Genomic DNA, 144179 nt, shown 5'->3' with positions numbered 1-144179 from the left:
AGCGACCCAATGATTGAAAGGAAGCTGGGAGACAGCGACCATGAGCTGATCACTTTCACTATCCGCTGCAAAACTGGCAAGTCTGTCTCTAAAAAGAAAGACCTATAAAGGATGTAAGACTGAAATCACCTCAAAGGAGGAGTATTCTGCACTGGTCTGGACCTGCAGGGAGCGAACCAGGAAAGCCAAGGCTGCAACTGAACTCTAACTGGCTATACTATCAAGGACAATAAAAAGTCCTTGATAGTGGGGAGCCAGAAGAAAAACAAGGGTAACATTGGATGTCTGCTAAACCAAATGGGACAACTGACAACCAACACCCAGGAAAAAGCCAACTTGCTTAATGGGTATTTTGTGTTGGTCTTTCATGAGCCCCAAGGGACTGCCCTGCTGAACATGGTACGGGATGGCCAGATGAGGGAGAATTGTTACCCTACATCACTGTAAACCATGTAAAGGAACACCTTAAGAGGCTGAACATCTTCAAGTCAGCTGGCCCAGACAGTTTACATCCCAGGGTCCTTAAGGAGCTGGCAGGCATCATAGCTTAGCCCTTTTACGATCTGGTCACAAAAGCATTGGATGCAGATGTTGCCGTGGATGTAGTCTTTCTGGACTTCAGCAAGGCCTTTGACACTGTCGACCACCCCATCCTTGTTAAAAAAACTAGGCAACTGTGACATCAATACCTACACAGTCAGATGGATTGCAAATTGGCTGAAGGGTCGTTCTCAGAGGGTGGTGGTGGACGGGTCATATTCGACCTGGGGGGAAGTGGGCAGCGGAGTGCCCCAGGGCTTGCTCCTTGGGCCTGCACTGTTCAATTTCTTTATCAGCGTTTTGGACAATGGAGTGAAAAGCAACCAGTTCAAATTTGCTGATGATACCAAAATTTGGGGTGAGGTGGGCACACTAGTAGGGAGGGAAAAACTACAGAAAGACCTGGATAGGTTGCAAGGGTGGGCTAACAAAAACAGGATACGTTTCAATAGTGATAAGTGCAGGGTGCTGCACTTGGGCAGTAGTAACCAGCAGCACACTTATAAGATGGGAAACTCCCTTCTTGAGAGCACGGAGGCAGAAAGGGATCTTGGAGTCATCATTGACTCCAAGATGAACATGGGCCAAGAATGCGAGGTCACGGTCGGCAGGGCTAACCGGACCTTATTGTGCATCCACAGGTGCATCTGAAGTAGGTCCAAGGAGGTGATCCTCCCCCTCTACGCGACACTGGTCAGGCCACAGCTGGAGTACTGTGTCCAGTTCTGGGCGCCTCACTTCAGGAGGGATGTGGACAACATTGAGAGGGTCCAGAGGAGGGCCACCTGCATGATTCGGCGACAGCAGGGCAGACCCTACAGCGAGAGGCTATGGGACCTGAACCTGTTCAGCCTTCACAAGAGAAGGCTGAGGGGGGACCTTGTGACCATCTATAAACTCAGTAGGGGGGACCAGAAAGGTTTGGGGGAGACCTTGTTTCCCCTAGCGCCCCCCGGGATGACAAGGAATAACGGCCACAAGTTGTTGGAGAGTAGGTTTAGATTAGACATCCGTAAGAACTACTTCACAGTCAGGGCAGCTAGGATCTGGAACCAACTTCCAAGGGAAGTGGTGCTGGCTCCTACCCTGGGGGTCTTTAAGAAGCAGCTCGATGCCTACCTGGCTGGGGTCATTTGAGCCCAGGTTTCCTCCTGACCAGGCAGGGAGTCAGGCTTGAAGATCTACAAGGTCCCTTCTGACCCTACTTCTATGATTCTATGGATCGTCAAGAACTCGTGGCGCTCAGGTGAAGTGCCCAAAGATTGGAAGAAGGCTAATGTGGTGCCTACCTTCAAGAAAGGGAGAAAAGCAGATCCAGGGAACTACAGGCCTATCAGCCTGATCTCTATCCCAGGGAAGATCTTGGAAAAAGTATCAAAGAGAACATTCTAGACAAACTGAACTATCCTGAGGGATAGGCAGCATGGGTTTGTTGCATGTAGGTCTTGCCTGGTCAATCTCTTCTCCTTCTATGACTAGTGACATATCACCTGGAATAGGGAAAAGAGATTGATGTCAATATCTTGACTTTAAGAAAGCCTTTGATCTGGTGTCCCATGATCTCCTCATGGAAAAACTGGCCAACTGCGGCCTCGACCACATCCATAGTCCGATGGCTGGGGAACTGGCTCCAAGGTTTGACCCAGAGAGTGGTAATAGACGGAAGTAAATTATCGTGGTGTGCAGCGACTAGTGGGATCCCTCAAGGATCCATCCTTGGGCCCATACTCTTTAATATCTTTATTAACAATTTAGATGTTGGTGTCAGAAGCAGACTGGCCATGCTCACTGATGTCATCAAACTTTGGGGTAAAACGTCCACACCTGAGGATAGGCTGGTGATCCAGGCTGACCTCAACAGGCTTAGAAAATGGGTGGACAAAAACCTGATGGTGTTCAACACTGAAAAATGCAAGGTACTCCATCTTAGGGAAAATACTCCCGCAGCATGCTTATAGGCTCGGCAGTGCTACGCTCACTAGCACCATGGCCGAAAGGGACTTGGGGGTCATGATTGACCACAAGATGAACATGAGCCACCAATGTGATGTCACAGCTGGTAAAGCGAGCAAAACCCTGGCTTGCATCCATAGATGCTTTTCAAACAAATCCCAGGATGTCATCCTCCCACTGTACTCAGCCTTGGTGAGGCCACAGCTGGAGTACTGAGTCCAATTCTGGGCTCCACAATTTAAAAAGGATGTGGAGAAGCTTGAGAGTGTCCAGAGGAGAGCTACGCACATGATCAGCGGGCAGGAGAACAGGCCTTATGAAGAGAGGCTGAGAGCCACGGGACTCTTCAGCCTGGAAAAGCGTAGGCTCAGGAGGCACCTGGTGGCTGCCTACAAGTATATAAGGGGTGTACATCAGGATTTGGGGGAACACCTGTTCACCAAAGCACCCCCCCCCAAGGTCAAGTGGACAAGGTCAAATGGTCACAAACTCCTCTAAGACCATTTCAAGCTGGACATAAGGAAAAACTTCTTTACTGTCCGAGCCCCCAGGGCCTTGGAATAGACTCCCTCCATAGGTGAGGCAAACACCTACTCTGGACTCTTTTTAGAAACATTTGGACATTTATCTTGCTGGGATCCTTTGACCTAGCTGACTTGCTGCCCCTGGGGCAAGGGGCCGGACTCAATGATCCTCCAAGATCCCTTCCAGCCCTAATGTCTATGAAATCTATGAAATGGCCCCACCCCAACGGGTTCAGAGTCTAAATGAATAGGGCAAAAGAGTGGGAGATGTAAAGAGAGGTGCAGAAAGGTGATGAGTTTCAAGACTACACAGCAGGTCAGGGATGGAGCAAAGAATACAACCCACATCTCCAAAAGCCCATTCTAGTGCCCTGTCTACGAAATCACACTGAATCGTTACGCCATGAATGACACATGAAAAGCAAGAGAGCATTTGTCAGTCTGGTTTTGTTTTTTAAAAAAAAGCAAGCCAACTGTTTTCATGAAGAGTGTCCTATATTGAACTGTCTTGTTCGGCGCTGCTCTGCAGCCCACTCATACCCTTGACTTTGCATACAGTAACTAGGAACTGCGACACATTGCAGATGCAGATTGCTCTGTTTATGGGTAGCCAAGCTCTAACTTAGGCAGGGCAGGAAGCTGCATAGAGTAGGACACCGCACCAATAAATTTAGTGGTCTTACACTTTCTAGAGTCATTCCAATTCCCTTCTAATAAACTGTATTTTAAGAAGATTGTTCCTGAAAACAACTCCTTTTTTTTAAATTTGTTCACTGGGGTCCTTTCAAAGCATGAGGTCTTTAGATTCCAAAGTCACGGTGAGGTCTTCAAGCATTGCATTAGGCTCATTGCCAAGGCACCAAAAAAGGATGAGTTGTTAAGTATAACTGAAAAGTACTGGCCAGCTGTTGGTAGATTTGTGCAACTTAAAATGCAGATTTTGGACAGAAAGTCATTCCTTCAGTGTGCAGGAAGAACTGAGCTGTTGGAACATGGTGGTATATTGCTGCTGGTCTTTAAAAAAAAACAAAACCCAAACCCCAATATCTTAACTAAGGTATTTGAACACTAAAGAATCCCATGTAGGAAATGACTCACTTGGACATCAGGAAAAAAAAGTGACATTTTGTCATTTTTTTTCCCAAAGATTTCACAAAAGGTAGCTATGGGGGATTGCTCGTATGGGGATGCAGTTGGAAGCCAGAGGTCCTGCACTGCACCTGTAGCCAGAACCCTCCACCGTAATAGCCTAAGACCCTCTTTATATCAGGAAGATTTGCACTGCTTCAGGTGACAAAGTGGCTTGCTCCAACATAAGCACTACACTAGAGAACCACCTCATGTGGAGCCAGTAATAACAGACCTACGTTTTGATGGGTTACAAAATGTATGTCACCAACAAATAGTGGCTTGGTTTAAAGAAGGACAGCAAGACAGGGCGTGCTAGAGGAACAATCGGAAAGATGCCAGGGTCTAAAAGAGAAGGAATAAATGACAGACCCAGATACATTCTCATACTGTTATGTGGCTCATTGAAACTCAATTTGCTGAGCACGATTTCTGTCAACTAATGAATGAAAAGTCTTTGGCGTGCTGGCCAAGTTTACATCAACTATACAAGAAACCACAGAGCACAACCTCAACAATGGCTGAAAGAAAACAATTACAAGCTATGGTTTCCTGAATATCTGGCTATTGCAAAACAGTGATACAAATATCTAATGATGTCACTTAGCAGCCTTTTATAGTAGAAACTAGTAAATAGTGAAGCAATGATACAGTAATGTTTGTACTGAACAGACTGGACAAACATTGGGTCAAATTCATATCTCCAAGACCAAGGGCGTAGCACAAAGGACTGATCTGAGAGTATGAGCAATGAAATCTCTGTTACTTGTGGTTAGTAAGAAAGCGACCTCCACAGGCAATGATACCACTGTCAGCCCAGTCTCTGGTTTGCATCTCCACTTCAGAGTTTGGGTTAATGCTAGACCTGGAAAATAATTATTTAAAATTGTCTTTTCAAATGAGCTGTATGACGAAAAATAACAGGATTGCTCTATGACTAGTTAGCTGTAAATTTAATCCAGGTTGAACAGTTAGTTTGGGCTGATTTTTCTTTCAAGGCTAGGTTCACAAAACCCAAAAAGGACAAGGTGGGTTAGTAGTTGTCTCTTGTACTCACTAGCTCAAAAGTTGAGGCACTCACTGAGGGTGTCAAACCCAAGTTCACATCTATCTTCCAAGTAATTCAGAATAAATATATGAACTTCTTCTGAAAGTGCCCCAACCAATTCTGATGCAAGTCTGCTTCAGTTTTATTTGTATGACACAGTCATTGAACGAGGGAATGAAAATGACTCTATGGCTTAGGTGTTAGGGTACTCAGCTAAGTGATAGGACACCTGGGTTCAAGTCTCTGCTCCAATAGATACTTAAGTATCTCATACAACATGGAACAACTACATCCTGCTGAGAGTGAACAGACCACCCAGAATATTCCAGACACCTGTGATTAGGGCATTCACCTGGAGGTGGGAGGAATGGGTTAAACAACATCAGACAAAGGGGACAATCAAGCCTAACTCTCCCACCCCATGAGTGAGTGCCCTAACTATAACCACCCTCTCCCTAGGCTTGTATCCCTTCCAGGGCCCACACCACCACCCAGTTGTGCATTTGGCTGCGATATCTGAGATAAAGCTTGCAATGGTCTTTAAAATCCACAAATGAAGCAGCACTACATAGACAGCAATGCACCCTTATGTGGTGGATTTACCGATACAGCCTGGCACGCCTGGACTCAGAAAGTCTTCCTTGTGATTGGTGGAGCACATCCACCAATTAGGTAAGACTGGGAAGGGATTTGTTCTGTCCCTGTCCAGGGGAGGGGAGAGAGGAGAACCCCGGACCTGGTTGCAGCCTGCTCTTTGCAGGTCCAATAGCACTCTGGGGAGGAGCCTCCGGAGTAAATAAAAGGAGCTGTGTGCCCAGCACATGGCAGATGTGTAGAGGGATGAAGAAGAGGATGGGCAAAGAAGAGCTGGTGTGAGCTGGCCAGCAGGCAGAACCAGTGCCCTGAAAAGCCCAAAGACGTCTCTTCATGAGTGGGAGTGGTGAGAGGCTGTGCCCCCAGCTCTACCGTGGGGAAGGCAATGTCAATGCACGGTTCAGTGCATGGAGTACAGACCCAGGGAGCCATTTGAGGTGGTTCAGGTCTGCAACCCCTGGTGTGAGGCCAGGAGCCTGGTGCACAGGCACGGAGCACGGAGCCCAGACCCTGGGAGTGGCACGAGGCAGCTCGGGTCTGCAACCCCTGGCATGTGGACAGGACCCCAGTGCGTACAGTAGTGCACAGAGCCACAGACCCTGGGAGCTGCAGGAGGCAGCTCAGGTCTACAACCCCTGATGTGAGGCCAGAAACCTGGAGCCAGCAGTGCGGTGTCAGTGGTCCAGTGGGACTGTGACCCTGGGAGCCGCTCAAGGTGGCTCAGGTCCACCCTTTTCTGGCCCGCAGCTAGGACTCCCGTGCACGCTTGGTGCATGGCTGGTCCCAGGCAGTGACCCAGGCCTTGAAGCCGCAGAAGGCAGCCCAAGCCCCCAACCATGAGCAGAAGGCAGCGCCCTTGGTGCACGCGATGGCACATAGAATCACTTGTGGACATTGGCCTAAGGACAGCCCGTGGCCTGGGAGGCCCTGCATGTGAAGAGCGCCTCGGTTGAGGGGATGAGGATCACCCATTTGTGCCCCCAGAGTCGTGAGCTGCTGGGGAAGGGATTCCCACAGGGGAGAGGAGCTACCCCGGCTGTGAAGCAGTTTATCCTCGGGGAAGTTTGAGCTGAAAGGACCTCCCGGGATCTGGAATCACTTCAGGGAGGCGTCCCGGGGGCCCAGCACAGGCCTGGGGAGCACTGAGGGTTTCTCCTCCCCCTGCAGACGGTTGTGTAGCCCATGCCCCCAGGGCTGGTCTGGGCCGTGGGGTAATTACAGAATTGAGGTTAACCTGTTATTGCAGTGCCTTGTATTTTGGAAGAGATAGTCTTATATGTTGTGAACATTTCTATCTATGTATATGGATAGTTCAGTAGAGTGTTAAGTATAAACTTGCAAAGGGACTCTGCTGGGACTCCTTCTCTGATGGTTATTTTGTATCTATCTATCTATCTATCTATCTATCTATCTATCTATCTATCGAGATACACACACACACACACTTACCTATATTTACCTGTGTATATTTGTGTTTTGACTATTGTTTAATTGTATTTATATGTGCTCACCGTATTTACCTGTTGTTTGCCTATTTTAAATCAACTGTTTATCACCACATTGCTTGAGGCTACCTGAAGGGGTATAATCTTTCAGCCTTTATCTGTAGGACCATAGTATTATATGATGATTGTATATTTGTAAAAATTCCCTTTAATTTTTGTATATATTAATAAATCTGTATATAGTTAAGTATCTCTTGTCCTGGCCTGCATACTGCAGATCCCTCTCACGGCACCCCTGCCTGTCACCCATCTCTTCTATCTGGAGAGGGGAGCACATTACTTGGGTGCACCCAGGTTACACTTAGCTACATTTTGCAGATGGGTAGCAGGCTGTGGGGGGCCACCACCCTGGCCCCTGGCCCCCCTGTGTGGTTCAACCCAACTGTCAGCTATTTTCCAGCCCCCACTCCAGTCCCTTGCTTGTCATGACTTTGATGTTCTCTTTTGGTTTGATAAGGAGACAGTCCCCAGGGCTGGGGTAGCCTTGCTGGTTCCCTCAAGGGTCAGCTCTGCCTTCACTGCTAGGTCCACGCCACGTGGAGTCCATGGTCCCCATCAAGCGCCTCCCCTTTATGGGAGTGCTCCTTCAGGCTTCCAAGCACCTGTCAAGGCTTCAGCTGTGATGGCTTTGGCCATCTTTTTCTCTGGCTGCACCCTCAACCTTGGCTCACTGCCTAAACTCCAAGGCAACTCCTTGGCTCTGACTTGGCAGCAGCCCCTCCTGGGGCTCCAGTTTCACCCCACCAACTTCAGTCCCTCTGGCTCGGGGCTAGCTTCTGTCACTGATAGTAGGGAGCGGCACCTAGACACCCCACTGTGATCTCCTCCTCCCCTGTAGCCACAATCCAGTCCTCTAGCAGAAAAAAACTCCAACACAAAGCAGCAACCTAACTGGTCCTAACTTGAAGCTTTAGCCCTGTTCCTCAGGCTGGCTCACTTCTGTCCCTCCAGCCCAAGTACTTCAGTTATGCTACCTCAGCTTCTTACTGCAGCCAGCTCCATCCTGAATGCTCCCTGCCCTCTCACAGCCAGGGCCAGACTGCCCTTTACACGGGCTAAGGCCTTCTGACCATGTGACTGAATTGCCTGCACCCAGGGCCAGGTGCAGCTAATTGCATCATTAACAACCTGCCAGTTTTAATCCTTGGCTCAGTCTATCTGGGCAGCTATTACTTGCTGCTCTTTTCAGTCCTGAGATTCCAGCCCTCTCCCACTTTCCTAGTAACAGGGGCACGGGGTTCCCTGTTACAGTTACAAAAGGAGCATACACTTTAAAACAACTTGGCTTTGAAGCAGTGACTTGCAGAGCACTAACCAGAACATTATATGTAATACCAACTGACCCAACATGTATATGGACAGTTTAAGTACTTTTAATTTGTTTGGAGTGAAAGTAAAATGTGTAGGGCGTGTTCATGAGACTGTGATGCTAGCAGCAGTATCCTGATTACATTCAGGAAAATAATCCCTAAGTACTTGAATGAAAGGAAGTTTACAGTAAGAAAATGAGAGTAAAAAAATACTTTGTTGAGCCTTCCACCCATGGATCTCAAAATGCTCTGCAAATAGTCAGTGGCCACATTTCACAACAATCCTCTGAGTAAAGCTCTCTAGCTATTGCAAACTTGAAGAAACTAGGGCACAGTCACACAGCAGGGATGCCTCTCAATCTTCCAGCTTCTATGCAGATCTCATTGCCATAAGGTCAAAGAAATAAAGAACATAGTGAGAAGAGAGGGTTGTGCTATGACTGTGGGGGGGCACCGCCACTCCTCCCACCCCCCATCATATATTGGTGCCCTGCCCCTGCCGCTGCCCCTCACTCCCAACCCACAGCCCCCTGGCCCTGCTGGTGCCCCTCACTCCCAACACACAGTACCTCGTCTCCCTGGGCCATGCTGGTGCCCCTTACTCCCGACCTGCAGCCCCTCCATTCCTGCTGATGCCCCTCACTTCTGACCCACAGTCTCCTGCCTCCCCTGGTGCCCCTCACTCCCAATCCACAGCCCCCTGCTTCCCCTAGCCCTGCAGCATTTCCTGGCCACCCCACCCTGAAAGCAAGGACACCAGCCCCAGTGCTCCCTGCTGGCCCTGAAGGGCTCCCTCACCCCCTTCCCCTGCTGACGGGGCAGGTGCCTCTCCCCATGCCCCCTGCCTTGCTGCAGCCCCAGCACCCAGGCAGCTTCCCCCAACACCAGCAGGCACCCACCCACCTCACACACCCATCCCCTCCACACACTCTGCCACACACACAAAGACTCACATGCTTCCCCCCCCCCAGAGACTCACATGTTCCCCCCACACACACATTCACATGCCCCACACAGCCCCTCAGACAGTCCCCAAGCCCTGGCCCTCCAGCCCCCGCTCTTCATAGACTTAGCTGCATCCAGCTGCTGGGACTGCTTCTACCACTGCCTGGTTGCATGCCAGCCACATGTGTGCATAAGGTGCCCCCTTCCCCCATTCCCTCCAGCCCCAAACAGCTCCTTGCTGGGGCATGCCAGGAAGTGCCTGGAAAAAGTTTGATGTGGAGCAGAGCAAAATCCTGGACATTTGTTCATATTTTAAAAAGCTGCCCAGATGGAGACTGGACAACACAAAAAGAGGACATGTCCAGCAAAACCTGAATGTATGGTAATCCTATGCACCAGATCAGTGGCAAAACCCAAAATAATTTCCAGCCATGGCTGGGACTGGGACTGGTATGAGGGCCAGTTGATGCTAGTGATGGTAGTGATCTGTGACCAGAAATAGAACTGAATAAATCATATCATAAAGGCCATATAGGCCTTGATCAAAGGGCAATATTTTTCAATTAGTACTGATAGGAATCAGTCAGATCAACAGCCATTACCCATCCAGTTCCCCAGAAGTTATCTTTAGACACAACTCATGTTCTATTCCAGGGGTTTTCAACCTTCTTTAGTAAGTGTGCCCCAGTGGCTGGACGTGGCACACAGGCGGGGTGGGGCGGTGCGCAGCTAGATGCAGAATTGAGGGGTAGGGGGTGGGGGGAAGGGGCACACAGCTGGACATGAAGTGGCAGCAGCGTGGGGTGGTGGGTGGCATCCGTGTGTAGCCTGCAGATGGGTGCTACTGTCCTTGTCCCTCCCTGGCCCTGCTCCCGGGATGCGGCAGCGTGGGGTGGTAGGTGGCAGTGGCCCATCCTTGTCCACCCACACGTACCCCCTAGGGCCTTCCCAAGTACCCCTGAGGGTACGTGTACCCCCAGTTGACAATTGCTGCTCTATTCCATCTATAAACAATGCAATCTCTATGCACCATGAGAAAAATACAGCACATTTAGTCTTGGTGGTTGCTGGAGGAGGCAGAACTAAAATGCACTTCAAAAGGGACCAAAAAAGGAATAGTAGACATTAGAAACATGCAGGCAAAGATGAATGGATTGAATAATGACTTGCAAAGGACTTTTAAAAAATTAGGTCTGAGGTTTTTTTGTCTGACATGATACATAAAAAGGTTGAACTATATATTTTTAAAGTGTTATTTCCTGCTCTTAGTCTTTTACTTGATCATATTGTCAAATCTAATCTTCCCTCACTTTGCAGGAGAATCTCTCTCTTACAGTAAATACTTGCACCCAAACTATTCATTATGCATCAAATAGCTAACCAAAAGCAGACTACCCATCTACATGCACTTACACCAGCTGAACTAAAGGTACAATTTAAAATCCATTGGTTAAGTTAGTGCAAATGGACAGCCTAGGTATCTGAAATCAATATCATTCATGGTTTATATCACCTCAACTTCAACCATTTAAGTGTGGTCTGCATGAACAATTTAATGTGACAAACTATCCTGTATTTTAAGGGACAGTACCACATTTTGGAGCTGTGTTCCTGAAACATAAGTCAGTCCTAGATCAGGCCCTAAACTTGCTAGACCTTGAGATTTAAAAATCAAGTGTACAAATACAGAATGGTAGACAACTGGCTAGGCCAGATCAGCAACCTATGGTCTGCCTGGGTCAGCAACATGCAGCCATATATGTACCAGCCCCTTAAAGATCTCAGGGATATGGTGGGTCACAAACTCAGCATGAGCCTGCCATGTGATGCAGTTGCAAAAAAACAAATATAGCACTTTTGGCTGCATTAACAGGACCGTTGCATGCAAGAAAGAGGAGGTGATCTCCTTCTTCTTCTTAGTGCTGGTTAGGGCTCAGTTGGGAGTAGTTTGTGCAGTTCTGGGATCTGTGTTTTCTGAAAGAGGCAAAGAAAATGTAGAGATCCTAAAAGATGACAAAAGGGACTAGAATGCAAACCATACTTGGAGAAGTTGAATTAGGTGAGTTCAGGTGGGAGGAATGAGTACAGGAGAGGGGGCATGACCAGAGTTTTCAAATATTTGAAAGGCTGTCATAAAGAAGATGGAGAACAATCATTCTCTATTGCCACAATAAGGCAGAACACAAAGCAGTGAGTTTAAACTGGAGCAAAGCAGATTTATGTTAGATCTCAGAAAAATATTCCTAATTATAAGAACCATAGAATAAATGTAAGAAGTTGCTAAGGAAAGTTGTGGACTCTCCTCTCTCAAGAAGAGGCTGGTAGACATGTTGGGGTTGGTTTAGGAATAGTGCATCCTGCCTCTGTGCAGTGGAGAACTAGATACCACTTGAGGTCCCCTCCAGTCCCATGAGACTGTAATTCTAATTAGCTGTATATCTCCACAGAACTAATGAATCCCTTGCACTACAGCACTGAAGTACCTACATATACCAGAACCAGAAGTGATGCAACTCATAGTTACAGAAGTCTGTGGAGGGTCCAGGACTGTATCCCAGATTTTGTTCCCCAACAGTTGGTCACTTTAACAGATTTGTACCCACAAAGTTGCCAATTCTTTCCATTTGACTGTGACTTTTGTAGTATTTGGTACATTTTGTAGAATGCCAGATCCTGGAGCCAGATGATTAGGCAAGAATCTCCATTTGTATTTATTTTTTTAAAAAGTGTCCTGGGCCTACCCAAAAGGCTCAAAACCCAGGAGAGAAATAAAAAGAAGCCAACCTTGAAAAAATTCCTGCCAATATCACACCAATATAAGTCAGTGTAAGCCAATGTAAGATCTTATCTACTCAGTCTTTGCATCAATTTAATTACATGATTGAAAAATTGAGTTAGAAACTGACTTACGTTAAACCAAGATTTTCAAATTGACTTGAGTGTCCATAGCTAAGGTACTTTACTAAATGAACTATATCTGTTAACAGATGTTAAACCAAAGTAGTAAAAAAAAGCTGTGCAAAGCTCTGTGTAGATCAGTCAGTGTGCACAAATAAAGTTCTAAAGCTCATAATGCCGTCAGTTAAAGGTGCGACTTAAGTGTGTGTGTAGCAGAGCCCCTAAGCACAGGTTTAAAGCAAGCCAAATGAAACTGGTCACACTCACAACTTGACTAGCTCTCTAGTTGCTAAAAGGCTTTTGAGGGCCCTTGTGAAACCTTTATTACACAACATAGTGAAGCCCAAACTAGTACAAACCTGCTTTTATTTTTCCATTGTAGATCACCTTTAGGTTGCCCACATAATACACTGGAAAAATTAAACAAATGATGTATTTAAACAGAGATCCACACCCAGACCTCTGAAAAATTAACAACTATCTGTAGGAATCACCTCTTAACTGATCTATAGGATAGTTGGCTTCAAGGGACCTGCACCAATTCATGCGTGGCGCTGCAATGATAAGAGACTGTTGCAACAAAGGGCTAGTTAGCTCACATGCATGCTTTGTAATTCAGCAAAGATATTGAAGGGCAGGGCCCTCCAACTCTTTGTGCTAGGCCTCAAGAAAGTTGTTTCATCTCTGATTTGCTCAGTATTTACATAGCACAAAGTGCCTTCTGCTAACTGAGAAACTTGCATGACAAAGACAACCAGTCCAAACCAATCCAAACCACTAATCATGGTGGAAGCCAATGAGCCAAACAATCACTGTTATCACTGGAGACATGTTTACGGCTGCCTCAGGGAAGGTATTAGGGTAAAGATGAGTCAACCAATAAACCAATCTCCTTTGTCTCATTAGAATTCTGGGCTGGATCTAGACATGCAGGCACATACAGTTTGTAGCGCTGCAAAACCTCTTTGCGGTGCCACAAACTGCACAAGTTGCACGTTACTCCACGTGCTGTAATGCTAATTTGCCGCACAGGGTCAAAATATGCTATTGGGACTTCCAGACTGGCTGGGGCACAGGGTGCAGCAGTGTCGAGGCTGTCTGCCAGCTAGCCCCGCACTGAAGCATCCTGTGCTCCAGTCAGCCCCCTCTGCAGCACATGGAACAGTGAGACAATGTGTACAGAGCACATGGGTGGGGGTGTGCACTACGGCACAAAGTAGCAGCACAAATTTGTGCTGCTGCAAATGAATGCCCCTGCTCATGTGGATGCGGCCCTGGAGTCCACCTTTATATTCTTGAACAAAGGTATGTTGTACTGACTACTACAAATATTCTCAGTGATATCAACAATGCAGAAATGCATTGTGACTATTGCCCAATTTGCCTAAATCAATCCTTCTGCAGTAGTTTCCTGAATAGGGAAATATGCCTTCGTACAAATTTGAAGATTATTGATACAAGCTGAGATACCAGAGCTGTCTCTCCTTAGGCTCTCATTAGATCTTACATGTTAAGAAATGTTGGACCTGCTCAGTGTTTGGATAGGGAGGGAAGTTCCCAAGGATTCTTGTGGTGCTTGTCACATAGTATCTTTGGAGCACAGACAGAAGTAACAATTTTCACCTGATCTGGCTACAGAAAGTGGTATATAGCCATGACCAAACACAAGTGCATAGCTGCAGACAACTTCAAAAATGGCCAATCGGGTGAAAATCTGAACCCTTGTTGAATTTGTTCCCTCTATTGAACCCTCATTTGTTCCAGGAGATCTTTGTAACTCAGATCACTTCCTGCAAAGCGTTCTCAGTTACAGCAGGCAGCTGCACTTCTGTCTGCACCCTTTAGCAGTAGCCAGAATCGGTGAATACACTCATGTTTTACTGAGCTCCCATCACCGTATCATTAGATCACCTCCCAAACATTAATGCACCTTTTCTCAATACTTCTATGAGGTGTTTCTGACTCCACTCCAAAATGGTGCCTGGGGCAGAGTGAGATTAAATCCAAGTTCATGCAGGAAGCCTCAGGTATAGACAGAAACTGACAAAGTTGCATAACTCCCTGTCCAGTCTTAATCACAAGACCAGCCTTTCTGCTAGGAACTAGCCATGAACCAGGGGTCAGGAAATAAGGACTCATCAGTGCTGACATCTTACCTCACCTATATGACATTGACCAGCTGAAGTGCAGAAAATACTTTTCCTGTTTAAAGCTGTTTATTCCAAATCCATCAGTTTTAGGAGCAAAAACAGAATTAGTATCAGTAGCACAGAATGAGAGGGGCTGCTTTTGAAACTGCCATGTTCAAATGCCTGCTCTGAACACTTATGGCTATTGGGGTCTTGTGACACCCCATGACTGCTCTCAAACATAGGTCTCTCTCATTCTTCTCAGTTCCAGTACAGATTTTTTACAGTTGGCAGCTGCCTGGATATGCTGTTTCTTCATTTTCTGGCTCTAAAGTGTTGTGTACTGTAGCTGGCGCCATTATAATTTCTGCCATGCTCAACTGCTCTGGTGATTGCATTTTAGGGGCGTGTGAAATAAAGAGATTCTTATTTGCATTAAGGCCTTTAGGCCAACCTGTCTTTGTCATATATGAGTAGTCTCAGAAACATTGATGGGTCTGCTTTGGCGGGTAAGGGCTAGTTCCATGAGTAAGCTCTACAGGATTGGACACAGCCTGTAATTCTTTTAAGTGCTTTCAGGCATGCGAAGGGTGAAATATGAATCAAGAAATAATAAATCAAACACAAGGCATGACCTTCTCCTTTGTCCATCATTTTCTAATCTTTACAACCCCTATAAAAGCCTTGGGCTTTTTTGCTTTTTAATGATATCTCACAGTTTCATCAGCTGACCCAAATTCTGATTTACCAGAGTATTCTCAAACAATTTATATCTGATGTCTACAATGCCTGTGATCTTATTTAGTTTCTTTATTGCTGCCCCAGTGCAGATGATGTCAAACCTAATACCAAAATACTAAGGCCACTTGCAAAATACTTAGAAATAATCTTGTCTTGCCACTTGTTCAAGTGGCAAGACAGAAGAAGCTTCTTAACCAGCCCACAGGCAATATGGACAGCCATGTAAGCCATAAACATGGGACAGGCCATTTATCAAACACTACTGATTTCCATATTAAAGTCACTGCTTAAAATGAATCAAGGGCGAAAATAAATCTGGAACTCTGGGTACTTGGTTTACCTTCCTCTTAGCATCTAATTAAGGCTGGTTACATTGTAAATTCTGAGTCCATAGAGGTACATAATCAATCAATCTAACTACCACTTCTGCCAATTTATCTCTCTCCTCCTTCCCCCCACCCCAGACTAAGCAAACTGCTGTAGGCTGCAAAGACTGGCTGGCAGAACTCTGAACGTATCCACACTCAAAGTGACAGAAGTGCAGCTCCCCAGCTGTGCTGTCACTGAAAACACTTTGCAGGAACCGTTCTGAGTTACGAGGCTCCCCCGGACCAAACAGAAATCTCTGTTGGTTCCAGGCAGGGAGGGGAATCTAGCTGCTGGTTGCCAGCCTGCAGCCAGTTTTCCCTGGCAATGAGCTGCCAGATCATGCTGTTTTCAGAATGGGAGGGAAGAAAGGGAACAGAGGGGCTTCTTTTGAGGGCAGGGGCAGGCAAAATATGGCCTGCAGGCAAGATCTGGCCTGCTAGGTGATTCCAGCTGGTCTGTGGTCACCCACCAATTCATTGTACCCTGCCCAGCCTGTACACTTTGCTCCCACCCTTGTGCAAACGACGGCCTCGGCCCTGGCCAGCACACACCACTTCCAGGGAAACCACTGCTGCCAGTGCTACAGGTGCCAGGGACGTCCTTGGCTTCCCCAGCCACTAGCAGCTCCACCTTTTGTCCCTGCTGCAGCTCTCGCTCTGGGTAGTAGGTAGGGAAGCAGTGGCAGGTCGGAGGGAAGCTGCAGCTGGGTAGGAGTACAAAGCATGGGGCTAGGGCTGGCAGGAGCACAGAGACTAGGGCCTGGGGCCCATGCCCAGTGGGGTGGCAGGAGTGTGGAGCTTGGGTCAGCCTGGTTCCATTGCATCGGGTTCCTCTCAACATGCAGTTCTTGGGACTTGTGTGCCATTAAGAGGAAGCCCTGCATGATGGAGCCAGCTTCTTTCCCCATGCCCTGCTGCCATGTGCAGATCTTGGGACTCTGACAGAAACGGCAGCAAGCCCCACTCCTTGCATCCTGGCAGAGTCCAGGCTGCTGGCTCCATCACGTGAGGCTTCCCCTTGGTGGTGCATGAGTTCCAGGAACTGCATGTGAGCCACAGCGAGCCCCACGCACTAGAGACGGGCCAGCCTGGCTCCACTCCTTGCTGCCATATGCAGCTCCCGAAAATGGCTGAAGCTACGTGCTGCTGAGCAGCTGAGCCTGCGCTGGCCTTAAGCATCCCAAAGGTCAGCCACCTTCTGTTGCTGCTGCTGCCGATGGTGAGGGCTGAGCCATGTGAGAGGGTATGGGGGGGTCCCCACACCCCCTTACCCACGCTCAAAACCCACACACCCACAACCACTCCTTGCCCCCACACACACACACACATCCATACCCACACCCCCTCACAGCCTCCCCACACACACCCACCACACCATACACCCCCCACCCCACACAATACACAAGAGTAAGACTTTATTTTTGAGCTATTACGCAATCACCTCTATATGGTGAAAACGTTGGACCCCTGCTGAACCAGATGGGGCAACTGACAACTGACGCCCAGGAAAAAGCCAACCTATTAAATAGGTACTTTGCGTCAGTCTTTCATCAGCCCCATGGGACGCCCGTGCCTGCTACAGGGCCGGGAAGTCCGGGTGAGGGTGATCCCCTGCCCTCCATTAATGCTGACTTTGTGAAGGAACATCTTGAGAAGCTGGATACCTTCAAGTCAGCCGGCCCTGACAATCTTCACCCCAGGGTACTCAAGGAGCTGGCGAGCATCATAGCCCAGCCTCTAGCGCGGATCTTTGAAAACTCTTGGCGCTCTGGTGTAGTGCCCGAAGACTGGAAGAAGGCCAATGTGGTGCCTATCTTCAAGAAAGGGAGGAAAGTGGATCCGGCTAACTATAGGCCCATCAGCCTGACTTCTATCCCGGGGAAGATCTTAGAAAAGTTTATTAAGGAGGCCATCCTTAATGGACTGGCCGACGCCAACATCTTAAGGGATAGCCAGCACGGGTTTGTTGCGGGTAGGTCTTGCTTGACCAATCTCATTTCCTTCTACGACCAGGTGACCTATCACCTGGACAAGGGAGATGAGATTGATGTCATATATCTTGACTTCAAAAAAGCCTTTGATCTGGTGTCCCATGATCGTCTCTTGGAGAAACTGGCCAATTGTCGCCTTGGGTCCCCCACGATCCACTGGCTGGAAAATTGGCTCCGGGGTCGGACCCAGAGGGTAGTAATTGATGGAAGTCACTCATCGTGGTGTCCTGTGACCAGTAGGGTCCCCCAGGGCTCTGTCCTTGGACCCATACTGTTCAACATCTTCATTAATGATGTGGACACTGGAGTCAGAAGCGGACTGGCCAAGTTCGCCGATGACACCAAACTTTGGGGCAAAGCATCCACGCCAGAAGACAGGTGGGTGATCCAGGCTGACCTGGACAGGCTCAGCAAGTGGGCGCATGAGAATCTGATGGTGTTCAATGCCGATAAATTCAAGGTTCTCCACCTTGGGAAGAAAAACCCGCAGCATCCTTATAGGCTCGGCAGTGCTATGTTGGTTAGCGCTATGGAAGAAAGAGACTTGGGGGTCATCATTGACCACAAGATGAACATGAGCCTGCAATGCGATGCTGCGGCTAGTAAAGCGACCAAAACGCTGGCTTGCATCCATAGATGCTTCTCAAGCAAATCCCGGGACGTCATTCTCCCCCTGTACTCGGCCTTAGTGAGGCCGCAGCTGGAGTACTGCGTCCAGCAATTCAAAAAGGGCTCCACAATTCAAAAAGGATGTGGAGAAGCTTGAGAGAGTCCAGAGAAGAGCCACGCGCATGATCAGGGGTCAGGGAAGCAGACCCTACGATGACAGGCTGAGAGCCCTGGGGCTCTTTAGCCTGGAAAAGCGCAGGCTCAGGGGTGATCTGATGGCCACCTACAAGTTTATCAGGGGTGATCACCAGTATCTAGGGGAATGTTTGTTCACCAGAGCGCCCCAAGGGATGACGAGGACGAATGGTCACAAACTACTACAAGATCGTTTCAGGCTGGACATAAGGAAGAATTTCTTTACTGTCCGAGCCCCCAAGGTCTGGAACAGCCTGCCGCCGGAGGTTGTTCAAGCGCCTTCATTGAACACCTTCAAGATGAAACTGGATGCTTATCTTGCTGGGATCCTATGACCCCAGCTGACGTCCTGCCCTTTGGGCGGGGGGCTGGACTCGATGATCTTCCGAGGTCCCTTCCAGCCCTAATGTCTATGAAATCTATGAAATATATATACTATGCAAACACACATAAATCAGGCCAAAAATATCTTTTGAAATGAAATTAAAATATGTTATAGTAGAGGTTTAATTTTTAGTATATGATTTAGGTTTTTTTGGTTCCAAGATGGCAACCCCCTCTTCCAAAAGGAGTGCTTCTCAGGACAAGGGGAAGAACTTCTGGTGGCAAAGGTCAGGGGTTAGGGGTAGTACTTTTGGTCCCAAGATGGCAGCTGGGGGGTGCGGAGGGGACAGCTGTCAAGGGGTGGGGCTACCCTTGCAGCCCTTTACAGCTCACCAAAAGCCAAAAAGTGGCCCTCCAGCCAAAATAACTCCCCACCCCTCTTCTAGGGGTGAGGTGGGTGAATTGGTGCCCCTCCACCTTGGGGGGTCTCTGATACATTTGCCCCACCCTTCAGCAGGGGCTGAAAAAACCCCGGATGAAATTTCCTCCACTCCCTTTCCCCCTTCCCACCTGAAAACAACTCGGAGGCTGGCAGGCAGGCAGACACAAGTTTTAGAAGACACTGTGTTTTGAAATGGCCTCATCTAAACTCCCATGCAATGAGGGTTCCCATGCAATGAGGGTTCAGATGAACCCAGGTAATGATAGTTCAGATTTTTGCCTGATCAGCCATTTTTGAAGTGGCCTGCAGCTGTGCACTTGTGTTTGGTCCTGGCTATAGACTGCTTTCTGTGGCCAGATCGGGTGAAAACTTCTGTCTGTACACTTCTGTCTGCATCCTCTGTGACAGCAGAACTGCCTCTTGGCCATCAGAGTTGTCACCCCTAATGAGCAGCAAATTGATGTAGGCTTGTAGGAATGGTCAAGAAACAGTCGTGTTGGTCCATTTCTCTGTTGCCTGCCATATGTAGCTTACACTGTCTAGTATTCAGAAACACCAAATAAAAATGAAAATGCAGATTTTAGAGGCACAACAATGCAATGGCGATGTGTAGGGGGTGCACGTGGGTGCACGTATACTCCCTGAGATTGGTAGTGCACCCCCTGTGAAAAGCACCGCCGACACTGCTGGAAGCACCAGTAGGCAGTCACTGCTTGCCACTCACACCACCACCAGTGTCTGCGGGCAGTCCCTGATTGCCTCTGGCCACTACCAACACTGCCAGGGGCATCTGCAGGTGGTCGTCGACCACTGGTTGGCACTCACCACTGTCCACACCTCCCCCTGCAGCCAACACCGCCACAGCCGCCTGTGGGAGCTCCCTGCTTGCCACTGCCACACCCCTGCCGCCGCCACCTGTGGGGGGTCACTGTGCTCCCCCAGCCTCCAGAGGCATGCAGCGTTCATGCAACAATGCTTCTAGTCAAATTCTCTCTGCCCCTTCCTTTGCATATTGGGCTTAACAAAGTTGTGCACTCAGTCATCTCACTAGGCTCTGTGGAGATGCGCCACCTCTCCAAATCAGTTCCTTTATGAAAGATCTTTAAGTAGGATTAGTTGGCAGCCCCTGTAAAATTAGTGTTACCATCAGTATGGATAACTGTAGCATGGTACATTTTTTATTGTATATGAGCAAAATAATACTTAGATCCTTCTATATATACACATCATCGACAACTATGAAATTAAAAGTAAAATCAGTTAATATCAGGCATTCACATTACCTATGTTTGTTAAATTTAAAAAAGTGGGGAATGCTGGACTGTAGAATATAATGGGGTTTGATATGCACCAACTCATAATAAAGGCATGCTGGCAACTCTGTTACTCATCTTTGCAAGTTATTCTCAGGTTTGTGTCATCAAATATATACGCTTGTGTATCTCTGCTTGCAATGTTTGAATCAAATCTGGGACACAGCTGAACATGTAAAACCATCTTGCCTGATAGCTCTCTGAAGCACTTACCGCAGCGGAAATGCTGTCAACAAATGAAAATGATTAAAACCAGCTGCTACTAAGGAGTCTCAACTTTATGATGAAATTAGAGAGAATAGCAAAAAATGAAAAAGTATTAGTGGTCACACTGACCTCATTTAAAAAAAGCTGCAGTGAGTCTATGTATGGGAGATTTTCTGTGGTCTACTAACTGCGAATGAACAGGGGCAGCAAACAGGGCAAACAGTTTGCTGGCAGTTTGCTGGTCAGTTTGCACCCCTCCCCCCCACCACCACGTTTGAGGGGAGAGGCTTTCATTTTGGTGCAAGGAAGGAGGGGAAAAGGAACTCTTTGGGGCCAAGGAACAGTAAACAGGCCAGCTTCCAGGTGAGTAGGCTAGGGATGGTGTGCTTGGAAGAAGGGCAATAAGAGAAAAGAGGCAGATGAAGAGACCCAGGGAAATGACTGGAGGACAATGCAATGCCAGAGCCACTGCCACTGCCTCTGCTTGCACCTGTGAGGTTTCTGTCCAGGCAGGACTGTGCACCATTAAGGCTTCCACCCAGGTTCAGATTCGGTGCTATGAGGACTATGGCTTGCAGGTTCCTTCCAGCGATGGCCAGTGGGGGAGTGCCTGCAATGTGAGCAGTGCCTCCTGGTGGTGACTCGTAGGGAACAGGCAAGAGAGCTGCAGGAAGAGGTGGTGAGGCTCCCAAGCATCCTCTGCCATGAGGACTCTATTGATTCAATGCTGAAGGAGACTTCCACCTTCTTGGGAGTCATGTCCTCTCCCTTCTTTAGCACTGCCTCTGGCAGGCCTTCCTCCACAGACCTTCTGGTCCAGGGAAAGGGCCCAGGCAGGAGCAGCTGCATCCTGCAGATCAATACCCGCTGCACAGGTGGTGTCACCAGCAGGGCTTTGGCTTCTTTGACCGTGGGATGATGTTCCAAGAAAAAGGATTGCTAGGAAGAGATGGGATCCACCTGATGAAGAGAAGGAAAAGCATCCTTGTAGACAGGCTCGCTCACCTGGTGAGGAAGGCTTTAAACTAGGTTCACTGGGGGATGGTGACAAAAGCCCTGAGGTAAGTGAGGAAGTGGGTGACTTGGAGGAAGAGAAAGCAAGAGGGAGCAACAGGGGAGGCTTTCTCCTTGTTCCTGAGAAATCAACGCAGTCAACTAGTTACCTTAGGTGCCTGTACACAAATGCACGGAGCCTGGGAAACAAGCAGGAAGAGTTGGAAGTCCTTGCACAGTCACAGCACTAAGACCTGATTGGAATAACAGAGACTTAGTGGGAGCTCGCATGTCTGGAGCACTGTCATGGATGGGTACAAACTGTTCAGAAAGGACAGGCAGGGAGAAGAGAGGAGGAGTTGTACTTTATGTAAAAGAGCCATATGATTGTTCAGAGCTCCAGCATGAAACTGGAGATAGTTGAAAGTCTATGGGTTAGGGTCAGAAGGGAGAGCAACAAGGGTGATGTCGTAGTGGGGGACTGCTATAGACCACCAGGCCAGGAGGAAGCGTGGCTGAGATTTTCTTCAAACAACTAGACGAAGTCTCCTGATCACAGATCCTGGTTCTCATGGGGGACTTCAATCACGCTGACATCTGCTGGGAGGGCAATACAGCTGTGCACAGAAAATCTAGGAAGTTTTTGTAGAGTGTGGGGGACAACTTCCTGGTGTAAGTGCTGGAGCAGCCAACTAGAGGCCATGGTCTTCTTGACCTGCTGCTCTCAAACAGGGAAGAATTGGTGGGGAACGTAGTAGTAGATGGTAAGGTAGGCAGCAGTGACCACGAGATGATTGAGTTCAGGATCCTGAGGAAAGGAAGGATGGAGAGTAGCAGAGTAAGGAGCCTGGACTTCAGAAATGCAGACTTTGACTCACTCAGGGAACTCGTGGGCAGGATCCCCTAGGAAGCCAGAATGAGAGGGAGAGGAGGCCAGGAGAGCTGGCTGTACTTTAAAGAAGCCTTACTGAGAGTGCAGGAACAAACCATCCCGAGGCACAGGAAGACTAGCAAGTATGGCGGAAGACCAGCAAGTATGGCAGAATACCAGCTTGGCTTAGCAGGGAACTCTTCAGTAAACTAAATCACAAAAAGGAAGTTTGTAAGAAGTGGAAACTTGGACAAACAACTAGGGAGGAGTATAAGAGTATTGCTCAAGCATGCAGGGATGAAGTCAGGAAGGCCAAAGCCTTCCAAAGCAATTGGAGTTACAGTTAGCAAGGGACATGAAGGGTTAACAAGAAGGGTTTCTACAAGTATGCCAGTAACAAGAGGAAGGGCAGGGAAAGTGTGGGTCCTTTGTTGAAGGGGGGCAGCAATCTAGTGACAGAGGATGCAGAAAAGGCTGAAGTACTCAATGCCTTTTTCAACTCACTCTTCACAAGTAAGGTTAGCTCCCAGACTACTGCACTGGGTAGCACAGTTTGGAAAGGAGCTGAGCAGGCAACGGCAGTGAAAGCACAGGTGAAAGATGATTTAGAAAAGTTGGACATATACCAGTCCATGGGGCTGGATGGAATGCACCCAAGGGTGCTGAGGGAGCTGGCTGATGTGATTGCAGAACTGCTGGCCATCATCTTTGACAGCTCAAGGTGATTGGGACAGGTCCTGGAGGGTTGGAAAAGGGCAGATATAGTGCCCATATTAAAGGAAGGGAAAAAGGAGGATCCAGGGGACTACAGACCAGTTAGATTCACCTCAATCCCTGGAAAAAATCATGGAGCAGATCCCTCAAGGAATCTGTTTCTAAGTACTTGGATGAAAAATAGGTGGTTAGGAACAGGCAGTATGGATTCACCAAGGGCAAGTCATGCCTGACCAACTGGATTGCCTTCTATAATGAGATGACTGGCTCTGTGGATGTGGTATACTTTGATTTTAGCAAGGTTTTTGATACAGTCTCCCACAACATTCTCGCAGGCAAGCTAAGGAAGTATGGGCTGGATCAATGGACTGTAAGGTGGATAAAAAACTGTCTGGAGCATCGGGCTCAGAGGGTAGTAATCAATGGCTCAATGTCTAGTTGGCAGCTGGTAACAAATGGAGTGCCCCAGGGGTTGGTCCTGGGGCTGGTTTTGTTCAATATCTTCATCAACAACCTTGAATATGGCATAGAGTACACACACAGCAAGTTTGCAGATGACACCAAGATGGGGAGAGTATTAGGTATGTTGGAGGGTAGGGGTAGGATTCAGAGACCTAGACAAATTGAAGGATTGGACCAAAAGAAATCTCATGAGGTTCAACAAGAACAAGTGCCAAGTCCTGCACTTAGGACGGAACAATCCCATGCACCAGTACAGGCTGGGGGCTGACTGGGTGGGCAGCAGCTCTGCAGAAAAGGGCCAGGGGGTTACAGTGGAAAATAAGCTGAATATGAAGCAGCAGTGTGCCCTTGTTGCCAAGAAAGCTAACAGCGTACTTGGCTGCATTGGTAGGTGTGTTGCCAGCAGGTCAAGGAAAGTAATTATTCCCCTCTATTCACCAGTGGCGAGGCCACTGGAGTACTGTGTTCAGTTCTGGGCCCCACACTACAGAAAGGACTGTAAATATATCAGCAGCAGGGGTGGTGGCATGGAGTTGTGCCCCCTGTTGCTGCCAGGTGGACAGGAGGCACCTTGCCATGGTGGTGTAGGGCTCCTGGTGGTGACACTGGGCTTCCCTGACCCTCTCTGTCCTGCCACACCAGGTCTCACCTGTTGGGCCTTGGAGGAGCAGTACTGGGGGAGCCCCGAGCCTACAGTAGGCAGCCTGCATCTGCCCCCTACCACAGGCTCTGCACCAGCTGGGGAAGAGGGCGCTGGGCTCTGTGCTCCACTCCCTGCTCGGGCCTTAGCAGCTGTCATCTCCCGTGAGTAGCAGTCAGGGCTCAGGCACTTCTGGGGGGAGGGGAGGCTGTGGACCCAGGCCCCTAGCCCCATAGCTCTGGCAGCTGGGGACCCCCTCTGTCAGGGCTGGGTGGGTGGGGAGTGAGGCACACAGCAGGGCTCAGGAGGCTGTGGGTGGGGAGTTAGGGGCAATGGCATAGGGAGGGCACTGCATAAGCAGCATTAGAAAGTATTATTGGGGGGGGGGGTGATGTGGAGCACAGCTTCCTGACCCCACCCCTCCCTCCTGCAAGGCTGTTCCGGGGCTGCCATGCACTGGTGCTGTGCGCATGGCAGAGGAGTGTGCGACGGGGCTGCTGAGTGCGGTGCTGCAGTGGTTGCCAGCCCACTCTGTGGGGGCTGATCCCCATTGGCCCTGGCCTTCCACCACCTAGGGGCATGGCATATCAAGGCTGCTCAGTGCCACAAAGCAGTGGAGAGGGACAGCCACACCTGGACCCATGTCTTGATAAGGATTGGAGGTAGGGGGAGCTCTGATTTTCCATAATAAAAAACTCAATAATCAAACACCAAAATGTATAGGTATTTAGAATTTATTTTATAATAGTGATTGAGGCACTGGCAGGCTTCCAAATTGCTTTAAATTTGTAACTATATCAGTAAAACATTGTGTTTAACAGACAGACAGACAGACAGACAGACAGACCAGTCAGTCTCACCTCCATCCTTGGCAAAGTCTTAGAAAAAATTATCAAGGCTCATATTTGTGAGAGCGCGGCAGGACAAATTATGCTGAGGGGAAACCAGCACAGGTTCGTGGCAGGCAGATCATGCCTGACCAATCTAGTATCTTTTTATGACCAGGTTACAAAACGCCTGGACACAGGAGGAGGGGTGGATGTCGTATACTTAGACTTCAGGAAGGCCTTCAATACGGTATCCCACCCCATACTGGTGAACAAGTTAAGAGGCTGTGACGTGGATGACTACACAGTCCGGTGGGTGGCGAATTGGCTAGAGGGTCGCACCCAGAGAGTCGTGGTGGATGGGTTGGTTTCGACCTGGAAGGGTGTGGGCAGTGGGGTCCCGCAGGGCTCGGTCCTTGGACTGATACTCTTCAATGTCTTCATCAGCGACTTGGATGAGGGAGTGAAGTGTACTCTGTCCAAGTTTGCAGATGACACAAAGCTACGGGGAGAAGTGGACACGCCGGGGGGCAGGGAACAGCTGCAAACAGACCTGGACAGGTTGGACAAGTGGGCAGAAAACAACAGAATGCAGTTCAACAAGGAGAAATGCAAAGTGCTGCACCTAGGGAGGAAAAATGTCCAGCACACCTACAGCCTAGGGAATGACCTGCTGGGTGGCACGGAAGCGGAAAGGGATCTTGGAGTCCTAGTGGACTCCAAGATGAACATGAGTCGGCAATGTGACGAAGCCATCAGAAAAGCCAATGGCACTTTATCGTGCATCAGCAGATGCATGACGAATAGGTCCAGGGAGGTGATACTTCCCCTCTATAGGGCGTTGGTCAGACCGCAGTTGGAGTACTGCGTGCAATTCTGGGCGCCGCAATTCAAGAGGGATGCGGATAACCTGGAGAGAGTCCAGAGAAGGGCCACTCGTATGGTTAAGGGCTTGCAGACCAAGCCCTATGAAGAAAGACTAGAGAACCTGGACCTTTTCAGCCTCCGCAAGAGAAGGTTGAGAGGCGACCTTGTGGCTGCCTATAAGTTCATCATGGGGGCACAGAAGGGAATTGGTGAAGTTTTATTCACCAAGGCGCCCCCGGGGGTTACAAGAAATAATGGCCACAAGCTAGCAGAGAGCAGATTTAGATTGGACATTAGGAAGAACTTCTTCACAGTTAGAGTGGCCAGGGTCTGGAACGGGCTCCCAAGGGAGGTGGTGCTCTCCCCTACCCTGGGGGTCTTCAAGAGGAGGTTAGATAACCATCTAGCTGGGGTCATCTAGACCCAGCACTCTTTCCTGCCTATGCAGGGGGTCGGACTCGATGGTCTATTGAGGTCCCTTCTGACCCTAACATCTATGAATCTATGAATCTATGAATAGATAGATAGATAGATAGATAGATAGATAGATAGATAGATAGATAGATAGATAGATAGATAGATAGATAGATTTCATTTTAATCACAGAAAAATGAAGGGAGGGGCCCCTGTCTGGCTGCACCACTCTGGCGCTGGGTCTCACACTATGCCCACTCTGGGCTCAATACTCCCTGGCAGGGTTCAAAGTGGTTATGTGTCCTGTGGACACTAATGGGATCTCCGTAAACCTCCCCTGCAGTCCCAACCCAAACCTCCAGTATAAACACAATATCAACGTAAGCCCCTGGGTGATAGCATAAAAGAGATAATAGCTCTCTGTCCCTTTAAGAGGGCAACCCTTTCTTCCTTGGTACAACGTGCCTCCTAGCCTAGGTCCCTTGTGAACTCCCTGAACCTCACTGTTTCTGCAGGCAGCAGAGTAGCTAGCCTAGCATCCCTGGGTGGCTCTTCTAGGCAGGAGCTCCTTCCCCTGTGGCTGCCAGGGAGAGTCCCCTTGCCAGCCCCCACCTTGGGCTTATATGTTCCCTTGCAGGTGCCTGCTAATTGTTCCAGTAGGCTGCTGCTTCGATGACCTGCAGCTGCTGCACCCTGCCCAGCCTGCAGAGCTCCTTGGCTAAGCTGCTACTTCTCCTGAAGTCACACTTTAACTTGAGTCTAACATGAGGCTTAAATTTGTGCCTCTGAAACCACAGCAGGACAGCTTAATGGCTCTGCCACCACATTCCCTATTCAGAGAACACTATGTCAATTATCCAAGAGCAAAGTATTTGAGACTGAGTAGCAACAAATCTCTGGGGACTCAAATACTATCTAATCAGATGATGTTAAATTTAGGCTGGGTAAGAGACCACAAAACCAGGTATTGTAAATCAGCTGAGCATTAAGAGGCAACTGAAAAATCAGGCCTACTTTGTACAAAAAACTGTTTTCTTCCTTTGCTTTTAAAATAAATCAGACAATGGTAGCAAATTTAGCAACGGTGAGTTGAGCAACGGCAGAGGTGAGCTGATGACTATATTGTGACTAAGTGCTGCTTGCAGTATATTATAGGTTTCCTGGCCACTGACAGATCAACACAGATTAAAATTCACATTAGCCTTTGGGAGGATCTGGAAATTCCATTAGAAGAATTAGCTAACTGCTATAAAGACAGATGTCATATATGCAAATGATATGGGAATAAATTGAGATGAACATTGATGTCTATGGTGATGCAATGGTTAAATTGGACCAGATTCTTGCTTCTACAGTTTTACAACAATATTAACCATTTTACAGAATATTTCAGCATTTAAAACTCCAGAATAATGGATAAATGGATGTTCGAAGCCAAGAGACTCAAATATGAGTCTCAAGACCAACATGAAAACATTGATAATCTCCTAGAGTTAAAGCCACAGAAGAGAATTTTGCATAATTCCCATTGCCCATCTGAAAATATCATATGTGGTACCCCGAAACCTTTACCCTAGCATGACAGTTGCCTTTCACTTTCAAAGCAAATATGGAGCCATTTCATTGTACAGTTCTTCTAACAATCAGTGCCGTTCCCTCAGTTACTCTATTCTCTTGTGATCACTGGGGATAGAAGCAATATGTAAATTGAATTATTGTTTAAAAAAAAAAAAAATTCAGAGCTGATAAACCATGGCCAGTTGCTTATGACTTGTTCTTTTGGCAGCCCATCTTGAGAAAAGATACCATCTGATGCTGGCAGCCTCATGAGTCTAATAGAGAGAAAAATGTTTACAACTCTAGGGTGCTTGTAACATCTGACGGTCATCACAATGTACATGTGATGAAAATGTCATTTGTGTGGCTTAATGGCGTCACACATTACACATGCACCAGTTTTGGGGGTTTTAGATGAGTTTGCATTGTTGCAAACTAAACTACATTCAGATGTAGTTTAGTTTGCAACATTGCAAATTGCAACGATGCAGATGTCTGCTTGCCCCCCAGGTGAACAGGTTCCATAAGAAAAAAGGATCGGGCCCCTCTCTCCTTCTCCCTTCAGCAGGGTCCTGTGGCTGGCAGGACACCTGAGGCCTCCCAGGAACAGGCTGGCTTGCCCCTGGGGCAGTGCAGGAAGGTGGCAGAAGGGTGCACAGGGCACTGGAAGCCCAAGCAGGCTTGGGGAAGCATTGGATCGGGTGCCTCCAAACTGGGGCAGCACCCAGCCAGCTAGCAGCCTGCCTGAGCTTCCAGTGCCCTGTGCATCATCCCCACCACCTTCTCCAGCCGCCAGCACACCCAGCCGCCTCCTGGCACCTTCTCACGCTGCCCCAGGGGCAAGCCACCCCATTCCCGGGCAGCCCCAGGTGTCCTGCCGGCGGAAGGAGCCTGCTGAAGGCAGAAGTGGCAAGGGGCCCGATCCTTTTGTTTTTTTTGTGGAGGCAACCTGACTCTCCCATGGCTGGGAGCAAGCTGCCAGTAGGGCAAGCAGCCCCTGAGCTGTGGGGGAGAGCCAAGTCCTTCCTTCCGTGATGGTGGTGCCCCTGGGGTCACCCAGGCAGGCTGCTAGCAAGCCGGGTACTGCCCCAGCTCAGAGGCAGCATCCAGCTTGATCCAACTGTTCTCTGAGCCTGCCTACTGAAAGCCCACTGAGTGCTGCTCCCCAGGGGGGCTCAGGGAATAGTTGGATAGAGCCAGGTGCTGCCTCTGAGCTGGGGCTTGGTAGCAGTGCACCTGGGTGGCCCCAGGGAGCACCACTGCCGTAGAGGAAAGGACCAGGGCTCTCCACAGCTCAGGGGCCACTCAGTCCGTTGGCAGCTCACCTGCCCAACTTCAGGTAGGTTCCAGCTCTGACCAAAAAAAAAAAAAGGAGCAGGCCCCTTGCCTAATGTGATGGCAAAATTGAAATGGTGGATTTCAATTAAAAAACCCACCATTTCGATTCAGGGGGTATAGAATAAAACATGAGGACTAAAGCCCCATCACATGTACAAGTGCCCCTAGACAGTAACAGTTGGATGCCTCCGTTTTGTCCATGCTGGCAGACTTGTATTCCTTCCAGCTTTACCACTTGCATGTCCCAGATCTAATTCAGACATTCACTGAATTTTCTCCCAGCCCCAAAAGTTAAATATCTGAGCCACAAAAAATGTTTTGTTCATTCTTCAAAACCAGTCACCACTTTATAACTTCTTCCCTTCTTTGTCAAGACCTCTCTGCCCTTCATTTTAAGAAAACCCATTTGTTCTTCAGTCTTCAGTGTAAATATTGACGGCTAGATTCATTCTTGCACCTTCTATGTTAAACTTATTTACATTTTGGAACCTGATAAGTATGAAACCAAATGTCTTTTGAAAAGGTGAATTTTGGCATTTTCTTTGTCCTCAATTAGATGGATTCAAAAATTGTCTTTACTTGTCATAGGACAGTAGTAAGGAACAACAGAAAGAGTCTCTCTCTTGTAGTGTTGACTAAAGAACTTCAACAGAAAAAGCTAAATTATTTCTAAAGCTATCCATTATCTCTAGGTGCTTCTGCTAAGAAACTTACCCAAATACTGCCCGTCTGTCCAGCTGTAAATTCAAAAAGGATACAACACAGATTGCTTCATAGACACAAAGATAAAATTGGAAAGGAAAAAAAGTTGGCTTAAAATGAAAAACATAAAGGTTACAAAAAAGACATTGCCTATTGTTGCCCCAATTTTAAGCTGAATAAATTTTTCCATTAGCTACTAGACTTTTGTGAACTGCTTTTTCATCCTAAGATTATATCTAGTGAGAGTTAGAAAAAAAATGGCTTCTATTTCAGCTGAATTAGGAGACATTTTCAGCAGTCAGTTTCAGAAGTCCCAGCATGGGGCCTTCATGCATAATTGGGGTTTGGGGCTCAGTGGCTGAACTGGAAAAACAAACAAAAAAACAATTAAAAAAATTCTGCTGTGTCAATCTGAACTTTTTCAGAATTTTTGATGAACTGAAAAAACTTTCATCTCAGGCTAAACAAACTATTTTGTTTTGCTTTTAGTCTTTATAATAAAACCACAGTAGTAGAGTCACAAAACTAGGACACTGAAGAAGGAGCCTCCTCTCCAGTAGCCCAGCAGAGGAAGCGTTTACCTGAGATATGGGAGGCTGGGGTTCAAACATATTCTCTGCCAAAGTCAGACAAGGAATTTGCATTGAGGTCTCCGACCCTCAAGGTGAATGGACCAAAAAGCATCTAGGGATGGGTCTCTCTGACTCTACAGCCTAGAGAGATACTAACACACTTGTCCTGGCCCAATACATTTTACAAAGTAGAATAGGAAAAATCAAAAGACCCAGCCCAAGAGGCTAACTTACAGCACTTGAGAGGTGGTTCAGAAACCTGCTGTGAATCAGACAAATGACCAGCAGGATGGAAGGGGTGGTTTTGTCAGTACCCCCAAATCCCATGTGCAGCTGGCTTGAACACCCTCAATACCAGCTGACACGCCATATGCAAGCAGAATGTCTGTTTGTGGAATTACACTAAAGGAGCATCTTTGTGGCGCAGAGGTGGGGCACTGTCCCTATCGTATGCAGGTTGAACGCTGCGAGGCGGATTCAGCAACAAGAGAGTTTCACTGGCTACTGCACCTCAGCATCATTTGCATATACGAAATATGTCTCCTGGTTTCGGCACTGCTATAGTGGAATTCCTTTTGCCTGGAAGCAGGTTATCTGGTTATGATAACGCAAAGCTACAGGCTCATTAGCTTGATCTGGAGTTAGATTGATCTGGGGTGGGCAAAAAATGGCCTGCAGCCTTATCTGGCCTGCCAACTGATCCTACCTGGCCCACTGCACACCACTGGGAGCCTGAGGAGAGATGCCTCCATCCCACGCTGCTCCACTCTGCTGCAGCCAAGGTTGGGCTGGGCTGTGCAGCATTCAGACTCCTCCAACCCCCTCCACATCCTTACCCCACATCCATCACCCCCGCCTGGCTTCTTCTTGGTGCTGTGGCTGCACAGTCCTGGCACTGTGGCTGCTAGCAGCCAGGCCTGCATAGAACAGGGTGCAATGCAGCGTGCTGAGTAGCTGTCCTGCCTGCCCTCTCACTGCAATGAGCTGCTCTCACCACGGTGCTGCTTGGAGGTGAGTCTGTGCCCACCATAGCACAGAATTATTACTTATTCCATTATGAAGTTGCAGCTACCATAAGCCCAGGAGACTAACAGTACTCAAATACAGACTCAGAGCTTCAAGCAACCCAGTTCTTTGGCCAGGCTGCCTATCCACCTATAAGGCATCGCTGTGGTTATAATCTGCTCTCTGAGCCAGGTCCCAATTGTGTCTTCACTGTTGTAATTCAGATGTGTAATTCAACCCAAGCTCCACTGATGGCAGTTGTGGTGCAAAGCACAAAATGCTGGCTGCCTTCTCTTCCTTGGTTCCAACTCCCATACTGTTTTCCTTGCAAACAATAGGATTTTTTTCTGCTCCCTATATACAGAAGCAGAGTTGGGAAGCAGAGATAGACAGACATGTTTGTTCTTGGGTTCAGCAGAGCACCAATTTCCTTCCTTTCCCTGTTTTGAAGGCCATAGAGAGGGACACCTAATGCTTGAAAAGTGTGTGTGGGGTCGGGGGGGGGGAGGTGTTTCCCTCTCCCTTCCATGGCCAGAGGACGAAGGGAAAGAACAATAACTTGCCCAGTAGCAACAGACCCAAAATGGACCCCGTCCTCCCAATTTTCTTGCTCAGTCTGTGACTAGAGTGGATGGACTGATGCTCCCACTGCACACTGCTACCAAGGACCCTTCCTCCCAGAAGGTCTCTTCTATATGTCGGAACAAGAGAAGAGAGTTCTGGCAGTATCTCCCCCGTCTCACAGAAGAGTTTTGAGCACCCCTGTTTCATGGCTGCATTGTCCATGACAAAAACTAGTTTTTACAAAATGTGACAGTACAGTATTAAAGAATGGACCTCTAGGACATGGTCCTTTTCTAACTTGGCACAGATGTTAAGATTAGAATACATTAGATTTGAGATTGAGTTAATATGTGACTCTTTTTCATATGATCACAGAACTAACCCAATCCTCATTTCCCCTACCACTTTAGAATAATGCCATCCAGTATCTCTGTTTCTTTTCTGTTAAACCAGCTTCCTCCTCCTGTTACCCTATGAAAATGCATATAGGCACAACCAACAGGAGAAATGGAAGCCACTTTTCAAGGGTGATAGTGAAAAGGACAGTACCCATAGTGTTGTCAAGTGCCCAAGGTGAACAAGCTGCAAAACACAGATTCTGCTTTTCTCTGTTGGGTATAGTCATCTCAGAGGTGGGCTGTTTTACCTGTTGGTGTTACGTGCAAAGGGAGATTTTACATTGACAGTGTGTGCTCTAATGCAAAAGGCCATCCCTGCAAACAGCTGCCTGGAAGGGTGTATACAGTACAAAAACTTAGAAACAGTAACTGAGGCACCAAGGTGTTTGGGGAGGCTCTGCATCTAACTGGACTGCAAACTCCTGGGGGCAGGGACGGGATATTCTTTTCCCTGTACTCTGTACAAGGTAGAGTACATTGGCACTGGGCAGCTAATAAATATTTCTCATAAAGACGTCAGCCAAACAGCATGAGCAAGAGCACAGGAAAAGACAGGGCCCTTTTACATCAGCAGTAACCCACACCCATGCAGCACATGGAGAAGGCTACGCTGAAGGAGACAGCATAGATGGCAGGCCACATCAATACTGCAATGCTTGGGACCTCTAAATTACAGACAGAATTTTTATGCTGATGATATCAGAGATCTTCAGCTGTGACCTGTGTGGCACATCATGCACCCGAAAGAGAGAAGTGCTATATTTTACAGCAGGAGTGCCAAACTCGCATGTCCTCCCCCATGCTGGATCTGACCCGTAGGGTTTTTTAGGGACTGGATCTGACTTACTTCTGGCAAGGGGTGAGTGAGAAGGTGTGCAGCATCAGGGAACCATGGAGGTTAATGCAGTTATTGCTTGTCCTGCAACATGTATATTGAACTCCACTACTAACATGCATCCCCAACAGGGCTCTGTACCCCAGATTTCAGTGGTGGTTCCTAATCCTGCTTGCCCTGGCTCTACATTCCTACCCCTAGGAGCCCTGTGGGTCAAATGCTACTGTTCCAAGGACCAGATCTATCCCACAGGCCAGACCCTTGATATCCCTGCTCTGAGGTAAACTGAGGCACTAGGAGACTCCCAGAGCAAATAAGAGGTGGATTTGTGCAGAACACCCAGAACTCCAAAATCCCATCCCTTTCTCCCCTAAGAAAGAGTCCCAAAGCTTGGCTGAAAAAGTATCTCCCATTCCATCTCCACCCTTGCAAAAAACACGAAGCAAAAAGCTGCAACGTACCTCACAACCATCACAACAAATAGATATGCTAGGTCCAATCCCAATATAAGCAAAACCATCTTTGACATCAATGGGAGCTTCACCTACGTCAGGACTGAGACCATGACTTGGAAGAAATATAGGTGGAAAGGAAACAACCTGCAGGTGGGACTGAAACATGAGAAAGAGAATTGAGAAATTATTCAGTATCAGTTCAAAGCCCTGCATGTGGGCTGCAACCTGCTTGTGCCCAATAAATCTAAGAAGTGATTCAGTAATAGTTCATTCTGTGCACATAGGATTCCTTGTAATTAATGGAAACATGGAAGCAAATACAAATTAAAGTACTGGTTGTTCAAATTATTCCCTTGCCATTAAGCAGCTTTAATTATTCATACAATTATGCATCTTTCATTTAGAGGGAAAAATGTCCAATTTACACAGCAGAAACCAAAAAGTAGACAATCCAGCATACAGACAAACTATTTAGGTAGTGCTGGTCCATGGATTTCTAACGAAGTTATAATACAGTGCTCAGATGTTACAGAAGAAACCCTTTGGAGTGATAGCATTTCTCAAATTTTAGGATAGAAACCCAACCCAAAAGGAGAGCATAAGAAAGCTTGGTTAACTTGAAACCTCACTACAAAAAGACATAAAACATATAACCTGCCTTATAACTATGCCACCATATTCTCTTTGTTGTATGCCACCCTTTCTTGGAGGGTTCAAACTTCTTTTATTAGTTACTGGGAGATATCTCCTTACCTTCAGTGGTGCTGCATCAGCCACTAATCTGCTTATATGCAATGGAGCATCTTAATTATGAACAATACATTTTTATTTTAAGAAATTAAAGAGGAACATTACTTAGGTGCCAACAGTGATCTATGATACATTTGGAAAATACTGTTTGTTCCTAGATACCTTCGTATCAAAATAAATAGAATATACATAGCCTGTAGGAGTGACAACTTGGACTTGGTCTTCATACACAATGTCTATACAGAATTAAATAAGCCAGTCTTAAAAAACAATGCACGGTGTAATTACATAGGTGGAATCCCTAAAGTGGGGTTTCACAGCTATAAATTTATCCTTCCCTTATTGGAATAATGCCACTGGTTTAAGTTTTTCTTTAAGCCTATAGAGTAGGTGGGTTGGGTGGTTTAATGACATCACCATAGTACAAGTTACATCAGAAGGCCTAAAGGGAGAGCCAATGCAGTTAATGCCACAAAGAAATTCTGTCTGAGAAGACATGACATATTGACATTTAAGAAATAATGGCTGGTCATAGCAAACAGGATCAAGCCAGTGGGATAATACTATTTTCAAGCTTTTAGGACACCAAAAATTTGTAAGAGTGCTGGAGAGAGTCTTTTTATTTCTAGTAACAGTAGATATGGCCACATGCTCTGCATTCAAACAACATTTAAGTGTAAGAAATGTGGGTGCTGATCTGAATTTCAAGTCCAATACATTAACGTTTATATCTACAGGTACTGCACAGCTCATAAAAGAACAGTAAAAGCTCATTTATTGAATTATTGCATAATTATTCAAATTGCATAATACTGGATTCTTTAATCCATTTCTTTCTATTGCTCTAATCATTTTTACATTACAGTACACTGGGTAGGATGTCCTAAAATGTACTGCTTGTTTAGTGTTTCAAAATGTGGTAAAATATGGATTTGTCCATGAGATGGGACAAACCTTGGAGGTAAAGATATTGTCTCAAGAAGTGCTAACATATCCTGTGAATAGGCGATATCTCTTCCCCCACAAGCTTATCAGGGCTAGTTGTCATCAAGTCCTGTCTACGGTAGGCAAAGGCCTCCAGGCGGTTAGTGGCTGTCAGCAATTCCTCCCTTGTACATCCCACTTGTCTGGCATTGAAAACAGGTTAGCTGCTAGGACAAAACAATTGGAGCTAGTGTGAACGATGGAAGAAGTTGCCTATCGAACTTCCTGGAACTGTTTTCGGACAGAACAGTTTTCAGCCAGCTGTGGGGCCATGACTACCATTGCCAAGAATGGGTCCTTTCCCCAGTGCAGATGGTACAAGAGGACAGGTACATAGGAACAGCAAAATATGGATGAGAAGACAGTGCTGGCATCTTGAGGAAGCTTATTGGGCCACCCAGAAGGAAGTCTGGCCCACTGTTTTCCATAGATTCTGCCTGACGCATACTTTACACAGGGCAATTTCTAACCAGTTTGACGATCAAAGAACATTGGAAAACAACCTTGAAAAAGCACGTGGGACTATTTCTGTTTTTTCCTGACAAACTGTGATAATGCTGCATGCTGCCTGGGGGACTCCAATATTTTTACACTGAAGATTATAACCTGCTTGCAAAAGCAACTAGAGGTTGCTAAGGAAGTAGGAAAAACTGTTGATGAGAACAAAATTTTGAGGTTTTCACTGAAAACCCCAAACGGGGAACCCCCCCCCCCCCCCAGCTTTCAATTCTTCAATAAATCTGGGGTTTTTTAATTTTGTTTTGTATTTTTTTTTTAATATCTCTTTTCACTGGAGCCATTTTTTAGTGGAAAAAAAAATATAACAGAAATATTTCAACCAGCACTCAAATGATATTTTTCCCATCTTGGCCATTTTTTCAACTGACCCATCACAACTGAAACTCATTACTTCCAGACTAATCCCCTCAAAAGGGTCTCACGTGAGTTGTGAGATGGACAACTGCTGTACAGAAATGAGAGTTCTGTTTTCCCAGGCAGTAGGATGAGGTAGTTCCCCAATATCTAACAATATAATTTACTTGTTTTTCTAGGACAGAGAAAGTATGTAAATCCCTACTGCTGTGTTTCACTACTGTTTTCACTATAGTTTATTCAATATTTAGAAATGATTTCAAGAGTCCTCAAATTCAGGGCCTTTAATATGAGAGATAAAACAGATTTTTAAAAGATTAGCATCTCAGATGGTTTAATGATAACATGCCCAGTCTCTTGTGAAGTCTGGTTATTTCCTTTCAAGTGTCACTAAAATTTGTCCTTCCCCTCCCTGTTTCAATGGGTGAAATCCTCTCCCATTCAGTGCTCATCCTTGCTTTTTATTAATTTCCCACTGTAGCAACCACACTCACCTCCATGAACATTTATCCAAAATGTCACTGTTTAAATCATCTTTCATGCCTACTGTTTTAGGTGATCAGCTTTCTTGCTCAATGATCACCCACAGTCAAATCCTGTCTCCTAATGAATAGTTTGAGACCACTTTCCCTATCTACAAAGACTGGCCCAGCATTGGTTTCTACAGCTCAGGTCTCATTTCTCCTTTGCCTGGGCATCCTCTTGCCATTTTTTTTTAACCTTTTATCATGCCACTTCTTGCTCTTCATTTTCTTGTTCAGCTAGGCAATCTATCTCCTCCATCAGCACTTCCTTGCAGCATACTCATCCACAAATCTTTCCTAGGTGATCAATAATTCCCATTTTCTCCCTTCAAGTCTTGCCAATTTAGCTGACTCTCATCCCCACCCCCACACATTAGATGAGCTCTGTTCTTTCTTCTTCCTGTCCGTTGCTTATAAACCATCTAAAACCATTTGTAAAGCATCACATATTCCACTTTCTGTATGAAATGCTTTCCTGAGTGGGGACCATGGTCACCTCTGTTTGGAAGAGGCCCAGTACAGACTTCTGCAATGTAAATACTAACAATAATATTACATCATCAGCATGATGCTATATACATAAGAACTGTCCTACCTTATCTAAAAATGTAGGCTGTTCACAATGGAGAAGGATTCTTTACTGCTTAAAGACTTGCTAAAATGTAAAAACTCAAGTTATGCAATCCATCCATTCTACAGTTAAATAGAATAACCTCTGTATTATAGCTAGAAACCTCCCTCCCCCTGATGTTTAGAGCTAAACTATAATAGAATAAGCTATATATAAGATGAATTAAATCTGTGGGATCATTAACAAAAGCTGGATCATCCCCTCCCCCACTGCAACATCACCAAAAACTCCCCATGGGGCTGTGGGTGGGTGGGGAACAGTATTCAGGGTAGGAGGAGCAGACGAGCCTGGGATCATGGGACAGTGACAGCTCCAGGCTGGTGCCCAGGCCCAGGCCCATTCCCTACACACCCCTGCCCTCTGGGGGACAAATGTAGGGGGTGTGTGGGAAGGAGTGTGGGGGTGTGCACACACATCTGTGTGTGTGCGCATGTGTGGATGGGGAGGGAGGGGGGCTGCTTGGATGCTAGGTCCTGGGAGCCTGCTGTGGTTAAGGGGAGGGAGAGGGAGGTGGGAAGCGTGTGCAGTGCAGTCCATGCTACCCCTACAGTGCTCTGCATGGGGCTGACCTCCACCCACCCGTGCCAGGGCAGCCTACACCATACTCTTGTCTCAGACGGCCGGAGCTGACTTGAGGTGATATATAGATTACTTGGCCGTTTGGGTGGACTGGTGAATGGAGAGGCAGACAAAGCGTATTGGTTGCAAAAAAGCTTTACTTACGCCGCTAGTGGCCGCGACGCAGGTGATCCGGTCACTTAAACAACTCCACGAGTTGCTCCAGCTGGCAAGGCTCAGGCCAGCGAATCCGTACACAAATCAAGCCGGCAGGGAAAGGGTACGTCGAAGGATTGCGCTCGGCGACGGGGAGAAGAATCGATAGGTGATCAGGCTATCGATCAGCTCAGCCGCAAGTCAGGAATCTTCAAAGGCACTCTGCAGCATGCTCAAAGTTCTCTGACTTGGGAGGAAGTTGCACGAAATTTTATACGGTCAGCAAGCCAATTACTAGCCACCACGTAGGAATAATTTAGAACTGGCCAATAGCGGGACACAAATTTGCATGCGAATGGCAGGAACTCTCTTGCACCGGGGTTTTCTGTTGCAGCAGAAAACTTTCGCTGTGCACAGAGACTCTCATGTGGCGGGAAAATTCCATCGTGCCGAGGCACTAAAATCATTGGGTTGTGACAACTCTCACTGCTGCCTCCGGCCCAGCCCAGCCAGATGCTGTTCTGATCCCCATGCCTCCAGTGGCAGTTCATGCTCCTGCTCTTGTCTCTGCCATGCTGTGACACCCCCAGCAGGTGGGCAAGGAGTGGAAATCAAAGATTCATAACAAGAGTGCCAAGGGTGGACACTGAGCAGAGCACACTGAACAGTGCCCACTGGCCCTCAAATGCATCTAAGGAGCCAGAGGAAATTGTCTAGTTATAGTCTGCTTGGAGGTGGAAAGAAACAAGGGCAAGAAAAGCAACTCTGCAGTCCCTGGAGACCCTCCCAGCCAGAGCCTCCTTCCTGGTCAGATACACGGCCAGCTTGGCCACAGCCAGGTTGATCAGGAGGTCCTGGGACTTCGTGGAGCCATGGATGGGGAGTGCATAAATGAAGAGGTGAGGGGAATGGTGCAGCCAGAACCTCAGAAAGAGGTTCTGGAGGAGGTGGTGCAGGTGCTGCAGCCTGGCATGCTCCAGGTAGGTTTATGCCAGGGCCTTCCTGTGCTTACAAAAGAGGCAGGTGTCAGAAGTATCCAGATACATGCTCATGGCAATGGCTCCATGGAGGAGCCACCAGCTGAGTTCCCCGGTGGTTCAAAGGATCAAGTTGGGGTACAGACTTGTCCACCACGGACCCTTACCTCTGCCCTGGGTGTCCCGCCACTTGATGATTCAGCGGGACACGAGGATGGGATGGTGGATGGTGCGGAGCATGAGCATGTAGGGCTGGCAGCAGTGGGTAGTTTGAAAGTGGACCAGCTTAGTGTTTGTTCTCTAGCCTGCTAAGATGGTGAGGCAGGGAGCACTATAAGGCCTGCCAAGGCAGGGGCCCCACAATAAGCTCCGGGGGACTGGAGGACACAGGGGAAGGGGCAGGGTCTGCCCTTGCGCAGGACCTGGTCTGTGTAGGCGAGGGCAGTGGGTGGCAGGGTGGCCTTGACCTCCTTGAATAGGTGGCAAGCAGCATGCAGTGTGGGCAGCTCCATGCACTGGACCAGCACAGAGAGATCTGCCCATCCCTAGCTGGCACAGTCCAGCAGGTCTCAGACATGAGTGACATTGGTCAAGACCATCCTCCAGTGCATACAGGGCACTTCTGTCACCAACACCGTCAGCTGCAAGTTTTTCAGCAAGGGCTAAGCGAGGAGATTGGTACTCGGCAGCAGCAAGGCGCCAGACTTCCATACGTAGATCCTGAGGTGGTGCAGAGTCACTTGGAAGAACTGGATGCCTTTAAGTCGGCAGGCCCGGATGAGCTCCATCCGAGGGTGCTGAAGGCACTGGCCGACGTCATTGCAGAGCCACTGGCGGGAATATTCGAACGCTCGTGGCGCACGGGCCAAATCCCAGAAGACTGGAAAAGGGCTAACGTGGTCCCCATTTTCAAAAAGGGGAGGAAGGAGGACCCGGGCTATTATAGGCCAGTCAGTCTCACCTCCATCCTTGGTAAAGTCTTTGAAAAAATTATCAAGGCTCACATTTGTGAGAGCCCGGCAGGGCAAATTATGCTGAGGGGAAACCAGCACGGGTCTGTGGCGGGCAGATCGTGCCTGACCAACCTAGTCTCTTTCTATGACCAGGTTACGAAACGCCTGGACACAGGAGGAGGGGTGGATGTCGTATACTTAGACTTCAGGAAGGCCTTCGATACGGTATCCCACCCCATACTGGTGAACAAGTTAAGAGGCTGTGATGTGGATGACTGCACGGTCCGGTGGGTGGCAAATTGGCTAGAGGGTCGCACCCAAAGAGTCGTGGTAGATGGGTCGGTCTCGACCTGGAAGGGTGTGGGCAGTGGGGTCCCGCAGGGCTCGGTCCTTGGACCGATACTCTTTAATGTCTTCATCAGTGACTTGGACGAGGGAGTCAAATGTACTCTGTCCAAGTTTGCAGATGACACAAAGCTATGGGGAGAAGTGGACACGCCGGAGGGCAGGGAACAGCTGCAGGCAGACCTGGATAGGTTGCACAAGTGGGCAGAAAACAACAGGATGCAGTTCAACAAGGGGAAATGCAAAGTGCTGCACCTAGGGAGGAAAAGTGTCCAGCACACTTACAGCCTAGGGAATGACCTGCTGGGTGGCACAGAGGTGGAAAGGGATCTTGGAGTCCTAGTGGACTCCAAGATGAACATGAGCCGGCAGTGTGACGAAGCCATCAGAAAAGCCAATGGCACTTTATCGTGCATCAGCAGATGCATGACGAATAGGTCCAGGGAGGTGATACTTCCCCTCTATAGGGCGTTGGTCAGACCGCAGTTGCAGTACTGCATGCAATTCTGGGCGCCACACTTCAAGAAGGATGCGGATAACCTGGAGAGGGTCCAGAGAAGGGCAACTCGTATGGTCAAGGGCCTGCAGACCAAGCCCTACGAGGAGAGACTAGAGAAACTGGACCCTTTCAGCCTCCGCAAGAGAAGGTTGAGAGGCGACCTTGTGGCTGCCTTTAAGTTCATCACGGGGGCACAGAAGGGAATTGGTGAGGATTTATTCACCAAGGCGCCCCCGGGGGTTACAAGAAACAATGGCCACAAGCTAGCAGAGAGCAGATTTAGATTGGACATTAGGAAGAACTTCTTCACAGTTCGAGTGGCCAAGGTCTGGAACGGGCTCTCAAGGGAGGTGGTGCTCTCCCCTACCCTGGGGGTCTTCAAGAGGAGGTTAGACGAGTATCTAGCTGGGGTCATCTAGACCCAGCACTCTTTCCTGCTTATGCAGGGGGTCGGACTTGATGATCTATTGAGGTCCCTTCCGACCCTAACATCTATGAAACTATGAAACTATAATCTGCAGTAGCACAAGCAAATACTTTTTAGGTGACACAATGCACAGTAGCCTATTCTACTGTACATTAGCATTTTTTTAATGCACCACTTTAATGTGCAGTAGAATAAACTACTGTGCATTAAAGCACATGTGTAGGTGTGTCCCTTATGTTCTAATGGTCTTAATTTTCTGATGAAAATCTCTACCTTATCGACATAACCCAAGTGATTTGTAGAAGATTATATACTGGAACAGACTATGGCCTCTGCCTCCATGACAAACTTTCCTCTTAAGTAGTTTTATTTCCAACTGAACCAGGGAATTAAGGTTAAGAATGTGCACGAAAGCAAAAGAGACATGCTGTTTATTCTAAGTCTGGTACACTCAGTCTGAAAATCATGATATAAATCGCTCAGATATGGCATATTTACAGAAAACTGGAGCATGAAGATAGACACATTAGCAATAGTCACCTATTAAAAACAAGGGATAAGAACCAGTAGGTAGGTGGAACAGCTTTGGCAAAAACTGCTGTAGGCAAGGGAGGTGGGCAGTATTGGAGGTACAAGCTAAGGGCTGGGCATGTATTTCTGCTTCAAACCAAATGCCTGTTTTGCTCTGTAATCAGGAAGTGGGATTTCCCCCTCTTCCCTTTTTCTGAAACTGTAGAAGAGAAATATAGAAAATATCCAAGAACTTATATTTAAATCTAGGTAATTCTTAACCAATGCAGCTTTTACTCAGCTGAATGCAATTTAGCTTATTTTCCCTGTTTGCTGATTAATTAATAAATAAGCTAGAATTATGTTGCATCTGAGGTGGCCACAGTGCATAAGCTGTCTGGCACAAATGTAAAGCATTGTGGGCGCATAAGCAGCAACACACCACATGGAAGAAGAACATAGAGGAGCAGAGAGTGGGAATAAAAGGATTTTGGAACCTACACCTGTGGCACTCTTTCCTCCTTCCACCCATGAAGCCAAGTCCACAACATTAAACAAAGTCCTAGTACAAAGCTCCCATTGATTGGGACAAGGTTCTGGCCCAACCAAAAGAGCCACAAATCGGATGAAAGCACAGGGAAAAAAAAACATTAAAATACAGAAGTACAGAAATAAACATTGGGAGAATACAGGAACAAGTGCTTGAGAAGCGGCAAGGAAATCAGTCAGAAGGCAGGGTAATTTGCACCATAACAGACTAACTAAATTAGAGATGTATAGCATAAGCTTTTATAAGCAGAGGGCTTCATCTGATGCTAGAAAAGGAAAGCAGGAAGCAGAATTGCCAAATAGAAAGCAGCAATTAGAATACACAGGGTAAGAAAGGGGGAAGGAAAAAAGAGGGGGCACAGCTAAGAGACGCAAGGTGGGGAGGAAAGAGAAAAACAAAGCAGATAATTCAATAAAGGATATAAGGCTACACAAATTATTTTTGTTGTGCAGTTTAAGTCACTTTGTATTAAAAAAAACTTCAGGTCTATCCAACTGCACACTAGTTTAATACTTTAAAACACTTAACTCTCTTTGCTTCTAGTAAGTGATCTTCGCATGGGTATTTGCTGCAAGCTTTGTAAATTCTAATTGTATTTTGGAGCCTGTAGCACTGATAGTCTCCTCTGCTGATACTAAGGAACCATTTAAAGCTCACTACAGAGTCAGTTACTTGGGACAATGACCGACGGGGAAAACAGATAAGGGTCAAAAGTTACATAAATCCATTTATCTGTTAAGAAATTGTATTTCCATTCACCATATAAAAACCATGCTTCCTGAGATCAGACACAAAGTACATTAACCATGGAAGAAAGCCAAAAAATTACATCTTTATAAAGAGGTAGGGAGATAAAAGTAACAAGTGGTTTGCTGCTTAATTCAAGACAGACTATGCATGGGAAGGAAATGTAGCATGAAGGACCCCCTTACTTCATTTCCCCATCTTGGTAAGTTGCTTGTCTGTAAAATCTTATTAAATACACATTTTATTAATAAACAAATATTTACACACAGCAAAGTATCCTGGACCTTATTTTACCATGTACAAATGATATGTTCTCACTGGTGGATACTAGTGGACATGTCTACATGTGCAAATGCTGCAGATTGGGTTTACTGTAGGAGTAAATTACTCTAGAGCAAATAGCATTTGCTCTAGGAGTTTAGATGCCGGCCAGGCGTCTAAACATGCAGGGAAGTGGGAGTAGATCCACTGCTCCTAGCAGCAGTCTGCTCCTGCCCTTTCCAGCCCCCTGCAGCAGCCAGGGAGAGCTCTAGGTTACCCCTGGGTGCTAGCCTTGGGACTGGCAGGGAGCACAGGGCTAAGGCAGCCGTCTTCTGGTGGGGGCTGGGACATTGCTCCCTGCCCCTGGGGGGCTACCTGCTGCTGGGGCAGGCTCTGCCACTAAAGCCTGGGTGGGGACAATGTCCCGATGCCCCGGCAGCAGGGAGCTTCTGGCCCTGGCTCCCTGATTGTGGGCAGGGGACTTGGAAAGAGCTGCAGGGGAGGGGTAGGTCCCAGTCCCCTGCCCTGATCCACCAGTGAGTCAGCTAGTAGCAAGCCCCCAGTGAGGCAGCAGATAGAGGGAGAGAGGGGGCTGGGACCTGCCCCACCCTGCAGCTCTTTCTAAGCCCCACACCTTGATCACCCAATTGGGGCATGGGGCAGGGCAGTTCCCAGCCCCCGCTCTGTGATTGTGAGGGCTGGGGAAGCTTGTTCCCTATCCAGCTGTGATTGATGAGCTGGGTGGGGAACACATTCCCCAGCCTGTTCCCCACTCAGCTCTGCCATCACAGAATTGGGCTGGGAACAGGCTCCCCAGCACAGTGATCCCAATCAGGGAGAGAGGGCTGGGAGCTCTCTGCTGCAGGGACATGAGGACCATGTCCCAGTCTGGTTTCTGGGGCCTCAGCAGCAGGCAAGTCCTGGTGACAGGGAGCAATCTTCCACCCCCTGCTGCCTGGCTCCAAGTTTGCTCCTGGTTGGCTATCTACAAGTACCATACAGTACAGTAAGTAATCAGGAGTAAGTTTGCTACTTTTATTTACAGGTAGCAAATTTTACTTGTTCTTAGAGCAGATTACTGCACAATAAGTGTCTGCATGTGTAGACAGTGATGTTTACCGCACAGTAATTTGCTCTAATCTCAAGTAAAGAGTCTTGTTTAGATGTGCCTGGTATTTAATTATTTAGTGCAAGGCCATGGGTGTTTCAAGATTTCAGGCTGAATTGTAACTGCCACTGAAGCTCAATACATTTCTTGGCCTACTAAAGTACTGTCATAACCATTTTAGAAAGGAGGGTTACACTTGAATCATCTAGAACCAGATTCCAATAACTTTAATGAACTGGATAATAATCTAGGGCAAATAGCCCTCCTCAAGTTAAAATAACTATTTGTGGAAGGAGGGGCTATAGGGGACCACACCTGGCACTAGACTTTAGCTTTGTTTTGCTCATTTTTCTTAGTTTGTCTCTAGCTATAAATTGCAATTTAAGATGTATCTACAGCTATTTGGGAAAGTAAATGAGATACTAAAACAGATGGAATAGTCAAGGTTTCCAAAAGGAGACAACATCTGGTCACTCCTGATAGCTTTACTCCATGTCATCTAAATGCTGTGACAGATAACACGTTTATTATATTGGTACAACCAACCTTTGCTCTGAAGTAAGCAAGAGATAGACAGACAGACAGACAGACAGACAAGCTAAACCTATACCCTTACATTGTGCGACGTACTCAAATCTCATGTAGAACTATCCTAGAAAAGAATCAGTGATAAAACTACATACATCTCTGCAGCTGCCACTTGGCTCCTTCTGAGATAACGCCTTGCTCAGTGCAGACGAGTTGCTGTCCCTTCACATACTGGTAAAGTACTATGATAATGCCTACTGTGACTTGCTTGTTTGCTCTGGATCCTGGTAATTAGCACTAATGGAAATCTGTCATTTCTCCAGGCTTTCTGATGACAAGTCATTTCAGTAAGTGTTGAAATCTCAGACGAATTGCATTCTGGATCCCAGTAGTCGCCTATCTAGTCTTATATCATATCACTGATAGTGGCTAACACCAAAAGTGTTAGAGGAGGGGTGTCAAACCTCTGCTGCTTTATTCAATTTTCAGGCTACTGCAAGTTGAGGGGTATGGCAAGGCAGGGAGAGTTGCCTGCTGTAGAGTCCAGGGTCCCCAGACACCAGTAGACAGACATAACCAGAGGGTGAGTGAGGGCTGTGCTGTCACTGTCCTGCTCACCCTGTGGTTGGTTGGCCCACTGCCACTTATGATTACTGGTCCCACTGCTGTCCCAGCTGCCATCTGTGTCAGTCCTGCCACCGCTCACCTATGACAATTCCTGCAGTCTGGATCCAGCCAAGGAATTTTGACCCCTGCTTCAGATAAAGCAGTAAGCAGGCAAACGATGTGCCCTCTATAACTATCCTATCCTAAACCCAAACTAAACACTGTTTTGAGATCTGAAGTATGAGATTTAATATCCCACCCCAAATATATTATTGTAAATTATGACACTTTGTTATCTTTGCTATACGTATAAATACTAAAACCCCTTTTGGGATTCTGTTAAATTTCTCGCCTCAATAACTTCCTGTGGCACCACATTTAATAATTACACGTGTTGACTTTGGTACAGATGTTCAGAGAGGTTAGGGAGAAGCTAGTTTGCATTAAAAATGGCTACTGGATCTATCTTAGTTCACCCAGGTGTGGACCTTATACTTAGCTTGACCTAACTAGGGATCCAAGTGCGAACTGTACAGAAGTTCAGGACTGTTAGATCGGCCTAAAAATGGCTGACCCAATCCAAGTTAAGTGTACCTCCAAGACAGTCTAATTTAGATCTGGTCCAACAAGACCGATCTAACTGAACTTCTGTACAGTTCCCAATGCAGATCTGGGGCTGGAGAAGCCCAGCCACTGGCCCCATCCCCAGACAGACAAACCTAGACCAGCCAACCCTCCCAGTCCCCACCAATGCCCACCCCCAGACTCACCTCCTGCCTGCTCTCCCTGCACTCTCCTACAGACCCTGCTTGACCCCTGATCTCCATCCCAAACAGGTGGCCATTTTTACCTCTATTTAACCTCGCTGAATGTCTGTATGTACCCTGAATTGCATTTGTCACTGGGCTACTGAGTCAGGCAATTGCAATTTTATTTAAGGTGTCTCTGAAGTTTCTGTGTTCTTCCTGCTCCTCTCTAATCTAAATAAAGAACTGAAAATTTTGCTACCTCACTACTCAACTTCCTTACTAAAGCATGTTATATTAAAACACTGGACCTAATTGCAGAACCTTGAAAAATGCACTGTTCTGCCATGATGAAAATGGATGATTTAATAATTACTCTTTGCTATCTCCTAATGAAAATGGTCTATGGGTATTCTTTGCCATCTTTAGGCAGCACTCAATCTACAACAAAAATTTGCATTTTACTCAATTTTGTTTTAGTTACCTTGTACAAGACCACATCAACTGTCTTTTGCAATATTAAATAAGTTAGATCAACTAGCTGTGCTTTATTTCTATCCAAAACAAATTGAGAGAATAGTTAAGACATTTTTCTTTGCAGAAATTGTATGTTAGACCTTTTTAGGACTGTTTTTCTTTTTTGTTTTGCTTGAACTTGCTTCCTCTAATTTGTGAGGTATAGATATCTTACTTGTTGGCTTGATCACCCAGAGATCTTTTTTGTTTGGTAAAAGCTTCTACAACATCCAGTTGGCAAAGAGACTCATTCATCATGGTGGACAATCTCAATTTTAGTGGGTGAAGAGATACAAATGATTTGGCAGCTTCCTGACTGCAGCAGACCTCTAAAGACTACAAACACAACAGTGGTGAAAAGCAGGGTAAAATATATATCAAAGATGGGAGAAAGACTGAAGCAAAAAGGTTCCAGCTCTCAGAGGACCTGATACCACCCAGAAATGGGCCACAGTCCTTTGAGCTCTGACGGGATTCAAATCTTGACAGGCTCAGGGATGGAATGACCCCAAAATGGCCAAACTTCATAGGATTACAGAGAAAGCCTATGTCCATGGGCTGTCAGTTCTTTCATGAGAAGAATTCTGAAGGCTGACAAGTGAACCAGAGAACCAAGAAACTAAAGACCTTTGTTTAAAGTAAAGATAGAAAAGATTCTTGAAAGGCTTTATCAACCCTGAGACTGTCCCTACTGTCAGAAATTCCAGATATTCTATTATTAGTGTGCCAAAAATCTCCAAGTTTATAACTGTTTATAACACCAGGCCCACATAAGAGGCCCACTTGGGGGAGGGGGAGGTTTTTTGAAAGAGCATGAAGTATTTAGTAAAATAACCACCCCACTCCCCTCACAAAGACCTGTAACAGAGGGCAGAGTTATACAATACTCAGAGCTTGCTGCTGGTAACAGAGCTCCAGAAACAGATCAAAGGATTTGGGTTGGATCCATGTTATGATATGCACTGAAGTTTATATAATTGCATTATAATGTGTAAAATATATTAACCTTTTATATAATCCTACCACACCACTCAGCCTTGATTAAGGCCTCAGTAGGGGTACAGTGCCACTTCGAGAAAGATATAAGACCAATAAGAACGAGTCCAGAGGAGCAACAGAAACCAGATCTAGAAAATGTGACTTATGGAAAAGATTGAAATGAATTGGGTTTGTTAAGTCTAAAGAAGAAAACACTGAGAAGAGAGTTAATAAACATCATCAGATGCTTTTATATAATTGATAAAGTAGGCTGTAATGCTCATGTCTTCCTGAATAAATTAGTCTATAAGATGCCACCCTGTTCTGATTTCTTCCCAATTATATAAAATACTACTGCAAAGGAAGGTCATAAACTGCTCTCCAAGTCCACTAGGGGTAGAACAAGAAAGATTAAATTAGACCAGTGGGACCCAACCTTTTTGGCAGGCATACCACAAGGTAAGTCCTTGAGTGCCACTCAATCCCTTTCCTTCCCTGCCCTGGGCTGTGCTCCCTGCTTCCTTCCCAATCTGCCATGTGCCTCACAGAGTCCACTTGTTCCTTTTTTGGCACGTGCACTCTGGATTGACCATGCCTGGATTAGACCATAGAAAATAAACTTCAGCTAAAATTTTCAAGATTTGACAGATAGCTAGCTGTGCGTCAGGAATATTCTAGGTATGGGGGATCTAGGCATCCTGCACTGGGATGAGGGGATGGACTAAATGACCTCTCTCAAGGCCCCTGCCAGCCCTCTTCTTTCAGTCAGTGAACACCGCAGGAACAGGGGTAGGTTCAGCAGTTCCAGGGCCTCCCACTTCAAATGACTAATAAAGCAGTTCTCAAACCAGGGCCAAACAGGAAGGCTCCCCATAATTGTGGATGCCACAATAGCAGAGCACCCATCAAATTCAGGGAATTAAAGCACTTTTGCTGAATTTAATACAAAAACTGGGCTCTCACATTTTAATAAACTTGAAAAAAACAACAACTTGTTTTACCTTGTGCAGCTTCTCTATGTATTTTTGGCATCAATTTAACTGACCAAATTTCTGAAAAGAGTAAATCAAAGAAAGCATACACACAGAAGGACAGAACCCACTTACAAGGGCATGGAGACGATAGTTCATGAAGAATGTTGGCGACAAAAAGAAATGTGAGACTTGTCTATGTAAAACGTTACAGTAGGTGCATCTACACATGCAGAAAAATGAAACATCATGACAGACTGAATGAAGTTAATCTGATTTAACACAAAAGATTGAAAACTGACTGGAGTACAGTGAATAAATTACCTCCTTGAGAACAGGCCCCATGGCACTAAAAAGACTTCAAATAGAAAAATGTGTAATAAAATAAAAATGGAAGATACAGCCATTGCCTAAAGCAGAAATAAGAAACCAGTCTAACTGAAGGTAATTAATAACCCAAACTAACAAGGAAAGTGGTGGACTATTCATCTCTTGGTATCTTTAAAAACAAGATGGATTCTGGATGACTTGGTACAGTCAATCCCAAATTATTAGGCTCACTACAGGAGTAGCAGAATAAACGACTTATGTCATACAGTAGATCACACTGGTCTGTCCATCTTTCCTGGTCTTAAAAATTCAGAAAAACAATGTTATGATATTGAAGGATCACTGTTTACTGATTCTTATGCATAGAAATTTTATTCAGAGATTCAATTCCTTTGGTGTAGCCAAAGATAAATGGAAAAGCTATTTTTTTTTTAAATGACAATACTTTTTGAAGATCCAAATGAACTAAAAGTAAAATTCCCTCCTTTGCAGAATTTATATGGTCTCAGCTCCTGCACTTGTCCTCTCTGCAAAGTTTGATTTCACCCCACTTGAAAAATGTAGAGACTTTAACATGCTAGACAGCTGTTCAATTTAGTTTCAAGTTCCATGACATTTCAATTCTATATCATGAGATGTCAAAGGCACTTGAGCAGTCATACAAACAATTTACTGTGGGGTAAGAGTGCAAGGGAATTTACTGTATGCCAGCTCCTCTGTGTTAACTACCTGTATGCCTGTTTTTACCCCACAGTTTGTGGAAGCTAAACCATAGTGACATAACTCTGCTTCAATAAGAAGCAAGCTATTGTGGCTCAGTTCACTTACTGTAAAGTAAAAGTATGCATACAGGTAGTTATTACAAAACAGCTAATGTACATTAAAACCCAGCTGTGTTTATCCCACAGTAAACTGATTGTATATCCATATCTTAACTTGGGTGAGTAAGGGATACTTTAATACAAGACCTGTCTCCATGTTAATATAGCACTGGGTATTCTATCAAGAATAATCAAGTTTTTTCCCAAATGCAGCTCGCATTCATAAAGGTACTTATCAAATGCTTAAAATGGAAGAAGTCTCATTAGACTTCAACATGCTGCTATTTAGGCATTTGCTGAATCATGGCCTTACTTACCAGTATGCATCAAGCCCAGTCTTTAGCCCTGTGTGTGCACTGTTCTTGAAACAGTATCAGGGGTTTCTATATGATATATTGTTGGTGCAAGTAATTTAAGGACAAAATGAGTCAACCTACATCTCAGCAGCCTAAAACTCCAATTCATTTTTGTTTCAACAGTGAATATCTCATTAAAGTAAAACTCACTACTACTTTAAAAGAGAGAGACAGAGACAGAAAGAGTTCTGTTTTTATCAACCAATTTTCATGTGAATCGTATCCAGGGTTACACAATAACCAGTCATGGTACTTCATGTACCAATTGAAATAAGACTCCAAGGTCATTAAAAAAACCTGTCCTTAGTGTCTTTTCATAAATATCCACTAATATTTTGTAAACATTTCATTACTTTACAAAGGGTTTAACAAATTCTAGTTTTCTTGTATCCATAATTTAGATGTAAAAAGGAAAAAGCCTGTGCCACAAAGTCCCACTTTGCAGGTGACAAGTGAAAATAAGGCAGCTTCTTTAAGAAGTCACTAAAATGGCCGTCCTCTGCCACGTTTATTCTTAAGATGGCCAGCAGACCGTCTGAGGTTTTTCCTCTCCTGATGATGCTGCTTCTCAGCTTCCTGCTGTTTCTTCTGCTGCTCTGACTAGAAAATGTGCAAAAACAGACTTAGTTAGAATTCCTAACTTCCTGAAGAAATTATTCCAGCATTAGTAAAGTCTGGAAAACTTCTCATCAGCAAACAGTAAAAATTGTACAATTCTAAACATAACAAAGGGAAAATAGTAATCTACTTGCATTAAACATGGAAAACAGTTTATAAAGCAAACATATCAACTTTTTAATCCAAGTGCCACAAAAAAAACTGTGTTTTCATTTTACATACTCTACATTCGTTTAGGTACAATTTTAAGAGATTTTAGGAAATAATTCTACTCTATTCTATTCAGGTTCTCATAACCACACCAATTGCAACAATATCTGAACATCTGTATATGGAGCTGAATTTTAACAAGGAAATGTTGTTAACTTCACTACTATGAGTAATGTTAAAGCAGCTTATTCTACTTTGTATTTTTAGATTCTGATATTGTTTCTTAAAATTATGTACATTTCAAAGGCACAGTATTTAGCAAGAATCTTAAACTTTCGGTTCCCCACAACTCTCTGCTTCTTAGCTTGACAGTTTGGACTTTAAGACTGTTCACACTGCAAATGTACACAAGATTTTACTTTGTGCTTTTCTGATGGCAGCTCTACTTCATGGCAGGGTTCATGTTCTATTCCAATGATTCATAAATATTAAAGTCTAGAAGATTTGGTTCCTATCTTGGTTAAAGATGGCTATCACATTTAGACTTTACAGAAAAGCTGTTTCAAAGATAGAGGGGACAATTAACACAAATTCCAAAGAAGCTATAATTTGACATTTTACATATATCATATTACACAAAACTGAGATACTTTTACATTACTAGGAAAAGATTCAGCATAAAAATCCTTATGTTTCTATGTCAACAAGGAATATTTTTGTGCTTTGCTGTTAATATTATTCCCCCTACTCCTTAATGGCCATGCCTGGCCTGGGTGGGGCTGAGGGACCTATCACTCATAAAATCCCTTGGCAGGTTGGATCCAGCCCATGGAACATATTTTGCCCCACTCCTGCATTAAGTACGCTTCAATACAAGCAGGAACAAACCAGAACAAACCAGCTTCCTAGCCTGAAATTCAGTTGCCTCCCTAGAAAACATATTTGTAAATTCAGGAAACAAAAGCAAAAAATATTTCACCTAGCTCACACCAGTAGATGCACCTTAAGAACTGACTGGCAAGATGGAAACAAAGGGACTGAGTCCATGAGTGCCCCCACCCCACAGGTGGGGGGGGTGGTGGGGAGGTGGTGCACTATGTCATCTTCCCTCTCAGCAGCTCACTTAAACACAGAACATGGATGGCAGCGGGAAACTCTCTTCCAGCCTCAGTGGAAGGAAGCTGAGATACCAGCAGATCTTTACTGTTTAATATTTATGCAACGAACAGCAATCCTGCAAATTCTCTATTGTGCAAATATTGTTTACTGAACGCACACATGTAAATATGAAGAGCTGATTTACTTTTAGGAGTTACAACATGTAACCCCTCCAATAAATTATGAAATAACAGGTTAATAGGGAAACAAAAGCCAAGCAAACCCAAACTTCTGAACGGAGAAGATTTATACCCTGGATTACAATCTGTTGCTCATTAGGCAGACCTTTAGATAGGAGCAGGAGTTTGGCCTACATGGCTCAGACTGCAGAAATCATGACCTTAGACTTAAAGCTGTTTCAAGTCATAGGTGTGATTTTCTGCTCCTTGTGATGTGACTAGTGTACTTTAGAAACTGTAACAGTCTCAGTCTCTGTCAAACCCATAAAGTCATTATTCTAAAAGAAAAAAACATCTGGAGAGTTTTTATGCAAATTCTAGTGGGAACAAAATTATCAGAATCTGTAATACATTATAGGAGATATAGACAAATTTAATTTTATATTCAATTAAATTGATACATACCATTATGCTCTGCAGGATACATTTCTCTCCCAAGTATACATAAAGTAGATAAAAGTTTAATTCTTTACTGTGACCTCTACTTTGGGAACTGCCGACTTAGAGATTATCTTTACTGCACTGAAGAGGTAGGAGGCTTAAATCTAAACTAACTCGAGTAAGCACAGCAGACCCATTCCTCTTGTAATCCAATTAGCAGCACAATGTGACTGGATTAGCACAGTGATGGATTTAGACCATGATCAACTGGTACAATGCAAGGCACTACATCCTCACTGCATTACTAGCTTGAGCATCAGCACTTCAAGCTATCACTCGCCCTACCTCCTTCCGACAGGTGGTCAGATCAATTACTGCTTTGTTGAAATGTATTGCCTGTTCTGTTCTTTATAAGCAGATGTCAAGAGTGTCCAGATTTCAAAAAGTGTCATTGACTTATGCACTGCTGATATGGAGCTGGCTTGAAATGTGTTAGTTTTGTCTCTTGATGACCAAAGACCTTCCTCCATGCACTCCTTTTCTCTTCTAACCTGCCTGCTAATTAAAGTTGTTACTTTTTAATCAAATGAAATGCAGCTTGTACTGGCACTGGAATCTAAAGATATTTTACAATAATGTAACTGCCATGATAACAACTTTGGAAAAAAACGATACTTAAGAAACTCCAGGAAGTTATCCCAATTCCTTTGGAAGGAAGCTGAGATTTAGAGAGAAGCAGACACACAGGTACTTGGGTACCACAGCAATGGCCACAACACAAAAAAATTGTTCAACCTCCAAATACACAGGGGCCAGATGTACATACTCCTATAGAGAGGCATCTACTTTGCGTTACTCTCCTGCCCTCTTTCCAAAAGATATCCTACTAATCCTTTGCTGCACCTCCACCTTGCAGTTGCGACATCATAAATCAGGAGTTGGTAATGATCCTAATAGTGTCAAAATCCCACTGGGCTTGCCAACTGCATTCTCTTCATCCTGAGAAGGGCATATCATATGACATGGCTCCTTTCCAGTCCATTTTTTTTCTGTTCCCAGGGACTGCAGAGCCTGCACTGAGCAGGACCAGCCTTTGCAGTAGGGACTTTCCATCCCATTTTACTTTGCTTCATTTGCCATCCCTCTACTTCAGACCAGGGCTGATATACAGCAGTTACTTATTAACTAGTTTTTTTTACCACAATGTTACAAACTTCTGCAGCATATGTAATTCACTTAAACAACAACAGCTACAAATATACTGAGATGAGCAATTAAATAAATCACTTGAAAAAGAATTGTAACAGTGATACACATTCTGCTGGGATCAAGTCCAAAAGTGACATTTTGAGCCATTCTCAGATCTTGTTCCTCTCAAAATCTTCATGAAAAATGCTAATAGAAGCGGATCTTTCATTTGTTCCCTATCATCAATTGTAGAAAGCTTTCTATCTCAGCACTTTCTAATTTAAAGCTGCTATAAAAAGATCATGCTTTGGAAGGCCTGCAAAGCTTACTTAATTAGAGGTATGGGGTTGCCATATCAGTTACAGCAGTTGGTAAGGCCCTTAAAGAGTGGTGAGGCTTTGTACAGTTACACTGCAACTTGGGACATAATCAAGGCACTTTAAATTTCAAACTGAATACATGGAGCAACACACAACAGATATCAACGGCTTGTGAGAAATTAGTAAGAAGGTCTAGTGATTTTACCTTACATGATCCTTTTGTCCCAATGTGCCAGGAGTGGCACATTCTAATAACTCTTCCAGATACTCTCTCTATTCCACTGCTGTTTTATTTTGTGAGAGATGGTTAATTGACAGGTGATGAACAAGAATGGCTTATACCAAACAAGCTCACCCAGAGGAAAACCAATTTCAGCAGAAAGATACTGCCCACTGAAGTATCACCTGATATGGATTTTTAACTTGTACTAATTCTTTACACAAAAATGCTGCTACCTGAACAGTGAAACAGCAGCTGTTAAGACTGCAAAACTATGCAGGGCAGAAAACAAAGAAAAATCCATCCAGCTGAAATTGCCTGGAAAAGTTAGGTAGGTAGAATTCAGTTATGCATACAAACTGGAATTTGGCAGGTACACAGGGATTACAGCTCCTGTGAACAATGCTGTGGAAATCTAAGGACCAAAAAAAGTAGTCAGGAGTTCTGTTTTATCATACTAATGACCCAGACGGAAGATTTTCACCTATGGTGTCTGAGATGTTTTGGCCTAGAAACCAAACTCTGATCAGACTTGATACCAAGATCATATGCAGTCATGTCATCTAATGATGTGATCCCATCAGCAAATGGATCTAATGGGTGCCTATACACATGCTCCAGGGTAGGGAGGGAGAGGGTATTTTCATTAGAGCAGCTGCAGCGTCTTGTGTATTCAGTGTCCTGCATTTCAAAATGGTGGCAGGGGCACTTTAACTAAAGTTTGTAGAGTCTGCTCTGTTGTGCTCTAATCAAAATGCGTCAGAGCACATGTAAAAGCGCTTTATGTTTCCCACCAGAATCCAAGGGGATGGGCACACTGCCTGCATTAAAAGAGCGGAGACACACAGAGCACTAGGTGAAGGTACTAGGTACCAGACACTAGGTGACTGTCATGAAGAAGAGGTGCTGTCAACTAAAGAAGAATTCAAGTGGGACATTTGTTTCAGGTAGTTTTAGTGCTTCCTGTTCTTCCAGACAAATTAAGCCACCATGCCTGTTATGTCTTAAAAACATTTTAGCTCACCTTTTTTAATCTGAAGGTCACCTGCTTGCTGCCTACCGTGGTGTCAGACACACTGAGGGTGCCAAGCTTCTCTTCAAGTTTCAAGCGATCTTCAAGAGTTTTTCTACAGAGAACAAGATGAAGTCAGTTTATTTCCAACAGCAACCAGAGTGAATAAAACAATAATGAATGGAAGAGAATAAAATGCAAGTGAAGAAAATCTCAAACTCTAAAAAGTCAATCCCATAACATGCAAAGAAAAAAAAAGACTGTAATTGAGTTGTACTTCTGTCATTGACATCAAGCAGCCTAGTCCATAAACACAAATGAAACAGGCTCAAATTATTTCCTCCTAGTATTGTTCATTATGAAGCCCCTTTTCAGCTTGTGCTTTTCTTTTAAAGCCTAGGCCCATTTTAAGACAAAAAAAATCAGACAAAATGACTCCGTGCCATTCCTACAGAATCAACATCTGCTCCGGGAGCAGTTTTCCATGGAACGTTAAGGAAGACTCAGGAATAGTCATTGAGGCCAGGTACAGACATTACACTTTTACCAGTATAGGTGATTGGAAACCGGTCTATACCTGTAGTTTGGCACAGGTAGACTGGCTGCTTTAAAAACAGCAGAACCCGATTTAAGGTTTGCTCCCCCCACCAAAGGACGAATGCGTGTTTTGTTCACAACCGATCTAATCTATACCACGACTTACAGGAAACTACGTAACTTAGACAGATTCCACCTCAGGCTTTTTGAATGTCTGTACCTAGCCTTAGAGAGGACACATCTAATGTACTGGTCAGAAAGGACATTTAAAACCAGTTATACCCATTTTGCTTGGCAGTTTTAAAGTTTCTAAAATGAAAAATTTTCCATCCTGAATAAACTTTAAGGGGGGGGGGGTGTAACAATTCCCTCGTGATTATTAGCATTTTTTATTCCCTTGTTAGTAGCAGATGTCTGGTCTGATTAAAAATAACAATTTTGACTCCAGCAATGTGCATGCTCAATATAAGTGGTTCTAAAGCAAAGCGGTTTATATCTGACTTTAAGAGCAGGAAAAACTACTCAAAGCCTACTGTTTAAACAAATACAACCAAGTATTACAATTGTATACTAATGAAAGAAAAACAAATGTAAATGACTGATAAGACCGATTAGCAGGACCCTGATCTTGTAAGGCACTCCACGAGGGCAGACCCTCAATTTCTCAGCTGTAAAATAAGGTGCTACATGGATAAAAGTTAAAGATACTGTACTGAGATCATTTAAGTGTCTACGGCTAGGTCTGCATCTACAGAGTTCTAGTGGCACAGCTATTTTGGCTCAGGGTTTAAGAATAAGTCTCACTGATGCTTAGATTGCAAGTTCTTTCTAGTGGTGACTGTCTCTTTGGCATGCAATGGCAGTGACGAGCATGCTGACAACCTGATCTGCACTCTGTATTACAAGCAATGCAAACAGGGTGGGAGAGTCTAAATGACTACAAGAAAGATGGAAATATTTCATTTAGTGTGAAAAATATAGTTTTCTTTTAATTAACAGTACTAATAAACACACTAATATAACTATTTGAGAGGCAAGGATTTCCTGGAACATCGTGGCTACAACATCAATCAAATACTAAAATAACTAGTGATTTGAGATCTTGCTAATAAAGTACCCTACTACTAGATCTTTGGAAAGAGGGAAAAGAGACCTTTTGTGTGTAAAAACTATAAAGCATACATACTAGCGAAGTACTGACACATATTTCACAATTACTTTTGTGGAAGGGGAAAAATAGGTCAGCATAAAAATACAAGTGAAAACCAGCCAAAGTTAATGGAGTTTATGTGGATGATGTGGCTTACGGATTGCACCCCAAATATGAAGCCACTGAAGTTTCCTGGGTCTTGGTTTAAATGCAATTTCTATAAGAAAGGCACACTCATAAATTATGCAAAATAATTGCCAAGAATTGTTTCATTTCCCATGACTACGTACTTTGATTCTGGTTTTCCTCCAATATATTTTTAGTGTGTACTTGTAAAAACTTGCTCCATCTGTGCTGTTTGGGAAGACAAACTAAGCCTCAGAGCTAACCATGGCAGGAGATCAGTCACTGACAGTGTGGTGGGATTTCTACATTCAACTAAAGCTCCACTTTTCTCCCCTGTGAAAGGAGCATGGAGAAACGTGGCTACTACCCAGCAATTCTTTAGCATGACTGCTCAGGTACTGCTTCAGTCCAAGGGAAATGAACACGGGGAGATATTAGCAATACACCATAGAGTCATATGTTTATTGTATAAACACATGGATATATGTACCCGTGAGTATACACAACAAATATCCCTGTTGTGATGCACAGTAATATTGTCCCCTATTAAAGGGGGGAAAAAGCATTCTTCTTTTCCAATAAACACTGACCCAATTGGAACTTTAAAAATGCTGTTAAAGGACGTGGGTAGGATGCTCTTCGGCTTCTTATGACAAATAAAGAAAAAGGAAAAGCCTATCAGGATTTCTCCCTGTTCTTTGATATAGGGCTAACAGGAATATTAACTCTATTTGCTGAAGAATTTCTTGGCTTTTCCAGGGGAAGGAAACTATTTACTTTCACACCTTAACTGAAAGATGACAGGGACTCCATCTTACATTTGTAGAAAGCCAATGTTTAAAGGGTAGAGACTGAAGCTAAATGGGCGTCACTGCAAAAAAGAACTTTATCTAGAACCCTTTCCCCTCTCAGGTGCTCAGCTCTTGCTATGTTAACCTTGGCAGTGTTATCATTTCAATCATTCTCCAGTATCCTACACGAGACAAGCTGAACTTGATGCAAAGCCAAGGGGGAAGAGAACATTTTTCAGACCCTTATATAACAGAGCAGGGCACTCACTATATTTACAGGTAACTTTTCAATACTTCTGTCCTGAGGACTCTTAAGTTACTAAGAAATTTATAGCATACACCAGTGCTTTAAAGTTGGGCTTTGAACAATGCTGAGTCAGGAACATGTCAAAGAAACACCCAGTTTAATATAAACTATAAATGTTTTCTCCAGGAACAACATTCTAGCAAAAAAAAAAAAAAAAAAAAATACCTAGCCATTAAGTGAGCAGTAGAGCCATTAAGGTACTTAATTACATTGAACACAGACCATCATTCTTTAAACTTGGCTAAATCAAATCTAAGACAAGCATGCCAACCTCACCAAATCATATCTGCCAGTACAAATCTTTCCAATTTTTAGTTCAAGCAGTCAGTATAAAATAATACATTTATTACTGTATAGGGCTAGTAAAAAAAACCTTGCCTAAAGTCCTCCCTTCTTTACAAAAATTTTCCATGTTCAAACACTTAAGAAAAATTAAGTTTGCTGACAGCTGACTAAGCTTTTAGAACCAGCTACAGGAGATTAAAAACTGAGAGGAGTTGGTCACTAAAAATATTAGAATCGTGTGAAAAGTAGTCCACAAGTCTGAAGCTTGCCTGACAGAGTGTACACAGCTTCATTTATCATACATCTTGTAGATTAATAGGTAGAAAAACAATTTTGCCACGGTAGGACAATTCAACAACAGCAACTTGCTGAAAAAGGAAAAAGGCTGCAATTGTCTTCAGATTGATTTGTTTGTTTAGTCATTCTTCATTTCCTCTCCTATCATGTCAGCATGTCTTATTGCTTTGTTTTCCAAGTTGGCCTCAGCATCTCACATTGCATCTTGTAAGTTAACAAGACATGCATTTGGTACCACTGTTTAGTAAAAAATAACCATTTTTATTAAAGGAGACTGTTAAAAGTACACTCACAGCTTGTCATTAGTAACTCTCTTTTAAAATGCTGTAAAGAGCAAAAGTATTAACTTTCAATTTCCTCAAATAGAGTAAAAAAAAATTGTGTGTGTGTTTGAAGTAATGTCCACAGTGAGAGGGCTCCTTTACTTACATTAATTTCTTCTAAGTGTTTCAGTCCCTTCTCTAGATTTGCCCTTTGTTCATTTACCAAATCTTTCATTCTGCTTGTTGAATTAACACCCCCATGTTTGTGATCAGGAATCTGGATTTTCTATTTCCCATGGGGAAACAGAGAAAAATGCAGATTTTTCATTTTAACAGAAAAGCCCAGTTTTGCAACAAGCTCTCTGCAGGGGGCTGGGAGGGAGCAGGGGGACAGCAGTCAGGCAGGGGGTGCTATGTGTACGTACAAGCAGTGGGCAGGGGACTGAGGGGCACCAGCAGGGCTGGGGGACCTTTCATTTTAATCACCGATTTTGAGGTTCTTAATCAGCAAATTTGCAATTTTTTTTTTATTAGGGAAAACCAGGATCCCTGCTTATGATACTTCCTCTGTCCTTTGTCTTCAAATTATTTAGTGTCCCTGAAAGGGTGTAGGACATTAGAGGTCTTTAGATGAATTTGCTAAAAAGAACAGGTTGCAAGTTGGCAGGTATGCTGGCATTTCTGGGCAAATGATGGAAATCACAGCACCGTCCCAACTGATCCGTTTTTCTTTTTCAGGTAAATTTTGAAGTTGCAACACACATGTAAAACGTGCACGTCTCCCTTGTTTAAGCATATAACAGCCTTGGCCTACAGACTGCACATCCCAAAAGAAGTTTACAAGGAGGAAAAAAGCAACCCTATCCTCTGAAATTAAAACAATCCCAAATGTACTAACTCTGTGTGTGAGTCCAGAGAAGATTGTTGCTTTAGCTCAGTGGTTCTCAACCTTGTTATACTCAAGGCACCCCTCAGAAAGTGCTAGCTCCTAGTTTTCTTTCTTTTTTTCTGATTATGGAAAAATAATAGTACAATTCTTCTGCTGCAAAAAACTCAGACCACAACAGACCGTTTTTTAACGCTATGGATTCCTGTCTTAAATCTCTAGTTTTATCTTCTGACTCACGTGTAGGTGTTTGCACACCTGACAGTGGTACTGTTGCTTGGCACCCTGCAACACCCTTAAAAGGATCCCGTGGAATCTCTGAAGCCATAGGACCTGGGCTGGGAATCGCTGGCTTAGCTGATACCCAGACTGAAAGCTACAAATTAAATGTGGGACTCAAATAAAAATCTACATCTAGACTTCCAGCATAGCACAGAGAAAACCTGCAGACTGGAAGCAAAAAAAAAAAAAAAAAAAAAAAAAAAAGCATGTTTCATCCAAAATGCTAAGCGTCAAAGAAAAAAGGCTAAAAGCATGTTATTTTAGTCTTCTGTTCAAGGAATGCTTTATTCAGTAAACATTGAGAAATCCTGAGGTGTTCTACCACGCCTAATGAAGGGTCAGAATGTAAATCTCTTACTCATACACATTATGCATGTAAGTGGGCACAATGATGTCAGCATGACTGTGTGAGCAAAAGTTCACCAGTGTGAGGGAGGTATCTCCAATCTGGCTCAGAACATCGGACCCTTTTCATTTAAAATACAGCACAGGAACTATACATGTCGAACGTGCGTAATTCGGGGGAACACAGATGCAACAACTGTGTTATTTCAAGTCATACCCCACAGTCAAAAGATCTGGCTTTAGAAAAAACTACTTTCAAGTCTACCATGGAAGTTAAAACAACCTGGCCTGCATGCTATAAAAAGGTAGCTGAGGACACACTACCCCAGATGTGAGAGCAGAAATGGTAGTCTTACTTTATTAGCTTTTGTTTTTTGGCAGAATCCTTGAAGCTTCTGAATTCCTCCCCTGCTTTAATCTCAAAAAACTGGGGTTTCAGTGATGTTTGCTGATCCTCCTTGAACCTTTCCTGCCGTTTAACTTTTTCCTCTTGGCGTAAAAGTTTGCGTTGTTTCCTGACCTCTTCAACCCAACCTTTTTCATCATCTGAACTCTCAGAACTTTCTGCATCACTTGGTTTTCCTTCTGGTTCTTCCTCCTCTTCCTGCAGACAAAAATAGTTACTCTAAGTAATGATTAACTCATTTTCTTTTTTAAACTATTTGACCAAGTAGAGCACCTAAAGTTGTAATTGTAGAGATTGCGGAGCATGTTAACAAATACAATAACTAATCAAAGCAAAGTGAAGTAGATTCTGCAAATTAACTGCTTTTACAGACACACTAATATGTTAGATTATCTAACTGGTCCATTTACATTTTAGATCTAAATCACACTAATTAGATGTTTCTCCACTCCTCTCTCTTTCCCAGGTCACATAACATGGAATACTTGAACATTTATCATAGTAAACAAAAACAATAGATCATTCCAATCCAAAAGAATACTTTACCTGTTCTTGTGCTTCTTGTTGCTCTAGAATTTTTAGTTTCTTCTTTCTTTTTTCACTTATTTTAGAAACAAGTGGATTAAGCAGCCTAAATTCTTCACTCTTCTCATCCACCTGGAAATCTGGGTTCTCAAACATGACTTGAAAGCGGTCATCTTTCAGAATATTAGGCAGGTTCTGAAAAGGAATGAAAAACAAAAGCCGATTATAAAATTTGGCAACAAATCCTGATAAGTGATTTTAGAAATAAAGCTCATTCAATTGCGTGTTAGGCTTATAATTAAGCAAGAAAACACAAGATGTAAAATATTTATTCTTTAGAACCCCTTTAAAACAAATGTAGTCAATTTAAATTGTGGGCGCTTTACTATTTGTTCTATTTCCATAAAGAAAATAACATTATTCTGAGGCTTTTGTAAACAAGACACTCTGCTACACAAAGTATAGGAACTTTAAGCAGATTAGTGTTTACAATGTGTTACTGAAATCTCTCATATTTGGATGCATCTTGAAATATTTCAATTAATCAGCAGCATTTATAGGGCAACCCCCACCCTGCAGCCAACTCACCCAAATCAAACAAAAAAACCCCTAAACCCCAGGTCAGTGTTCCACAAAGACTATTCCATTGATATTTTATGACTATGTAAATAATTGTGACCCGAAGAGGAATACAATGCATTCGAAAGTGCACCTAGGTCTATTCCAACCACGTAGTTAGTGCCATAAAAGATATTAGCCACAAAACCCCTTGCCTTTTGCATATTTCCTGGACCATGACGACTATAGCATCACTCCAACACTAAATAATTAAGACCTTTAAAAAGGGTTCTACATATCTTATACACTTGTCTGTGCCACTGCCACCACAATATATAGGAATTATGCCTGTGTTGACGAAGGCCTGCCCCAGCACCACTGAAGGCAAAAGAAGTTTTGGCATTGACTACAATGACAGTAGGATCATGCACAAATTGATTTCAAATTTCTACTCGGGTATTATTATACCTAAAGTTAAAAATTACTAAAGGTAATTTTAAAGTTAAAAATTCCTTAACTGAAGCAGCTGCATAACTACTACCCCAAGCGGCTTTCCTAGCACAATGGTATGTTTTCACAGCTGTCAACAAAGGAAAGAAATGGTGAAAGGGGACAGATTTAAGAAAGGAATGCTCAGAACCTTACAGAAATCTTGTTAATTATCTAATCCAGAAAACACAGTGGAAAAAACGACATCACAAAACAAAAGCAGCTGCTCTTGGTAAAATTCACAAAGTTTCAGAGAAATATTCAGAAACACATATGAATAAACTATCCAAGAAGCTAAAGTGTTGCCATTGGGGGACAGGCTCAGAAAATCTGTAGTAAGATTCTAACCCTAGCTTTTCACTGATCTCTCTCTCCCTACCATCACACCAACGAGCTGTAAACTCTTACACTCTGCCCCAGATTCATAGATGTTGGGGTCGGAAGGGACCTCAGTAAGACGTCGAGTCTGACCCCCTGCCCTGGGCAGGAAAGAGCACTGGGGTCAAACAATCCCAGCTAGGTGCATGTCCACTCTCCTCTTGAAGACCCTCAGGGTAGGGGAGAGCACCACCTCCCTTGGAAGCCCATTCCAGATTCTGGCAACCCTTACTGTAAAGTTCTTTCTAAAGTCCATCCTAAATCTGCTCTCCGCCAATGTGGCCGTTGTTCCAAGTTACTTCAGGGGGTGTCCAAGTAAATAGAGCACCTCCTATTCCCTGCTGCCATTCCCTGATGAATTTATAGGCAGCCACAAGATGATGATATGAATTCCAACACTAAGCTCTTCTGCTGCAAGCTGATAACCTCACTGTCATCCTCACCTATATGAACTACAGCAAGCCTCTGCTAGACAGAGGGTGCCAGGACAAGACATCTTGTAGATTATGGCCCATGCCACAAAGTCTGCAAAATTCTACAAAAGTAAATGATATGCCTCTGATTTCAAATGCATGGATTCTGTCTTCTGCCAGATATTAAACACTGCTATATATAAATATTTATATAAACACTACTGGAAATATCTTTATTTAACATCTAGTTGAGTATAAGGCAGTTTTGGTATCAGTTGTACAAGAGTTATGGCAGCATAAAAGAACAGACAGCTTAGGCTATTTTAGGAAGAAGAATTAAGTACAGAATAAAAAGATAATATTAAACCATTAAGGAAGTATACTATCTCTTCCTCTAGTAATGGACAATACTTAACATATTGTGGGAACTATCACAATACAAATAATTAATAAAATGGGTTTATTTTTTTAGTACTTTGCTGTTGACCAAATGTGTAGAGTTTCTGTATTCCTCTTTTTCCACAATTCATTTCCTCAGTGAGTGCTTCTTCATTACCAGCACTGACAGGCATGAAAAAAGAAAAAACCCCCAGCACTTTACCAGAAGAAGTAGCGTGTTAATTCAACCCAGCTTCTCAGGCTAAAGACTGGCATTAAGAAGCTGAAGCCTGAACTGATTCAATCTTTTCAGGTTAGTCTAACCTGCCTAGACTGAATCTATTTGCAAGTGAACAGACATTTCCTCTGTAAATGTGGGCACATGCATGCAGTGGCATGGACCAGAACCAGGGCCTGCCTGGCGCTTCCCCCTTGCTGCTCCGGGTCCAGCTAACACACTGCCTCTTCTGGGCAGGTGCTGTGCTCAGAATGGGTGCATGCTTAAAGTAAAGGACAGGGTTTTTTCCCCCCCCACACATCTGTAAGCAGCCCATCGAACTCACAAACACTGATCAAGTCTATTGTAAAGTCATCAATTAATAAAATTTACACAGTGTTCTATGAAAAGACAAAATGTTTGTCATCCAAACACTGACCTACAGTAAACTGTTTATTATGTTCATCACTATTTCAGTGTTTCTGTTGAGTTTCGGGAAACCCTTGAAACAAAACAGTCCTACCTTTTGCTTCCTTTTTCTAGAAGCCTCCTGCTGCTCCTCCTCTTCCTCAATCAGCTTGAGTGCCAGCTCTTTGTTAACCTTTGGAAGTTTCTAGTTAAAGAAAGAAAAAACTCATCAGTACATTGTTTTTCTGCAAAAGAATCTTAGATATTTTATCTATTTTACACTCATTACTTTAGCTCCACGGACAAATGCACTTCTCAACACTGATTAAAACCTTCCACCTAAAAGTGGATTTACTCATTCAATACAGCTAGGAACAGCACAATTAGAAATGTTTTACCAGACTAATGGCTTCCCACACAGAGACTTAAGTTAGAAAACAGTCCTGTGATTGTTAACTATTCGGCTAGTAGGAAGGGAAAGGTCCTCAAAGCTGTAGTCTTTCTTAGAGATAGAGAACTCTGCACAATCACCACTCTAATGGTCAATTGTAAAGTTGTATCACTTTCTCAGAAGAGGTCCTTCATCTTCAACCATATAAACTCTGCTAACAGGGCACCTACAGAGTTGCAAAATCCAGACAGACTTCCTGCTCTTTGTGGTCTAGCAGTAGTAACTGAGGGTGGGGGGAGGAAGAGAGGGGGAAGGAATTGTAAGGGAATGATACTTGTGTTGATCTGCTGAAAAAATTCTCAGGGATAAGAAAAGGCTGGCAGAATTGACTGTTAAAATAATCTTTTTACTTGATCTGAAAAGCCTTGTATACAAGCATTAAATCCTTAGATGCCATTTTTAGCACAGTACTTTTCAGAACTGAGCTGTATTTTAAGGGCTCAAATTATCCCCTAATCTCCAGGCTTATAGGTAGAATAGGAACTGCAAGTTTATCCTTAGTTTATCTACTCAGTCTTGTTGTACTTTTTAACCTAAAACGTTGTCTTTATTTTAAAATAATGGTCCCATCTCAGGTCAGGACCCATATACATACGGATGCTACAGTTCCATGCAAAAAAGAGGTATATAAATCACAGCTACAAATTGATTTCACAGCTTTAACAAAAATCAGGATAAACCGAATAAATTCCCAATGCAATTACACCTTTCAGGTATGAACGGGAGTGCATATTCTCTATGAATGTTTCTCTCCAAATGTTTAATCATCATAAATCGGCTCTACCTTGAGCTGAACTCTCTGTGCACGTGTTTCTTCTATCTTTTGCCTGATTTTCTCTTTTCGATATTCCTCATAAGCAAATGGGTTGACCATCATTTTCACCTTTAATACACAAAACAGAAAGTATTAAAATGGACAAAAGTAGCATATGAAAAAGTTTGTTTTTCTCATTGCATAGAGTATCCACAAAGGCAAAAATATATGACAATTACAAACAGTCGTAATGAGTTAACCTTACTTACCTTATGATACAATCTTATATCCATAAAAAAGCCATGCATATATGCTCTGAGCATGGGTGATCCAATGAGATGAGCAAGGCCTGAAAAAAGATTATAGACAATTTCAGAAATCTGGGACCTAGATAAGTTCTTACACCACAGCTAAGCTAAAGAATGAAAGCAAAAGAAATACAATGTGCAGTCAATTGTAAGATAATGTTCCCCCTCCCCATCAGCATGCGGTTTGGGGGGGGGGGGGGGGGGGGGGGAACGGGGACAGGGAAGCCTCTTGTCTTATATCCATGTACAAAGCAGAACAGGGGGCCAGTAGCTGCTGTGGCTTTGACTGGTCCTTAGCTTTGATTGGGGCCAGAGTCAGACCCTTAACAACTGTCTGCTGCCCCCGCTCCCCTTGCCCTCTGCAGCTTCTGGTCCCACTCACCTTACCACCATGCACAGCTTGGCTTGGGCTCAGGCTGGATTCCCTCCTGGGCATGGAGCACACAGAAACTCCACCCCCTGCCTAGCCAATCAGAAGTGCTGCCACTGCTGCATAGCCCAACAATGGCTATGCTTCCTCGTGCTGTGCTCTGGGGAGGGCATAGAGCCTGAGCAGCATCTGCTGGTAGGGAGGGGAGGAAGAGATAGAGATTGCAGGGAGTAACGGGGGCATGGGTAAAGAGGCAGAGACTGGGGAATGGGGAGGGGAGAAGAGGCAGAGGTTCTGAGGAGCTAAGGGCAGAGGTGGTGCAGGTGACAAGGAGGCTGCAGAGGAAAGAAGTTGGGGGGGGAGGACAAGGGGGCCACCTGACCCCCCACCTCCCCTCACTGCTTTCTCTGTGGTAGTGGGGGGTGGAGGGGGTTGGACAAGAAGAATTCAAGACACCTCTCCAATAATTAGATTCTACACCTGGAAAATTACAACTAATTGATAAAATCTTCCATATACAGAATCTAATTACTGGGGAGCCGTCTTAAATTCAGGGTTGTCTTAGATTTGGGTAAATACAGTGGTATGTATTTGGAAGACTCGATCATCAATACTGCTATTTATTGTATAAAGGCTAAAGTAAGGTCACAAACAATTCAGTTCAGCTGGCAAGGAATTAGAGCGACATAATAAAACCAGTGTTTTGGTGCCGTAGTAAAGAGCTGTTGTGCACTTTTAAAGATACTCGCTAGCCTACAATCTATAGAAAGTTTAAAAAGGAAAACTGTTTGTGAGAAGGATTTTTTGGAGGCACATACATGTTTGCCATATGAGTTTGGATCATAGTTACTGGTGTGGTATGTTGATGTTTTAATTAAGAGATTTGCCTTGGGTTACTACCTTTGAAGTATAGACATGCTGAAGTACCTAAACATATTATACCATATTAAATCATAAGCAAGTCACCCTAGGCCTTAACCTAAATACAAGTGGAAATCTCTAAATGAAAGACCAATAATTTTCAGATAACTCTAAAGCTGACAGAAAGATCTTTTCGTGAAGTAAAACATTCCTTATTGAGCCAACAGTTTTGGCAATCAGTGAGTACTGATAAGACCACCTCAGAAATAAGCAGTTTCGAAAAGCCACCAGCCAATACATCTCCAAAACTTAACTCCCATTCCTCCTTAGGACACGGGGTAGAGGAGTGTCCAACTTCACAAAACAATCATGATACTGCGATATGTGGAGTTGGATGAATCAGCTACCACAATGTGAAGTTCACGAAATGTTATAAATTTGACTGTTCACTTAAAGCAACCTTACACAGAAAGAACCTGTGGGCATAAAGGCTTACAGGCCCTGAAAAGATTACCTCAATTGACATCAAGTAAGATTAATATACTTGAACATCTATCTGAATTGTGAGATGTCCCTTGTAGGGCTGGTTTGTTAATTTGATCATTTGACTTAATCTGGACCATGGGAGAGTGTACATTTAAAAGGCAGTATAGCTACTCCTAGTTTATTCCTCTTTGAAATACTTAAAGTAATATGAAAAATCCCTTCCAACCCTACCAACTATGAAACCATGAGACCAGAAAAATGTTAGAAAGAACTACTTTGAGAAACTTTTTCTGTGCGGATGAAGTGCTGCACAGTAAGAATTTTCAAGGCTCAGGCTCTCACATTCAGGTTGTTTAAGAGGTCAGATCTGGAGATAGTGTTCTCCATGGGGACTGAGAAAGGGAGCAGTACCACTGAGGGTTTGGGGCAGCAGAGGGGCATTTAAAGAATTATGTTTCAGTCATATGGGACTTAATGTTGAGAAGGAGACATCAGAGAGAAAGGCCAAGATTTTAGTTTGGCTAGAAAGAGACAAGTGTGAAGAGTCATCTGAAAGCTCTCTCAGAGAAGGGAGTTGAGTGTGTGGTTGATTTTGTGTTTGTGGAACAGATCACCAACGTGCACAACAACACTGGCAGCTGAAAACTCCTGTCAGTGAACTTGATTTAGTTTGTACACGTTGGCTGAAATGCAAAACTGCAACTAAATTGCTCTTAACTTGCTTTCTGAACCCTTTTCAAGTTAGAGAGGAAGACTGATCTGGCAGTTAAGACACAGAACTAGGATTTCATTGAAACCAGTTATGTGTTTGATAGTAGAATGGCATAATATTTCCACTAATGTAAGCATCTCCTGGCAAGTGGATTTTTTTTGCTTACATATTTGTTGCAGTCTTAGCCTTGTATTGTCAGACCACCTCATAAGAATTTAAAAAATAAAAACAGCTTCTCTTCCTTACCTATTTTTTGTGACAGACTCAAAACACTTCCTCAAATGAGTTAGATCACTAAGTATCAACCTCTTCCTCAGGAGTCAAGCCATGAACAAGAGGCTTCTCCTTGCATTGGCGAAGATTTGATTAAATTAAGAAAATTAGGTCTTACCAAGGGGGACCAGCGGGGAACGGGAGAGACCCTGTTCCTCCGAGCACTACCAGGAGTAACTAGGAATAATGGCCATAAGTTGACTGAAAGTAGGTTCAGGCTAGACATCAGGAAGCACTACTTCACAGTCAGGCAGCTAGGATCTGGAACCAACTTCCAAGCAAAGCAGTACTCGCTCCTACCCTGGGGGTCTTCAAAAGGAGGCTAGATAATCACCTAGCCAGGGTTGTTTGACCCCACTACTCTTTCCTGTCCGTGGCAGGGGGTCGGACTTGATGATCTGCTCAGGTCCCTTCCAACCCTACCAACTATGAAACTACGACACCAGAAAATGTTAAAAAGAACTACTTTGAGAAACTTTAACAGCCCCCTGTGTAACTTGTTCACATGGCACACTGCAGACCTATATGTACCATGCAAGTACTTTAAAGCCAAACAGTAAAAATAAGGAGAAGAGACAAGGACCAAAGGATAAGATTTGGGTGAATAAAGTTTTACCTAAATTTTCAAGATCTTTTCTGGTAACAAATTTATAATCATCATATACTGTGCTCTCTGGATTCTCCTCCAATTCTTCTGTCAAGTTATCCAAAAACGAGCACCATCTTGGGGCAGGTCCCAAAACCTAAAGACATAAATTATAAAATTATGAAATTATACATACTTCCTAAATAAATATACAGCTAGCCTCTCCTCTGTGCTAGGGTGCGGCAATACATAAAGTAATTGCATACCTCAGAATCAAACATACTCAAAGGACAGCATGATGAGAGCTCCACTGAATCTATTGCTTGTCATGTGAGCAAACATCTCTGCAAAGTGTTTTAGAGGAGCACTGTGATTTAGGCCATTTAATTTAGGAAAATTTAAAGGCTTCGTGTTTAACTGCTTCAGAGCATACCCAATTTGACTGATTATATATTATAAAAGCAAACCTCAGAGATTGACATTGTGGATACAATTGGGACCTATACTGATTAGCTGACCAAGCAGATTATTAAATTTTATTTTGTTCTACTGACTTAATTAGAAACACCAAGGCATCTCACATTTTGAGTAATAGTAAAATACACACGATATGAACAGATATTTTTTAAAGTTATTCATTTACCTTAAAAAAAGTTACATGAGTTTAAGACATATAAAAACAAAAGGATACAAGCACATTACTTCATATTGTATGGGATTTTCTGAAGTTTTTCTACTAGATCAGGTGTCAAACTCATCCATCCCCCTTGGCCCCCCCAGACCACAGTGCTCCTTTGGGGCTGGTAGTAGATGTGGGGTGAGCAGTGGCAAGGAGCCACAGGGGTTAAACACAGTTGTTGCTTGCCTGCTCCGCCATGGAAGTGTGACCCAAGCAGAGCTCCATACCCCAGATTTCACCAGTGGGCCCTGCTCCTACACATCCTACCTAACCAGATGCTGCTGCTGCTCTCTAAGCCAGATCTGGCCCATGGGCCATATTGTTGACACCCCTGTGCTGAAGTACAAACATATCTATCAATGTACCTTTTAATTATGCCTCCACCTCTCAAATTAGGTTTAGCACTGTTGTTCACATCCTTCCTCCCCACCACACACACCCCACTATCAGATTGTGGGGTATACACACAGATTGTGCGTACCAAGATGTACCTTAATCACTCCCACTGTGCAAAGTCTATTATTTGAGTAGCTGTGGTAGCTTAGTGGAAAAAAGATCAACCCTCTGTGGAAGGAAAAAAAAGGAGAATCAATGGGAAAAAAAAACTGGGATGTGATGGAGGTCTGCAACTCCCACAGAGTGGAAGTTTTAATGAGCCATTTTTGTTGTTGTTCTATCATTGCTAATAACGTAAATGGAAAAGAAAAAAGTTACCAGAGATACGGAAACTGATTTTATTCAAAAGAATTTTAAATATAATTTGATTAAAAAAGTGAAACAGTTGGAAGATCAATGACATACAGATAGCTCCTTCTTAGAATGTAAGTTATGTTGCTATATTAATAAGGTTCTTGCAAAAGGCTATGGAAGCATGTGACATTCTCCCCCAGTTAGAAGTGCTGTTTCTTCCCTTATTAAAAATGCATCATCTTTGAAGACAGCTATCCATGACAAACACCAGCAGTGTATTCCAGACGGTAATGGTCAGAATAGCAGTAATGTTTCAGAAAAAATAAGGCCCCTGATGCAATATTTCCTCCATTAAGAAACAGTAACAATTCAGTCTAGCAGATTCATATATGGCTGGGTTAATGAACTTTATATGTTTTCTTCAGCATTCAGAAACTGAAACACTCTTTTAAAGAGAAATAAAAATAGAAGTCAGACAACAACCAAAACAGACAACCATAACAAAAACAGGAGTTCAAGATTTGCACTGGACTGGCATTGGTAAACAGACAGTAAATTTTATCTAGATTAGATCTTCAGAAGATCACACTTAAATCATCTCTTAGAATTTGCAACAGATGCCTACTTCATCAACAAGACCAAATTAACCACATCTCCGCAGTTGTTTGATCTGGTAGTAAACTTGCTTAATACATCAACATTCAGCTGAATCTTGTCAGCTTCGTTCCTGTCGGATATTTTTGCCTTTTTAGATCTTAAATGTCTCCAACTATATTTCCTGTTTTTTAATTCTTCAAAGCTAAATGCAAGGCTTTTAATATATTTGGATTTAATTCAAGTGACTAAAATGAATGTTCCAACCTTTCATGCTCATTCACGAAATTGCTGCTAAACAGTACTTTATTTCCAAAGCAAAAAGAAAGGATTTTGCCTATATTCTTATTTCACATACAATGCTGTTGTTATTTTAAGTTACTATTGGACTACTTTGCTTCTATTAGAAAGTGTTACCCACTGACCAACCAAAATGTCATAAAAATCTTACTATAAATTTACCTACTAAAGAGTCTACCAAAATCAGCATTGGGAATTCTTGCTTGTATATATTTTAAGCTCCAAAAAAACCTATCCTTTGCCGCACCACACACATGTGAGGCTCTCCATCTTTAACAACAGTCTTTAAAAAAATCCATTATTGCCACACTCCATCCTCTCTAGGAACACTGAGCAAAATTTAGAAGTGCTGGTTTACTCATTAATGCCTAGTTCCTTCTGAAATATAGTGAGCACCAAAGACAGGTCATTCTGAAACAATGGACATTAGGATCTTAGCCCAGTTATTGAACTCATGGCAGTGTTCCCAAGGAATCTAACTGAAATCTCAGCCCCATTCTGCTAGGCAATATAAAATGCATATTGAGATACAATGCATACCATGGAGAGGTTCCAGAGCAAAGCCTTGACTCTTAAACTTGATGTGTCAGTGTGGAGGCTAAGAAGTGCCAGCTCAACAGTCACCTTTTACACTGAAACTTATATCTGTATGCTTCTGTATCAAAACAGTGAGCACAACTGCTCTAAACTTAATCATTAATGAAAAAGAGTTGCAAAGCATAATAATCCTCTTATACTTCTGTGGCTACAAGAACATGCATATGAAACAATTATGGCCTGACAAAGGGTTTTTGAACCCGAAAGCTTGCTTAATAACTATTCTCTAACCATTTGGGTTGGTCTAATAAAAGATATCAAATTCACCCAAGGAACCTTGTCTGCCTATGTCCTTAGACCAACACGGCTACAACCCAAACCCACGGCCAATATTAGTATCTTTTGCTATCAAACTAGATATTCTGTCTATACCTAAGGAAGGTGCAGGAGCTGTGTCTTAAAAGACCTGGGATAACAATGTGATGCAAACAAACAAGATGAGGGAATTGGAGAAAAAAAGGCTATAAAAGGTATCTGTTATTCAGGTCTCATATGCACACCTTGTAGTTCAACTTACCCTGTAAAACCTCTTTTGTGTATATACAGGGGTTTTTTTGGCTTTACCATCCTTGTTTCATCTTATCAGGCCCTTGAAAACTTAATTCCTGCCCTTTCTTACACAGGCTATATTCCTTTCATGTAATTTTTAAGCATTTCTTTTCACCTTTCTTTGTTGCTTCCTCTTAGCTAAAACACATGCAGCTCCCCTCTCTCCTCCTAGAACGAAACAAACTTGGTTTTTCCAACCACTTCTACAGAGTAGCCACAGGAGTTACTGCCATGCTCCTCCTCAGCGCGAGAGAGTGCCACCCCTCATGCCGACAGATTGTTCATGCCACCAGACAGCATCGCAAGTTCTGGGAGAGGAAAGAGGCTGATGGGCCTATTCCTACGTTCTGCAGCTATAGGAATGGGCAGAGATTTCTTCCCCACCTCAGGTGCAGCCAGTGCTCCATGAGATGCGATAGCTAAGGAGTGGCAGGGCTGCTCAAATCTAGTGGGTTAGGCAGGGCTGCCTAGGCCCGTGAAACTACACAATGTGACACCATTCTACTATCTAAATGGAGAAAGATGCATCAAAATTCACAGCTCGTTCAACATGTCGTAAGTTACAAATACACAAAAATTAAAAACAACCATAGAATGATAGAAAATTAGGGTTGGCAGGGACCTCAGAGGATCATCAAGTCTACCCCCCTGCTTAAAGCAGGACCATCCCCAACTAGATCATCCCAGTCAAAGCTTGGTTTTAGCCAGGTCTTAAAAATCTCCAAGGATGGAGATAGGTTACCCAGCGAGGTGGTGGTGTTTCAGTGTTTTACAACCCTTCCAGTGAGAAAATTCTTCCTAATATCCAACCTAAACTTCCCTCCTTGCAACTTGAGACTATTGCTGCTTGTTCTGCCATCTGCTACGACTGAGAACAGGTCTAGCTCCATCCTCTTTCGAATCCTAACTTCAGGCAGTTGAAGGCCGTTATTAAATCCCCCCTCAGTCTTCTCTTCTCTAGACTAAATAAGCCCAGTTCCCTCAGCCTCTCCTCAGACGTCATGTCCCCCAGCCCCCTCACCATTTTTGATGCCCTCCAATGGACTCTATCCAATATGTCTACATCCTTTCTGTAGTGGAGGCCCAAAATGAACACAGTAATGAAGATGTGGTCTCACTAGTGCAGCATAGAGAGATATAATCACTTCCTTTGACCTACTGGCCTCAATTCTATCAATGCAGCCCAGTATGCCATTACCCTTCTTGACAACAAGGGCACACTGTTGGCTCATATTCAGCTTATTGTCTGCTGTAACCCCCAGGTCCTTTTCTGCAGAGCTGCTGCCCACCCAGTCAGCCCCCAGCCTGTACCAGTGCATGGGACTGTTCCGTCCTAAGTGCAGCACTTTCCACTTGTCCTTGTTGAACCTCATGAGATTTCTTTTGGCCCAACCCTCCAACTTGTCTAAGCCACTCTGAATCCTAGCCCTACCCTCCAGTGTATCTACTACTCCCCACCAATAATGTTATGAAACTAAATTAAAAATAGTTCAAACTTCTCTCCTTAATCTGAAATTTCTAATCAGTTTAAGTTTGATATCTTCCACTTTAATAAAATTAAATGTGGCAAAGGCAAATCATTATAAAACTGGAATCACTTACACTCAGCTTTATCAAAATACCACATTTCTGTAAATTAAAAGAAATTAAAAAAAAATCAAAAAAAAAATCAACGGGAATCGATATACATTGCTAGCAACTGTGGCACTTTTAAAAGGCACAAAAGGAAGTCTGGAATTTAACTCCCAGGAAAAGTCAAAGGCAATGAAGGCTGGACACCTAATTCCCATTACATCATTGAAAATAAATCTTCCTTTACAGTCTAACATGTACACCTTCCTTCCCGCCTCCCCTCCCATAAAAAACCCTATCTATTTTCTCCCCCAGACAGTCAAAAAAGCAGAGAGAGAGAGAGAGAGAGAGAGAGAGAGACACACACAGAGAGAGAGAGAGGATTAATTTCCATTGCAATGCCTAGGTTTATGTCTGGCCAAAGAATTCAATTTTTCTATTGTTAAGATGATAAATGCAAGATAAAACATAACAGTCTTCTACTAGTGAGCTGAGATATTCAGCTGCATTTTAAATACACCTGAAATGTGTTCATATATTAATGAACAAGGGTCTACGTAATTTGTGATTCTATAGATTTAATGGAAAACGCAAAATGTGGGATTTGTCTGTGAAATCAACTTAAAAAACAAACAAACCTTAAAAATAAAATGTTGGCTCCCAAGTGGGAGCCAGCAGACCTTGCTGATGCTGCAGCCTGGCTTGGCAGCCCACTCCGGGAGGGGAATGAAGCAGCCAGGCAGCCTGAAGGGCAGCAGTCACTTTGATGGGAGCACTCCACCTGGCTCCAGCTACAAGCAAGGTAACTCCGCTCCCTCATCCTTCCTCCCCCTGCTGGGGCACAGGTGTTTACCTTAATGGATTATTTTTATTAAAGGTAAACATAAATTAGTATTTCTAAACTTTTTGTACAGCTCTACATATAATTTACTTTGTTCTTTATCATGCATGAGTACATCCAGGAAATATCCACAGAATTTGCTATTTCTACCATGACCAACCTGCGAAAATTGTTTTGTTTCTCTGCAATTTAAATAGACCCCTACTAATGACAAAAGGAGAAAAATTCTAATGGGAATAACTTAACTCAAAGTTATAGTAAATTTATATAGCCTGGATGTACAATTCCTTGTATTTTAGTTTTAAAAGGCAATTAAACATTAAGAGGCTCATGTTGTAATACAAGACTTACAAGTGCTCCAGCTGTATGTGTAAACCTATATTTTAATACATGTATTTAATAGAAATGATTTAAAGAAAGCAAAATCCCTCTAGACTTCTTGTGAAAATGCTGTGCCGTCATCATCCCATAATCCCATTCCTACCTTTCCAAGGAAGTTAGCTGAACATTAAAATGTAGTAAGGAATTATTTCAAGAGCAGAGCAAGGGCTAGCTGTCTTGAAATTTGGAACACTGGACAGTAACTAAAGTGTTAAATACTGTTATATTAAACAATTTGATCGTCAGCTCCATAGCTTCATTCAAGCCCAGACACAATCCCAATCTTATGCTAAACTCAGTTACTACACACAGAATTTACGGATACTCAGCACCATGCTGAATTAGACTTCAAAAGACTCAAACAAAAGATAGTTACATTTAGGAAGAGAGGAATATTACATTAATTATCCGTTTAGAGCACCTTATGATCTCTATACTACACAACAGAACCACAACAAGAGTTTTGTTACTGATTTTAGTGGGAGCAGGAAGAGGTTCAAAGATCCATTTAAAAAAAATGTTAAGTAATAAACCTATAAAGAGAGTTTTAAAGTGGCAGTGAGAATTACCAAATTGTAAATGGGAAGCCACGAAAAAACATTACTTCAACAAAAACAAAAATATAGATCTACATCCACTATTGATATATTGCAGTAAATATTATTATTGTTATAGTCTTACTGATCCAGCTGGAGAAACTGGGGATTAGTGAAGGAACTAAAATGAATAAATATCTCACTGAAGAGGTGACAACTGTTTTTGCTGACAGCAAATCTACCAGGCTGCAGGGATGTTATAAGCAGAGCCCCACCAGGACTGGACTTTGGACTGATCTTATTTAATACTTTTATTATGGCACAGGTTGTGGCAGCATGATAATGATATTTACTGATGACATAGCTGGGAGGAAATGTAAATAGAAAGCAGGATCAAAACACCTTGGTAAAAATAGATCATCTCAGACACTAGAAGAACAGAATATAATTATATAAGGCACATGCCACTGTGCAACCCCACAATTCAAAACCTTATCTTGAATAACTGTATACATTCTAGTCACTTGTGTTCAAGAATGCTGAATTCAACCAGAAGTAGCAGCAGAGAAGGATTACTATGATAATCAAGGCAATGGACAATTTTTTTTATGAAGTCACTAACAGAACTTGGACTATTTAATCTATTACAATAAACAAGTTTTCAAGCTTCAATAACATTACTTGCATGTAAAAACAGAAAACAGCAGGTCTAAAATGAGGGAGATGATTTTGAGGGTGTGGGCAGTGATCTGAGTGGGCACTTGCATTTTCAGCATGATTACTTCTTTAATTGCCCAGCCAAGTTTAGTCAATACATTTACATGAGTAATTAATGACTCATTTTAAAAAGCAAAATTTTTAATGTTTTGTTCCCCCTTTTCTAAAGTTAGAGCGACAAGCTTGAATATGAAATACCTTTTAAAAGAAAGTTCCATCATAAGCAACAAAAGGCAGAAGAAGAAATAACACATTTTACACTGGAAACCTTTAATTTGTTTCTTCTTTGAAAGTAATTATATTAGCAAGTGCTGGCCTTGACAAACTGCTGATCTCCATTTTATTTTTAAACATTTAGAGTTCAATTCACAACAGGGATCTAAACTTTCCATTCTTAAAGTACTTTGTTTAAATTTGATTTTAAGAATGGTGAAAAAAAGAGTCTACCCATTTAGTGCAATGGCTGTAGATGGTTTCAAAACCTTTCTGTTTTCAAGTACAGCCAATGATTGTGAGGCTCATTCTTTTACAGCTAAGCACGTTCCCTCCAAATATCATCTCTTTGAACCAACACACAACACTCCAGTTTTCCTTCTCCCTAGTACCGTGATCAGGGAGTCTCTCTTTAATCAACTCATGCTTCCAGTTATTACTATTACAGAGTAAGACTTTGATAGCAATCTCTGTCTGCTGCTTGTCACTGCTAAGACAGGCTGCACGTGTACTGTAAACAAACTACCAATGCGTGAAAATGTCTGCTGCCATATTTATAATGCATTAGGGGCTAAATGCATCTCTTCTCTATTACAGATAACAAATGCAAGAAACAATTCTACCCAGGAAAAACACAAATCCTGTAAACATGTTGGCATACAGATTTTTATGAGCTGGTCTCCCCCACAGGTCTGGAAACTTAGCAGTGGGATACCAGTGGCAGTATTAATTACTGTTCCCCTGCTGCAAAATCTCCAGACCTATGGGGAGCCCTGTAGGCCAGATGATGTGGTCCTGTGTGCTAGATTACAGTAACACCCAGGGTCATGCTAGCACACTGAATCAGACCTGCTGAGCAACTCCATGGACCCATGGGGCTGAATAGGTTTAGTGCTACTGGCTTCAACCTACCATTTTGGCAGCTCAAGTATATGCTATCATGTGCATGGCATCTTCCCTCATCCTCCTACCAAACACAACTAAATACATGGCTATGTTGTTTTAGGCAACCCACTTGGCCTCTAGTTAAACAAGCAGGAAATCTCTTTTATATTCTCCCTTTTTAATATTCTCTTTACCCCCTCCAACTCCGAGGAGACAGATCATACAGACCATGAAGTTTTCCATCTCTAAAAAATGATGCAACAACAGCGGTTGGCAACCTTTTCTAGGCTGCAAGCCGGGTCAGAGATGGGTGAATGTTAGAACCCAGCCACTATGTGTCCATGCAATCACACAGAAGGAAAACTGCTCCCAGCACGCCACCTCTCCCCCATCCCGCTGAAGCCCTACGCCCACGAGCCACATCAAATGACTCTGCAAGCCAGATCTGGCCTGTAGGTTTCCAACCCCTGTACTATGAAGTATTTAAGATACTAATTCTGTCAAGTGACTCTTAAGCTCTCACTTTTCCATAACTGTACAAAGTCTTCTAAAAAGACTGTTTCTAATTTCTGGACAAGCTGTAAAACTTGACAAACCACCATTATTATCTGTTATGCTGGCCTCCAATGAGACAGACCACTGGGAGACTTATAGGTCCGAGTAATCATCTATACCACCGCAGGCCCCAGAGTTTAATTTTTCTCTTTTCCAAGACTTTACTCCTTGTTGCTGAAGTTGCCGTGTTATTAGCTCAATGATCCTAACAAAAAGAAACAAACAGTGGGCATCTGTCTGTATTCCACCCTTCCACAATGAATCTCTATCAGGTTATGAAGACTGACTGCAAAAGTTTCACCAAATCAGCATTTTTGGGCTTGCTCTTATCAAGCATGCCAATAAAAGCCTCAGGCTCTTACTAAAAGCAGTTTTGATAATGTTACACAAAAACTGCTGCAAGAACTTGCATAATTTATTCAGCATAGTGTATAGTTTAAAATATCTTGTCTCATATTATCTGATAAAAAAAGCATTCCTTTTATTAACCCTGGCTGATTTGGCTTTATAACTGTGTGTGTGTCATATCCTCTGATCTGCCACTGTTTTGCAGTCAGTTTATTATTGACAGGTTCAATGTACATATATTGTGAGTGCATATAATGGAGGCGTTGCTCATCATCTGTGGGAGCTGCCCTGAGGAAGAGGAAAAATGAAGTTTGAAGGCAGAAAAACCGCTCCTTAAAACCTGTAAATAAAACCTGACAGAATCTCCTCTGGAGGCACTTTTCCTTTGCTTCTTTCTTTTAATGCATCACTTATTCTGCTAATGAATTGGTGTAAAAGTTCTTTTAGATCCTCAAGGGTTCCCACAATAAGCTCCCAGTTACGCTTGCAGCCTAACCTCTCCCTCAAATGGGAGATAGAAGACTACAGTCATATAAAATTAATTCATTCCAAGTTTTGGCAGTGAAGTTTTCTTGGGGTTAACACTCAGGCCAATCCAAACTAGCCCCCAAATTTTCTTTATAAATCTTCAAGACCAACTGGAGTTGGTGGGGGGGACTGGGGGAGGAAGAGGAAGAAGAGCAGGTGATTTAAAAACAAACAAATGAACGCCCCCGCAAAAAACCCCAACCCATGAACCACAGCTGTCTTGCTGTTCTTCCACCCCTTCCAACACTGCTCCAGCCTTGTAACTAGTGATCAGTTTGATTAGTGATGTTCTTGTTTACCTTCTTCAATTCTCAGTCCTAGTCTTCAATTCTTGGATATAAAATAGAGACCAAACCTCTTGCTATTTCTCACCCCATTTTCTACATTAAGTTTAGATTTACAGGCCTTTACTTTTCTTTGAAGCAGCCAAATCCAGTAATCCACCACAGGCACAGGAAGGTACAACTTTGGTTTTTGCCTTTATACATTACTACATCGTTTCCTTTTCATTTGCCAAATATGACAAGCCAGCTTGGTTCAACCACAGGGGGTAGAGGATTTTACTACTCATTGCAATCCCAGTCCTAACCGAACCTGAGGGTGGAAGAAATCTACGTATACCTGCATACTTGACAGAAAAACATTCTCTACCATTTACAGTGGGTTTTCCATATGTTTTAAGAGTATCTAATTTATTTCAGTTTTTTAGGAAACCCAAAAGAAGACAGGAATGTTTGAGGTAAGAAGTAAAAGGGAGAAATGGGGAGGCAAATGCAAGATCTCAGTGATTCCATATAAGATCAACTAAAGCAAAAGAGCAGTCTTGGAGCCGACAGAACCAGCCAGTGTAATGTTAAGTGCTCCTTTTACTTCAGAAAAAAACAACTGCTTTTGTTCCCTCAGTCTGCTCGGCAGCCAAAGCACTTAAGTTTGACCTCAGGTATGAGACTAGCACACACTTCACATAGACAGACAGACTCTTGTGACAGTTTTAACATGCACATCCTACAGTTATATACACTGGTACTTCTATGCACCCAATCTCTCCACAAAAAATTATATTTTAGCTCTCACAAAATATACTACAATATTCTCAGGAGTGTAAATCCTCCAGCTCCCTCTCACTTGACTTATCATGGGAGGTGCTCAAAAATTACACGGAGTGCTCCTCTACACAGGAAGTTTTTCACTGGCTGCATCTAGGTATTTTAAGGCAAAGTAGCCTTAAAATCAACTCAGTAACTTTGGGGCTTTCAAGGGGCCTTTTCTGGGTTTACCAAGCGTATTGGAGAAAATCCTGTGTACATAACCTGTCTCCGTGTACACTCGTACAGGGTGATAGAGACATGAAGTTAACCAAATCCCCCTTTAAATCACCCCCTCTGTGGGCCATTTATTTTTATTATGCCATTGCTTGGCATGGCTACATCAAGATCTAATCTGTATTCTTAATAAAAAGCAAATTATATAAACATACTCATGAAACCTGTGTTTTCTGGCCTACACTGCAATTCCATGCAGGTAATGACTCTATGAATATTAATTCTCATTGCTCTTCCAAGTTAATGGTGGAAAATGTTTTGCTCTCAAGTATGCAGGTATACGCATCTAGCACAGGGCTGGTCAACCCATGGCATATGTGCCACGGGTGGCACAGGCTGCTGTGTGGCACATAAGCCCAAGACACTTATGTAAGACAGGCAGCAGAATGGAGGCAGGTGGGCTCCAGCTGTGTGGAGCACAGGAGTGCAGGAGGCTACTGCTAGAAGTGGTATTAGGTATAGCCTGGCCCTGAAGCTCCCACCACATTCTGGGCTTTGAAGCCTCACTCACCATTTAAACTGCAGCAGTTGTGGGGCCAGGGAATGGTTAATGTGACTCTTTGACCATGACTTGCCTACAGATGAAAATACTGTAAGGTGGATACACAACTAGTTGGACCATCCTGCTCAATGAGTAATCATCAATGACTCAAGGAAGAGTTGGGAGCAGGTATCAAGTGGGGTTCCTCAAAGGTCCGCTGTGGGTCTGGTGCTGTTTAATAGCCTCATTAATGATCTGGACAATGAGATCGAGCACATGCTTAGCAAATTTGCAAACAACGCCAAGTGGGATAGAACTGTAGATACTCTGAAAAGTAGGGCTAGGATCCTGAATATCCTGCATAAACTGGAAAAAATGGTTAGCAATCAATCAGATGTCCTACACCTGGGACAGAATAACTGCATGCACAAATACAGACTAGACAATGACTGGCCTTGATGAGGACAAGGACCTGGGGGTTCCAGTGCTGAATACGAGCTAAAACTGTGCTCTTGTTACAAAAAAAAAAAAAGCAAACAGCAGTCTAGGTTGTATTAACAAGAGTATCGCTTGTAAATCAAGGGAAGTGATTCTTTTGCTCTGATGACCTCATAGCTCAGCACTGCTCAGTCTCTGTGTGTACTCCAGGTACCACCCCCCCCCCCCCCCCCCCACAAAGGATCCACATGCTAATCAAGACCCACTAATGACTGAAACTGGGTGTTATTGTCACAAATCCTGGGATGCTCCAAAAGTTTGCAACCTGGTCTGGCTTCATCCCTGTCCAGGGCAGAACCACGCTAATCATATGCGACAGGTTGATAAAGGAGACAGAGGGATTTTGGGTGAACTGCTTGAGGCCCTATTTGGTGATGTTTACCAGGCTTGTACAGCTAGAGAAGAAACAGGAATTCTTGGAAATGGGAAAGAAAGATGCAGCCCAGCTGTGGGACTAAACAGAAAGGCAACATGCATGCAATGTAGTGGCTCACCATAACTTTAAAAAGTCAGTGCTAAGGGGGACTGCACTTAATGGATATTACCATATACCTTACTCAGATGAAGTACTAATCTAGCCTTGTGGTAGAGGATGCTTACCAGTTGTAACTCCATACATGGTGTTTAGAATGACTGAGTTCTGCCTGCTCAATCAATATGTATTTTGGAACAACTGAGTTCTGCTCAATCAATATGATTTGGAACTATCTGGCAAATTTTACCTGGCACACAAAATGTATATATACACATTATAAATAAGAAGAGAGGTCTTTTAACAGGACAAAGAATGATATAACTATAAAAGTGTGTTTTGGACTGTCAAGTCTCTCTCTCCCCCTCCACACACGGGCCATGTGTTTTAGTCATGCTCAATGTTGGCTACGCTTAATCAACTTCACATTTGGTTTGCATTGCCGAGCTGAGTACATGCTGCTTTTGGCATCATTTTAATGACAGACAGTGTATTTAACAAGATTTCATTGTGTGTGATCATAAGATGAGGGGCTATTGCCCTCTTCCAACCACAGGGGAAAAGCCTTGTCTTGTATTCCAGTAAATACAGTACTTTCAGTAAACTTGTAATAGTTTACATGGTATTCTGGAGGCTAACTAATTAACAACTGAGAAGTTATTTCCACAAGTCAGAGATAGAAATGGTCAGGTCATCATGTCCTTCTTCCTGACACAATATAGGATTCTCCCCTGCTCTCACCTCCCAATGTTGCACATTTTTCACTGATTTTTCTGTATCAGTTTTAAGCAACTATAAGGTTTCAGCACTTTTTGGGGGAGATGTAATGTAATAATAGACTTTATTCTAATGCAAGGAATATCAAAATTTAATCTGGGTATTGTGATGGTACAAAATGCAGTTTTGTGGAGTACAAGTACAAGATGCAGTTTTGTGGAGAAATGTGATAGCAAGGAAGGGGCCATGTGACAAAGAATTAGGATTGCCAGCCCAACAGTATGCTTCCTGCTTATGTAACTGGCCAATTCAGTGGGGAATTTGGTAATGCACAGGTTTATGCTAAATGACAACAGCTTAATTTATTCCCCCATAAATTCTAAAGGAAGGAAGACTGGCATCTGAGAATGGATACCTACTGCCTGATAACACAGGGAAGGAAGAGCCATCATTGGAAGGTCCATCTCATCCATGGAGATAACCTCAAATAGAGACCTCAAATAGAAACTGAGAAACTACAAAAGCCTATTCATGCTACCATATGTAGCACCATTTTAGTGAAAACCAGCTTAGTGGTTTACAGTAAGTTACTTTTAATAGCTTTTTATTTAAAAGTATATTTCTATTTCCTCTTCTTGGCTTTCACACATGAGTGTGGTCTGTATTTAGTTCATTATTTTAAATGCTGGAAATGAAAACAAGTCTTTAAATCCTTATAACCCTGTGACCGTCTCTCTCTAAGAAACCATAAATCAGGGAAAGATTTATGGTGGTGGCTCAACTGACGAGCTAGAGCAGGATAGCTAGTTGCTCATAGGAAGAGTCATCTAATGCAGTGGTGCTCAACCTTTTTTGTACCAGGACTCATTTGTAAACATCAATGGCCAGTTGCAACCCAGTGCCCCTCACTCCCATCCTGCTGCCCCCCATCCCCAGGCCTCAGCTCCCAGTGTCTGGGGCAGGGGGTGGATGCATGGGGCAGGGGGAGCTGCAAGAAGCCCCTTGCAGGCTGGAACCCTGCCAGGCTGCAAGGGAAAAATCCACAGTTTCCCATGTTTTTCTCCTTTAATGGAGAATCCATTTTTAAAGTTTGTTTGAGACCTTTCATATATTCTTCTTGAAACACACTTTTGGGTCGCGACCCATGGGTTGAGAAACACTGATCTGACTGATCCTTCTATAAAGTTAAAAAAAAAGCAGAGGTTGGATAGCAGCACAACTGTTTAAAAGATACCCTGCAGGGAAAAACTGTAAATACTTGTTTAGTTATAAAAAGACTTATCTGTGATAAATATCCAGTTACTCTTATCTATATTGCTCTAGACCATACTAAAATACAAAACTCTTCCTCCCCAGAAACATCCTTCAAATACTTGCCATGATTACCTATGATACTTGTTATGATTACTTGCTCAGTCAAGGCATATGCACAAGAAGGCAGAGAAAGCACTTCAAGGATGTCCTGAAGGCCAGATTGAAAAAGATGCAACACTGACATTAGCTTTGGACACCATTGCCCAGGACCACCCTAAATGGAGGAAGTCTGCTTGCAAGAATCTCAGTAGTCTGAAACCTCATGATGACAACAGGAGACTGAAAAGAGGGGGTGGCAGAAACAGCGTGTTGTGCACCAAACCAAGGATCCAGAGCCAACTGCTCCACACAGAAACAAGTGATTGAGTTCCAACAGAACCTGTCAATCCTGGATTGGCCTTGTCAGCCATCAGACCCACTGATAAGGCCATCATGGAAGACAATCATCCTTGACTGCAAAGGATTGGCAATTATGATGATGACCTTTATCCTTGCATTGACAAGGGATGAGTCAATAACAGGACTGCCTCTAAATGTGTCGAAATATGATAAAGGAATAAAACCCACAGATAGCTTGAGGTTGGTTGTACTTAACTACCAAAGTACAAGGGAAGGGAAATAAAACACCTTTTCTCTTTACCACTGTTACTTTAACATTTGATAATGCACAGGGATTAAAGTTGATTACTAACCCAATAATCATATTCAAGAATTGCTGTTACGAGTTAAACTGAAGCATAAAATAGCCACTATAGTGAACTGAATTTGAGTAAGTGCTGTCACTTAATTCAGACATTCCAGTTGTTCGTTGAAGTCTGGTAACCTCCATAACAATAAGACATGGGCTTTATGCATGTGTCAGTATAGCACTGACATTTTAAAATGGACAATTAATGATTGCATTATAGGGCATTACATAAAATAACAGTATGAGCTTCAGAAGCTCTCATGATAGCGGGATTAGTAGATCAACACCAAAAACATTTAAAAAAATTCTAACAGGAAGACAAGGAAATTGCTTCCTGAATATCATGCACAGATACCATCTGCATCTATACTGACAAGTATGGGATTCCTCTAAGCCAGTAAGTTTTGATGGTAAATAGAGGATTTCCTGTGTTGTGAACATGCCCAAGGTGTTATTTTTCAGCTTGCAAGTGTTTAGGTTAACAATAGGAAGCTCATATTTCTGTTTGTCAAGATAAACAACTTTTTTTTTTTTTGTTAAGCTTGTTAGAACTCACAGACCATATATTACTCACTTAGATCCAATTTGTTTAAATTCCCATATTCTTAATTAGGAATATATGAATGAAACTTAATTTTCAAATTTACATTGTAGGTACCTTTTTTTAAAAGATGCTGTGCCAAGTCCTAAGCTTAACCTGTCTTTAAATCCACTTTTCCAATTATCGAACCGGTTACTAAAAAATTGTTCTTGCCACAATCTCCATTAGAAATCCCCCTTCTGAGGCTCCCAAACCACCTTTCATAAGTACTACCCCTTGCATAATTTCTGTTAAACAGGCATTATAGTTTTATTCGTTTGTAAAATGTAAAGGTAAGACCAAAAATTCTGAAGTACCTACAAATTGCACTTGTCCAACTTGACCTTACTATGGCCGGACAATGCTTAAAAACCTCAATAACTGAAGTTGCAGGGACTCAGCATCTCAGAAAATCTAACCATGGACATTATTTTCTGTAACCCATTTTGAAAATCTAGGTCAAAGTAACTTTAGCAAGGGCAGAGATTCAATGGTATACCTGGGAAATAGTACTTAATAATCCAAACTTTAAAGTTCCTCTTCCCTAGAAAATTTAACTGCAGTTACAGGTAGAAAATCAGAATGAATATCACTCATATTTAAGTGGTTTTATAGAAAGTCAAAATATAGGAACGAATACTAGGTTCCAATCAGAAGAGCACTTTCACGTCTTCAGGGTGTAAAGATATTGTAGTAAAGTAATTAAGTCAATTTAAAATGAATTATGACATTTTTCTAAAAAATTCACAGAGTTTTGCAGAGGATGCAGTTCATATCACTTCAAGGTAGTCTTCCACTTCACCTCAAAACTAGAAAATTCAAGGATTATGTTGAAGGAGATATATACCTGGACACCAAAAATTCAGAGTACCTACCACACTCTTCAAAAAGAGATAGCAACCATATTAATTCCAAAGTCCAATTGGAAAACAACAGAATGAGCTAAAAGAGATGAGTTCTCATAGTGGATATATTTTACTATGTTAAAGTATCTACAGGTAAATGAATTCAAGACCTGTATTCTTCACTGTGTTACTTTTTCCAAGCTGAACAAAAATCTCACCCCACAATCCTATACACCTACAAACATTATATGATTTGGATGATGGCACAAACATTGAGTGTGGAACTGGACAGGTACTGGGTAACTGGATGCTTTTGCCTCTCCCTCACCCCACTCAGGTCCAAGGAAGTGTGCTGTCAAGAGAAGATGACCATCAATTCTTAAAAAAAGATACAGGGAAAAAGCTTAGAGGGGCAACACTAACACAGGGCTATATTATCTGTGGCAAGTGCTCAGAAAAGCTGTCTCCCACTAGGCTGTCCAAAGTGTCACACTCAAGAGAACACAAAGATAAGTAACTAGTAGCTAAGCAAGATTTCTGCTTTCAATACCTGGTCACCAAAAGACGGATACAGTATAACATATAGGGGACAAGTCATATCATGTTCAAATGATTACCAAACAAGTCTTTAGGCAGCTAGTTAAGTGGCCTTGGAATTACAGTAGCCTAAATCAGAACTCTACTAGGAAAAGAAGAATGTATATCTAACTCAGCTATGCCAGTGGTGCTCAAACGTTTTGGCCTGAAGGCTACATGGGCAGTGTCCAAGCCATCCATAGAGCTGGATCTGGCTGATGATCTGGCATGGGATGGTCGCAACAGAGCCTCATCCAGCCATATGGAGGGAGGCAGGGGGCATCCCAGCAACAAGTTGGCCCTGTGAGGGGGAGGGAGGGCACGATGGGTATGTCCAAGCCACAACTGGGCACCGAGCGGGAGGGAGGGGACATGGTTCATTCCCAAGGGGCGAAGGGAGCCATGCTCTAGCTTTCCCCTCTCTTAGGGCTAGGGAGCTTGACCTGGCCCCAACCCAGCCCCAGGGGAAGAGGGGGAATGGCCCAGACCCATCCAGCCTGGGGGAAGGGGCATGGCCCAGTCTCATTCAGCCATGTGGGTGGGGGCATGACTTGGCCCCAACCTGCTGTGCAAGTGTGCAGGATGCAGGGTCTAGAAATTTGGTGGCCAAGGAAGGTGGTGGCCATATTCACTGCCACTGCTCCCCTGCTGCCAAATTTCAGATCCCTGAGGAACCACGCATGCTGGATACCTGTGGCTCTGTGGGCTGCGGCTGGAGGCCAAGCACCCCTGAACCAACAAGGATTGAAGGCTGATTTACTACACAGATAAAAATACTCTTTCATCTCTTTTTTGTGGGGGACTAGCTTCCTCCCCCTCAAATTTAACAATAACATTTCCAGTTAATTAAATGAAGACACAAGTAAAATCTTTTTTAAAAATCTGACACTACAATTCTATGCAGGCTGACACCACTAAACTAAATGACATTTCTGGATAACCACAAGAACTAGATAGTGAAATGATCTTCTGAATAGTGAAATGATGAAAACATATAAGTGAAAGAACTGTGTAGTAAATTATCACTTCTTGTTATTTTAACTGGAGAAAGCACTGAAGTGATTGGATGGATAAGGTTATCGATTCTCTGAGCCTTCTGGGTAAAGGGCTGACTATGAGATGAAAGTTCAGAGGAAGGAAACAAAGGTTCATGTAATAAAACTGCAGCCCTACACGGGTATTTTATCAGAAGTGAGAGCCATTAAAGGAGTCTTTAGAGAAAAATCAACCATTAATAAGGGAACAACTGTCAGTGCCCTGGAAATATTTTGAAATTACATAAAAGAGAACAGCCCCATAACCAGGAAAGTACATGGAAATCAAACCATTTTCCAAAGTTGCATGAAAGTTGAGTAGACATTCCAGGAAGTTTTAGAGACTAAGATCTTCTTTTCTTTACACCAGAGTGGTTCCAGTCTGAGAACGGAGTAGTTGTAGGCCAAAACTTCAGGAAAGAGAGCAACTTTACACTCGTAAAAAAAATTCCAGCCTCTGCTTTTAAAGCCACATGAAAACAGAGCTGGAGCTTTCAAATTCAGTATACATGTAAATCCTGCATGGGTAGATTTGGAGTCGGAAAGAGACAGAGAGACAGGCTGAAATGAAATCCTTAAGCAGGGGTGACATATGGTTGCACAACCTACTCCAGGTGATAAATACCAACAAGGTTTGTCCCCTTGCTCTCCGATGACACTTCAGGCAATAGAGATGCCCTGCAGGAAGGAGGGTCTATGCTACATGAATAGAAGGAACTATATGAACCAAAGAGTGGGCTTTACATCACACACCCTATTAGTCTGAGTCCAGAGCTCTGTTCATTCAGTATGTTGCCTCAGTGGAGTTTCTCCCCAGCAGCAGCCTTTAGAATCATACGCTACTGTCTTAAACCACACTTTGAAAGTCTATAACCTAGACATATTACAAGGTGCACAGCTTTAGATTTCAAGCTTCCCTATGCATGCAAAGCTATGCATCAGGAAGCCAGCTTGTTGAGATACAGTTTATGCCATCATTTGGCACCTGCTAAAACTGCTGGCAATTTACATAATCCCATTTAAAAGCACTTTCCCTCATCAAGACTAAACAGAATGAAATCAAATCAGTGTCAAGGCCAAACAATGAGTGAAATAAAAGCTAAAACTTCACAGTAACAGCCAGACTCTGCTAGACCCTTCCAGAGAGAGAGAGGGCAGTCAGAGCATAAGAGATGTCTCTACCACTGGACTCTCCGCATCAGGCCTTCACCAAATGCTTCTTCACAGAGATATAGCTGAGAGACTACTCTCTTGGGGGAAGAAGCTGCACTCCAAGAGGTGGAAAAGGGGTAGGGAACAGGAAAAGCCATGTCTTTTCTCTCCACATGATTAGATGTAGTTTGGCATGCACACTCTGAGCTTACTCCAGGAGGCATTCTGGTGCTGTGGCTTCTTTGGGACAGCATGACCCAGTAACATTCCCTCCTCCCCCCTGAAAAACAGGTACATGCCTATAAAGACACATTTAGGATCTATTATTTAATAGATGTGGTGCTGAAGCATCCCCAGTTATTTATTTAGGGGTCTTCTGCAGGGTGGATAAAAAAAAAAAAATCAACGAGACAGTCCAGTATTATAAAAGCCTTAGTCTGCATATTTAATTGTATATATTATATTATATTGGCAGACTACAGCTTTTATAATACTGGAATATATATTCCAGTAGTATAAAAAGATCTAGTATTATAGATCTCCGCCCCCAACAGCCAGCAGTGAGGGGAGGTGACGGGGAACACGGGAGGGACAGGAGCAGGGGTTACTGGCGGCTGCATCCAGCTGCAGGCGCGACCGCCGCTGTGACCACCACTGCAGTCGCAGGCCCTGGCCCCAGCCCCGGCCCAAAGTGGCAGGGGGGAAGGTAGGGAACAGCAAAGCCCAGTCCCCAGCCCAAAGCAGCTGGGGGGAGGGAATGGCCCCAGCCCAAAGCAGCGGGAACGCAGGGGGGGGGGGAGGAAGATGGCCCTGGCCCAAAGTGGCGAGGGGAAGAACAGCCCAGGCCCTGGCTCCAGCCCAAAGTGACGGGGGGGGGGGGGGGGGGGGGGAAGGAAGGCAGTGAACGTCCCAGGCCCCAGCCCGAAGGGGAGCAGGGGAACGGCTCAGGTCCTGGCCCAAAGCAGCGAGGGGAGGTGGGGAGTGGCCCCAGCCTGAAGCAGGGGGAGGCATGTCAAATGCAGGCCTCTGTGTCCCGTCCCCCCCAGTCATTCTTGACAGGCAGTATGCATGCATATCTTTTTTAATTTAAATCAGATTTTTTTATATAATTGTATTTGAATTTTTTTAAGATGCTTTTTAAAAAAAACAACCTATATAAAAGATAGTTTTAATTTAAAATATGTTAAAACTCAAAGATATCATCATGGAATAGGGATTATAACTTCTAATTGTATACTATTTGAGACAATATATTTATGTAACCTTTTTAGAAAAGTTTTATAAATAGATCACCACAGGCCATTGACTATATTAGGGGCCCAATCTTATAGGGCTCCCAGAGACTCCTCTATAGGTTGGTAAAGATTAAAAAAAAAAACAAAAAACACTCTACCTAATGGGACTCAGTGCTCAGTCCAGCAGATCCCATTAAGTATCTCTGTGATGCTTAGTTTTAGTTCTCAAACTGTGGACTTGTCTCCAGAGATAACATCCTTGTTAAAAGCAGCGTCTGGAGATGAGAGGTGAGACCTGATTACTTACCCATCAGTCATCTTGTCTCTCTGCAAGTGTACACAGAGTCAAGCCCTTGCCTCTCTCTAAAAATGCAAAGTTTCAAGAAGTTAAAAGAATAGAGGAATGTTGGGGGTAGAGTAGATCTGGGCAAGGAGGAGGAGTCTGGAGATAAGTGCAAGGACGGAGGGGCAGTAGAAACAGATGAGAAACATTTTGATCAGAATATTCCAGAAGTCTTAAGGAATAAGTTTCTGAGTATAGTCTTTCCCTCACTAGATCTCAAATCAATGGAATGGTATGGTAGAAGGGAAAACCTATCATGGCAGCAGGCTAGTCAGGCCATAAGAGAGAGAAAAATCTAGAAGAAAGTGAAGGAAGTCCCAAGCTAACAACATATGGCTGCAGTGTGCATTTGATGTCCTCCTAGTACAGCGTGGCAAAAATATCCCCCAAATATCCATGATTAAACTAGTGAATTGGAGAGAGTTTACCCACCAATGACTTCACAAGTATCTATTTCAATTACCTTTGGTAAATAAAATAACCAAATCATAATTCATTTTTCTGATGTAGCTGTAAAATTAATCTGAAAAAATATCAAAATAAATCACTCATTTAAAATGGAGTGTGACCTTCTAAAAATGAAACTTACATATTATTCACAACTCAGAGATAGATGTTTTATGGTTATAGCAAACAACAAGAATGCACTGTTTGCAAAAAACAAGGATTAAATTAGAGGCTTCTGGACCAGTGATTTAAACTATGATTTACATCATGATTTAAATGGATTTGATTTAAATCAAATCCACCCTGATTTTCTGCAATACTTAACACCCTGCAGGATAGTCAATATAAGGCTCTTATTCTAACAACAGAAACTGTGGCCTTGAAATGGAAGAGCATTTGCACTTGGAAAGCCTATGCAGAAAAAAAGTATATTGGCTGCAGGTTTTTCTGGAGTCGTCTGCTTTCTTAAAGAAAGTGTCCGAGGAAGTTTGGACAGATGTTCTCCGGGGAGATAAGCGATGCAGCAAACTTGTTCGCTGGCATGGCATTGCATCGGATCAAGCGTTATAAAGTTGAAACGGTGTCAATTTATAAACGTAAGTGAAAAATGTTGCAACTCGAAATGTTGCAAGTCGAGGAATGCCTGTATATGCTTCCTGGACCATAATCCGCAGTTCCGTGCAAGGGACCTCCTGGGACATGATGGGGCTTCATTTCCCTACAAAAGGTAAGAGTTCCTTTTCTTACAGGTTGGCTGACCTTGTTCCTCCGAGCGTCTCCCAGAGTAACAAGGAATAACGGCCATAAATTGTTAGAGAGTAGGTTCAGACTAGACATTAGAAAGCACTACTTCACAGGTAGGGTGGCTAGGATCTGGAACCAACTTCCAAGGGAAGTAGTGCTGGCTCCTACCTTAGGAGTCTTTAAGATGAGGCTTGATGATTACCTAGCTGGGGTCATTTGAGTCCAGTTCTCTCCTGCCCAGGACAGGGGGTCAGACTAAAAGATCTGCAAGGTCCCTTCCAACCCTACATCTATTACCTCCTACACTGGGCTTTAAACTAAGTTCAATGGGGGATGGGGAGGAAGGAGATGGAGAGAAAGGAGATGGAGAGAGTCTGGAACCTACAAACTGCAAGACATGTAACAGTACATCCCAGGTAAGTACTAAGGGGCCCACTGGGCATCAGAATGGGGCAGGGGGCACCAAAGGCACCATTCTATACTAATACTAATTAGCGCCTCTATACTAATACTAGGAGCAGGGGGAAACAAGCAGGAAGAACTCACACTTCTGCTTGCAGACAATAATGTCGATTTAGTGGGGCTAACAAAAACCTAGTGGGACCTTACCCATGACTGAGCAGTGCACATTGAGAGCTAAGGGTTGTACAGATGGGACAGAGGAGGGAGGAAAGTGTGGGGGTTGCTCTCTATGTTAAGAAGCGTTATACATCTACCCTAATCAAATGGGATCAGAGGAGGAGAAAGTTGAGGCATTGTGGGTTAGGATACATGGAGGTCGAGGGGAAAGGGACTTGGTGGTAGGGGTCTACTACAAACCACCACACCAAGAGGAAAGGCTAGACTTGGAATTCTTGAGGCAGCTCTCAGAGGCTGCATGGTCTAGGGACGTGGTTGTTACAGGGGACCTAAACTACCCTGACATCTGCTGGGAGAAGCAGTCAGCCAAATCCAACTGTTCACGTAGGTTCTTAACTTGCGTGCAGGACCTTCACCTAATGCAGTAGGCATACGGTCCCACTAGGGGGAATGCCTTACTGGACTTGGTGTTGGCTACGGGGAATGACCTGGTAGGGGAGCTACAGATTTGTGGTCACCTTGGGGATAGTGACCACCAATCAACTGAATTCACCATATGGCTCAGGGTGGGTAAGATAACTAGTAGTGTGGAAGTTAGGAAGGCTAACTTCAGTGTGCTTAGGAGTCTAGTCAATGACGCACTGCAAGATAAGAGAATTGGCAAGATGGGAGTCCAGGAAGTGTGGTCATTCCTAAGGAAGTGATCCTTCGGGCGCAGAGGAAGACTATCCCAGTACGAGGGAAAAGGAGCCAAAAAACTTCCTTGGCTAAACAGGGAAATCCAGGGGAGCCTAAGGGCAAAAAAGAAGGCATACAGGCGGTGGAAGCAGGGGGAAGCTACAAAGGAGAAGTATACATACTTGGCCTGTACTTGCAGGGAGGCAGTTAGAAAGGCCAAAGGCAACTACAGAGCTGAGGCTGGCAACACAAAATAAAGACAACAAAAAGTCTTTTTTTAGGTATGTAGGGAGTAAAAGGAAGGCGCAGGGCAGCATAGGACCCCTATTGAACAAGGAGCGCTTAGTGACAGACAGGGGGGACAAGGCAGAGCTATTCAATGAGTTTTTTGCCTCAGTGTTCTTGAACAGGGATTAAGATAAATCTTCTAATGGGTTCTTAGATGGGTATCAGAGGGACACCAGCCCACCAAGTGTTGATGCTGACTTGGTGCAGTCACTTGGATGGACTGGATGTGTTCAAGTCAGCAGGCCTGGATGAGCTGCATCCGAGGGTACTGAAGGAATTGGCCGGTGTCGTAGCAGAACCACTGGCATGGCTGTTTGAGTGCTTGTGGTGCTCGGGTCAGGTCCTAGAGGACTGGAAAAGGGCCAATATGGTCCCTATTTTCCAGAAGGGAAGGAAGGAGGATCCGAGTAATTATAGGCTAGTCAGTCTCACCTCCGTCCTTGGAAAGGTCTTTGAAAAGATTATGAAGGACCATATCTCTGGGAGTCCAGCAGGAAAAATAATGCAGCAGGGCAACCATCATGGATTTAAAGCAGGCAGATCATGCCTGACCAATCTGGTTTCATTTTATGACAGGGTCACAAAATGCTTAGATGCAGGAGTAGAGATGGATGTCATTTTCTCGGATTTTAGCAAGGCCTTTGATACGGTATCTCATCCCATTCTCATAAATAAACTAAGAGGCTGTGACAGATGTTTATATGGTCCGGTGAGTGGCAAATTGGCTTAGCGGTTGCACCCAGAGTGGTAGTAGACAGGTCAGTATCGACCTGGAAGGATGTGGGTAGTGGGGTCCCACAGGGTTTGGTCCTTGGACTTGTACTCTTTAATATCCTCATCAGTGACTTGGACATGGGTGTGAAGTTTACTCTGTCCAAGTCTGCAGAGTTTGTGGGGTGAAGTGCATACTCTGGAGGGTAGGGAATGATTGCAGGTAGACCTGGACAGGTTAGAAAATTGGGCAGTACACAATAGGATTCAGTACAACAAGGACAAATGCAGAGTACTGCACCTAGGGTGCAAAAATATCCAGCATCCAGCAGATGCATGACAAATAGATCCAAGGAGGTGATACCTTCCCCTCTAAGCAGCATTGGTCAGAACACAGAGTGCTGCATCCAGTTTTGGGCACCGTACTTGAAGAAGGATGTTGATAGACTTGAGAGAGTCCAGAGGAGGGCCACTCGTATGGTTAGGGGCTTACAAGACAAGCCCTATGAAGAGAGACTGAGGGATCTGGACCCCTTCAGCCTCTGCAAGAGAAGGCTAAAAGGTGATCTTGTGGTTGCCTACAAATTCATTAGGGGGATGCAGCAAGGGAGCAGAGATGCTCTGTTCACCAGGGCACCTGTTGGGGTAACAAGGAACAATGGTCACAGGCTGACAGAGAGCAGATTTAGGCTAGATATCAGGAAAAACTTAATGGTAAGGGTGGCCAAAATTTGGAATAGGCTTCCAAGGGAGGTGGTGCTTGCCCCTACCTTGGGGGTCTTCAAGAGAAAGCTGGATAGGCATCTGGCTGGGGTCATTTGACCCTAGCACTCTTTCCTGCCTAGGCAGGGGGTCAGACTCGATGATTTGCTGAGGTCCCTTCCAACCCTAGTATCTATGAATCTGTACCTCAGGATACTGCAGTGTCAGAGAAGCTTAACAGTTTCCAGTTCATTGGACTGGACACTAAATGTTATGTGTAATAACCTATGCATTCTTCCTATAAAAACTAATAAACTGCAAGAAGAACTTTTTCAACTACTTGCTGACATCATAAGAAGCAAGCTACAAACCTAGTCATTATAAACTCAGGTCTCAGGACAGGTTAAAATTAAATCTGAAGTTAGGATAATCTTTAAAATTTAAGCTAAATAAAAATATTCAGGCATTTTTGCCACTGAAGTCAAGTCACTGACAGGGAAATAGTCCCTGGTAATCAGAACTTGTTAAAATGCTAAACTGGCTTTTGACACCAGAATCGTCTTTTGAGCATATTAAGAAAACATATGCTTCATTTCAGTTTAGTTCAGTTCACCACACAGTTCATTCAAAGTTGAGAAACCAACAGAAAACTGAAATAATAAAACAGACCCCCACCACCACAGAGTATTTGTTTTCTTCTTCTTTCTAATGAGTAAAGCTGTCTAAAATTCTAAAGTCTTATCTAATGATAGATAATATTTTAATTGCCATGTGCAACAACATACAAAATTATGAAAATGCAAATATAGATAAGAACAAAGTGGATTTAATGTGTAGATAATGTACACTGCCTAGTGAAAAGAAGTGTCAAATTTGGTGTAGGGACTGTGTAGACTGCAATAAATGAATCAATCAACATATATTAAATGGTTACTAACCACTGAAACATTCAGAAAAGTTATAAAAGGAGTACAAATTAAAAACATAATGCAAATCAGTGGGTTTAAATCAAGGTTTCTTGCTTGAAAATCTAAAGCACAATAAAAATAAGCAATTTAAAACAATGTACACAGCCCAAACACATGAATATAGTGATATAGTGAAACACTTGTGTCTTCAGAGCCTGGCCTCCCTTTCTGCAGTTAAGTTCTTTATGTATAGCCATACTTGGGCTGTACAGAGATTTGTGCATACACTTTGAGTACAACCTACTCTCACAAACGGACCGAAATGTAAGCATAGCTCTACATGCAATTGTGTTTGCAAATACCTTGACAGAAGTCTGTTTAGAATTTAACCTCCAAGTAGAAGTTTACTAAAACTTAAATGCATCTCGACAGCAAGTTGCACAATTTTATGCTCTATCAACGTATTGCAACAAATCATTGAGAACAGGCAGGTTTCTCTTTCCAGAGCTATTTTTTTCCATTGTCTCTAGCCATTTCTGGAATTGTTAGGAATAAGCAGAAGCTTCCAAATTATTAATTATTTTTTTGGAAATTAACAATGGAATAAAAATCACACTATATACTTTATCCTGAGAAGCAGCAACAGCAACAATGAAATAACACAAGCCTTGAAGCCTAACAGATGCCCAGAATTAATTCAGCTTGCAAGTTACATCTACTGTGACAATGTATCATGAAGCTAACAATTTTAAACTAGCGGTGTTCTTGCTAGTCATACATTAACGGTGAAAAAAAACCCTTGTGCATTACTTACTGGAATGTAATAGATGTTCATTTTAGGGGCTTCATTGGCAGTCAGGAGCATTCCTAAAGAGACACAAATCACATGATAAAAATATCTGTTGAAAGAGCCTAACTTTTCCAAATAAAAAAGTTATAAAGTTGTTAGAAGAAATAGCATCTAATTGAATGCAGGGCACATTAATTCCAATTAAAAAAAATGCAAAAAAACTCAAATCTCAGGAGTTTTAAGAAAAAAGAATGACTGCAATTTTATACAATGCCAAAAAGTTCTCTGAATGGCAATTTGAGAAAACATGAACGAACATCCCAGGAAAGCAATATTAACCATAAGTATATATAAGCATACATTGCAGCTGCACTGCAATGGCCAACTGAGCTCCAGTTAACAGCTCATTCCAGTGCTTGTTTGCACTGGCCTGTCTACATAGATGTGAGCAATCTAAGGCTCAGGTAAGCGTACCGCCCAATCCCACCATTATATTTTAAGGAACATGTCTTCTGACTGTTCAGACCAGGTCTAATTAACATTGTCCTTTAAATGGGGCCAAAACTGTGTGCAGATGAAGCTATAATATTGGGGCGACATGTTTGATAAAAACAAAATCCCTGGTAAACATAGGATGGTGATCTGTAGCAGTTTGTCTGAACAGCCTCAGTTAATAAGAAACTGAAGTCTCAAAAAAAAAAAAAAAAAATCACTTTTTTCTTTGGGTATTGGGTATATTTCAGAATACTCTGTTTGAAAATAAGTAGTACGGTCTGACAACAGAACTGAGACTGAGGATCTCCTGGCTCTGACGGCAATTGTGTTTGGGTTCTTGAACAAACCAGTTTAACTTCTGTAGCTCAATTTGTGCAAAATGAGAAGCTTGCAAAAAAATTATGGGAACCATCCAACTTGATTTTAAAATGCTCAGGACCTGAGAAGTGCTGTAGACATTAAATTCATGACAAACCCCAAAACTAGCAACAGACTTTTGCCTGTTCAGCATGAAAATTATATGCTAAGGTTTTCATAGTGAAACTGACTGAAACAGGTATTTAACCTGTTTTTTCTGCTTTAATCTCAATTTTGAGTTTCCTGTGCAGGTGACCTTTAACGTAAGTAAGAGGAAGCATGAAGGGAAAAAAGTTAGATAACCTTGCGATCTAAAAATGTTCTAACAGAGTCTACTGAGACTATGAATAATGGGATCAATTATCACATAACTGGAGGGCACATATACAAACTTACACCCAATGAGAGGTACATAATTAACATGGGTGGGGCAATTCTTTCCACCTCTAATTCTTTTACTAAAAATACAGAATGCAGTTGGACTCTACAGGGATGAAAAATGGCTGCACATGTTTGACAAAGCTAGTTACAGTAGCTCAGTTCAGCAAAATAAGGCTAAGAACCCAGTCCAAAACAGTTCACAGGCAGCCTAAATAAAAGCAAAGATTTATAGTATGGTTCATGGGTTAATGGTCCCTTGAAGTATCAGTAGTTCCACTGCTGCTGGGAAAGTTAAAAAGCATTTTATTTCTAATGCATGGAGAAAATACCAGACACCAAGGCAGAATGGCAGAAACAAGTTCACTAATTATGCCCCATGCTTCAAAGACAACAGCAACAGGAAAGCCTTCTCTATGGGAAGTTCCCACAAATAAATAAAGGGACAATAACCTCAAGGATAGTACCTGGCTGTCTACTTCTGGGGACATATTGAAGCAGAGGAGGAGAGTATTGATCAAAGGAAATGCTTGCTATGTATTCATCTACTGTCTCTCCTCCTTAGGTATAACCAACTTTCATAGAAAGATGACCACACCTATGAAACAGCACAGTTGATTAACTGGATTATATGCAATAGTTTTCAGGCAAAAAAACCCAAGAGTTGGACAGGATATGTGACTGATTCTAGCCAATGAAAGATCAATTTCCTAACACAATCTTTAGGAGAGAGGGACAAGGGGACTCTACAACTAAGTTTGAAGAAAATACTCATAATTTTGGAGGGCCAGAGAAAAAACAGACTTACAAATATCCATGTTGTGTAGGCTACTGACAGACATTCCCTTAATGGCACAATTGGACCTGATCCGCAATTTCAACAATCACACCCTCCTGCCACGTCACATATAAGCTCTCTCTCTTTCCATCTCCTCTTCCTTACTGAAGGGGAACATGGATACAAGAACCTGGCCCACAAACATTAAAGGTTTCCAACCCCTGCAAGATGCTACATTTCAGTGCTGTACTCTACAAACTGTCTTATATGTGCAGAAGGGTCTATTTGTCAAGGGAATTATAAGTAGTGAACCAGGTTGATTTTTTTTTTTTTTTTGTTAAAACCTTTCAACTAGAAAAGTCTGCTCTGAAAAACTGAAGTTCTATCAACAGTGAAACTATTTCTGAAACTCTCCTGGTGTGTTTTCCAAAAACACCTTCAAATTGTGCACTTATTGTACAGTTTGACATAACTGTCAAACCATTAAAGATACACACAGGAAATGCTGCTTTACAAAGCATGCTACAACATTTCTATAAACACCAAGTTCAAGTCAAAAATTAAAAAAATTAAATCAGAATTAAAAAAAAAGAGACATTTATTCAAGACTGAAATGTTTTTAAAAAACAACCTTTTTTCCCCCCAAAATTTGTTGTTGAAAAATTTCAGAAGCGATACAGATTCAGCACAAAAATGAAATGCTGAAGTATCAGAGTTTCCAGCAAAATGAAAATGTAAAATGAAAACCAGTTCTTTCACCCATGGACATGCTTAGTTTACATATCTTTCCTCCAAAGCACCTACTACTTGTAAGTCGGATGCAGGCTAGATAGACAATAGGTCTGACACACCACAGCACTACTAATATTCTCAGATCCAGGGGGAGTGAAGCTGACAAGCACATCCACTCACGTTCCTTTTCATGGGGCCTCTCTTCCAAATACCGCAATCTGCATTGCCATCCTCCCAGCCTAAGACCTCTGCAAATCCCTCAATCCTACCACAAATCACCATCTGTCAGAGCCACAAGATTCTTATCCACACCAAAATCCCTCTGCCCCAACCCTCTTCTTTTCCTGAACTATCCCAATCACCACACCCAGAGCATTGCTCAAACTCCCCCTTGCTGGTCAGACTCTCCTGACACCAAAACACCAAGTATTGTGTATACTTCATATTACAGAGTCATGGATCAAGAACCCCTTATCCAAAATGATACTGCAATGCTCAGAACATGAGTATATTGTCATTTCATCTTCCCTCTGGTTAGCAAACACTAGCACTCTATAATAATGCCAAGATGAAATATGTAACATGCCCATCACTCCTGCATATCTGCATACACAATGGCTTATCTAGCAGAAGAGTTCCTGTTAAAGATATTGTATAAATTAGCAGGGCACATTTCCCAAAAACATAACACCTCCTTAAGAGTAGTTACCTATCTACAGGTTAATCTGGTTTCTGCTAAGGGTAAAATTCAACTCAGTGCACAAGTGTAGCTCCAAGCATCTCTTAAAGCCATGGAGACATTGAGGCCATAGGCTACCTAGAAGAATGCTTGTGCCAGACCTGCACCAGTCCTGCTCATTTCAGTCACCCTGAAAACCCTATTCTAGACAAAAGTGTTAACCAGAGTTTGCTAACTTGGGTTATAGCTGCAGCAGCAGCAGGTGACAAGGTCACCTAGATTTTAAATCAAGTTGGGGACTCAGATTTCTGACAAGTCTGAATGTGGATTTTCTTGGGTTAGCAGTTCAAGTTACGTCGTCTTCCCTACTCCTTTTATTTAATTTAAGATCACTACAGTTTCCATGTTTTAGACATAGCCTTTGGCTTTTGAACCAGAGAGTAAAGATGCATGTTATGCCATGTGCCATATGTCAATCTAAACTATGTGCAATATTTTTTTAATTGTTTTCCCAAAGGTCGGTTCAATGCCATGAACTAGTAAAGAAGGCCCAAGCAAATGAGATTATTTTGGGAACAGATCTCAAACTGAACAAATCTCAACTGTTAAGAGACCCAGCTCTGCACAAAACATTAAAGAACCAAATGATTTAGAACAGTGCTGTTTTTTCTCCATGGGATTAGACCTCAAAAATCTCTTGCTCAACTGACTCCAAATTTGGACTGTTAATCCTTCATGTGGCAGAGGAAACTTCAAGGCATTCACTGTAGGAATGAAGATTTGAATATTTGGAGTCACCTGCTAAAAAGAAAGTAAGCTCAGCTTGGTGGTCTGCTATAAAAGATGTTATAATTAACTGAATTATAGAACTGGAGTATCCTAGCCAGAATGTAACATCATGTTTACCCAGCAGATTTTACTCTAAAGACTACAATCTCCCTTTCTCAAAATACAGTAAAAAAGGCTGTGCCTGCTATATCATGCAACCTGGTACTTTTCAAGTGCCCTACTGGATTAATGGTTTCTAGGATGTCCTTTATTCTGTACACACACATATTCTTCAAGTCAGAATCTATACCCTTGTGCTGTACTCATAGCTCACATAAGAAAGATTAAGTCTCAAGACGATGACCATGAGTTTACACACTATTTTTATCCAAATGATTTCCAAAAGGTTTTACTAACCAGCAGTGAAACATACCCACCACAGCACACATCAACAATAAAAAGAACTTCAGAAGAGGAAAAGAACAACATATTTAAATTGGAGGAGAAATGTAAAACATGGGATTGATTACAATGCCAAAGAAAAAGCCTTTCCACCCTAGGAAATCTCTGAAAAAGCAGACTAAATGACTTTTTTTGCAAAGGAAATCTGCAGAAAGGGGCTTTACCTGTAAACAAACTTAGTTCATTTTACACATACCTGAATTAGGATAAAGACAGACATCATTGATATCATGTTCTGGCTCCATTGAAGTAAATATTTTTCCCTGAAACAAAAGGGAGAAAAATACATTACAGGGAATTCATTTAATGCTTTGGTAAAATACAGTTACAGACTGAAAATAGGCCTTATGGTGGCTAAAAAATACAATGCAAAAATACAGCAAGCGAAGCCTAAAGCTAACACGATTTTGCAGTGGGACAGAATACTGATACACACGGGGCAGGTCCACAAATTCAACATTACTGCCCAGGGCTGACCAGACCTTCTCTAAGGAAATGCAGCCTATTTGTTGCTCAACCCAAGCCACAGCACTGCATGCTGGCACCTGCAGTCTAACTGCTGCAACTTCTATATTGAAGATGTGGATGTCAGCAATCTATTCCAATGTATTTTATAAACTGGGTGGAGCCCTCAAGATCCTGGCATGTCACCAATAAAGCCCTTTTTTGTGATGTCTAATTTTCTTGGTTGTAAATTGATAATTTATGAAAATGAGACTCTCTCTAACAGACAGCCAAAATGATGGGCTGGTTGTGGGATTTCCCCCACCCTGCTCTCATCTCTGTAAAATGAGGCATGGCCCAGCACTTTAAAACAAAGTCAGGAAATTACAGGAAATGTAAAAAAGGCCTGAATAAAAGGAATCGGTTGTCACCGACTTAGGAAGATCAGGATGGAGGTTATAATGGCAATTTATAATAATGATGTGCTAAGCCTACAATTCTGGGATTTCGTGCCAGGTCATGTATTTGATTTCATATACTGTAAAGACATCACAAACTCCCAGTTTATAGTCAAACCTTACATCTATTATAGCAGAGGAAACTTCTTTTCAAATGCAGTACAACGTAACAATGAAAAAAAAAGAAGATAAAAAGGAAGTGATGCTGCATAAAAATAAGAACAAGAGAAACGGACTGCCTGCAACCTCTGCCATGTTTAGTTCATGCTGAAACACATATCCCACAGATGGATGAGATGTGGACTGAGCGAAATAACCGCACCCCAGATTTCTCTCTTAAGTTCTACTTTTAAGTGTTTTAAGGCCAATTCCTTCACTGACAGCATGCAAGGTCAGGGGGTCTGCTTGTTCCAACATGCTGAAAGATGAGCTGCTAAGTTGGCTTCTTAAATGGAAGTAAAAACTAGCTATGATATAGTCAAGTTACAGTTGTATATATTAAACTGCCTTCTACCACCACTCAGCATTTATACTACATCTTTCAACCAAGAGTCTCAAACCTTCAAATCTCATGAAGTATACGCAATTTTGCTTGCTTGATCCAACACTGAAAACAACCTCCTCACAGGTCGAATTCAATTTCTGCTTTAAAATATATATCACCACTAGATGTAAATGTAAATTTATATAAAGACTATGTATAATCTACAACGCAGATTTAGCTAATAAAAGTACTGAGCAGTTAAAACTAGGGACTAGAGAATGGGACTGCTATGTATGATGCTTTCAGTGCACCAAGGAAAAGTGTGTTAAAATTGTGCCTTCATTTTATTACAGAAATATTAGCAAGCTGTACAGAATGTTAAGTACCACATTGTAGACAAAAAAGAACAAAGATGCCTCACAAACACACCCTTAATTCTCAAAGAAATGCAAAATGTGTCCCGATCCTCCAGCTCTCTCTTTCGCTACAATAAATGTTCCAAGACTTTTTTTTTTTTTTTTTTTTTAAATAGTCAACCTTTTAAATTCAGGAAAAAGGAGAGGCAACAACCTTGATGTAGCCATTGGACAACTGCTTGCTGCCTACATTTACCAACTGATATTTCTGTTACGTCTTCTCTTGGCGTGTCTACGCAAGACGTTTATTGTGGAGCTGCCCAATTAGGTCCACAGTAAGTATCTCTGCCTCTACACATGCACCCGTATTAGGGTGCACAAAGCAAACTCTTGAGCTGGATAATACTTGTAGATACAAGCATTAGCTAGCTCCGGAGTTTTTGTTTCATATGCCCTAACAGGGGCACACATGGAGAGGCGGACATTTACTACAGAACTAATTAGGCAGCTCTCCTCAGTGCATCTACAAGAGTATCTCCAGCATACTCAGGAGTTCTTTGCTCCTGGGCGCACAGTCAAACAGCACACCCAGGAGAAAAAACAAACAAAATACAGAGCCATAAGCTCTGGAGTTTATTCATGAGCATTAATTGCATGTGTAGACATGCCCTCTCCCTCTGATTCTGCAGACAACAAATGCTCACACTGTCACACTTATCACTTCATCATGCAAAGTGCACTTCAGTGACCACAATGGTCAAAACCTCTACTTTATACTGAATCCAACATTTCTGTGCATATCATAAGGGTCTTACAGACAAGAACATTTCAGGAGGGGAAAGCCCAGACAAAATACTTTGGTGTTTTTATACTCAAACTTCTAAGGCAGCCAGTAAATAAGAAGGTTCTGTGGCCCACTTTTTACAGAGGCATAAGCATGAGCTGACATGTCTGCAGGGATCTAAACTGAAGGACAGGATCAGAACAAAAACTTGTATCCCATTATTCTTCCTATTCCCCTGAAGCAGGTCTCGCCTACCTTTTGGGTCCCCCCCTTCCAGCTGAACACTGCCATACCATCCATCCCTAGTCTCTCCACTGATGATTAATAAGAGCCTGTCTCCAACCCCACCCCACCTCAGTAGATAAATCATCAAGCTCCCCACCAAAAGGCACGTCTCAGCACGGGCTATTCTGGTATCAAAGCCAGGTACTTTCCACCCCAAATTCTGCCTTAGTTGGGAGAATAAAGAACCAACATTTGAGGGAGGGAAAGTAGAGGCAGCTGGAACACATTCTAGGAAAGGCCAAAGATGTCCCTGTCCCCAAGCAGCAAGAAACCTGCATTTATCCCATTGCAGAGGCCAGCTAATAATCTCTATGGTGTTTGTCTTTGACTGAGAGAAACAAGACAATTATGGAACAAGGAGAGAGGCCAATAACAGACCACCTATTTTTGATAAGAGAAAAAAGTGTAAGAGGTTGTGAGACTAGATGCTCTGAGAAGCCTTTTGATGAAAGAAGGTGGGTTTCCCATGACAGAAAAATAAGCATGGTCCTTAGCAATGTTGAACTAGACTATAAAAGAAGACTATTGAAAGGTTTGTGACTGCAGTTGATAAGTTCCACTATGTAGGTCAGAAGAGAAGGGGATCAGAGTGCAACAGCAACAGAGCCTTTGAGGAGGAACTGTGACTAATGAAAGAGAGCCTCCAATCAAGCTAAACTACAATCATACTATTATGGATCTGCCAATTAGGACACAGTTCCACATGAGAGATTGCTAGTCAGGCAAAAAAAGTAGAGAAACTGTCAAGCTGTTCAGAAGAGGCTCATGTGGACACTAAGGATGAAAGCTCAAAATCTGTTTGAACCTTTTGCACCTACTGCTTAAGAAATAATCTACCATAAATTAGTCAGCATATACAACCTAACTTGCATGCTGAAATGTGTGTGTCAGTTTCAATGCTATTTCCTTGTCCTAGCAGATTTGTGTAAATACAGTTAGCAGCTAATCTCACCAAAATAGAGTCCTTGAATAAGTTAGGAGTCACAGGGGTTAGAGCTAAATGTACTTAAGTGCACTGTATAATGCATGTGTGTGTACGTGCATACACAGAGAGTGCTTAAGAGTCAGGAGAAGGAAGACACTTGTGTGTTTTTTTTAAAGCCACTAAAATTTTACAAATGAGTTTGGCTTGGGAGAAGGCTCCTTGTCATCAAACTCAATTTCTGAACATACAGGCAACCATTTGGCCAACAGATCTACAGGAATCTCTATTCCAACCCCTCATTTCATACCACAGCTGCAAAGTACCCACTGAAAGGCCCACACACCTATGATGTGATGTGAAAACAGAGACAAGGTATCACCAATACGGTGGCAAGGAATTTGGTAAGTATAACATGCTGGAATGACACTCAGAAGTAGGTCACAACCCTTGTTACAGAGGAAGACAACCTTTGCCCCCTGACAGTAGCCAATCCAAACACAGGAACATTTCTTCCTGCCCCCAAAACTGGAGATCAATTTAACCCTAAGCACATGAGCAGGACCCACCACCACCACCCACTGAGAGGTTCTTTGTAATAACTCCTAATTAACCATGTAGCAGGCAATAACAATGAATGCATGCACCTGCATCTCTCATTAAATTCATCCTTGTCAAAAGATCTGCCCAAATAGTCAAACAAAAAAGTAACTATGCTTACAAATTAGGACATGCAAAATTCCTCCCTATGTTGAAGTGTGGTAATAAAAGCTTAAATTCAAATCAACAAAATGATGAAAATAGGGAATTTAGCTTAGTATCATAAAACATACACTTACCGTGTCTCTGTTCCACATTTTTATGATGCGTGAATCCGCAGATATAATTAAATCTAAGTGATCCTGAAACTGGATTGATTTAACAGGCAGGCCATACTGGTGATCTTTGACTATTAATGGGTTACTGGATCGGAGATCGTACAGCAAAACCTGGAAGAGTAAGGACAATTACACGTATGCTATACTATGAGGTTTCAGCTGAGGCCTGGACCTATACTTCAAGGTTGCTTGGATTTAAACTGGTGCACATTATATCTTGGGCTAAACCAAGAAAACGTTTGCATTTAAAATGCCAAAGGAAAAGAGAGAAACATTAAACATAAAACAAAGAAAGCATTTTCTGTTCCGAAGTTATTAAACAAGCCAGATTCGCTCTGAATTAATTTTTTTACCCCCAATTCCAAAGAGATGCTGCAGCCATATGAAAAATATAAATACACTTAAGCATTTATCATCTTTCCCACCAAATAATGAAAAAATAACTGCATGCAGATGCTTTCCAAGATTTCTTAAAAGTATTTTGTTAGTACTCCCTCTTGTATGTTCTGGAGCTACCCTTCCTTTTAGGCATCAACTGCAAGGGCATAATATGTAAGCTTGGGTTCAAAGAAGTCTTGGAAATTGGCCATAATTAGCATTGGAGGACGCCACTGTCACTGAAAGTGTATTTTTGGAAGCAAAAAGATGAGACAAATTCATGGAGAACCAGTCTACTGAAAGCTATTAAACAGAAGACTAAGTTCTCATGTTCAATACATTCTAATAGAGAGGGCACTGGGCTGAGATTGAGGAGACCTTGATTCTAGTCCTGTGGACTTTTGACATCCCAAGACAACATCTGAGTTTCCTGTATGTGAACTTTCCTTCAAAACTTTAGCATCTACTGTTAAGAACCAAACTGTACAGAGAAACAAAGCTATGCTGCTACTTAGCATTATTCTCCTCTTTCAATGCCATAACACATTGTACCTTATTTCATTCAGGTGAAGAGCTCTCTCTCTCAAAGAGCAAGGATGTTCAGAAAGAACATAACAAGAAGAATGGCAAGAGAGCAATGTGACTACACAAGAAATTTTTAGGATGCATCAGGATGAAAAAGCAAAAGCACACAGGCAATGGAAAAATGTAATGGTAACTAAGGAACACATAGGGACAAAAATCAGGAAGGAAAAGATAAAGTATGTGCTGCACCTCATAAGGGAGGTTAAAGACAACAAGAAGAGGTTCTATAAGTATGATGGTTACAAAAGAAAGACCCAGGAAGCAGTGGGTTCACTGTTAACTAGCCAGGGGGAACTCTTAATAGAAGATGCAAAGAAAGCAGAGCTGCTTAACAACTATTTTGCCTCAAGTCTTCATGAAAAGATTAAAACTGCAGCTAAACTCCTATAAGAATTATTTGCATAAGGAAGGGGACAATCTGAACGATGAAATAATGAAGGAGACAGAGATTTTAATGGATCTGAATGAATTCAGGTCAGCAGGGCCTAATGAACTTCATTCTCGTGTTCTGAAGGAACTGGCAGAGGCAATCTCACAACCCTTTGCCATAATCTTCCATAGAATCATAGAAAATTAAGTTTGGAAGGAACCTCAGGAGGCCATCTAGTTCAACCCCCTGCTCAAAGCAGGACCATCCTCAACTAGGGCACTCCAGCCACAGTTCTGTTGAGCCAGGCCTTAGAAACCTCCATCACCTCTCTAGGTAACCTGTTCCAGTGCTGCACTGCCCTCCTTGTGAGAAAGTTTTTCCTAATATCCAACCTAAACCTCCCTTGTTGCAACCTGAAGTCATGGGAGACAGACCAAGTACCAGAGGACTGGAAAAGGGAAAGAAGCAAAAAACCAGGGGGACAAAGGAAAAGGGATGGGAGACTTCTTCTACGGTGAGGCCCGGGGCAGAAACAGCCCACCCACATAGAAAAGAGAAAAGCCCCGAAGACGAGGCAAACTTACCCACTGCAGAAATAGATGGGCTGGATGAGCCGTGCCAAGACAGAACACCCGTGAGGTTTGTCAGCCACTTTTATCTGTGGCTGGATGACGTCACAGAATAATGCCGCCCAGTGGAGATAAAAACCGGCAGCAGGGAAACAGTTGTGGGGAGGCTGCAGGGAACAGGCTGCAGAGTCATCCCCCAAGCCAGGCAGGCACTGCACAGGCAGTGGAGAGAAAAGCTGAGGAGGGACACATAGGAAGGGTCCAATGGCGATTAAGGGATCGCAATCCCGGAGAGCAGTGAAGCTGGACCAGGGAGGGTGGTGTCGAGGGACAGTGGGACTGCAGATGCCAGAGTCGTGAGTAGGGGTGGGCTGAGCCCCCCCATTTTGTTTCAGTTAATCATTTATTTTCCTTAATTTTCCCTAAGCCCTAGGGCAGGAAAGGGCCAAGGCGACACTCAAAGGACAGAGTGAGCCGGGGCAACATCAGGGACAGCAGTGCAGCGAAGAGAGCCCAGCATATCACCAGGGACGGTCCTACATCCTGAAGGTACCTCGGCAGGGTGAGAACACCACGAGCCGAGTATGTGGGGAGGACCCAGAAGGCAACACCAGAGGGTGAACCAACCGACCACTGATTGGCCGTCCTAGGAGGCTGGTGCATGGCTGGGGTGTACGGGAGGTGGAGCCCCAAGAATACCTGCTAGGAGTGATGCCCAGCCTGCGAGGAGCAACAGGAGGGAGCCCCACCACCAAATGGAAGACTCAAGTTGTGGCAGGCGAGTGTCAGGGTTTGCCTTGGGGAGAACGCGACCCGACTACAGGAGCAGCCTCTGCAGTTGACCCCAGGAAAGAAAGGCTGATCACAAGCAGCCAGCATGGACTTACTGAGAACAAAACATGTCAAACAAAATTGATCTCCTTTGACAAAGTAACAACTTGGGTGGATGAAGGGAATGGTGCGAATACAGTGTATCTGGACTTCAGCAAGGCTGTTGACAAGGACCCACATGACCTTCTCTCATAGTGAAGAACTGTGGGCTGGACAAAACGACTATAAAATGCATAGACAACTGGCTCAGTAGCCAGAAGCAAAAGGTAATTATAACTGGATCCATGTCAGAATGGCAAGAGATTACAAGTGGAGACCCACAGGGGTCTCTCCTAGGCCCAGTGCCGTTCAATGTGCTTATTAATTATTTGGATGCTGGCACAGAAAGCTTCTGGATCAAGTCTGCAGGGTTATGAACGCAGAGGATGGAACAGCAATTCAGAAGGATCTAAAAAGCTTGCAAAGCTGGGCTGAGGCTAACAGGATGAAGTTCAATGCTGACAAAAATAAGGTACTATATGCTGTGGGAAGAAGTCCTAACATGAAGACTTCTTTTCTCTTCAGGAAAGGCAGGACAGTAATACTGAATAAATGAACTGGTGTTGGAGAGACCCTGTCTGTATCTTGAAGCAAAATGAAGATAGTTGAGAAACAACCCCGTCCTATTTCATTAGTCACAAGCAAGGTAGAAAGAGAATGTTAGAGGTGTTCAGTTGAGTAGAAAAAATATCGATATCTATACAAAATAAAATGGATAACCAGTAACTTTCTCATGCTACTAGGTCAAAATCAAGTTCACGTGTCTATAACTGACTCCTCCCTTAGTGTACATGCGCTTCACAGAGAATCTACTCAAAGTATTCAGAGACCTGGGTCTGTGATAAAAGAACAGTTTCTCCTAAAATCTCCAAATTCAAATTGGTTGCCAACAGCATATGTACCTGCCCAGTGGATGTTCCAACAGCCATATTCAAAGCTCCATTAAACTTCAATGCTGAAATGGATGGTAAATCATTTATCCTGCAAGAAAATATTCATAATTATACAATTATTCCAAAAACTTTCAGAAATATCAATGCTCACCCTTTATCCCTCTGTTTGTACATTTTTAAGAATTAGTCATTGCTTGTCAGACCAAATAAATAGGTGACAAAAATTCCAAATCCAAAATGAATCCCATACCTTTACAACTTCTGTGGACTGGTCTACTGATAAGTAGTAGAACCACAGACAAGAATCGAGCCTTTAAAGACACAATTTTTCAGAAGAACAAGCATACACTAAAAAGCAAGCCTCTACTTACTCTGTATCTGCTGTCACACTGCTTAATGCACAATCCAGCACCCCAACTCGATGTCTTGTTCTAGGGTCCCAGCATTCTACTTTCCCCTGAACAGCATAAAGTGATTAATAAACATTAATTCAAGCTGTAAATAATGAAGTTTAGCAACTCAGAATGCCAGTAAACAAAAGACTACAGAGCACCTGATATACTTATCTCTAATTTCCAAAATTAGACCTAAGCTTCATGAACAGTTCAAATGATAGCACAGCATACATTCTTTTTTATTTTAAAATGCACACTATTTTATTTTAAACTTAAAAAATATAAATCCTAAAATAGCAGTAGAAAATAGCAGGCCAATTAATTTACGCAGTTCTTAATATATTAAAGTGAGACAATATTTTTTTTCTGTCACCCATAAAAGTCTAGGTCATCTCTACACCCAACATAATCCAACAAATTGTTTGCACTGTGCTCTGAAACCTGCCATCTGCCCTAGACCTCAGTAAACTTACTTTTACTAAGCAAGAATTAATACTTAGGCTCTATCATATTTTAGTTCTGTGACCTGTATTTGAACAAGCAACCGTACCATAGTTCTTAGAAGAATTACACCTCATTTACCTCAGCTGCCCCAGTTGCAAACAAACAGTGTACAGGATTTATGTCACAGACATTATTCTCTCTAAAACAGAAAGAAGTGTAAGTTTAATGGCTCGCAATTACTTGACACATGAATAATTAGCAATAACTTCCATTGCCACATGCTCCCCCCCTTTACCATCTTGACAGTTAAGGCTGGCCTTACTATTTGTCTACCCTTTCCATATTGTCCCTTTTGCTTGATGCTCAAGTTTATCATCAGTTCCTTTAAAACCTCTTCAAGATCCACTTATGACATTGAATCAATCAGTATAGGAGAGTCTGACTGGGGAATACTGAGGATACATCTACCGCAATCATAGGAATCAGGAGATAACCTGTTCTAAAACCTGTTCTAAAGAAATAAAAGCAGTTTGAAAAATATCCGCAGAAATAAACTCAAAGGCATTTTAAATCAGAAAGATTTTTTTAAAGAAATATATGAAGTCAGATAAAAAAACTTACATTACATTAACCTGGTTTTGGATTCTGTCTACATGACTAATTAATTGATAGTGAACATACTAGTCATTTGGCTCCACCTGCTGGCATAAATCTAAACATGATGAATTGTACTTACGAAGCATCTGTTTGAAGTGAATTTAAAAATCTTCCTTGTTCCAGATTTAACCTGTATACTTCAGAACTGCAAAGTAAAATCTAAAGTTACTATTTCACCTTCATTATTGAAAAATAAAATTTAAGCTAGAGAAGGCTGCAAAACATTTTTTAAATAAGACCTCAAATTTAAAGAAAGTACAATTTTGATCTGCTGAGTTGGAAAACTCCTTCCCCTCCAGCTGTAAGGGCATCTTTACACATGCTTTGGGGTGGTGGTGGTGGAGGGAGGGGTGCTTTAATCAAAGCTGCTCTCAGGAGCCACTCTAAACTAGAGCACCTGCAGTGTCTTGTGTATTCAGCATTGCATACTTCAAAATAGCGTCAGGGGTGCTTTAACTAAAGCCCATTCGACAAGCTTCAGTTAAAGTGTCCCTGTCACCATTTTGAAGCACAGGGATGCCAAATACACATGAACTGAGGCTGCTGAAGCGTTCAAATTAGCACAAATCAGACATGTATATAGATGCCCCATTGTCCTCCCTTAGTCTAAACTGCTCACTGAAAATTATTAGAAACACTAATGATACTATAACAATTCCACCTGTCCAGGCAAAGAAACACATTTTTTCTTAACTACTGTTTTCTATGATTTTGCATAGAAATTATTTCTGTATTAAATTTAAGTTTCTATTAAAATTGTCTTTATTAATTCTTTATCTTTACTTCTTCATTAAAAAATAAAACGCAAATTTAACTGGTTGAAATATGAAGCCTGCATTTGGCTTCCATTTCCCAAAATGTACATGGCCCAAGAAAATGCATATTTTTACTACGCTGAATTATTTTCAAATGTAATGAAATATTAAATGTGTGCCTTCTGGAATTTACTATTTAAGATACTATTTTTTCATTCAAAATGGCAATACATCAAGTCTGATAACTATTAAAAAACATAATGGACTGGGTAAAGAAGCATCCAATGGTAGAGACTCAGAAATCCAGGGCTTAAGTATCAGTTTACTTATTTAATTTCCTTGGAGTTTCTATCAACACTCTCTATTTTTCACCAAAGAGCAAGAACTGAAAAAATTTCCAATAAAGCACACACTTTCTCCTCATCCTATATTTTTAGCCTCATCTTACACTTGGAAAACACAGACCTAAGCAAAGTGAAAAATGACAACTCCTTCTTAACCATACCTTGCTCCAACAAAATACAGGTCACAGGATGGGTAGTGATAAGAGAAATCTCTACCAAACTTTGGTATTCTTGTCCTGTAATAATGGCCATGCTGAGAATGAAACTCCACATATCTGTCACACTGCAAGAACACAATCTGAAAGCAAACCAGAGAGGATTAAACATCAAGGTCCTCTCTACAATCACAATTTTCATTAAAAAAAAAAATCCAGTGACATTGCCAACTTGTAGCTTTCTCTTAAAATCAACTGAAATTAGTTTTTTAAATTAACACTATATTAAATTAAAAATAACGATTTACTTAGCCCACGACTCCTGCTACGTTACCTCTACAGAGCAGTTTTGCAGAGTTTAACAGAGATAAAAGGGATCTTTCCAAATGACTTCAACCTCCACAAAATGTATGGATAATAAAAAGATATATAATTTGTGTTTTATATAATAAAGCATACATAAATATTAAAATTCTAAATATTTTTCTTATCCATATAAACTGTCAATCCCTTTCTAACTGGTCATATTCTTAGCCTCAACTGTCACCTGTGACAGCATGTTGCACAGTCCAATTAGGCACTGTACAAAAAAGTTACTCTTATTGGCTTTGAATTTGCCATATTTAATTTAATAGTTAATTGTTCCAGTGTTATGAAAAAGGAAGAACAGAAGCTCCAAATCTATATTTCTAAAACAATATTTTATCATGTTTACTTTAGAAGTGAAATGCATAAAGGAGAACAACCCCCAACTTTTCAAAGTCTCTTTACAGTAAAGATTTCCCATCATTCTGCAAATCCCTTGTTGCAGTGGAATTAATACTGCACACCATATTGCAGCTGCATAACTGATTATATAACAGCATTATATAATACTCCACCCAATTCTTCAAGCATCCTAATACTTTGCTTGGTTTTTAACTCCAGACTTACACTGCAGAAACCTCCTTGCCTACTTTCAATGATACTAAGAATTTCTAGAGAGATAGATTGCACGTTTGAAAGAGCCACCCGGATACCACGTGAAGAACTGCTGCAGTACAGAAAAAACCTGCCCACAAATCGCACACCGCTGGTTATGACATATCACCCCTCCCTTGAATCTGTACAAAAAATCCTCAGACAGCTGCAACCCATACTAGAAAGAGACCCTATTCTTAAAAAGATCTTCCCAGAGCCACCCATCCTAGCCTTCAAACAAGCACCGAACCCCACTAACCTCATCACCAGAAGCAAACTCCCTCAAGCCCAGAACACGCCAAAAGGATCCAGACTGTGCCATGACAAGAGATGCAAAACCTGCCTACACATCTCCACCACCCCCACTATTACTACACCCCACAACAGAGCCATCAGCATCCCAGGATCTTACAGCTGCACCTCCAGAAACGTAATATACCTCATCCAATGCACCAAATGCCCTGATGGAAAATACATAGGAGACCAAACAACAACTGTGCACCAGAATGAACGCACACCAGAAATCCATCGAAGACAGAAATACCCAATTACCAGTGGGGGCACATTTCTCACAGGAGGACCACTCTCTCTCCAATCTCTCAGCCCTCAAGGGAAACTTACACAACACTTCCCAGAGACGAGCCTATGAGCTCCATTTCATCAACCTGCTGGATACTAGAGATCAGGGACTAAACATAGACATTGGATTTTTGACACATTATAATCTGCCTGGCAACTGACTCCCCAGCCCAGGCCAGCCCCTGGCTTCTTTACTTTTCATCCCATCCAGGAAGAGCACACACCAACTGCTGAAACTTTCTTAGCCTGACGAAGGGTTTTTGAACCCGAAAGCTTGCTTAATAAATATTCTCCAACTATTTGGGTTGGTCTAATAAAAGATATCAAATTCACCCAAGGAACCTTGTCTGCCTAAGAATTTCTAAGCACTTAAAACTAAAAAAAAAAAACATCTGTTGAATGGAATAGTGCAAACCAGTAGTACAGCTAATGTGATTGGTTAAGTATCAAAAGGACATTTGTTATCGAGCACATATAGTTATTGTTGGAAAGCTAGCAAGTGACAAAACTGAAAACATCTATCATCTAGAAAAGCTACTGAATTATGCACCCCATGAGCAGATTTCTGTCCTAGGAAGTTAGTCTAGAAATTACATGACAAGATCCCAGGTCAGCACGATACATATACACAGTGCCTATCTTTAAACACAAGGGTATAACCAATTAATTCAGTAAGTCACTCACGTGCTTTAAGTTTATATCTTTAATTAATCAGGATTTTAAATTCAGATTTGAAAGACGAGCCAATTCGCAAAATCATTTGTAGTTAAGTAACTGTAATTAAATTATTGTAAATATTAAAAAAGGAAAAAAAGAAAGGGCATTATTTCTGCTTTTTTCCTGCTACGATTTAACTTTATGCCTGTGACTGACCTTTATGACTTGCTTTCACTGTTTTTTTAAGTCAACTGACTGTACAGGAAAAACATTTAAATGACAGGCAGTGGTAAAAACAAACAAACAACAAAGCACATTTTAAAGAACAATCATAAATGAGTTTTTAAAAAAATCCTGATTTGTAGAAAAACAAGATGTCTCTCAAAAAAAAGAGTGTGGACAGGTGTTCCTTTAACATACAGGCATTTAAAATAATTTCCTGTTCTTTAATTAGATATTGAAATAAAAAAAAAAATATATATATTAAACATACCTTTGAGTAATCCTCTGATAAAATATCAAATGTAACCACTAGGGGGAAAGAGACAAAAGTTTAAGAATCACCTACATGAACATATTTTTTTTTTTTTTAAACAAACATTGCCACAGAGCCTGAACACACTTGCATATGCGATTATTCCCTCGCAACTTGAGTTAAATATGAATTCAGCAATTTACATGTTTGTAAGTGCATAACCTCTCTGAAACACGATTACATACTTTCTTAAAATCTTAGAAACAAGCAGCATTTTCTAGCTTTTAATGATCCTCATACACTATGCTTTCCTAACCACAATGCTCTAGCATATCTACATTGATATTTTAACATGTCTGCAGATGGCAAACGATCAGAGTCAACTTGAAACTATCTAGGTCAGGTACCAGAATCATTGTAGTCTAGCATGGGTAGACAAATTATATCTCTATATAGATAAAATCTGCATAAGGCAGTAGCTCATAACTTTTTTAGATTCATAGCTTTCCTGTGTAACTTCTTTGAATATGGTGTCACCCCAGTTGAGAACCACTAGTGTACTGCCTCAGTTTATTTAACTGGTTCTCAACCAGAGAGTTGCTACCACTATCGCAACCAGGTGGAACTGCCCTTTGTGCCTCATGGGGAGCCAAACTAGGAAGAGCTGTGGCAGAAGCACGTATTGTGGCTGGCATTAGGGTTCTCTGATAAACCTGAAGTAGGCAGAAGCCTCTGTTTTTGATGCAATATTTCCCAGTCCATTCCCACAAACTCCTCCCAGAAAGAGGTATGCAGGACAGTGGTTGAGAACCACTGATCTAAGGTTCCACGCCAACAGGAAACTAGTCTGTAATTACCAATTACCATGAATAAACAAAAATACTTCTTAAGGTTTCACATACAACTTTACTTTTGCTATATCTTGAGCCCTTAACTATGTGAAGTTAATATTCTAAATTAGTATCCTAACTTTTAATTAAATGATTTAATTTCAAATTCTCCTAAGGTTGATGATACAGTATAACCTCATACATCCGGATATCAAAAATCTGGCACCGTCCCCCCTGCCCTCTCGGACGCAGAGGAGGAAGCGTGCACACAGAGGCTGCTGGTGCCATTCACCACCCCAGGTCGTTGCTCCGTGTGCAGCCACTGCTCCTCCCCCTGCCCCACCCCGTTCTGCAACTGGCTGCCGCGCCAGTTTAAAAAAAAAAAAAAAAAAATCTCATTCTCAAATTTCCAGCAGGTGCTCAGTCCCGATCACACCAGATTTATGAGGTTATACTGTATTAGATAAACTGTATACAAAACCTTGCTACTTTAGTGATTTTTACTTGATATCAAAAGTAAGGATCAGAAAAGTTTTATATAATTTTGAGGACACTAACTAGACTCGTCTAGTTCTTCTAGTGAACAAGAGGCAAACTGATGAGGCTGTACTATAATAGTACATGCTCCAAGAAGTCAGGAACATGCAAATCAATCATTTTTACTTCCTATGTAATGCTTTCCTTGACAGTTAATTAAATGTTTGATTTTGTTGTTATTGTAATTTTTAGTAACAAATCAGTAAGAAATCAACCAGCCACAAAGCATACTGTATTTACTTGAATAGAAAATAACCCTCCATTAATTAGAATCTACAGTAAATTTCTAAATTTTCCATGTATAGAATCTATACCTGGAGAACTAATTTTTAGAGGTTTTCCCTGAATTTGTTCTCCTCCCACTCCTACAGCAAGGAAAATAAATCTGGGGAATCAGATAGCCCCTTTGCCCTCCGCTTCCCCCCATTTTCTCCTGGCTACCCTTTCCCTCTCTTCCTACTGTAAGACCCTGCTCTCCCACCTATTTATATGTAGTACAAACCGTATGTGAGATTAGTCCAAAGCCAAAGGATCATGATTTACAATACAGTTCATTGGGCTCGGCCCACCAGAGTCTAAAGCATTTGAACTCAGGGTGACCCCACAGCACAGCGCTGCTCAGTACGTGTGTATACTCCAGATATGCCCCAGAAAGGATCCACGTACTAATTAATCCCCACTCATGAGTGGAACCCAGTGTTCTTGTCACAAGTCCTAGGATGCTCCAGAAATTTATATGCAGATGAGGAGCAGAGCAATCTGATTTGGCTTTAGCTTATGGAGGGCAAAGCCGCACAAATCATGTGCCAGGCTGAGAGAGGGGGTGACAGGGATTCTGGGTGAACCATTTGGGTCCTGTTTCATGGTGTTTGCCAAGCATTTAAGGCTGGTGAAGAAACAGGAATCAATGGAAAAGGGAAATAAAGGCACAACCCAGCAATGGGAATGAAGAGGAAGTCAAAGTGTATGCACTGTCGTCATTCACAATGGCATGAACAAGAGTTGGCAGTGAGGGGTACAGCACTTAACAGGCACAACCAGGTGTGTCATTCACATGGTTTATCTATACTAACCCATCTTTGCAGTAGGTGCCCATCAGCATCAACTTTTTTTTTGCTAAAATCAAATGTAGCATTTTTGGCACCAAGGGGTGGGTGTCAGGGCTGGCTCTGGCCCTCCCAGTGACAGCCTGGTACTACAGTATCTGTAGGCCTGGTGCCAGTTCCCTGTGGAGGGAACACCTGTCTGGTTTTTTTTGTTTTGTTTTGTTTAAGGGCCACACAAAAAAAGGGAAGTTCCAATTAGTATGTTTGACCAATAAGGGCCATGTGTTTTACAGTCAGCTCAGTGTTGACTGCATTTAATCAACTTTGCAGTTGGTTTCTATTGCTGAGAAGAACCTGCTTTTGGCAACAGTTTAACAATAAGCAATGTATTTAGTGAGATTTCCTTGTATGTGACTCAAAGACAAGGGGCTTTTTTGCCCGTGCCAATGGGTAGGCGGGGGGAATGGGACCACGTCTTGTATTCAAGTAAATATGGTATTTATCAGACTTATGACACACACTGGCATTCTTACTAGTTTATAGAAGCACCACTTTGGGTTTCAATGGGAACACTGAACATTTTATAGAAGCAGGACATTGGCTGCTGCAGTACCCTTGCTTTACGTGTGGCAGATTAGGGTGCTAGGTCTATGTTGTGCCAGGATTGATGGTAGTCATATGTTGAGTTTAGACTGTAGTTTGTATGTGATGGTTTGGACAAGGATGATGCTGCTCAGGCAGGGGGATGGACTAGATGACCTTCGGAGGTCTCTTCCAGTCCTGCTTCTCTATGACACCAAAGCACTGAACTGAATAATTACAAAGAAAACGTAATATAAAAGCACACAGTCTTCCCACCATATGTAAGTGGAATTATAGATGTGTTATTAAAAATTCCACAAGGTCCAACCTGTTTTACAAAGATCGGGCAAGTCAGTGGTTTTCAACCTTTTTGGGTCAGCGTACCCCTGGGCAGCCAGTCGAGAAGGCAGGAGTCCCCTAGTGGCCAGACAAAGGGGGGCTGGAGGGGACACCCCCACAGCCGATCAGTAACCATGCCAGCAGTATGGTGGTGGCAGAAGTGCCGGTGATGCCCACTGCCAGGAACCTCGTGAGGCCATCCCAAGCACCCCCAGGGTTGAAAACCCCATGGTTAAGTAACACTGTCCCTTTTACAAATTCAGAAGCACAAAGCAGTGACCTCTGTAGCCACAGGAGTCACTGACAGAGCACAGAACTGAACAGAGCGCAGTCTCTTCACCTCCTTCTTCTTCCCCCTTGGGCCCTAGACACCAAGTCACACACCTCTATTTCTGATATAGGAGTAACAATTTACTTACCTTCAGAATCTAAGCATCTTTCAAATTTCAGGGATAACTGATAGGTATCGTAACACCGGATTCTTGGCTTATATGTTCCTACAAAACAATTTTATCCTTAATGTAAGCATATCAGAGCATGTTTGCTTTTAAGACTCAAACAAACCTTAAACATGCACAATATTTACTTTATTTTAGGTGCAAGAATTTTAGTCTTAGAAATCAATGGCAGCTACTGAATGCTAAAGACTACTGAAAAAAAAAAAAAAAAGAGCAGTCAGCTTACAAGTCTAACAGCACCTCTCAAATGAGGTGTCATGGCAACCTGGGGTGCCAGAAGATCCTTTTAAGGGTGCTACACTGCTGCCACCAGGTGGAACCGCACTGCTGTATCTCTGTTTATGGAACATGCTGTGTGGGGCCAGACGGGGAAAATGGCTGCAGCAGGAGAGAGTGCCCTGTTGCAACATGGCTTCGTCTGAAGGCTGCCCTGAAGCTGTTGCTGGCCCACCTGAGAGAACAGACTGACAACACCACCACCAGAGAGGACACAGGCAGCAATTGAGTCACCCCACCCCTGCACTCTTTAATGGGTGTGATGGCAACCCCTGGGCTTTTAAATGCTGGGGGGGGAGAAAGGGTGTGTGGAAACACCGGGGGGGGGGGGGGGGGGGGGGGAGAGAAGAGGGCTCCCTCTACAGATGGTACTGCTAAATTCAAGAGTTAGAGAACCACTGATACGCAGTATTCAAGATGATCGTTCCTGCTAAAATCTGTACAGCTTATTCGTTACCTCTATAAAAAATTATTAGGAGTAGGCAGCCCATCCGTTTAAAGCAAACCCTTGATTTATGAAAATGTAGATAGTATTATTGTAACTAGAGACGCAACAGTATGGGCAACATTTCAGTCAAATGACTGAAGTACCCACAGATAGAGAAAGAAAGATTATTTTTCTTTAGTTATGAACAGGGATCCTGGTTTTCTGTTTAAAAATCGCAAATTCTCTGCTAAAAAAAAAATCTCAAATTCTTTGATTAAAATCCCAAAAATCACTATATATAGGTATCAGTTGAACATAGTGTTTTATTGCTTTAAAATTGTAAATATATTAACCTGGAAGTCTGCCGGTGCTTCAATCACTATAATAAAATAAATTCTAAACGCTTATAAATATTGGCATTTGATTTGGGAGGTTTTTAACATGCAAAATCAGAGCTCCACCTACCCTCTTCCCTGACCGGACACGGGTCCAGCTGCAGCTATCCCCCACCACTGTTTTGTGGGGCTGAGCAGCCCTGATATGCTGGTGCCCTGCCTATGCTATTGCCCCTCACTCTCCACCCACAGCCCTGCCAGTACCCCTCACACCCCACCCACAGCCTTGTGGCCCTGTTGGTGCCCGGGGCTGGGTTTGGGAGGCAGCTGAGGCCAGGGCCAGGGAAACAGCAGCTGTTTGCAGCTGGCCCAGGTTCTGGGTAGCTGCTGATAGCCACGGAGCTTGGGCTGGGGGGCAGGGCACAAGCAGGGCATCCTTCCATGTGCCACCTGCCCTTGTTTTGTTTTTCTGGCATGCCGGCACTCCAGCACCTTTCAAAGTAGGCACTGTGGGGTTTTTTTGGCACTCAGGCCAAAAAACATTGCCTACCCCTACTCTATGTCAAGGACATCTAGCATTTTTAGCTTCTGTTATAAGCAAACATTTAATTTACTTACCAGCTGCCATGATATACTGTCCATCCCTTGACACTTTAATTTTTGTGCTAACTGTAGGCATGTCAAAGTCCTGAATAAGTTCAATTCTTCTTCGAAGATCTTTAAAAAAATTAAGGAAAACATTTGCCTTTAAAAACGGGGCATTTATTTCTTATAGAAAGTTATTATACACCAAATATAAGAAAAGCCATCCCTCATTTTTATGTACAGTTAACATAAGGAAATTAATGAGTTCTGTTTAGCACTCAGAAGTGAACAGCATCAACGCAAAGCAATACATACTACATCAGCATATAAAATGAACATGCTGTATGACTCTTTATGATTACATAACTGAGAAATTGTATAGCTTATGCCATTATCTCTACTACACTCATGTAATACCTACCCCACACTTACCTCTCACAAGTTCCATATGCCACTTATCACAATTGCATCTAAATACTACACAAAGTTAAAAATAAATCCCAGACTAAAGAGGCACTCTGCTCTGGGCAAAAGGGAGAGTGGAAGGCTTTGTTTGCATTTTTTAAAGATCATGGCTTCTGAGGGAAAAAGAGGCAGCTAAATGAATGTGTGCCATTTTATATCTCCAGCTCAATACCAGACCCAGCAGCAGAATGTTCTGTTCCGGGTACTTTGCAGGGAGAATATGCAGTCGCCCTGCCTTGTACTTAAGAGTCTATCCGGTCACACTGCCCTGAGGATCACATCCATCACCTTCTCTAATGTGGACAGTCCTTAACATAATGTACATGTAGAAGTGGTAGACCAAATCTGCCATTAAACCTCCCAGACTAGAGCAACCAGCAACTAAAGCTTCACAGGAATTCAAGAAGAACATATAATTCACCCAGCACTGAAAAAAAGGAAACACTCTTTCTTGACCCCTTATCTAGATCAACTTGCACAGCCAGAAATAACTAGCAACGAACACACAAGAGCCAAAAAGCTATCAATTCTTAAATCAGCCTGTAAAGCTCTTTGGTCTCCATAAACACAACCCATTACTGCTGAACAGTATGTGCTGAAGGCAACTCACCGACATCTTTCTTTTGGAGCGCTCTCTTCTTCCTATCAGAAAGCCACTATAAAAGAAAAACTGTAGCTGTCAATATTTAAAAGGAAGGCAGAGGGAGAGTTAGTTAGGCTTATCAAATTTACCAATAAAACAAAGTGAGGAAGTGGCAGTCTTATTAATATTTCTGTATTCGTTGTCTCAAACAAACACATCAAACACGTGCATGAATACCTATTATTTAATTTAATAATTTGAGCAATGTTATGCTTCATAATCTTTAAAACATCACTGAAAACTTAAACACAGTGTACTTAAGAGTTTAAATGCATCTATTATTTTAATAATTCACATTTGGAATCCCCATGCACGTAAGGAGCCGAGCTCTACTTCTCCCCCACCCCCATCAAAACTAAAAGAGTTACAGTTCCCCAAAACAGCTTTCCACCCCTTCCCATCTCGGTGCTCAGAGCTCCGGCCTGCGAGGGGCCTCCAGGCCGCCCACCCTGGGAGGCTGGGGGCGGCAAGGAGGGAGGGAGAGACAGCACTAGTATTTACAGATGGGTCCTGGTATAGACAAGGTTGGGAGCCGCTGCCGTGGGGCACCACCCCGGGGTGCAGCAGCAGTGCCGGGCACAGGGGCGCTCACGCTCGGGCCCGCAGTGGCAATCCCCGCCCCGCGCGGCCGGAAACTGCCCCCGGGCTCTCCCGACTCCGAAGCGGCCCCGCGCCCCGCCGCGCTCACCTCGGGCAGGCTGCGGCCTGCGCTCAGGCTGTAGATCTTCACCTCGTTGAGGCTGGAGACCTGCATGGCGCCGGCGCCTGCGCGGACTTTACTGCCGGGTCAAAGGCCAAGCGGAAGTCAGCCGGGCCCCCTCCGCGCAGCGCAGCGCAGCGCAGCCCCGCCCCCCGCGCTTCCGGGGGCTCTTTGACCCGGGGGTGGTGGCCGGCGTTGGGGCCCGGCGTGCGGGGGAGCACGTGTGTGCGTGTCTGTATAGATATATCTCGACACACGCAGACATATGTACGTACATATATACACGTGTATACATACATGCCCGTGCGTACATGTACAAATGTACACGCATGTGTGTATATATCCACACGTACAGCTACATGTGTACGTACATGCACATACAGGTACAAATGTACACGTATGTTCATGCATGCACATGTAGACAGAGCTGTCCCTAGGCTTAGGCAAATCGGGGTGATGGCCCCAGGCCCCGCGCTTTGGGAGGGCCCCACGGAGCCTCCCCAGGCCGCAGCCCATCCCCCAGGGCCCGCCTGGAGCTGGCAGCTCTGCCCCACGCCATGGAAGAAGCACAGAGAAGGACAAAGACTGCCCCCAACTCTTTGCGGGGTTACCGTGACCTCACACAGTGTTAAAGGGGGCTCCCACACAGGAGGATTTGCCCCAAGCCCCACACCCCTCTAGGGTCGGCTCTGTGTACAGTATAGCTACACGGGTACATACGTACACATACTAGTGTACACATACACATATATGTACATGCATGAACATATGCATGTGCTCATACACATGTACATATCCACACGTATAGATACATGCATACGTACGTACACATATACACATATACATGCATGCACCTACATACACGTACAAATGTACACATGCATACGTGTGCATGCATGCACGTACACATGCAGACATGCAGGCACACATGCTTCTGCATGCACATACATAGATACACACATGCAGTGGTGATGAGTAGCAGGTGCACGGGGGTGCATGTGCACCCCCTGAGAGCACCGGTGCACACCGTGACTGGCCATGCTTGCCACGTAGGCGATGGGTAGGGGGGCAGGCAGGAGCACCGGTGCCCTCCCCTTCAAGCACTGGCCGGGGAGTGGAGCACCGTGGCGCTCCCAGAAAAGGCCACAGCCACTTCCAGATGTGGTCACAGCTATCAGCCGTTTCGCGGCCGTTTTCGCGACACTCCCCCTGCCCAGGTCAGCAAGATCGGCCAAGGGAGGACACACCTTGGCCGATCCCCCTGACCTGGGGGTTCACATGCCCCACCTGACTAAGGTGGCACCAGTCACCCATGCACATATGTACATACATATATGTACATATGTATGTGTATGCACACATACACATACACGAACACATATATGTGAATCCAAGTTTGCTCTACCAGGCCATGAAGGGGCAGCGCAGAGTACGAAGTGGAGTGGTTAGAATACAATAGGTGAGGAAGCTGGAGGGGCGAGCGGGAGGCACGTAAGAGACAGGCAAAGAACACTTGGGATAAAGGGGTCCCAAAAGCGAATCCAGGGGCCCGGCTAGAGCAGATCAGTTTCTTTAAAATGCAGCATATTTATACACATACATTCGTCTGCTTCGACACACCAGAGATCCAGCGCTTCAGAGCAGACTCCATTAATCAAGTCTGCTTCACAGACATGCTAATGCGACCAGCACAACATCACATGCATTTGTATAAATGGCAGCAGCTTGCTTTTAAACCAAATGTATAAATGAGACAATGGCAGCGGTGTGCTTTTAAACTAAAACACCTTCGATGTGTTTTAGTTCAAAAGCACGCTGCCACAATTTTCTCAGCGCTGACGCACATTTTGCCATTTATACAAATGCACACACCACAAGCATGTGTAGATGGTTTGAGGCTAACCGCCCTTTGTAAGACTGGTGTCAAGAGAAATCTTACTTAGATTATGTCCTTCCATCCTAGAAAGAACAGTTATCATAATTACCTTTTCCTGCCAGAGACAGTTTGACCATTTTAAAAGCTGGTGAGAGGTCCTTCGTGAGCTTTAACAATTTTCCCCAAGATGCAACACCTGTAACTCCATTGGACCATGTCAGCTGCTTGAACTAGAAACTATGTATGTGCCAACAGCTGCTGCGCTTGAAGTCAAAACTGCCCACCCAGACCAACTCAACTGTGCTACTTAAACCAGTTTGTCCCAAGTCCATTCAGGGGGTTTGAATCAGTGTAAATGTTCTCCACTTGGCAGAAACAAGCTTGTATTTATTTATTTATTGTAAAAACAAAAAGAAGGGAAAGCACATGGCTTTAACTGCTATCCTTTATAATGCTGCAAGATAGGTTTCTTTGGTATCCTTTAGTCTATGGGAGATGATGGATATTGCAGCCTATGATATAGATGGTTTGCAGTGTCTCATGTGAATGAATAGTTCATTTCGAGATTTGCATGATCTGTGGCAGTGGTTACAAATGTATGTCACGGTTGGGTGGTTTAGGAGCTGCTTGCTTCCTATGGACTCTTTTCTTTTCAACTTGTTGGAGACAGTTTCTGTTGTGGATTTTGATGCCTTGGTGGAGACAATGACAACACCACTTGTTACCATGAGAGACTGGTGCCTTCTGAATCTCTGGGGGACACCCACAGAAGGCGCCGACCCTGTCAGGGGGAGCACCGGCCCTACCAACAGCATCGGTGTTGGCCATTGGGGGGCCACCGGCCCTGTCGGGGGGGGGGCATGCGCACCCCTGTGCACCTTCTATCAGTCATCTATGCTTGTTACAATCACCTGCCAAGGTTTTCCATTGGTCAGGATCGATTCCAAATGCCTTCATATCCTTTGCTTTATTATAAACACAGGACTCTATTTTCACCAGGTTTTTCTGTTTTTAAAAATATACACAGCCCACAAGTTGACAGAAAACAGGTGTTCCTTCAGAGCATTATTTGAAAAGAATGCAATCCATTTGAAAGATCCTCCAGGTCTTAGTTGTCATTTTTGTTTATGACTTGCAAAGATCTTTTCATAGACACATTTTTAGTTGATACTTTATTTACAGATATTAATATTTGATATTACTAATAGTGTTGGTCTTTTCACCATAGCCTAACTCAAGGCATTTAGATTTCTTACAAAGAAACCCTTAAGCAGGGTTTTTGTAACTTCTAATGTATAGTCTCTATATACCATGAAGGCCTTTTCCTCCAGTTTTGATCATCTTATGTAAAATATTACTAGGAATTTAAGTACATGCACAGCACCTAGCTTTGACACACCCTAAGCTAAATTTTCTCAGGAGAATAAGCACTATGTAGCATACCCTGTTACAGTAATAACCAGGGACATAGCAAATTTGGGATGGCTGCCCCCCCCTGATTTTGCAGTCCAAGTGTGGTGCCAATCACCATTTTTGTGGTAGAATGGATCTACCTTTTTCACAGGGACATACCAGTTTTGTGGTTTCCCTGAAAACTGCAGCGTCATGAATTCAGTAGGTCCCTAGTAATAGCATATATTGCGCTTTCTGCAGTTCAAAGCAAATAGCTTGGATCTTCCAGTTTATATCCTTGGAAATCCAGTTCACAGTCAGAATTGTGCTGCTTTACAGTGATGGATCCATGGTATAGTCTTCAAACTAAACTTAAGCACACAATTAAAGAAACAATCATAATTCCTTTACAAACAGCATTAAACAGGCCAATCAACTCTATGCCTAACAGTCTTCTTAAACCCATGGGCATTTGTACTTGTGCTGCAGCGCCAGGCACTTTTAAAAGCACCCGGTGCTGCAGCACATCCATTTGTATAAACGGTAAAATGTGCATCAGCACTGAGAAAATGGCAGCAGCAGGCTTTCAAACAAAAATACATTGAAAGTTTTAGTTCAAAAGTGCACTGCTGCCATTCTCTCAGAGCTGACCTGTATTTTGCCATTTATACAAATGCACACAACACATCACAGGGTGTGTCAGCTCACGTGCGGAGTTGACTCAATTAATCGAGTCTACTCTGATGTGCTGGATCTCCAGCACATCAGGGCAGACAAATGTATGCATCTAAATGCCCACATACATCTCCTTTGCATTACATCTTGAATTCCACATTTCAGGTCGGAGCAAAATAGCTTGTGCCCAATTCCTCTATGTAGAGAAGACAATTAACGTACTGGTTCTTGGTTTAGAAACATCACTCAGGTGTTGCGAAATTTCAGAAAATGTGGGTAAATCACATAGTTCCTACATGACCTCTATGTTAGTCAGATTTGGATGTGTAAAACCTCAAACATGCAGCAGCACTTTGAGGTAAAGCATCTTGCCCTCAAAGCAGAGAAGACAGTGCGGAGGAAGGAAAAGGAAAGCAATCCCAGCCTACAGCCTACTCTGCCATGCTGAAAGAACTGCAACTACTGTGGACAGATCTAGCTCAAGGTTTGGACTCTTAAGTCACCTCAAGACCCATCAATGAGCTGTGGTAGAGATCATCCTTGAATTAAGGGATTGCCACTACCACTGCCATCGTGACCCTCTGCCCCTTTTGACACGTTATTTTCTACCCAAGTCTTACCTAATCGGTTCAAATCCCTCAGTAGATTTCTGTGGTCTCAGAGCCTTAAGTATCACACTTGCCAGTCTGACTCATGCTGGATCAGGTTTCCTGATTAGTATGGGGCATCTCAAAGGCTGGGGCAGGGGTCCTGTCATTGACTTCCCCTTTCTCAAAGCTGTCATTAATTTAGCATGTCCTTGTCAAGTATCTCACACCTGCAAACGTAAAAAACAATTTCACTACTGTCGTGAGAGTGGTGAAGGAATCTGTGTTGCCTTTCTTCATTTTGTTGAGGTTTCAGAAAATTCTCCTTAAACTGGCCAACTTCTTTCACACTTTGAGGGCTTCCGAAATGGTACTATTATCTAGCCAACGGGTAAGCAGTAGAGTAGTGTTCTCCAACCTTTTTAAGGAGGAGATCACCTTTGTCATTTAAAAGGAACCCAAGATCTACCATGCACCGCTGCCTACCCTCCCCCTCCCCCTTTCCAACTGGTAAGTCTGTGGGGAGAGGGGTGGGGGGCAAATTGAGGCAGAGGGAGATAAAATTATTTGGGGTCATGGCTCCCCAGCAGGTAAGTCCCACCCAGCCAGGGCCCCACTCAACTTACCTCTGCTCCTGCCACTGCGGCACTGTCCCTCACCACAAGGGCCTCGATCTAGGACTCCCCCCCCCAGACTGACCTGCTGGGCTGGGGCACATGTGTGAATGCACATGGGCACTCAGCCCCTCCACCCCAGCCCTGGATTGACTCCAAGAGGCTCCAAGATCTACCAGAGACCCAATGGTTGGTGACCACTGCAGTAGAGGGTGATTTCTAACCTAAATAATTTTTTGCCAGTTGGTGGGGAACTGGCAGGTCCCTCTTTCTGTTATCTGTAAATCATTTTGTGACCCTGCTCAGGCCTCCCAATTCTAAATAGAAACCAGTTGGCAGAAATATATGCAATCAAATTGCAGACTAGATCAGGGCTCCAGCTTAACCTGGGGCTTTAAAGTCCATACCTGTGAGACAAACTCCAGAGGACTCAGGAGATACTTTAAGATAGTGTTTCTGGTCCAATTTTGGCTGAGCAGTGGGTATGTGAGCCAAGATGTGAGCCATGCCAGATTCTCAAGTCTTAGGGATCTACCTATGTTGTAGCGAGTGAAAGGGAATTCCACAGGCCGCTCTCAGCGCGTGGAGCCTATTTCATGGCCTTTTGCAGCGAGCCTGCCCCTCCCCACTGATTAGCTGAGAGGGCTGTCTGTCCTGCAGCCCTGCCCCTCACCACCATCGGTGGTCCCTGCGCTCACCCTGTTTGGTAAAAAATTCTCTAGCTGCCTTGAATTCTGTTTCTGAGAAGGCTCAATCTGAGTGGCTCAGTGTTTGCCTTATGCCTGATCCCAATCAGGATCCAAAATCTTAGTGTTCCTGCACTTCCCCCAAGGGCCTTATCTGGTCCATGTGCTCTAAGAAACTTAATCTACACAGTCAGGGTCAGTCCCCTCACAAAATGCAGTCGCTGGTTTTTAAAACATGATGAAAAAGGTAGTGGTAGACATAGCCCCACCTTTTACATAATAGCCTGATGACAAAAGTGCTCAACCAAGAAGTGAGAGACATGAGTTCAACTTCCTTTTTAACCTAAGGAGGTTCAGACCCATGTCCTGCCACCCAGAAGAGTGCCTTTAACCACTAGGCTATAGGACAGGGGTCAGCAACAGTTTAGAGTAGGGAGTTGCTCCGAGTGCAGGCTGTTTCCAACCTAGCCCATTCTGCCACAGCCACATTACCATAACAGGTCAGGAAATTAAGGTCTCTGTTAAGGCCCTGGTTTTAATGTCCAGTAAGCTAATGATTTTTTGTTTCTAGCCTATTGAAAGTGTTTTGTAACAGGAGGACTGTAAGGTCAGACAAGGAACCATTTTGGAACTGGCTCACAACTCATGCGGGTCGGAGAGTTCAACACGCATAACAATTGAACTGTTCCAAAACTGAACCAGTTCACAACACCAGGGAGTGGAGGTGAGCACCCAGTCCAGCATGCCTTGCAGTGGGTAAGCAGGGGAGTGCTTGCAACCACACTTTGGAGATGGCTGACCTGTGGATGGAAGTATTGTCATTTTCTGCTTTTCCTTACATAACACCCAGCTGATTCACAGTCACTTGGTTCAAAACAGTACTTGATTTTCCAGGCAGATTAAACTGATTTGAAAGGCTTGCATGTCTGTCCACTTCAGGTTTAAATTACGCTTAACCTTTTGTGGTCAGGACAGTCACTGGGGAGAGGAGATTGCCAGGTTATAATGCCTGCTGTTTCTGTATTTTATCCAATGACCATTTAATTCAAAATTCACAAACTGGCCCAGAGACAGGTACAAAAACACAGGACTCCTTTCTCTGTGGAGTGTACCAAGCTGCTAGGACACAATATCAGGCTCCTTCTTATTCTCTTTCTGACCAAATAAACTTGTATTTTTTTCTTGCACTTGCAGCCCACAGTGGAGGGAGGTTTGTTTCTTTGTTTTAAAGTATGAGCTCTTAAAGGAGGCTTTAGCTTACATAATGTTCAAAGAAGCCACTGACTTTTCTTAATCATTCTTAGAGAAGCAATTCTTGTCTTTCTGCTTTGGACAGAAAGGTTGTTTATGTAACTGTCAGTCTCCAGTTAACAACATCATTGCACTCAAATGGCCTCTTCTCTTGAGAACCAGTAATAATATTAAATGATTTACCTATTGTGGGGCATCAAATATCTTACCTTTCATATAGCAATGACAGTATGTAATTGCTCTGAAGAGCATAAGCCTGGATAGAACCTCATAGTTATCTTCATCATATCAACTTCAGGAGGATCTTGATAAAAGTTATTAGGTTTTATGCACACACTTGTCCTAGCTGAAGGCTCTTCCAGAACCTCTTTCTTCCTTCCTCTAATTTCTATTTTAAATGTATTCTAGCCAGTTATACCTATTTGTTCTCATGACAACATTAAAGGCTTAAATTGCCTTTCTTTTTCTTTGGTGTTTGCCACCTTGATATGTTTATAAAGACCAGTCTTACCCTTTCCAGTCTTTGCTTGGCTAAACAAGCAAGTTTTTCCCATCTCTTTTTTCCCCCTGATCTTTTTGGTAGACCTTCTCTTTGCTTGTTCCAGCTTGAATTCACTTTTCTGGAACATGGGTGAGCAGAACTCTATGTGACATTGCAGGTAAGGGTTATCATTACCTTGTACAATTTTTCTGCTGAAAATGCCTCAACTGATATATTTTAGGATCATCTTAGCCTTTTTTATGGCTCTATCATATTAGTGGTTCCTAGCTATCCTGTGTCATTGCCAGCTACTAAGCTTATAGCAGAAATTCCTTAGGGGAGTGCCTTTAAACATAAAATATTTGCAAATATACAAATATGCATGCCATTTCTAACCATTTAAGGAATAAACAAAGAGTTTATATCAAACATGTCCCAAATATGCACATCTGTCTTAATGTGATATAACAATTTATAGAGTGTCTCTAAAATTAATCAGCCTATAATGCAAGAGGCAAGGGGTTCTTAGGGTGATATTTATTATTCAAAGGAGAGAAGAGTGTGCAGAGGAAGGAAAAGGAAAGCAATCCCAGCCTACAGCCTACTCTGTCATGCTGAAAGAACTGCAACTACTGCGGACAGATCTAGCTCAAGGTTTGGACTCTTAAATCACCTCAAGACCCATCAATGAGCTGTGGTAGAGATCATCCTTGAATTAAGGGATTGCCACTACCACTGCTAATGTGACCCTCTGCTTCTGACTGCCAGCCCCTTTTGACACATTATTTTGTCAACATTGTAGTTGGGATAAAGTTAGACAAACTTCTAAATGCAAGACATTCTTTTTCAAAAGGGTGTCTCACTTCATCCCAACTACATCATTGGTCCAATAAAAAATATCGCCTAGGAAATCATTGCCTCCCATAATTTCTGGACCATCGTGGCTATGGCATCACTCTGACTCTACTGGTCTTAAATAACATTATTCCTAGGATTCTAAAAACTGAAGAAAAAGGAAAAGAAAAAGGAGGCCCATGTCTCAGGTGTTTTGTGGTCTTGAAAGATCAGGTGCTATAAATCATTTCCTTTGGGATCCTGGAAAAAGAATACATGAACATTTCTTAACCAGAGGAATGTGGCTGTCTCTCCGAGGGCACACTTGCTAGATATTTGCCTTGTAACTAAGCAGCTCCCAAGCTTGGTCTGCAGCTACAGTCTAGCTCTGACAGTTCCTAATTAAACACCATGGCCAGACACATTTAAAAAAAAATCATAACTAATATTCACTTGTTTTTTTCTAACCCCACTAAAATAAGATTGAACATGATAATATAATGTACTTTGTAGACTCTGAAGGTGGCAAGTTCAGAGGTGTAGACCAGGAAGAGACATTATCCTCTCAGCTTCTGCTGCCTGTCACAGAGGGCCCCTCTAACACATACAGATAAGGGGGCAATAGGATCTAACACATGATCCACACAATTGTTTTCTCCTGCCATGCCACGTAGGGGTGTCAGGTATGGGGGGGTCCCAAGCAGCCCCTCACAGGCTGGAACTCTGCCAATCTGTAAGGGAAATGCCATGATTTCCCACATTTTTTTCCTTTAAAGGAGAATCCATTTTTAAAGTTTGTTTGTGACCCTTGCATATATTCTTGTGACCCACTTCTGGGTCATGACCCACAGATTGAGAAATGCTGAGCTAGGAGATCACAGCTGCCACAATCTCCCAGCCATGGGGGGGGAGGAGGGGCATAGAAGCCCCTGTGGCGATTGTAGCTGCTATGATCTCCCAGCCATTGGGATACATGGAGCCCCTCCTTGGCTGAGAAATTGCAGCTCCTTTGATCAGTCTCGCAGCCATGGGATGTGTGGAGCCCCTGTGGCTGGGAGATCACAGCTGCCGCAGTCTCCCAGCTGGTGGGGGGGACGTGTCAAGCCCCCCACAGCTGGGAGATCATAGCTGCTGCAATCTCCCAGTTTCAGGGGTCGGGGGCACCATGCACCCCGGGGACTGTCAAGTCGCAGCCACACCCAGCAGCTGGTGAGATCCAGAGTCCCACAGCTGCCAGGTGCTGAGGGTGCTGAGAGTCCCCTCAGCTGCAGGACTCCCAGCCACAGCTGGGCATTGTAGGAGAAATTATTTGCTTAAGCTCCCAACCTGGAAAGGGAACACCTGCGAATACTCCTGACCCCAACAGGGCTGGTTTCCCAGCTGAGACTCAAATAAGCAGGAGACGAGGGTGTGGTCTTTCCAGTTTATTCAGCCGAAGGTCTCCCGACTTTAGAAAGGCAGAGGGGCCCCAGTTGTACTCTTACACACATATTTATATTCTCTGGTTACATGATATTTTCGCATGCGCAAAGCTTTAGCAGAAAATGACTAGTACTGAGTAACTCTCCTTTTACCTGCAGCGTAAGCTCCAATCAAAATAAAGTTTTAAAAAGTTTTACCAAATAAGGCACAGGTCTGCCGTTAAGCTTGTCTATCACACTTAGTTACTATGGGGGAAGTTGTTGGCCCCTGAAGGTACAGGCTGTGCTTCCCGTATTGCTAAAGGAAACCCTTTTCTCTGCACACAATTTCTAACAGCATGGTGCACTTCTTTGCATAGGTGCCAACTTTGGTTTTTGCTGCTGGGTGCTTTTTGCATTCCTGCACCGAGCCCCATGCATGCCCAGAAGAGGCAGTGCCCTACTTCAGTCCAGCTCACCCAGCGTGGCTCATGGGTGCTGAACACCTGCTCATTTTTTGGTGGGTGCTCGAGCCCCGGAGCACCCAGGGAGTTGGCACCTATGCTCCTACGTCTGGGAGCCTGGTCAGCTGATGGGGCTCCTAGCCACAGAGAAGACCCTTTTACCTGTGCAAATTAAAGCTGAATAGCACCCAACTCTGAAATTAGCACACATTTTGGAAATGTAACCTTATATTGGGTTGACCCTTTGAATGAACAGCGCGTGACCCCAGTGACTGGGAGGGCATGGCGGTGGCAGGAGCACCTACAGCTGCTGCCAGCAGCGTCGGTGGCAGCTCGTGGGGATTGCACACCGCTGGCGGTGTCGGCGGTGCCTTTTTGCAGGGGGTGCACCGCCACGCTCAAGGGATGCACATGCACCCGTGTGCACCCTGACCCTTTGTGTGGCACATTAGCTGCCTTGCACGCGTAGCTGGTCTCAGCTGAATGGTGCAATGAACCTGCAATCCTCCTAAGGTGTAGAAGGAGCCTCAAGGCCCTGCTACATGCTCAAATAAAAGCGGGGCAGAAACCCGCCACATTTCCAAGCGCTAACTTTGTAGCTGGTTGGCTCTTTGGCTAGCTGGGGAGCCCTCTAGCTGGGGCGATGACCACTTGGCGCATGTGGCTGGGCTGCCCTCCCTGCGCACTTCGCCAGCCGAGTGCGCCATGTATGTAACGTGTAACAGGGGCCACTTGGCAGGAGAGAGCAGAGACTCCCTTGGGGGGAGGTTCTGCTTTGAGCTGCACAGACGTGCCCTGCACCCCGCCCCGCTCCGGGAGTGCTGATCTTGGAGCAACGTCCCCTCAGGAGAGCGCGGGGCTTGCTGCCTGCCCTGCGGGGTCCCCCCACCCCCTCGGGGACACGTCCCTGCCCGCCGAGCCGAGCCGAGCCGAGGGGAAGGCGGCCCCGCCCCGCCCCGCCCCGCACAGGTGAGGGCGCGGGGCGCGGGGCCGGGCGGGCTCTGCACGGAGCTTGTGCCCGGAGGAGGCACCGGCACCAGCCTCAGCCTGCTGGGGGACGACGACCCAGGTCCGCCGGTCTTCCAGCAGCAAACGCTGCGGGGAGATTTTTTTGGGGGGGAAACTTGTTTTCGTATTCCAGGTCAGATTAGCCAAATCGGTTCTGAATCCTCTGGACCGAGCAGCACTCACTCCTTCAGTCACCGGACGTGGGGCTACACCTGGTAAGTATCCCCCACCCCAGACTTTGCAGCCTGGGGCTTCAGCTGCTCCCCAGTCCTTTGGGGGATTGAATCAATGATCTCTGCTTATAAACGGGGGGTGCAATTCCCTTCCCTTCCCACCCCTGGGTCAGCTCTGTCAGGCCGAGCTGTTCAGTGAGGGCCAGCGGACTTGCCGGTGGCCCCTCTGTCCCCCCGCCATGTATTTATTATTGACTTCTTAGCATCATCCTGCTTAACCTGTGGTTTGGGGAACTTTGGGGTGGCTGCTCCTCTGCGGAGAAATTTTGCAAGTAACGTAATTAAGGAAAGGGGAAAGCGGCTGGCCTGACTGTCCCTAAAAGGGGTTGTTTTCCCTTCGCTCAGTTGGTTAGTGCATGGCATCAGAGGCTCTATCCCCTTTGGGACCCAAGACCTTTCCTGCCTCAGGCAGGGGGTTGGACTAAATGACGTCTTGACGTCCCTTCCAGCCCTACTTCTCTATAATTTCATGCATGACCACTTTCCCCGACTATTTTAGAGCTAAACAAAAGGACATATTTGTACTTGGATGCTTTGTAAACCCCCAAAGTCCGCACGCTGCTTCCCCTACTGAATTCAATGAGTTTCACTACTGACTACAATAGATGCCTTAAATTCTGCTCATGAGGCTTAATTTCTAGGGAAGTCTCCTCCCCAGACACTGGATAAAACACTCCTGAAGGAGGAGGAACCGGCTGCAGCCTTTTCATGACATTCAGGAGAAGGTCATGTTCCGTGTAAGCCTTCAGCTGAGGAGTGACTCACTCTTTCCTGGTTTAAAAAGTCTGTGGACCTTCTGTTCTTCATTGTAGCCTTTTCAGAGGTCCCAGAGAGAAGTGCATTTCACACAGTGCCCTTTGCTTCTCTCGCGCTGTTTGTGATCAAGAGCGAAGGGAAGGTCAAGAATCATGTCGGAGTTCTGGCTAATTTCTGCACCAGGAGATAAAGCCAATTTGCAGGCGTGGGAGCGGATAACCACAGTGACATCTAAGGCCAACCTATCCAGCAACAGCAAATTCGTTATCCCAGACCTAAAGGTAAAAGCAGAAAGGGAAGATGGGGGCTGGGTGATGCAGTGACCTGAAACAGGAAGACTGCTATGAGAGTATTCTAGGAGAAGCCTATGCAGGGAAGGCACTTCAGATTAATTTGAGAGTGAACCTTATGAGTTTGCCTGTACAGTGTGGCTTTAGGACATGTGTGCCAAGGCTGTGGCTAGCCAATTCAAATTGTGTGCCTGCTAGTTGATCTGTCTTACCAAGGATCTTCAGGGTAGTAGATCAGGACACACAATAGGATCACGTTATGCAAACGGAGTACTTAGGTTGATGAGAATGCAGGAGAGTGTCTGTAAGGCTCTTAATGAAGGAAAATGTCTCAGACCTGTTGCTGCTTAAGAAATGAGAAGTGACGTACCAGGGTGTACACATTCATGTAGGATAATAAGTAACATAACTAGAGAAATAAACAGGAGGAAGAATGTGTTTATGATTCTTAGTCTTCTTTCTTATTTTTCATCCTTATTTTTTTTAAAAGTGAGCTTTATTTTCATCCTGGTGAAAATCCAGAGCCACACCATGGAAGTCAATGGAGCTATACAAGAGTTAGTCAGTCCTTCAGGATGTTAGAGAGTGGAATATGCTCAGTACATGAAGGATCTGGACCTCGGAGCAGTGATTTTTTTTTCAACAAGGGTGTTGTGGCATGATTCATAAGAGAAACCCAGAGATTTAAAATAAGAATCCATAGTGTTAAAAAAAAAAAATTATGACCTGTTGTAGTCTTTTTATTATGAGGTCTTTTTAAAAGAAAAATTGCTCTATTATTTTTTTTCTATAGTCAAAAAAGCAAGTGAAAACCTAAGAGCTAGCAGTTTCTGAGTGCTTCAAGTCTAAGATCATTGAGAACCGCTGCTCTGAAGGGACTATTAACCAGCTACAAACAGACTTTTAGATTCGTGCGGATGTAATAAATGAGAATCTGGCCTTCTGGTTGTTAGACTGAATGTATCCTGGGAGCTATGGTATGCCATACTGTGTTTTAACATGGGCCTTTCAGACTGGAGAAGCTATCACAGGGTATGTGCACATGAACTAAATATGGATTTGTACCTTCAGCTTGCCTTCAGCTAGTGTAAGTCAGAGGAGCTCCTTTGGCTTCAAGGGAGGTACCCACTTACAACTTCTATTGGCTCTTTTACTTCTACTTTATATTTTGCTAATTACACTATGTAGAATTTGCTTTTTCCCCCCCAAACCATCTTTCCCTTTCGAGCCGTCCAAAAATTTATCTAAGCCTGCTAGGCCCATTCCTGTAGCCAGTGATGCATAAAGGGAGTCACAGGACTGGCACCAGGTCCAGTTTCTTAAGACTTCCCAGTCTAAATGACCAGGGGCCCCTGTATAGCTAGGTGCCCCAGGAGATGTAGCCTTCAGCATCGGTCTGGAGCAAGGACTGAATTTATGTCCCTGAAGATATCATGCTACAGCAAAATTGTTCAGCAGCTACAGCCCTTCTCTTTAGTATGACCCTGCACAGAATCCATTATGGCAATCAGAGACATGACTCTGAAAAATTCAGGAACAGACTGTGATATCACAAGCACAGGATTATGACTGTAGTGCCAGGTCATGCAAAAAGGAGAACTTGGCTTGGAGGATGTCCTTAGTGACATGCGCATTCTTCAGTAACAACAAAGAACACGGACAAAGCATTTGTGTACTTCAGCATGTCTGTTGTGATTGTGTTTCTTTTTCATGCTTCATACCACACAGTCTTTGATTAATTAATGATTAGGTGATGATCCAGGAACAGAAAATGAAAAGGAGGTCATCAGTGCCTGATTATGAGACTAATATGCATAGTCTTTCCTTTTATCAGACCAGACACTTTTTATTTCCAAACCTTAGAAAAGGAACTGCTGCTATTTTCCATTAAGAGAATTAAATTCTACCAGGTCTGTTGGCTTTATAATTGCTAATGAGAAGTCTATATTCTTAAAGAACAGGCTTGTGAACATTTAACTTATTTATGGTCTTTTGCCCAGGTGGGGACATTGGATGCTCTTGTTGGTCTCTCTGATGAGTTGGGAAAACTTGATAGCTTTGCTGAAAGGTAAAATAGATCTTATTTACTACACACAAATGAGAAACCGACATTGTTTTGACAGGGCACAGTGTCCTTGTGTTAACCTACCTCTGACTTTGTGTAAGTCTGGTCTAGAACTCAACTGAAGTGGGCAGGTTTGGTTTAACCCTTGTGTCTCTAGTCTAAACTACAAATAAAGAGCTGGAGTCTTCATTTCTTCAGTAAAAAACTAAATTAAGTCAGTGGCAAATCTGTTTGAATAACAGCAGGAGAGTAGGAGTGAGGCCACAGGCAGAGTTGTGCCCAGTTAGATTTGTTGTCATTGTTTTCTTTGTTTGAAATGTAACTCTGATGGGGGCAGCATTTCTGAACAGAAGTTCCTTCAGAGAAAATAGGATTATTTTTAATTTAAAATAAAAAACCCACAACAGGAATCCCAGTGAATGCAGCAAAGTTTTCAGAATGAAGGAAGACCAGAGTTTTCTTTATTTCAATTGTCCCCCATAAAGGATCTCCCCATAAGACTGTCCTTCCCATGTAAGAGGAGTCATCAGGATAAGTTTGAGTTCTCCTGTGCATAGGCCTCAACTTCCTGCAAGCCAGATCCCCAACCCCTTACTTGCTCCAGCAAGTAACACTGAGGCCTCTGGCAGACGTGACATTTAAGATGCAATTAACCTGTTAATCATGCCTTAAAGAGTAAGTTGGCCACACGTTCAGGTAATTGGTGGTGCAATAAAATAGGAAATGAACCGTAAAATGTGTAACATTTTTGTGGCTGGTTTCCATCATGCCTTAAATTGAGGGTGTGGTAGGGTGGATTGTACTGGGGTCTCCAACTGGCCATGGTGCAGTCCCTACCGGCTGGCAATCAGCAAATTGTCAGGCACCCAGTTTTCAACTTGCCAATGCAGGGCCAACCATACCAGACTCCCCCTGCACTGGCAATAAGGTGTGATTTCGGTCTGATCCCCAGTCCCAGAATCTTGCCATGCATGGGTTGCATAGTAGAAAGCACAGTTGTTGTGATTGGGGATCATATCCCAGCACTCCTTCAAATGAATGTCTGTCAGCTGCCTTACTTGCATAAGTATGTGTGGTGATTTCACTGGGACCCTACTCTAGGATCACTCTTAGAGTCTGATCCTTTGCTGGATGCCACCTCTGTGCACAGAAGTCTGCATAGGGGAAAGAACAGAATGGAAATAGATGTTACAAGAAGTTCTGCAGCACAGGGCAAGACTTCATGTGCTGAGCCAGCCTGACATTCTCCTAGGTGCTCTTTGTTCCTCTGTTTGACAACACTTATTGTTTATAGTTACGGTGCTGGCAGCACAAGCACATGTTGGCTATATCCCTCTTCACAAGTTTCCTAAGGCTGACTGACTTGGTACCTGTGGGGATTCTATCCAGCAGTTGGACCTGAGTGCACAATTTCCACTGTAAATTATAGGAGCTGCTTGCAAATATACTAGTCTGCCAAAGCAGGATCAAACCCCTAAGAGCAGGGGTGTTAGACTCATCTGGCCCAGGGGTTGGACTAGATGACCTCCATAAGTCATCTAGTCCAACCCTTTGCCAAAGTCATGATCATCCTTACCCAAACTATCCTATTGGATAAAGATTTATCGCTTAGGAAAGGGTTTAAAAAATAAAACAAAAAAACCTACCTGTTTTCTACTATGTAACTAGTCCCTAAAGTGTTTGTTTATTTGAGAGCTGACTTTGTGCTCCAAGGGTTAATATAACACACACGCATGCCACAGTTGAACTAAATAATGTACAGAAGGTTATTAGCAACAAGCTATGCAAATGAATGCAGCAACTGCATTCCTGTTCCACGGAAACAGCTACTTGCTGACCTGCCCGTAGCTAAATGCAAGACGGGCTGGTGAAGTTAGGTAGTACAAACCTGTCTGCACTGCCTCTCACTAGGACAGCAGAGAAAGGGTGAGAGTTTTCAGGATCTGTTGTTTCCCCATACTTTTATTACTTATTTACACAGGTAGACAGTGTTTTTCCAGGTGGCTGAGAGGCAGTTTGGGCTTTCTGAAGATTTCTGACTCTTCATTCCCAATTTATATCCTTACAAAGAGCTTCAGCAGCATTTTGGCTCTGTAGACCACTCTGCGAGGTCAGAGCCTGCAAGGTGTTCAGCACCTTATCTCCACTGATTTCAGTGGGTGTTGAGAGAGCTCAGCCTCTGCCAAAACTGTTACCTGACCTTGATCCCTTCACCTCACCCCCACCTCCCTCCTCACACTGTGGTTATCCTTCTGCATGTGAATGGGAGGGCCCCGCAGCTCACTTCCCAGTACCACAGCCCTAGCTCTTCCATTAGGATACTGTGGGCCTGCCTACCTAACTGCTGGTAATGTGTAGGTATGGCTTTGCCTACACGTTTAGCAACAGGTCTTTTTCTGTGGGTGTGGATATTACAGCCACTTTCACATGCAGCGCACTTACTTCTTTCAACCTTGTGGTATCTTTTAAGGAGACTATTTTACAAACCTATAGCTCATTGGTTCTTATTCCTATTACTCTATGGACACATCTAAATATTGCCTTACAGCAATGTTGTTACAGCGCTGTGCTTTAGTATTTCCTTTTGAAAGTACTAAAGCATGGCACAGTAACTGCCCGTACTGTGCCCTACATGCAGCGCACAGTTATTTTTAATAGCTACTTTGCCATAGCAGCATGCTATAATGGGGGGTGTGTGCCACTAAGGCAGAGTAGCTGCTGGACACATGTAGATACCCATGGACACTATGTCCCTGTAGAACAGTGGTTTCCAACATTTTTTTTCTGAGACCCACTTCTGGGAGTGGAGTGCAACAGTGGCCTGAGGGAGCTCCTGGCATGGGGTGCTCATCTTTTGTGTGCGGCGCCGCCGACATTGCCCCCGCGACCATTTGCATCGCGACCTGGGGTTGGGAACATCGCTACTGTAGAGCGTCACTACGGCGACGTAGCATCACGTGTAGGTGCATCCGATATCTCACACCGCAGCCATTACCGCAGTATGAGTCCTCAACAATCTGAGGGGTGGGGTTAGTATCCCCATTTCACAGATGTAGAGATGAGGAGCAAACAGGCCTAAGGCCCAGATCATAGAATCAGAAAATTAGGATCGGAAGGGACTTCAGGAGGTCATCTCATCCAGCATTTATCAACTCCTGGGTCACGACCCAAAAGTGGGTCACAAGAATATATGAAAGAATCACAAGCAAACTTTAAAAATGGATTGCTTTTTAAAGGAGAAAAACATGGGAAACCATGGCTTTTCCCTTGCAGGCTGGCACAGTTACACACATTAATTTCAACCAGTTTTTCTAGGATTATTTGCTAAATCTTCTTTGACCATCCTTGAAATGTTGCACTTAAATCTGTGTGGATGTAAGTGTTTTTGAGGATGTTACATATGCACAGCAAGCTAATTCCTAATATTGTGGAAGTCAATAGCCACATTCCCATGGAGAAGTGCTGTGGCCTGGAGTGTATTACTGAATTCAGCGTGTATAAAATAAGCAGTGTAGTCAAGTAACGTGCTATCAGTCTATTATTATTGTTTTTAATTACAAATTAAAGGGCCTTGCTTCACAAGTGTTTTGTTTGTGTAGCTCTCTATTAAGGAAAATATTTTAATCTTCACTTAGAGTCTCACCACTAACCCAGCTTTTTCTTTCACTTCTAAGCATAATAAAGAAAATTGCACAGTATATAGGAGATGTTATGGAGGACTCCAAAGATAAAGTCCAGGAAAATCTTCTGGCCAGTGGAGGTAGGTGCTATGTACAGACACTTTCTGTCTTCACTGTGGACAAGCAGGCCTGAGACACCTCCATTTCGGAAGGGCTAACCCTCACTGATACTGGTTTAGAAAAAACAGCTCTAGGGCCTAAGCCTGCTTGCACCAAAGTTTGCAGAACCTTCTTGCAGTTGTCACTTCCACCAGCTCCCTTCATTGTCCAACACCAATTTTTCATTTTGGGAAAGCGCTATTCTTAGATGAGAATAGGGAGAACGGAGGTGTTGTGATCCCTATTCCAGCAGGACTGGAACACTGCACTTCTCTATTATTTCTATTACTTATATAACCTGGAAGTTGGCCTGGAGGGGACCTCCAGAAGTCATAGAGTCCATCCCCCTGCCTTAGGCAGGATCATCCCTATCCAAACCATCCTCTACAATCCATAATCTAAACTCTTAGAGAAACTACCATCAACCTTGACAACAGAAGACATAACACCCTAACCTGCCCCATGTGAAGCGGGGGGACCACGGCAGCCAATGTCCTGCTTCTATAAAGTTTGTTAAAATATAGTCAAGAGACCCCAGGAAGAGGGCCAGGCCTCCTCCTACAGAGGAAGCTCAAATTTCAACTGGCCAAATGATGTGAGTCAAGCAGTTTCTCCAGAGTGAGGGGACAGAATGCCAGGCTTCCCTTTTATTTTCTTCAATGAAATGTGGGTGAGCATCTTGCTCAAAATACTCAGACGCATGGCAATACCAGAGTGCCACACAGTTACAAATAGTTCACTGATACACAGTAGCTCTACTTCAGTGGTAATGTAATTAGGTACCTGCTTATCCATATTCTAAAACTGGTAGTTGGAATTAAATACATATTCTTCAGGCTCCTATTTTTTTAGATTGACAGCAGCCATTAGTACTTCAAGTGTTTTTAATTATCAAAATACTTACAGAGTAAATGATTAATCCTCTGTGCACCTTTGTAAAGAATGTTCACATTTGACAGAAGGAGAAAGTAAAGTTACATATCATGCCAAGATCTCACAAGGACTCTGTCAGAAATGGAATTAAGATTTAGGAGCTTCTGACACAGTCCTCCTTTCCAGTAGAATATTTTTCTTTCATTTTAGGGGTCTGGGAAATACAGAGCAAAGCCAAGTAACGTGTGTGCTATCACAGGTTTTTAGCCCTTACATAGCAGAGGAACATTTAGTAGTTGAACACTATATATAGGTCCCATATTCCCCATCCACATCTCCCTCCACTCCCTCCAACTCACACGCAAGCAGTTTGTAAACAGTCAAAAGACAGTGTTTACTTCCAAACTCTGTAAGTACATGGTGGAGTTTTCTCCTTTTCATGTAAAAAGATCTGCATTTGATGAGTGGGAATTTTAATAATCCTATTTATTATGTTTCAGGGTTGAAGGATAAAATGAAATGTCTAAAGAGTATGTTGAGTACTGACGGTTGCTGTGTTTTTTGCAAGCATGCATTTGTGCTTGGTAGAGCTAGAGATGCATCTTGGTCTGGTTGTAGAGATACAGTGATCAGGTTACGATGATTTCTCAAGTAACAACCTCGTAGCTTGATCACAATATCCCTATGACTTAGATAACAACATATTTAACCCTTTTTTCTCCCTTCTTTTTTGCCTTTTCCCATTTCCCTTCACTTCTAATAGCTCTGCATGCAAACAAAAGGATGCAGGAATTACTTGGCTATGCAATGTACTACCAATACTTATGTTTCAATAATCAAGGTAGTTCAGGTAAATATGAACCAAGGGTATGAAAGTTTCAGCCTTTCAAAGACTATTGTATCCTACGAGATGGAATCCTTTCAGTCCACTTCGTAGAACCATAGGTTCTAGGTTGGAAGGGACCTCAGGAGGTCATCTAGCTCACCCCCCTGCTCAAAACAGAGCCATCCCCAACTAGATCATCCCAGCCAGGAATCCTTGAGTTATCCTAACACACTACAGTGTCTTGTTTTAAAGACAGCAGCTAACCAAGTTTCAGAACACCGAATATCCTTACCTCCAATTTACAGCTGAAAATAGAATTTGCCAAGGTGATAAGATATAAGTACCTGCCTCCTACTTTCATTTTTCAGACAACCAGCCCATATTAGGCAAAATTCACTTTTCAGTTACACTCATGCAAGCTCACTGATCTCAGCTGAGTCATGTGTGACAGAGGGCCATCCAACTTGGTGATGATGAAATGCAGGAACAGGATACCTGTTTAGCTTGATGTGTGTGTGTGTGTGTGTGTGTGGGATCAAGATGGAATACCATGAAACAGCCACAGTAGCTGCTTAGTTGGGCTCACATGGGATGCGTCTTTTATAAGAAGCAAAAGTATATGTCTGTCTGACTGGGAATACAGCACAACAGCTGGAAGCTTAATTCCTGCAGCAGAACCCTACCAACTACACAGGCCTTGAAACTTTCCTAGAGCATTTAGGCCAAGTTTTATTTTCAGTTTAATGGCAGTGTTAATCCAAGGTGACTCCAACTCTGAATTCAGTTAAGTTACCTCGGCTTTATAAAATAGTCTCTGTAGCACAGTTAGTTCAAAATGAATATAGACAATAAGGGATAAGTCAGGGGTGGAAATACATGAGCATTCTGCAGAATTGAACAGTGTGTAAGGAAAACATTTAAAATACAGCCAAGTAAGTAATTCGTGACTAACTGCCACTCTAGAAGTTTCTGTGCTTCAGACCTCCCTTCCCTGCCAAACAAATCAACGCATGGCAGCATGGCTTCTATGCACTTTCACACAGATAGGGTCTTTTTTCAAATGTTCATATGGCTGCCAACACAATAGGGACCCTCTATACGGCCTAACTTGGAGGGGCAGCCAACCCATCACATGGCATGCCTGTCACAAGTAACACAGGTAGCCTCTGTGTATAGCATGCAGCAGAGGGGGCAGGGAGCAGAAAGCAGAGCAGCAGATGAGGCAGGAAAAGGGGATCCAAGTGGCACTCAGGGAGGGTACTTTGTGGCATGCGTACCAAAAAGGTTGGCCCCCACTGAGCTAACTGATGCCATGGAGCGTTAACGTAATGCAAATAGTTGTAATTGCTAGCAGCAATTTCCTCAAGTGTGTTCATTCTTTGAATTAAAAAGATCCCCCTAGATCAAGTCCTTGCCTCTGGATTAATTATGAGGACTGTTCTGCCAACATCTGGTACTCAACAGAGAAGGTTGAGCTGTGCTGGGTAGTCGGGCACACTGCGCTGAGTCAAGGCTTTTGCAGTAGAGAAGAACCTCAAACAAGAGCTTTACAGATGCTCTAATGCTTTGAAGCTCAGGAATGAGCAGTATGTGGCCTATTAACTCCACCACAGTTGGATTAATTGGCTGGGTGCTGCATTTTCAGTTTAGTTCTTGCAAGAGAGTCGCACAAAGAAAAGG

General features: G+C 43.4%; 2 protein-coding genes across 3 annotated transcripts in view; one reads left to right on the top strand and one right to left on the bottom strand.

The window, feature by feature from the left end:
• Positions 1-50864: 50864 nt before the first annotated feature.
• On the bottom strand, positions 50865-122502 carry NOL10 (nucleolar protein 10). Its single transcript, XM_006257920.4, has 21 exons — positions 122398-122502; positions 121677-121722; positions 120635-120733; positions 118940-119017; positions 115205-115242; positions 112522-112658; positions 111341-111406; positions 110743-110803; positions 110137-110222; positions 109775-109853; positions 106062-106211; positions 101686-101752; positions 96865-96917; positions 69782-69908; positions 66425-66504; positions 66186-66284; positions 65066-65155; positions 62131-62304; positions 61535-61782; positions 55922-56024; positions 50865-51283 (listed from the first exon to the last, which is right to left on the bottom strand). The coding sequence occupies exons 1-21, from the start codon at positions 122461-122463 to the stop codon at positions 51167-51169; spliced, it is 2064 nt and encodes a 687-aa protein (XP_006257982.1). The 5' UTR covers positions 122464-122502; the 3' UTR covers positions 50865-51166.
• An 11167-nt stretch (positions 122503-133669) lies between these two features.
• ATP6V1C2 (ATPase H+ transporting V1 subunit C2) overlaps positions 133670-144179 on the top strand; it is a 24750-nt gene continuing 14240 nt past the window's right edge. Inside the window, exons 1-4 of one of the 2 annotated variants that reach the window (XM_006257922.4) lie at positions 133670-133892; positions 134723-134947; positions 136957-137024; positions 140696-140781. In XM_006257922.4, the coding sequence (XP_006257984.1) occupies positions 134819-134947; positions 136957-137024; positions 140696-140781 (283 nt within the window). In that variant the 5' untranslated portion in view covers positions 133670-133892; positions 134723-134818. Of the gene's footprint in view, positions 133893-134551; positions 134948-136956; positions 137025-140695; positions 140782-144179 lie in introns of both variants that reach the window. The other variant, XM_059729636.1, reaches the window with a different exon arrangement.

This window comes from Alligator mississippiensis, chromosome 1, assembly GCF_030867095.1.
Source record: "Alligator mississippiensis isolate rAllMis1 chromosome 1, rAllMis1, whole genome shotgun sequence".
In the NCBI taxonomy this organism is placed as follows: Eukaryota; Metazoa; Chordata; order Crocodylia; family Alligatoridae; genus Alligator; species Alligator mississippiensis.
This window is presented reverse-complemented; position numbering and strand designations above follow the sequence as displayed.

Bases quoted from the DNA above. Each gene is read 5' to 3' on its own strand.
- NOL10 (XM_006257920.4), bottom strand. From the start codon at position 122,463: ATGCAGGTCTCCAGCCTCAACGAGGTGAAGATCTACAGCCTGAGCGCA. The intron at 109,854-110,136 runs GTAAGTAGAGGC...ATTTTCTTGCAG, and splicing joins AGTGTGACAGCAGATACAGA to GATAAATGATTTACCATCCA. The intron at 51,284-55,921 runs GTGAGCTAAAAT...CACATTTTCTAG, and splicing joins TGACCTTCAGATTAAAAAAG to TCAGAGCAGCAGAAGAAACA.